General features: G+C 41.1%; 1 protein-coding gene across 3 annotated transcripts; it reads right to left on the bottom strand.

Annotated features, from left to right (window-relative positions):
- Positions 1 to 2,047: 2,047 nt before the first annotated feature.
- On the bottom strand, positions 2,048 to 69,624 carry Gls (glutaminase). Of its 3 annotated transcripts, XM_059278621.1 has the most exons (18): positions 69,194 to 69,624; positions 58,670 to 58,766; positions 58,210 to 58,331; positions 53,904 to 54,033; positions 52,986 to 53,065; positions 50,840 to 51,003; positions 43,911 to 43,969; positions 35,806 to 35,838; positions 35,662 to 35,720; positions 33,455 to 33,521; positions 32,879 to 32,929; positions 30,421 to 30,597; positions 28,407 to 28,538; positions 27,259 to 27,351; positions 6,048 to 6,109; positions 4,864 to 4,940; positions 4,713 to 4,776; positions 2,048 to 2,415 (listed from the first exon to the last, which is right to left on the bottom strand). In XM_059278621.1, the coding sequence occupies exons 1-18, from the start codon at positions 69,622 to 69,624 to the stop codon at positions 2,259 to 2,261; spliced, it is 2,055 nt and encodes a 684-aa protein (XP_059134604.1). In that variant the 3' UTR covers positions 2,048 to 2,258. The 3 variants fall into 3 exon arrangements, with proteins under 3 accessions (XP_059134604.1, XP_059134605.1, XP_059134606.1); XM_059278622.1 differs by lacking the exons at positions 2,048 to 2,415; positions 4,713 to 4,776; positions 4,864 to 4,940; positions 6,048 to 6,109 and adding an exon at positions 23,799 to 26,281; XM_059278623.1 differs by lacking the exons at positions 2,048 to 2,415; positions 4,713 to 4,776; positions 4,864 to 4,940; positions 6,048 to 6,109 and adding an exon at positions 26,227 to 26,340.
- Between the last annotated feature and the right edge of the window lie 58,049 nt (positions 69,625 to 127,673).

Below are 127,673 nucleotides of genomic sequence, written 5' to 3' on the forward strand. Positions count from 1 at the left end.
ATTTTGGGAAATGTTGGAAGTAAATACATTCATAGCTTTGGACTCCCCAGGAGGGACCTAAATTCATCTAGTCCCTGACAGACAGCAGGATCGACAGGTAATCCAGCTGTGCAGCTAAAGCGCAGTGTGGGCAGCGGTGGGGTGTAGTGTCTCAGCAGACATGGGTGCTACAACAGAGGGCAGAAACAGTGTAAACAGAGCTTCAAACCAGCATGACCATGTCATGTTTCCATGGTACCGAAAAATTACACAAGACTGTAAAGCAAAAACAAAAGAGATCTTTGGAGTTTACTGATGGTAGCAGTAACAGCCCATTCAAGCATTGAAACAAAAGTGTTCTCATTATCATCAGCCAATAGCAAACAGCCAGAGCGAGACCTGGCATACAGTCATAACAGCATGGGGGAAAAGAGCGTAAGGAACCAAGCCACAAAGACTTTACAAAACAGCACTGATCTTAGAGACGGTGACAGCTTTTGTCTTCAAACAATATACAGAATAGTATTCAGAGAAGCCTCGAAGTCACTGGCAATATTTAAGTCACGCGTTGAGCCACACAATGCCAGCTGCTTTTGGAACAGTGTTATCTCAGTTGATTCCAATTAAAACATGTTCACTCCTTAACTCTGGAGTTGATGCCCCTATGTGGAATGTTCCAGGTACCACCTGTCTTGAGGCCTGTGGAAGCAGGAACACAGTGGCAGGGCTGGATGCCTACCCACCATCCTCCCCGAGTCTCTGAACTTAGAAACATGGTGGTGGGGCCTGGCTCAGTGGACGGACACTAGCCACAGTCTCATCAAGGGAGGTGCTTGCCAGAGAGCGGGAGGGGAGGGCTGAAAACAGGATTGAAGCAGCCGAAGGCTACTGGAGTGAATAATGTGCCGTCAGGAGGCATAAAACTCGGATGTAACCTGTGTCGACAGTGAGAGTCAGAGGAGAGACCGTAGTAATGTGGTAGCCACTGGTGTTTGTGCAGCTGAGAAGTTTGCTTATTCCACAAGCAGTTTCCAAGAAGTGCATTTGTGTGTGTACGTGTGTGCACACATGTGCTTATTATCAGAAGTCCTCACTAACATACCCCTCATCTCTTGGAGGTACAATTCCTAGAAAATTGTGTTCTTTTCTCAGGTCCCTTTTACCTGTTTCCTAAGTTAATCATAAATTACTTTTCCAGAACAAAGAAAACTTACAATGAAGTGATCTGTTCTTACTGAATGATCCAGTCCACGGACAGTTAGGAACAGAGGAAGCCCGGGGCCCTCCAGAAAAGAGTGCTAGCTAACGCAGACTTTTGACGGGGGTTAAAAGTAAATGTTGTCGGTAGCTGTTCCTAAATGTATCGTTGTAACTTTGGTAACTGAAAGCATCTCTGAACTTTTCTTTATTGTAGAAGCTGAAAAAGAACTTAGGAATCTGCAGTAGCTCTGTCTTCATTCTTGAGACTGACAGCTAATTTAGACATCTTAATTTTGGTTCATCTTCTATAAATGGCCAAGCTCTTCTCTGATGCTGGAATGTGAGGCATGATGACTGGCTGAGGAGCCGTGAAAACCGCAGAGCCTGCCAGCACTCACTTCCCAGCTAAGGAAACATCACAGAGAGGCTGGCCTGAGGGCACAGAGAGAGGAAAGGTTTTAAAGTACTAGAACTATATTCACACATAGGTTTTTGGTCACCAAACATATCTTAACAGATTCCCTGATAAAAATCTAATCGGAATTGGCAAGTCCTATGAACAGTTAGTAACTATTTCAATATTTAAGGAGCCACACTGTGAAGTGAGGAGACATTTTAAACACTCAACCATGGAAGTGCATACAGTTGCTCAAACACTCGAACTAAACCTATATTGGAAGTCTTGAAAATCACACTGTTTTTGTCTAATGACAGCATCGACCTCCTGTGGACAGACTCATAGATGCATATGAGCATATCACCACCCAGGACTGAAAATTTACAAAGCACACAAATCATGAAGAGCACACAGGTCAGCTAGCATTGGTAACTATTCTTTTACATCAAATTGTACAACGCACGAGGTAACTAGTGCTCACATTATGAAGGGAGGTTGTTTTATTTCTATTTTTTCCCCAAAGAAATCAGATTTGTCCTGTGCGCACAATGAAGAAAACTCCAGTAACACTGAAATGACAATGTAAAATACACATCACTACCAGATAGAAATATACATGTTCTTCATAATCATGTTCCACAATTAAATAGGTAAGTAGTTGAAGTCTTGGGGTTTCAGACCATTATAACAACCCATCAAGGTTCTTGTGGACAGTTTGATTCTCCTTTCCATTGTCAGAATCCCCTTGAGGTGTATACTGGACTTGGTATTCCTGGAGGATTTTAAAAACATCATGGTGTCCAAAGTGCAGCGCTTCATCCATGGGAGTGTTATTCCACCTGCAGCACAGCACAGACAGCGTCATTACCCGTAACTACTGAACGAAGATGGTCGCCCAGCATCCCCAGGCTCTAGGTCCAGGGTCCATGGCTATTCAAGGTCAGCTACATTAGAAGTATTACAAGTGAGAGCAGCAGAAACACACAAAAGGACTTAAGAGTTCAGAAATGGGTCTGAGGAGCATCTGATAATGAGGACAACAGGATGAGTTCTATGAAAAGATCCTGTCCCCACAGCCAAGTGCTAAACGAGGGCCTTTGGGAGCCAAGTCTAGTGTCGCAGATATTTAAAAATCAGGTAGTAATAGGCATCATCCTAACCTTTCACAGAAAATTTATGTTCCTGTGAATTCAAGTCTCACTAAACTCTACAAGTCTTCCAGGTTTCTAATAACCTCATGACATTAAATACATGTTAGATAAGCAACGTCTGCCCAGAGGAAGTGACCCTTTTATCGTACCCAGCAAGGGTAAGAAGACTCCATGGCCCACTGCCTGACCAGAACTGTGAGGGGGAGATGGGAGGTTCAAGGACAAGCAAAGAGTTGCCACAGCAATGAGTCATCTGAGCGGTCTGCAAAAGTCCACGGCCCAGCAAACACCAGGCATGTTCCTTGGCTCCTGGCTCCTTTACAACCCACGAGCTCCGTCTGCTGGCTCCAGTTCCTTTCCTATCTCCCTGCTTTTGCTTCTTTCCATCATTCTGTTATCTATCCTGAACCTTTCACCTTCTTAACAGGTCACAACATAAAACAACAACAAAAAGTGCTTAATTCAGCATTTTAAATGTTCCTAGTGGCCTGTTCTTAATATTTAAAAGCAGGTAAGTAACATTTTACATGTCTCTTATGTTTCTCAAAATACAGCTGAACCCTTCTGTATGGCTTTCATTAGGTCATTGGCTCTAATGTGACCACATATTTGTGTTAATTTTGGGGGGAGAGCTGCCAAGTCATCTTCACATCTTTCATTTCATAATGAAAAGTCCCTTAGTAACAAATACACTGTTTCACTCTTGCTACTTTACAACTTAGGTGATACGGACTATCTGATGGGGGAAAATACTCCTGGGTCTAGGCTTCATTTCTGGATACACAGTTACCAAGTTATTTAGCTACCTTTGCCTATAAGATGGACAGCTGTATTTCCACATTCTTAGAGGCAAATTTGGAGTGGAAGAATTCACACAGTAAATATTTCCAACATGTACTAAGTAGTGTTTGAGTTGAGTTATAAACACGGGGCGACACTTTTCAGTCTCTTACTCTGGAGAGAACTATGTCGAGCACTACACTGGGAAGATAGGAGGACTGTCAACATAACCATTGGGATGGAGAGACAGCCAACATACTACCACCTCACAAAACTGCTAGCAAAGTTCAGATACTGACGCTGTGACTTCTCACTTTTTGTAAGTTGAACCAAGAAGATTTAGTCCCCTACAACAGAGGCTTAGCAATCTGACCGGCCCCCTGGGAGGTAGTCAACCTGCTCCAGACTTCGTGCCACTCTCAGGCTTCACTCCGAGCTTTACTCATCAAACAGCACCAAGTGTGGTCCTCTTGCATTCTAAGCCCGACGGCTCACCCGTTCCACTCGGAGGGGACGCCCAGGGAGTGGGCGCAGTGGTGCCCAACGGCTCACCCGTTCCACTCGGAGGGGACGCCCAGGGAGTGGGCACAGTGGTGCCCGACGGCTCACCCGTTCCACTCGGAGGGGACGCCCAGGGAGTGGGCGCAGTGGTGCATGCTCAGCACTGCCTTCGGCCCCAGGCTGGGAAGTGGCCGTGTAGGCCAGGAGGAGCTCAGAGGAGCGGAGGGTTGGAGGTAGTCCTTTCCACTGCAGGCAGAATGCCCTCCTCGTCCAGTGCCTTCAAATGTCCTTTCCTCCAATGGACCACTGAAAACTCAGCTTCCACAAAGCCTACTAAAACTAACCACCAACTCCAGGAGCACCAATCAATCCCAACACACTCAAGACGAACTGTTTTTACACACTTTCCCACGCTCCTGGGTTGTCTACCCTGTGTAGTCAGTCTTGGGAGAACAGAATTCCCATTTTATCTTTTCAAATACAAAGAAGTGTCTTCTTCATTTGGGCTTATAGTCCAACCTGAAATTTCCGAATAAGATACTACTCTTAGATACAGAGCTTGAGGTCACACAGAAATCAAGGTTTTGTGTCACCACAAATGTAAAAGCCCCTTGGTGGATTCACATGTAACCATCGCTCAATACCATAATTCTGGGTATTCAAATTGTGTTATCAATTATGTTGGAAGGTAATGTAATACTCACCTGTCCTTGGGGAAAGGGTTTACTTTGCAGGCTTCCAGCAAAAACTTAACAACTTCAACATGACCTATATTCCCCAATACACAAAAGAAGATTTTAGTCTTGAGTAGACTCTAAATCTGTAAAAACTGTAAATAAGTGGTTCATGTATTACCCTCTGCAGCAGCTACATGGAGTGCTGTTCTGGAGTCATAGTCCCTCTGTTCCATGTCCATGGCTGACAAAGCAAATCTGAAAATCCATAAACAGCTATTCACTATAAGATCAATTTAATCCAGTGGTAACATTTACTTCATCAGCTCAGTCTAGGCCTCTCGTTGGGGTTTCATGCCCTACCAGCTTCATGAATGGAACCAGTTCACCCTGCACAAAGTTGGGTAAATTCCATGTGATCTCTCCTCCTTGGCTTTGCTGCCTTGAAGGTAAACCTTAGCCGTCTCCCCCAGAACTAATCTTCATTACGTTATTATTTGAACTCAAGAATAGTATTAAAGAGGCAAAAATGCAGGCTGGAGAGATGGGTCAGAGGTTAAAAGCACTGGCTGCTCTTCCAGAGGTCCTGAGTTCAATTTCCAGCACCCACATGGTGGCTCACAACCATCTATAATTCAATCTGGCGCCCTCTGCATACATAATAAATTTTTTTAAAAAGAGGCAAAAATGCCTATAGTAAGGCTACATGTTTTCAGTAGGACTCCCATTCTTTAACCTACAATGGCTGGAGTTACGTGTACTAATAAAACTTTAAAACAGCATGGAAATCAACGTAGCCATGTCCATTTTAGAGGCCAGTTGCAACCCTGAAAGGGAACTCACTCGGTACTCAGCGGTTCATGGCTTTTCTCATCCTGGTAACATGCACAACACCAAACACCCTGCCTCCTACCTCACCAGAGACCCGTTACAGTGAACCACTAGTCAGTTAGTGGACTAGTTACCACAGAGATCTGGGCTTTTTTTTTTTTTTTTGTTTTGGTTTTTTGAGACAGGGTTTCTCTGTGTAGCTTTGCACCTTTCCTGGAACTCACTTGGTAGCTCAGGCTGGCCTCGAACTCACAGAGATCCGCCTGGCTCTGCCTCCCGAGTGCTGGGATTAAAGGCGTGCGCCACCACCGCCCAGCTGAGATCTGGGCTTTTATGGAAAGATGAGAAGCAGGTCCAGGACACTGGGGGTGGGGGGGGGTGGGGGGGCAGTCTAAGCAGAAGTGGGGTAGTTTATAACTTGTTTGGTGACTTTTATTAAAAGTGAGTGGGACCTCAATCTTAAGACTGGTGCTTGAGCAGAGAGATGCACCTTCAAACACCCAAAGCCATAGCACATCCACCCAGGCAGCATACCTCCGGAGGGCAGACACATCTCCAGTATATGCCGCAAACAGAAGGTTTATTACCGACTTCACCTGTGAACAAAGAAAAGACAGACATTTGCAGGAGGAGGCAAACACTGCCGCTGCTACGTAGTTCCACGTGCTTTGAACTTCAGCTGTATTGATCAAACCTTATCTTGGGTACACATCTAAAGAACACACGCGGACTTTTCTTTCACCAGGACTGGTAGAAAACTAAGTAATAAGATGCGTGTGGAGAAGACTAGAATACTGACAAGACTGGAAGGTCATAACACTGACATCTACAGTTAGAATGACTGAGAATTCTTTAAAAGCCTCATCTGGCATGTCTCACTACTGTGAATTAGTCTGTAGATAGGTAAAAGGCGTATCACATACCACAAGCAGCTCAGGCTACGTAACTGTCTCATCCCTGGCGGCATTACTGTCCCCACTAGTTACCGACTTCTTTGCAAATCTGAGACAGAAGTTAGTGTGTGTCACTGTAAACCTAAGAACAATGCTAGTCTTCACTGGAGAGTCACGGTTATTGCCCAGATGACTGATGTAAACCAGGGCATGCTCAGAACATAAGACACTGCCTAAAGGTTAAGTCCCTGCGAAGAGTGCTCCAAGGCAAGGTGCATCTACTTTTGACAGCTTCTGCTGGGTTTTACAGTTCAACGGAGGCGGCTAGTAACTCTATGACCTGCAGTTTTGCCCTGCTTTCATCCAGACTATCTATCCCTGTTTATTAAGAACCAGACACTACTAATCATACACTGCCACATTTATACCCTGTAGCATCAGCATTCATCCTGATGACTTCACTGAATGGGACTTGGTGGTAGACACAGTAGACTAACTGAGACACAATGTAGCCCAGCTCTCCAGGAACAAAGTCACAACCCTGGAACTGCTTCCCTCCGGATATGAAGCCTGACATTGCCTTCACTCGATGCTCCCTTTCCACAGCCTGTGAACTTTAAAGCTGACTGCTGAACATTGCTAAGCTTCTCTGACTTGCATTTAAAGCGTATCCTAGAACCTAACCCCAAAAAAATTCTCCATGAAAATAAAGGCCCTATGGTTGGCTATGTTCTTACAATATTAAGTTCCCTTGTTGGAGACTCGTGGGCACACGGGACTCTGTGGAGTGCTGAAGCGTGGAGCCTGTCTAGCTACCAGTGACACATCCCTAAGACTGCTGCTTACTTCTATCACCTCAGAAGTCCTCCATGCCTATTCCTTCAGCCCACAAGCTCCCATCTGCCACCAGTCACTGTTCCCGCCAGTCTCCAATGTCACTACTGCTCCAGAGCCAGTGGGGGAAGGGACTCCGCCATGAAGATTCTGAAAGCCTACGTAAACACCACTCCTCCTGGTGCAGTTGTTTGATTTCTGAAAACAGGTCCCATTAGTCTCTTGGTAACTTCGATGGCTCTGCTGAGTTAGGTAGGCATCACCCCTCATAAATGCAGTGCCTGACATGTCCAGAAGAGGGCATGAGACTCACTGGACCCAGTTCGAGACGGTGTTGAGTCACCCACAGGTGCTGTGAATCGCGGGTCCTCGGCAGGGCCAAGCAGTGCTCTTCACGAAGAACCATCACTCCAGCCCAGGACCAGTTTCAACCCCCAGTCCCCTGTGCTGTCGGGCCACAGGAGGCTGATCCCCACGTCCGCCTCTGCTCAGTTTCTTTTTCCTCATTAGTTTCTTTTATACCGTCTGCAGGCAAAGCCCAGGGAAGAACCCCACTGATGACCCTAGAATAGCTGATGCCGATTACAGCTTCACCGACCACACAAAGCTCATGCTCACGACAACCCTCACTCTTCTTCACAACACCAGCTTCTCTTCCCTCAGTCCCCACCTCACACGGCAGTGCTGTTACTCATGGGCTATTTCTTCACCTGTTTGTGCAGGCACAGTCTTCCACCCTGCTGCCAGGGCCTTTGCTTCTAGCATCTCATTTCCTTCCTTCACTGGTTCCCTTGTCTGCCATAACACACACAAAAATCCCTTCATTCAATCTGACCCTCTAGTTTTCCCCTTTTAGGAAGTATTTTCTGAATACATGTTTTCACTTCCCTGAGAACTACCTCCATATTCTGTTACCAGTACTCTCCAAGCTCCCCTGCTTTCCCGAGCCAAACCCAAGACACTGCAGCACCCTGAACACCTTCCTCTTGATTGCTGTGCCCACTCTCCACGGCTCGGCGTACTCCAAAGGCCGTCACCACCCTTGTTTTTAGCACAGCGTCCCTCATGTGGGTTCACATTCTTCTAGTCAGAATGACTTCCCAATCTAGACCTTTAAGATCAAAGGTCCCAAGTCGACTACTTATTTATTATAGATTATTCCTAATTTCTAACTCTGTTGACTCCACCTGACTACCCAGCTGACATTTCACGTTCAAAACTGGAGACAGGCCCGAGTCCTCTGTCCACCCACTGACGGGCCAGTGCCTCCAGGGTAGTCAACAGACACCTCATCCTCGTGTCCAAAGTGGAGCTTGGCTTGTGCTGCCTTCCCCTCCTCCAGGCTCTCCCAGTCTGTGATGACACAATTCAGTACTTGTTCATTCTAAACCCCAGAAGTCACCAAGAGCTGATGCATTTGCTTGCTGGGTCCTCCACAGGGATGGTTGGCTGAAGCCACTAGGGTACCCAGCACCAGCACCAAAGTGTCCTACGCACAGTGCACCTGCTGAAAGGGAGGGGGCACTGCGAGCCGAAGTACTGATTCAGAAAAGCCTATCACACAATCCTCACTTCTGTGCTTACAGCCCCCACCTAGCTTATCCAACAAATCCTCCAAAACATTCATAAACCCACCACTCCTCATCACCCATCACTGCTGCTCTAGGCCTGCCTAGGCCACAGCCTTACCTCATGTGGAGGACTGAAACAGACTACCTATTCCTGCCCAACTGCTGCCGCAGGAATCTAAAACGGCAGGACATTCCCGTTACCTCCATCCTACCTACAGAACTCCCTCTACCATGACACACAGAACTCACATGCTCTATTCCTTGGCTGGTGCACTGAAGGCCATTCCCTACCAACGCCTACCTGACAGCTTTATCCCACCAGGAAGTGCTTGCTCATTTTGCACTCAAAGCCTCCACCTCTCCCAGGAACACTTCCCCACAGTGAGGAGACCCTCCATTTTACCCAGGTCAACTACTGCAGACTTACCCTACCTTTTCTTTACTCCTTACCCTTAACTTTGATTTTTCCAGACAAGGGAACTATTATTATCTGCCCTCATCTTTGTCCCATTGAATATAAGCTCCATGTGAGCAGAAATCTCGTTTTCTTTCCTGCGACCCGAGTTCATCCTGTATCCTAAGTGGCCATTAATACCGATTGAATGAATATTCTCCCAAAGCATCTAACACCCAGTGTGACCACTGCCTGGAGCTGGGAAGCTTTAGCCCAGGATTCAAGGTTCTCCAGTCTTGCTAATCTGCTTTTCCCTCTCAATTTTGAAGAGAGCTGTCTCTCACTCAGCCTTTGTTTCTGCACCTGCTTGTCTTGGGTTTCTCTGTTCTCCGTATCGAAGCCATTCAGCCTCCTACCTGCCTGCCGCAGCATGTACCAGGACCCATCAGTAGGTGCATCTCTTCACAACCCAAATACAAAGTCTGCTCCTCAGCCACAGTGCACGGTCCGTCAAAGTATCGTCCCTCTACTCATTTCTCAATGAGATGTCATTGGTGTCCCTCTGTAAACACTATCCAGTGTGTGACTGGAAGTTATCTCCTACATTTGCCTCCTTATAGCCCCATCACATGACCTTATGGTATATTTACGTTGTCTCTTACCTCCCCCATTACAGAAGAAACCACCAGATTCTGGTGTACACATCAATATTATATTACCCACAGTCCTAAACTGTTACCTTTTCCTAAGCAGTAAAAATCCTCATGTGTTTTAGTTACTGTACACACAACGACATGTCTTTGTTCTGGGTTGGGCTTGCTTGAGTGCTGGGGCCTTTGCGCACTTGAGGAAGGTGTTTTGCCAGTTCTTGCTTTTTAAAACCCCGAATTTAGACCAAAGCATCTTTGAAGGTAGTTCTCCTTATCTTACAATATAATTAGTCTATTTAAGGTTTATTAACACTTAATCCTCAAGCATGCTTCAGTTTAGAGATAAACACAAATTGAAATTAAGTAAGAAAGCAGTGAGTACACACAGTGACTTTGTGATAAACAGGAGCTTGCCTTAACAAAACTAATGGGTAACTAACCATGCAAGTTTATTATTCTCATTAAACAAAGGCCTGAATTTGGTCCAAATCAGTAGAAAAAGCTTGATCACAAAGTCTCTCTCTCCAAGACAGAAGGCACTAGAAGGTATCACATGCCTGGGTACCACTTAACAATATCACAAATGCCTCTTCATTTCAGACACATTTCCTGTTTTAGAGTCCCTATTTGAAGCCCTGGCTGGCTTTGAACTCCTGTGGGCTCCTGGGATTACAGAGATGTGCCATCTATATCCTATACCACCTAAATTCAGTTTATATATAAATCATATGAGCTCTGGGTAGAGCATCAAGAAAGAAAATGAAGAACAGCTTCGAGACAAGAGGAGTCTCACATTTTCTCAGGGGTAGTCTTTCCCTGCTCTGGTCAGTTAAACTGCAAGTCCTGCTGAAGGGGCACTGCACTGCTCGAATCCACGGCCAGGCCAAGCCTGAGGGCACGGGCATGCTCAGGGTTACAGAGGCTCTCCCCTACCCTTCCTCTGACACTAGAGGTCCAGAAAACAGCAGGTTAACAAGACTGATTCCTCAGTAACATCGATCACAGACCAAACCCAGCAGGGACAGGAGCCTCTGTGAATGGAGAGCTCTAACCTTTAGTGTATACCTCCCCACGGTGCAAATCTCCTTTGGGGCATGCAGTCAAAAAGCTCACGAATTAAGTGCTAAGTGCCCTTGTCTCACACGTTTCCCAGTACTATTTTCCTTATCAAATCTTTGTCAGAACTTGCCAGAACCAGACATGGTTATCTTGGTTTATTTGTACAAAGTCACAGCAACAGTGGAGCAAAAATGTTACAGGTCACTCGAGTTCACCCACTCTGCATACCTGGCGTGCCCACTCCTCACCTTTTCTGCAACAGCTGTGTGTGTGTTCACTTGAGTTCACCGACTCTGCATACTTGGCGTGCCCACACCTCACCTTTTCTGCAGCAGCTGTGTGTGTGTGTGTGTGTGTGTGTGTGTGTGTGTGTGTGTGTGTGTATTAAGCTTACTATTCTAAAATATGACAGAAACCCTAACATCCCAACATCTTCAACTTCTTTTGAATTTTAGAAGTTCAATTGTGTTGTCTGTTTCTCAAATACCCTGCTACCTGCACCTGTAAGTAGCAATTATTAGAATTATGTATATGTTGAGTTTATGTAGTGGGTAAATTAAGAGAAATTCAACATTTACCGTTATTTTGAAACCCTGTCAGGCCTGACATTAAAATATGCAGGTGGCTATGTTTTATCTATTAAATGCTACTGAGACTAAGAGCCTTGGCTTGGGGTGACATGACGCAATCAGGGCTCAGGTCCGGAACTCAGGCATCTGCATTCTCAATTCTGCACTTGACCAAGACACAAGTCCTTGAGAGACCTTATATTCTTGGCCAAAGATGAGAAGGGAACTGAACAACTTAGTTCTAATTCCTGAAGGACCTTTGCTAAACACGGGAAGGGAGGAAGCTGAGAGAGTTGGGGAAGACTGGGCCCTGGTTTTACTCTTACCCCAGCTGCAGTTTCCAGCTGGAAACTGCAGTTCCTTGATTTTCCGTCCTTGGTTTGTCTCCACATAAGTCTTACCCAGCTCTGTTAGAATGTTCTAATGAAAAGCTTAAGTAGGTGACTGAAAGGCTGTCCTGTCTGACCAACATGCTCTCCATTTCTGCTCCCTGCAGTATCGGTTGCATGGAATGGATACTTCACCTGTTAAATAAACCACGACTGCAGATCCTATTTTGTTTTAAAAGTCTCACTCAGAACTTTCTCAGTAACATGTAATCAAGAAGTCTTCCTTAAAAATGGCTACCAGATAAAACGAATCAACAAAAAGTTGAGATTATGTCATTATAAAAATAAATCACAAAGCACCTCCTCTCCTTGGCTGAGTCAAAGGCTCAGAGCATTAAATAAAAGTAAGTTTCTGGGCTACTGTCATCCAAACCTTTCTTCCATTCAGATGAAAACACACATCTGTTACAGTGCCAACCAGCGTGGAAATCAACCATGCAGTGTTCATGAACCGACACAGCTACTACTCCTGAACCCCCTGACTATCAGCAAGGACGCAGAGAACAGCTTTACAGCGCTGGGACGTTAGGTGTGCTGAGCGGGAGGCTACCTGCTCCTAAGCTGTCCCGTGACTGACTGGGACAAAGCTGTTCATGTGCTATATATAGACAGAGCTAATGCAGACTGACCTGCTCGGTCAGATCAGGGGATTAGACACAATCCTTTAGAGGATGTGATGCAGCCATTTCATGGTCATAGTTCCGTTTTCCCTGCCACAAACACAGGAAGTTCTCCTATGGTAACTTCAATGGAGAAGTCAAATAGTCAACTTTACGCTAAAAGACGGAATTCCCACTCTATAGAAACTTCGCTTCTAAAATACAGGGCTAAAAATGGCAGCTCCAAACTGCTTTCTACTCTTCATTTAACTCAGAAACAAACTATTAAGCAAACCAGTTAAAATTTCTCAATAATGTGTAATCTAAGAAGTCTTGCTAAAAAAATGACTTCCCATTAAACAAACAAACAAAATTAAGATTATGTCATTTAAAAAAAAAAAGTACTTCCTCTCCTTGGCTGAATCAAAGGCTTTAAGTATTGCAACTGGCAGGTAGGCGTAGGTGACAGGCTGGGCTGGGTATCAGAGGCACGTGGCCCAGGAGTCTGCCTGACGCCAGGGACCTCTATCAGGCCAAGAGATCTCCAAGCAAAAACTGCAATGCCAAGATGAAAACATGCTGTGATAGGAAGTCAGAGATCCTAATATTTATTACAGTGTCAATCAAAATTTTTTCAATGATGTGAAAACAAGGGAAGAATTCAGTTTGATAGCAAATGCAAAGATGTAAGTGTATCTTTATTCTCCATATTTAATTCTCTAAAAAGTGAAATCTGAGTTTTGGGTTAATGAGAGTAAGAAACACTGGCAACAAACAGCTTCTTATCTTGGTGGATCATATGACCCTGCTAATGCCAATGACTGGCCTGGAGATGCAGTGCACTCAGAAGCATTCTCCTTATGCTGGGTTATGTAAGCAGCCAGCAGCATAACTGTGTGCTTTGGGGTATCACACTTTTAGCAAAGGGGCAGCAAAACAGAAAAGCAGACATTATTAAGAGCAAAGGCAGCCTACTCCTCCGAACAGTAAAATTGCACTTTCCATGTGGACCAAAGAGAACCTGCACTGCTCTGACAAGTTTCCACTCACTCTCTGGGACTTCTCCACATAAGACTGTAAGGCTTCATCAAGATGGGCAATACAGGTGTTACAGAGGACAAGGTACCACACGCGTGGGACGGCAAAAGTGCTACATCTGCTTACACTTTGTATTGTAACCAGAAAAAACGAGCCTATCAAACCTCTGGAGAGACAAAAAACAAACAAACAAACAAACAAACAAACAAAAAACCCAAGAGCCAAGGTAAAAATAGAGAATCGGTTACCAAATACTTACATGTTACCTCAGGAAAAAACAAAACCAAACCATCAGGGCCCTTGAAACCCAAGGACGGCTACAAAGACTTGGGTAAACTATGAAAATAAACACAAACAAGGTCCTGAAAAGGGGGCGGGGCCCTTTCTCTTCTGAGAAACAGTCATGGCAATGCTACGGGCAGTTGTGGCTTTAATTCAGCACTGCATGGCCACCCCTTTTAGAATGCCACGACACTGACAAGTGGTCATGCGTCTTCCAGATACTGTCATCCCAACACACCAACTGCCGTGACATTAGGGGAAATCCTAGTTCTCACTCGTCTGTAGTGAACCATACCATTTCACAATTCTGGGAAAAAAGGCCAATGTGTACTTTATCTCATATACACAGAGATGTGACAGTGTGTTTCCGTAGTGTTTTTGCAGGGCATTTTCATAGCTACTCTAATCTGACCATTATTCACATTACAAGTACTTCTAATATATATAGAAAGCTCCTGCATAAAGGATTTTTACTATCTTCAAAAATAAAGTTTGAAGTCTGATTATGTGTGCATACACATTTTCTAACATCTTTCATAAGACTTTATCATTGCTTAGCAACTATTCTTATTTTAGCATTTACAATGTTTTTTTCCTTCTGAGTACTGTGATTATGTAACTGCCCCACGTTTGGCTTAGCATCTGTATTCTTCTAAGAATATTTTTACTCTGAAAGTAAGGAGGTCGTGCACGGCACAGGACTTACTTTACAAGTAGTCCACTTCTGAGTATGTAATGCATCAGCACAACGTCATTAAGTAGAACCCCACTCTAGAAGGGGGCGGGATGACAATCTAAAGCATGTCAAGCATGTCTTCTGTGTGGAATCTGAAGTGCTTCTGAAGCTTGCTAAAAACCACTGTAAAGCCCTTTGTTTGCCAATCTTTTGTGGTTGCTATCTGCTTAAATCCAAATTCAAGGTCCACTCCCAAGATAGTAAACATGGCAGACTGCCATGGCTACCACCCCAGCAGTATTTGAAGGACATTGCCAAGTCTCCTGGTTCTTCCTCCTCTACACCTGAAACCTTGCAGTTTACTTCTAAGCTCATGATTTATTTTCAACAGAAAGCACCCTCCCCAGGCTCTCCAGGAAGAGAGCTAACAGAGCTTCCAAACCCAACCATGTCTACAAATCTGCCTCTGCCTTTCCCTGTCTGGTTTTGACGGAGTTGCTTTCCCTCATCCGGACCTCTCTAGGGTCTACTTCAACCTCTAATTCTTGCCAGGGTCAACTTTTACCAGCAGTGAAGAGTTTTAGGACCTTTACATTTCAAACGTAAAGTCACAGTTCTTTGAAAGCAAGAGGCAGAGCTAGGTTACTCAGCAACAATAAAGAATGTCCACAGCATCTACTCCATCACTTTTTAAGTGAAATGACATCTTAACACCATGAGGGGGTGGGGGAAGACACACAAGTACAAAGCCTTCATCTTAACTCTCTATTATAGAGTTCAATATTCCCAACTGCCAGACGTAACTTTTCTAGACTCCCGACAGCCCTTGTGTTTCTCTACTGGTTACTTTTCCCTAGTGAGGGTCCCTTCTGCCCATCCTACTTAGGAGTTTCTTAGAGCTCCACCTGAGGTCTGCTTTGCTTCTCACTTGTCATTGTCTCCTTAAGCAGCAACATTAGACCTCTCCTACTGCCCTGTCCTAAATGTTCTAATGGTCACAGCTGCACCTTCGGAGTATACACCCCACAGCTCAAACACTGCTGACTGTCAGGTCAGTATCCATATGCACCAGCTGCAGTAACATCATCTGTTAGGGTAGCAATGTGCTCAAACACAATTACTTCCTTAGATCCAGTCCCACCACTGGAGTGAAGAGCACCAGGTGGGTTTCTGAGAAAGCTTTCCTGATTGAGGTGCCTCTTTTCTCTCCCCACTTTGCCAATGCGGCTCAGGCAGAGCAGCCAGCTTGTAAGTATAAGGTGACAGGCACACGAGCTGAGATTGCTCAGAGTGCTAGTCCTAGAATGGCTTTTACACTTATGATTTTAGAAAACCCCGGCCACTTTCAGTCCGACTTAACTCCTTAAGAGTACGAGTTGAGCTTACTTCTTCCCCTCTCCCAAGATGTGCTTCTGTGGTGTTCTTAGGAAGGGCATCAGCCCTATTCCCATTGCTCATCCTAGACATGGAAATGACCTTGAAGTCACTCTTCTCACTCACTGGATGCTAAGCTTATTCTCACACGTATCTCAAGTACACTATCCTTAGGTCCTTAAGGTGGCCTGTAAGACCCTGCATAAATGTTTCCCAAACTATCCTGAGAAGTATCTGTGGTAGATCTGGAGTGCACAGTAAAATTTTACATTCTTTACTGCAGCACTGTTTACAAGAGGAAAAATAGGAAACCTACCTAGGTTCCTACTGATAAACTGACAAGGAAAATGTGGAATATACAGAGTATTTATGCAGTCATAAATCACACCATTTGTGGAAAAATGGATGGAACTGTACATCATGTTATGTAAAATAAACCAGACACATAAAGACATGTTTTTGTTTTCCATGCTCAATCAACCATATATAAGACAGGTGAGAAAATAAATCCTGGGGACTGGAGAGCTGGCTCAGAGCACTTCTTGTTCTTGCAGAGGACACAGTGGCTCACAACTGTCCATATTACAATTTGAGGAGATCCAATGCCTTCTTCTGACCTCTGCTAACAACAGGGCACACATGTGGTGCAGACAGAGATGCAACAAAATATTCATACACATAAAAAACTAAATGTTTTTTAAAATAAAAAAAATATACTGGCTGAATGAAGTCAGCAAATGGGTAGGTAATACACAATAATGCCAAGGTTAATTTATACAGACTGAAACTATTCTATCAAATTCAAATAGTCAAAAAGATTTAACTAAACATGTGCTATAAAAAAGTGAAAATTAAAAAAAAATAGTAAAATGCTGAGTGATAATAACCTTTTCCCTTTAGTTCTTGATAGAAAAGCTTTAAAAGGCTATGTATGTTCATTATTTATAGGGGACATAATTTTGGACATCAGCAGGGGAAAATACATATAGATTATGTATATGTATTATATGTATGTATATTATATGTATATATGTATACATGTATTTGCACTACCAGAAGTGAAGAGGAGGAAACACAAAACAAATAAGATTCCTGTTACTGAGCAAGGACTAAACCCTTTTGGAAGCTATGTAAAATACAGACTGAGAACCCTGAAATGGAGACCCAGAAAACCACATTTCTTATAATCACACAAGCAGGAAAGAAATTCCTAAGAGGACCTAACTACTTAACCACTCTGGAACTACATTTATCCACCACAAAGGCAGCACCAGAAACAGAGCAAGTTATAGCGGGCACATTGACAGGAACTTGACAAACGGCAACCAGGGCCAGCTCTCCCAGGATATCCCCTAAATGTAGTACTCCATCAGACTCCAGGACAGTGCATTCCGGTGTGATCTTGCTCCTAACCACCCACCCCACCCTGTACAGTCAAACCAAGCAATTGCACAAGGACAACTAGAATGGATGTTGGTGAAGAAGGAAATTTCATCTTTCAATGATTCATCATAGTTTTGATTCAGTGCAGAAGCTAAGCTTACTCTCGGAATCATATCCAGAACAGACGTGAATTCTACTTTGAGCCCTAAGAGATCAGAGTTGGTGAAAATTTTAAATAAATTACATTAGACTGAGAAGACAGTTCAGAGGCAGATGAATTTTAAAAACTTTCTAAAATACTTTGTTCAGAATTAAACAACTTTTAGTGTTAACATTTGCTGTAGTGAACACAAACACGTATCCAAGCAATGGGAAACATGCACATCTACAGCCTAAAGAATGATTTAAGTAGTAGCCTGGGGCTTCATCATCCATTTTGAATAGGAGTGTTCTGCTTTGGAACAGACACCTGATCATTCCAGGTCATGTCTCATCATGTCGAAAACTTTCCAAAGCTTCCCATCATACTTAGGTAAGAGGATCTTTGGAGTTTTTTTTTTTTTTTTTTGAGTGAATGCATAATACATATATAAGAAAATCACAGAATCCTGGAAACATGGCTTGTAAGCGCCTCTTTCATGATTAAGCTGTAGTAAAATTAACTTACAGAAAACCATAAAGTTTCTTTAAATTCTTGGTCTACAAAGGCATTCTGAAAGTATCAGCCCTTTGATTCTCAGGGAGTATTCTCATGTTCATGTTGATTTATGAACCACAACAGGACAAAGCATGGCCAATGGTCAAGAATGAGCTGCTTTCCTGATGCTACACTCCTAGAGCTGTGTGAACCTAGGCAGACAATAAAATACCTCATGTTATGTACCTGCCTCAAGGTTTCCATGAGGGTAAGAATAATTCTTAGAACATGCTATTCAGTGGTGGGTGACCCCACAGTAAGCACAATATATGTTAGCTATTACAATGACCCTAGAAGTGAATGTAAACACTGCCTCTGCTAGTGTTTCACATATGCCTTAATGCTAGAGTTGATTTAATTGTCAACATAAAAACAAAACCAAAGACACAATGTACAGAAAACGTGATCATTTAAGCTAGCAAGATACTGCCTGAACAAACCTGGGCTACACGTGTTCAGGCCCAAACCTTTCGAGGACTAATTCCAGGAAAATTAGCTCCTATCTGTACAACTACGGCTCTTGTGATGGAAGTCTTGAGCACAGCACACGGGCATGGATAAGGCATTTCTCCCCATCTTAAATTGTACCAATTTTAGGTACACGTGGTCATTTCAAACTTGCAATTAGACTACACCCGAGGCTGGAGTGAGCTCAGAGGTTAAGGGAGCAGTTCGCAGCACCTACATCAGATGGCTCACAACTGCCTGTGACTCTAGCTCCAGGGGAAATCTGGAAACGTCAGGCTCCTGCATTCATGTGTATGTGTGTGTGTGTGTATATATATATATATATATATATATATATATATATATATATATCCAGCCCCTATTATTATTAAAAGTAAAAATGAAAAAATTTTAAAAATGAGAAATAAAATACGGTATCTCTTCATGAAGCCAGCCTTACTCAGACTGGGATAAGAAAACTTCAGTCACAGAACTAGTAAACACGTTTCAAAAAAAATATTAAAATAGTGGTTGTGGAGCAGAATGAAATATTAAGGTATTTTTAAAGAAAACAAAACATGCCTGTGGTGGATCATCCTGGACAGCCCACGCAAACACTAAAACTACCTAGCACTTGCAAGCATTCTGGAGAAGATCCAAATGCTTAGCCCATCTGTAACAGTGGTGGCTGGCAAAACTTTGCAAAGCAAATATTACAGAAAAACAATCCTCTACTCTGGGCCCCCAAACACACCAGGTGACCTCAGTTCCAACAGTCATCTCAAACAATTTAATACATTTTTACTTAAACTGTAATTTATGTGCACAGACATGAACCCAAGATGCATATACTGAATATGTAAAATAATAAAGACTAAATTATACTATGCTGAATAAAAGAAGTTTGGGCTCTATATTTCATGTATGTTTTCTTAAAAGATTAAAAAGAAAATGGAGAGAAGTAGAAAGAAAGCATATGAGCAACATGGTAATTTAACAATGAAAATCCCTTCAGGGATAACCATGATAAAATTTAAGAAACATCTCATATTCTGCCAGAAGCAAAGTATGATATGAAAAGACTAAAAATAAACAGGAATACTTAGAAGTAATCCATGTTGGACTTTTCAGTCAGTATTTTTAATTTGAGTAATAAGGAGAAAGAACAGCAGGCTGGCCATAGAATTCAATTAACTAACGTATGCCATGGTTTTTTACATATTACTAATCTCACTTAAGAAAGAAAGCTTAAGACTTAGATTGTATGCTGTCCCATACACACCGCACAGTAATCATCTGTGAACAGGCACATACAGAACACTGAAGACGTAACTGCAAACTACAGATTGAGATTTTAATTTCACAATGGAATAGTTCCATCACGATTATTTATACATGCATATTGATATTAATATTCCAGCTTCCTAATTTTGGTATGTAGGCAAGCAGGATTTAGGAGTAAAGCTAGAATCTTCAAAGCTGAGGTTCGTGTATCTGTACATTTGTAGGGAGAAGAGTGAACTAGGCAAGTTTCAGTTAAGACTTAGAAACAAAACCAGTATCCCCGCCCCCCACAAACTGCTTGGTGCTAGAACTAAACCTAGGATGAGCACACACTTGACCCCGGGCTATACATCCACCAGAACAACACTTTTTGGATGGTAACTAAGTCTCACATTTTACAAGTCAATAAAATCTTTAGAAAACAAATGCATTTCAAGTGCCCACCGTGTATAACATTTTTCCTCGATAAAAAAGTTAAAATTCCTGAAACCACAAAGTGAAGAACTGTTTATCAGATAATATGCACTAGAGACAAACACATGAGGAATTTTGTTGCAGCCATTCACAGACGCAAATAAAATGAGCAGTGGCTTGTTATTTTCAATGTTCCCGGGGAATGCCAAAACCCAAAGAAACACAACTGTTTGCTTCAGCCAACACTACACTGAATTTCAATAATTTTTTGTGCATTTTACAATCTTCTTATTTATACTTAACTCCAAAGAAATTTATTTCTAAACCAGTGGTACATTTATTTTTAGAGTCACATTTCTGTTACACTTACTTTTTTTTTAAGGTTTCAGGGTAATATTTTTATTTTTAGAACTAGGGTATAATTATAACATTCATTCCTAACCTGACTGGTTTTTATTAACTGCACTATTACTCAACAAAGAATACAATTAAGCAGTTTTATTTTTATTTATTTATTTTGGGTTTTTGATACAGGGTTTCGCTGTGTAACAGCCCTAGTTCTCCTGGAACTTGCTAGCTCTGTAGACCAGGCTGGCCTTGAACTCAGAGATCCACCTCCCTCTGCCTCCCAAGTGCTGGGATTAAAGGTGTGCTCCATCAGCACCCTGCAATTAAGCAGTTTTTTTTTTTTTTTTTTTTTTTTTTTTTTTGGTTTTTCGAGACAGGGTTTCTCTGTGTAGCTTTGCGCCTTTCCTGGGACTCACTTGGTAGTCCAGGCTGGCCTCGAACTCACAGAGATCCGCCTGGCTCTGCCTCCCGAGTGCTGGGATTAAAGGCGTGCGCCACCACCGCCCGGCCAATTAAGCAGTTTTAATAAATGTTGATGGTACAATCAACCTGCCTAGTAACATGCAGTCGAATCATTGCTAATTATGCTCCTCCTTAATAAGTCTGTGCAAACAAAATATGCCACTATCCAACAGACCGCCACCACAAACAACTGTAAACAGGGCAAGCAGGGAGAACAGCTGGGTGGGAGCCTTCACGATTACATTCAAGATCATCTAGTGATTCTAAACAGGTCAAACAGCACACAAGATCGGAGTAAGTCATAGGATGTCAAAGACTCAGACTCAACTGATTTTTTTTTTTAACACAAAGAAAGAAAACCCATTAGCTGTTTATAGAATACAAATACAATTATTATATAACTCCAGAGTATGAAGTATTATTGCAGGGCAGAGAAGTTTCATTATAGAAACAAAAATCACCAGAAATGTGATATAAAAGCTAAGATTTCAGGTAAAAATTTTTCCTTTCAAAGGCTAAGTCTTTCAAAATATGTAACTTTAATCATCTGTGGTATTGGAATTGAAAGCATCTCAGAAAAGTAAGATCAATACTTAAAATGCAGCAATACAACTACTTCAAATATCTACCATCAGTCATTTTTTGTTTTAAAAGCATTTTCCTATTAAGAAATCTAAGAAACATCAAATTTTGTCAGCTCTATTTTACATTCGATAGTAGTTTCTGAAATTTCTTCAAGTGTGACATTTTACAGTATTCACAGTAGTAAGCTATTTAATCTGGAGAGAAAAGAACCTTCCATAATACATTTAAATTTCTTCCATTTCTAAGAAATATAAAAAATAATCTTTGAAACTGTACTGCCATTTTAAATGAAACATGAATATATTTAAATATATGTTCATACATAATTGCACTTATGTGGTGATATTGTGTTCCCCAAAATATTGTGTACCCTAATAAACTTATCTGGGGTCAGAGAACAAAACAGCCACTAGATATAGAGGCCAGAAAATGGTGGCACACACGTCTTTAATCCTAGCATTCCAGAGGCAGAGATCTGCCTGGATCTCTGTGAGTTCAAGGCCACGCTGGAAACAGCCAGGCATGGTAACTAGAGCCTTTAATCCCAGGAAGTAATGGCAGAAAGCAGAAAGGTATACAAGGCGTAAAAACCAGGAACTAGGTTGGTTAAGCTCTTAGGCTTTTAACAGCAGTTCAGCTGAGATCCATTTGGATAAAGACACAGAGGCTTCCAGTCTGAGGAAACAGGATCAGCTGAGGAATTGGCAAGGTGAGGAAGCTGTGGCTTGTTCTGCTTCTCAATGTTCCAGCATTCATCCTAATACCTGGCCCTTGGTTTAATTTTATTAATAAGACCTTCTAAGATTCGTGCCACACCCTTATCAGAGACCTGCCACGTCAGAGAATGGACTAACTGAAGTCCATCTGTTCTGAGTAAACCTAAACTAAACTCTACACTTCATGAGGCGTCATAATCAGCTTTTACACGTGTTTTCAGGGGGCTTTGGCCTCATTACACAATGCACATGTAAGATTAACAGAAAGTGGGGGAGAACTGAAAGGGGGGGGGAGTTACATGTAAGTAAACTAATCAAAAGATTTATTATTATTTAATATTCATAAAGCAAATGCTCCTAATATTTACAGTGAACTAAATAAAACCAATCTATAAAGTGAACTGTTCAAGCTGGTAGTAGCGTTGTTTACTTTAAACTGAATAATCCTTCTTTATAATAAATGCTGGAAAGTGTGTCAAGTCAACGAACCCACAGGCACTCAGATATCCCTGCTTTCCTGGCCCTGGACTTCCCCAACACGGCTACTTACTCCCTTGGCTGACAGCACTGGGAAAGACTAGGAATAGGAACAAGACAAACCACAAATCTTTAAAGTCAGTATGAACAGTAACAGATTTTGTTAATTTGAGTAGGAATACAGTGATTCAATAATTCATATCTAAAAGACTACAGAAAGAACAGCTGGTCATTTTCAGAATTGGTCATTTAAATAGGTGAACCTAGGAGATGCACACACTCAGTCTATGTCAGCAGTTCTTTCTACTCATGCATGTGCTCCTACAAACTACTACACTGTCCAAACAGATTCTCCTTCCACCTTGCTTTCAATGGGTTAAAAAAATGTATCTTCAGCTTAAATAAACATAAACTATTATTCATATCACATGTACCATACCGAAAGTTGTTAGCTAGTACTGAAAGTTAATTTAAAACACCACATATTAATGCTAGTTAATACAAACAAGAGTACTTTCCTTTTCAAAAATTTTAAAATATTTTCAGGGAATCTTTCTAAAATGTGAACAGCAGATCTAGCCAAATAGAAAAATGTACCAACAATGAATGCACACAGTATATGTGATTTGGATGATACTTTGAAGCAAATTGTGAATAGAAACAAAAGCTCCTAAAGGCAGACTTCTGTATCACAGTTAGCCCACTCTACAAATTCTATTCTACTGAGGATGACAACTTTATTCTAAGCAGACACTATGATACACTTTATTGGTTTGGCAATGGTTTCCCCCCTATTATTTAAATAACAAATTAAATTAGTTGCATTCTTCATCAGAAGCAGAAGCAGCCTGCAAATAGAATAAAGTGTTTCTGTCTTTTTAAAAGTGAGTGTGTGTGTGTATGTGAAGTCTTTATTTAAATAATTCAAGTACAACCAATGGGAAAATTCCTCCCTACTCTACCTCATTAGAAATAAAGACACAAATGACTTTCTGGTATTTTCAGTTTCCTTTCTAGGCAATCTTCAGAACAGTCAATATCTTCACAAAAGACAATTTTTTCTAAGTTAAAACCCCAAATGTTTTTTGTTATTTTAAATGTCATGGGTGTTTATATATATATATATTAAAAAAAAACAATAAAATCAGCTTAAAATAAATTTATTGTACAATACAAAAAGTAGGCATACTGGAAAATAAAGGTACATTAAATATACAAAGCAAATGAAGAAAGCTCAACAACACAAATGTTTTCATCCAAACACTAAGATAAAATGCACAACATTTATGCTAAAAACAAAATATTTTAGGAAGAATATGCATTTCAAATGAAATGTTAATGATGGCAAAAAAAAAAAACCAGGAAAAAGAAAAGAAAAAATACGCTATCATGTAAATGCTTGAATATCAAGAATCAATAATGGCTGGAAAAATTAAACCCAACAACATTGGGTACTTCTCAAAGAACTTCATTTGAAAAGAGATTGAGAATACTGAGGGCTGAGCTACACTGCAAACTGGCAAAGCGTTCCTCTCCTTCTCCGTCCAAGTCTGCACTCATACTCACAATACCTTACCTCTTCTTACACTAACATCTTCCTACAGACACTTCCGATTGCTTGTCCCACTTTGTATTTAAGTGTGCATTCGAGCATTACCAGAATTATATACAGGAAAAGCCACAAACTAATTTTGCAATTTACACAAATATGCACACCATATGAAAATTTTATCAAGTAGTTATTTTATAAAGTAGAGCCAACTTTGACTGAAACAGCAAATTTTAAGTATAAAGAACGGAGGAAAAAAACTAAAATCTTTTCTTCCAATTAAGGCGTTCAATGACCTGAATCACAAGTGGCCCTGGGTATAACTAAAAGAAATGCTCAATGTCCATAGGAGGAGCAGTGGCCAAGACTTATGAAGCATCCAGTTAGGAAATGCATCTGAACACTGGAGCAACAGAAAAGCCTTTTCTAAAACTCACCATGTAATTATTTAAATACAAAATTTAATACTTAAATTAGTCCAAGGTTTTTAGGTAGCACTTCTGGGAAGAAACTTCTTTTCTTAATATCATAGCTTCCAAGCTCAAAACTGAGCATCAGGATTTTTCTATACCTTCTTACTGTCAGTGAAGTATTTTTTCCAGCACTGTATTTACTTTGACAGAGTCTACCCCACTGTACACACGCCATAATTCTAAAAAGCTGTAAGGCTTTTATTCTCAACCACTTGCCTAAAATTTGCAAGTTTAAAAATGAGTTTGAAAAAATAAACTTGAAATTGTGAGAAAAACAAGATACATGGATGAAGGAAGAAATGTAAAAAATCCTACAGAACTTTAGCATCACTTTGCCAAGATTTTAAAAATAATATGTATAATTGCTCTCAATCGGATTAAATGGAACCTATGGTTCTCTTGAAAACAAGTTTTGATTCTCAATATTGCATTTTTAAAACACACAGAAGCATTCAATTTAACAAATATTTTAGTTGCATACTTAATACCTTCAGACTAAATTCATTTCATAAGTATTCTAATGAAAGTTCAAAAAGAACAAAATTTATGAGATGTCATAATTTATCACAAAATTTATCATTAGCACTTATGAAACATAGTATTACTGAAAGCTAAAAAAACCCCAAAATTTACCATTCATACTTAAATACAACAAAAAATTACATGAATAATATGAAAATACAATCCATTTTGAAGATATTCACTGTCTTTTTTCTGAGCAACTAACCATTATAGCTTTTGAACAAGAGAACACGTCATTCTCACACATCTGCAATTCTTTGGCTGCACTGGTTCAGTGAGTGTGAAACACTCTGAATACATCGTGATTCTGACAGAACAGAGGAGTTGCAAAACAAAACAAAAACTCAGATATATTTTAAAGTATCTTACAAATTTTAACTGAATTTAAGTATTTAGAGCCAATCTACCACTCTAACTGGCATATGTGTAAACCAAAGCTAATTTCATAATCTACGGCTCTTTTAAATGAAATCATTTGGATTACTCTGCCTTATTAGTTTTTTACTTAGCATGGAAGTGCTCTTTATTGTCACTGCCAATATCCTATCAGGCATAGGACAGGACATAGAACTGGAAAAGAAAAACAAATCCAATAATACTTTCAATTTAATATGTAGGTTATAGAACTAAGGACAATGCGGTTATCTGACTATATAGTTAAAATTTTAATGTAATTAAAGAAATTGCATTTTTGTAGTTCTAAAAAATAAAGCAAAATTGCTTTATTTGTAAATGCTCTTCTAAAAATTAACAAATCTTTTTATTTCTTTATACAAAGATTACAAGCAAAAAAAAATTTTTTTAAGTTTTTATGGCTCCAGTACCCAAGGTTGATAGCAATGAAAAACTTGAATAAATACTTAGTTTGGAGGGGAAAAAAGGCCTAGAGCTGTTTCCAAGGTTAAAAGAAGAAACATTTGCAGCCAGAGCCCGTCTCTAGCTCCTCTCCCCCAGACTCTCCATTCTATACACTACAGTTGTAGAGGTGTCCTCACTCGACTCTGGTGACACTTTTTTCCACACTGTGTCTTTTAAAGCAAGTTCTTGCTGGAGACTCTCATAGTCCAATGGTCCAAAGGAATGCTAGTTGTTCAAGCAACATACACAATTTATTAGTGCACTTGAGTGATGAAAGGTCCAAGCTATAAAATGGTATTTTTCAATGAAAGTTATTAAGAGCCATCAATATATTCACCCACCACCATCTGACATCTTGTTACATGTTACTCATGTTGACTGGTAGGAAAGTACTACACGGTCAGCTTTCCAAAGTTCTCAGGTATTAATCAAAGGTTACTCTGACCGGAACTAACACATTTAAGCTGGCACTTACAAAAATGCACGTATTAAAATTACTACTTTTAAGCACTTTTCTAATGTACTAGGTAATTTTATTCTTCATGTGGAATACAAAGGAATGTTATTAAAATTCAACACCAAGTCCTTTGGTCCAATGAAAAAGAAAATTCAGTCCTGATCTTAGCTCTAAAAAAGAAATGCTTATGCATGCGGCCACAAACTGTAACAAACAAGACCTTCAGCGTGCTCAGCAGGGGGTACTAGTCCTCTCCCACTGCTTCTACCAACACTGTGTCAGGAAATGTGTTCTGGAAAAAGTGTTTTGTCTTCCGTGGCCTTTTTCTTAGGAAGTTTAAATGTACCTTTCCATTTACCTATCCATTCACAAAGTAGACAGTGAGCAATACTTAATTCCAAACAATAACTGACAAATATTAAGAGTAAAAACAAGGCTTTAAAAATTAGGGTTATAGAACATAAAACCTTCCACTATCTTATTTTAATGTAATCAATTATAAAACAATTACATAAAGCAGCAGAAACCGGCACTGCTGCTAGGTTAACCATTTCCAGTTTAAATATCAAAAATGATTTTAATATACCTATGTACTAGTGCCTGAAAATAAAAATGTCAACATCTTATTTATTTGAAATTGGCAGCCATGAGACTGCTAACAAACTGAAGTTTGATCTAGGCAGGCGAGGCTACTTCCCCGTCTTAGAGAAAACCATGGAGAAGAATCTAGAAAGGACTGGCTTACCCTCTGATCACCACCTTCTCTCCGAGGATCAAGCTTTTTTGCAAAGTGTCTCAGATTATCATAGTTATGGAAGTTGCACAGAGAAACGAGATCCTGTAAAGAGTGACACAGAGTCCACTTAAGAAATCAGCTTTTCGCTGGTTGTGTTCATTCATATAAACATTACTATGCAGCCTCACTAGTGTCTCCTAGCAACCACACCGCCAGCTAATCAAACAGCCCAACAGTCAGGAAGAGGAAGGACCCCAGGGTAAGAACTCAACAGTAAGGCTCAGTCACTCAAACTGCCATTTTTAATAGGTCACATGAAGGGCAACTTACGTAAAATACCATAAACTATAAAAATACTATAAAATTTATCTCTTAAAAATCACTTATCCAAAATACAATACCATTCTCTAGATTTATAAAATATTTAAGTCTGAACAGTAATCTGAATTTTAATTGGGAAGCCCACAAATGTGCAGCACTCAACAGGGGCTCTGGGAAGTAATAAATGAAAATAAACACAAAGCTGAAACATTAGCAAGAATTAGTTGGTAACAAACTACTAAACTAAAAACAAAAAGCACATAATTTTTAAAACTTGTCTTTGTTTTTATTTGCAGTATAAGTTGCTTTGATAACTCAATTATTAAAAGAGATTTGAATTTTAATTCTCTATTGCTGAGCTCTTAAAAACTGAAAGTAAATTATAATCGGGGAAATTAAAACACTCAGCAGTTAAGAGCACTGGCTGCTCTTCCAGAGAACCCAGGTTTGATTCCCAGCACCCACATGGCAGCTTACAACTGTCTGTAACTTCAGTTGCAGGGATACGACACCTTCTTCTAGCCTCCAAGGACACCAATTACAGAACATATACATGTAGGCAAAACACCTATACACATACAATTTTTAATAAAGTAAACATAAAATAAAGAGAATTTTTCTGAAAGAAAATTAAATGGGACCTGTTTTTAGAGGCAATTTGAAGCTTCTGTTCAACCATCTCCAACATAACCTAGTGAACTAGTTCACAGATACGAAAAGTACCAAGGGGATAAAAACCCTATACAAAATAGGTGAAAAGAGGAAATTCCTGGACACTGGACAGCAGCTTGTATCCCCTCCCCCCCAACCCTTTTTAACTAAGAAAATTTGCTTACGTGACAGAAGTGAATTCCCTTAACACTGTTGCCCATCTTGTCAAGAGGAGGAGACCAGCACATCATGCCCATGACGTTGGGGACAACTAAAAGAATACCCCCAGCAACTCCAGATTTGGCAGGTAGACCAACCTGAAAATAATTTAATAAAAGGGGCATTCATATAACTATTTTAATAAATAAAAGCATTACGTTTGAGAACAGTTTCACAATTAGGGCACATGTAAGGCCAACCTTGACAACCTGAGTTCAATCCCTGAGGTCTACGTGGAAGGAGAAAAGGACTGACCCCCCAGGTTTTCCTCAGACCTCCACAGGGTAGGTAAGTTCTCCATTAAAACTGCTGTATAGATACGTATCAATATATTCATAATACAGAAAATGAGGTTCAAAAGTGATTGGAATACAGTAGATAGAACACAGGAAAAAAATTCAAAGACATTTTGTAACTTAATGCACTTGAATATGAACTCTGGAGCTATGAATGTTATTTTACAGAGCTGTAATCCTAAAAACACATACTGATTCTAAACATAATAGTCTTTTCTAAAAAATATTTCGTAAATAAAAACTGAGGAATTACATCTTAAGATTTTCTGAAGTATAGTCAGAGAAATAAGCAAGGAATAGAGAAATGTTAATACAAATTAATCTCCTTCAAAAAGCATGCAAGATAGTTATCACTGTATAATGGTGGAATAATTATAATTAAAATTAGCATTGCCAGAGAAACAGGCCTTACTAGATCACTAAGATTCAGATATCAAGTGCTTGACAGAAATGTACGACTGAAGCAATCTTGCAGAAACTAAACAAAACAAGCAAACGAAACCATCAGATCAGACCTGGGGATTTATAAGAAATACAAGGGAATATGGAACAAGTACAGAGTTCTGAGAAAATATACACAAATAAATGACTCAATGTTTTCAGGTAAAAACAACAAGTTAGAAAGAGATCGTGAAAAGAAAAAAAGAAAAAAAAAAAAACTATTATGAGCCTTATTTACTTTCCAAGTCAAACAAAATGTAGAACTACATAACCACAATTTATAGTACTATACAAGTAATTTCAAAGATTAAGTATTTTTCTATTAAATTTAGTGGTAATGTTAAATGATAACATTAACAGTTTTATATGCAAGAGTTAAGTTTTTGTGGTACTACAATGCTGTGTTATGTATTTACAATTACATACTGGAGTATAACAAGATTAAAAAAAGCAAGTATGGGGGGAGAGTAAAAAAAAAAAAAGGAAGTATGCACACAGATGAAACAAGATTGGTCATGTATTCATAATTAACAAAGGTGAATGATGAATATGAAATCCATTTCTCTATTGTACTACACATGAAAACTGCAGGGTCTGCAGAATGGCTCAGTATGGTAAAGGAGCTAGACACTATGTATGATGGCCTGAGTTCAATCCTTGGAACCACAACACACACACAAATACATGAAAAAGACAAATTTCTTTAAATAAATAAAGTTACAAAAACAATTTTTGGAAGGGCATTATGATGTATCAACATAATAAGATCAAATACCTCCATATTTCACAAGTGCCAAATACACAAAGCTTAAAGAACATTTTTAAACACAGAGAAACTGGTCTTGGAAAAAAAAATTTTTTTTCAAGTTTTATTAGAATATACTTTACTTTTAATCAAAGACTCAGGCCTTGTGTGTGCATTTTCTGAGTTTAAGGACTTCTTGAGGAACTATCTACCATAATGCCAAGCATCAGCAATGAAAATCACAGTGACTAACCTTGTATCATGAAATGCCTTCAGAACAAGAGTGGTTACCTTTTATACATGAAGAGTGACTGAATTCTTAAAGGACATCTCACATACTATGTAACTGTACTCCTTACTCATTTGTAACCAATTAACCTTGAAAACAAGTGTCTCTCCAAAAATAAAACAGCTTTAGAAGCAAAGTTCAAACTGCATATTTAAAAGTACCAGTCTAGACTAGTTCCTTGCAAGAGAGAATTAATCAGCATTACTTACATGGAACGCAAACTGCCCTGAGAAGTCATACATGCCACAGGAATGCATCAAACTCAGTGTATTCCGAACTGCCTCAGGACTGAGGACCCTCTCGCCCGTGATTGGGCAGAAGCCACCGTTAGCCAGTGTTGCAGCCATCACACTGGCGGACTCGCACGTCACTTCAATGGAGCACAGCTGGAACGAAGAACAAAACTGAATTATGAAAATCTAGGCTCGTGGTGTTTTGTCTCACCTGCCTTCTATCACAACCTATTCTATCTGATATCACCTACACATCTGAAATATGGCTTCGAAAGGGAGGATTTTACTCTGAACTTGATGACATTTCTAAGATTTCAACTGACCAAGTTCTAGTCATTTTAAGATTTATTCACAGCTGTCCAAATTTATAATCTTTTGGTGACTGAATTAGGTGAAAAAGAGCCAAACACCCTAAACACTAAGTTTTTTACTGCTCTATACAGTATTCAAATTTGTTTAAATATTAATGTTTTCTATCCATCATACATTATTGTAATAGTGAGAAATAAGCCATAATATCTTTTAAGATAAAGCAACCCTCATCAGCATGAAAAATGATCACTAAATGCATGCCTGGGGGGGGGGTTGATGATAAAACACTTAACATTTCACCTATAACAGAGCTTAGCATTCCAATTTACAGAGCAAGAAACCAAGGACAAACAGAAAAATATTTAAGACAGCCTGAGTGCTCCATGAACCTATACAATGCTACAGTTTAAAGCCTCTATCAGCTGTCATTTGCTGTTTACTGTGGACACTAGATATACCACAACAAACAAAAAGACAGAGCCTAGGTAAAATGAAATTTTTGAATGTAAATGCCATCAAAATAACAGAAATGAAAGCCAAGGGTGTACTCAGCAGCAGAACACTCGCCTTCCATATTAAAAAAGCCCTGAGTTTGATTCCAGCACTGAAACATAACATCAACAGCATTAACACTTTATCTCACAAACCCAAATTTATCCATAAACCTAAAGTAATATTCCTCTACATTTTATTTTATTACCAGCAACCAAAACAGGAGGAAAGGGGAGAAGACTGGCTTCCCTAATTACATCAGTTGCTACACTGGCCCACAGAGCAGAGTAGGAAAATGCTTTCTAAAAGAAGACTTAGCCAGGTATGTTTGTAGACACCTTTAATCCCAGCACTGAGCTGTTAGTTGGAGGCTAGCCTTGTCTACACTGTGAGTTCCAGGCTAGCCAGACCCCATCTCAAAACAGAGAGGAAGGAGATTCCCATTATCATTGCCTAAGTAGGGAAATGCTTAGAAAAACAAAATTTAAATTCCTTTAATCATTTCCTAGTTCATACTTACAATTAATCAAATTTTGCCTGTCATAAAGTAATCATCTCCTAACTGGACAAATACCAATTTAAGAACCATTTCCTGATAGCTTGATGCTCACTTAAATTCACTTCTCCATAGAGAGAGCACCTCTATGGCTGTCTTGATTCCTGTACTAAAGAATCGAAATTTCACCATGTATTTAAGTAGTGTGATTTAAACTATAATAGCCAAAACTAAGTAAGTGTTTTATTGGCTAGAGTAAAACTGATACTGATTTCCAGAGACAGTTCCAAGGAGTTCTACACATTTTGTGCTGTTCAGTGCTGTACTTGCTGGGGAACGAAACAGGGCTCAGAACCTAAACAGGTCATTATTGAATTGAATTTTATATGGATAGACTGGATTCCCAATACAGCTTTCACACTGAGTAAATGGCATCTAGGACCTGTACTTCCATCAAATTTCATTACCAACCTCCCATAATCACCTTGTAAGGATACTAGAAGGTTAAAATCAAAGCGCCTTCATAAGTCAAGGCAATCACAAAGTAAACCAGAAATTTAGAAATAATGTGGTCTACGCATACTCCTATTACAACTTGATTAGGTAAAATACACGAGGAAGGGACGGGTTTCAAAGAAAGCTGTACTAAACTGGTATCTGTACCACAGGAAATGATGTGTGTGGGATGCTCCTCAACATAACACAAATATGAAGATCTCTTAGCTTAGAGGAACACACATACTATGTAACACTGAAGGCATGTGCTGAACTATTCTCAGCACCAATTAAATCAGGATCAAAAAGACACAGTGAGAGAAGATAGCCAGAGAGTACAAAAGAGTGATAGAAGCTCTCTGAAAACCAAAGTTATTTGTAAGCAAAATAAAAAAACTAAGAAAACAGAGTAGGAAAAACCAGTTTCTAGAACTGCCATTTTTATCTAAATGTATTTTTACATTGTTTTCCTTGTTCCATTCTGATGTGTGGATTTTTAGGAGCCTTTCATGACATCTTTTCAAAGCCAATGGAAATTTATTTTCTCATGGCCTAGAGTGTATCCAAGACATAAGAATTTTGTAAAATGTGATACATCTATTTATGAAGATACATTATACAATCATGAGCAAAAATTACCTGGAAATAAAAATCTAGTATCCCAACCATGTCTGTGCCTTCTGGAAAACACTGAAAAAAAGCAAAATCCAAATTCAAAAAAAAAAAGCAATGAAAACTCAGGAAAACAACAACAAAGCACATAAAAATACGTCAGTGTTAAGATGTGTAAAATGTTTCACTGCATAACAAAACAGTGTGCAGTCCATAAACACTGAAAATGTAAAATAAAGACAAATTATATCATAAATTCCTAAATTCTATTTTAAGAGACAAAGATTAAGTAATCTGTAATTTATCATCATATTGAACCAGTCGCTTAAAGTTCTTCAAAGGAAAAAAAAAGTTTATCAACACTAGTCAGACACTGAACTTCAAAAAAAATGCAACAAGCTTCAACCAGAATTTACACTAACATCGTCAAACATTCTAATACTACCAGACACAAAAAATTAATTTATTAACATTAGTAATTTGTTAACACTTGAGTGCTTTGTAAACACTTTTCACTTTAAATAATTAAAGGCTATTGTTGAGTTCTCAGATGTCACTTCAGTAAACAAAAATAACTTTGAATAGAAACAAAAATTTAAAAACCTTCTTTTCTTTTAAGTAATATCCTATTGCAAAATTTCGGTCTCCACTTTCTCGTTCAGACTGAAACCTGAAAGAAAAAAATTACTTAACTTTATGATTGTTCTTGAATGGTATAGCAAAGCACAGCATGAAGAGGGGGACCTGACACTTGGTCAGGACTGCGGATTTTGTCTCTTTATCTCAACAGAACAGGGAGTAAGTCCTTACTGTTTGAAAGGACATGCACTCAGACCCTTTCTAAACTCCACTTACTCTGAACAAAGGAACTAAAACGGAAACAAGGGAAAGCTTGTCAAACCGATGGGACGTGTGGGGCAGTGACACATCAGATCAACAGTGGCCACCCCACGGGGCAGAACAACTACAGAAGCGGGAAAAATGACTGACACCTGATGCATCTGGGAAATGGTCCATGGAGAAGAATGGAGGACCATCCAACTACGAGAACCCAGGACAGCTGTGTGTGTGATTGGAGTTAAGGTTTCTCTGCGTAGCCCTGGCAGTTCTGGACCTTGCTTTGTAGACCAGGCTGCTCTTGAACTCAAGAGATCGCCTGCCTCTGCCTCCCAAGAGCTGGGATTAAAGGCGCAGAGCACCACAGCCTGGCTGTCAGATATTCCACAATGGTGTGTGTCTGCCTGCATATGTGTGTGCACCGCTGTGTGCTTGGTCTCCATGGAGGTCAGAGTCATCAGGTCCTCTGGAACTAGAGTTGCAGATGGTTGTCAGCCGCCATGTGGGTGTTGGGAATTGAACCCAGGTCCCCTGGAAGAGTAGCCATAGATCTTACCCATGAACCATCTCATCTCTCCAACCCCAAGGACCACGTTTTTAGGGGTATTAAACATCAAAAACGTACATAAAACACAAGCTGGAAGGCTTTTAACCAAGATTCCTTGTCAGATCGTATTTTGAAAGTATAACTGATACCAGTTGGGGAAAGGGAAAGAAAAAGGGTTGAGATACAGTAGACTACTGGAATGAGAGCTGAAGATAATCACGCATGTTCTGCTCTTGAATTTATTAATAGTAATGTGATTACGTAGGTAACAGGGGGCTGGAGAGACAGCACAGTGATTAAGAACATTTGCTACTCTTACAGGGACCAGAGCTTGGCTTCCTTAGGGCCTTATCTCCAGTTCTAGGGGATCTTCTGGCTACCATAGGCACATTAACACAGGCAGACATACACATCTTTAAAAGTGTACACACACACACACACACACACACACACACACACACACACACACACTTCTATGTATCTATCTATATATCTATGAATTTATCTATCTAAAGAAGAACAGACTATCTACCTACCTACCTACCTATCTATCTATCTGCCTGCCTGCCTGCCTGCATATCATCTATCTATCTAAAGAAGAACAGGCTAGGGAGATGGCTCATTTGGTAAAGTGCTGCCATCTAAGCACAGAGATTGGAGATCAGATTTCCAGAACCAACTGAAAACCCAGGTATGGCGGTGCATGCTGCCTGGAACCCCAGTCCCTTCCCTAAGGACCCCCACCACCACCACCACACATACACTTTTCCTCCTTTCTCTTCACAAAAGGATCAGCCAGCCATGGTATATCAAGTTGCAGTAAGACTAGGCACCTCCTCTCCTATTGAGTCTGGAAGAGGCAACTCAGTAGGAAGGAAGGGTCTCAAGAGCAGGTAACAGAGTCAGAGACAGCTCCTGCTCCCACTGTTAGAAGTCCCACAAGAAGACCAAGATACACAACTGTAACATGTGTGACCTAGGTCAGTTCCATGCAAGCTCTCTTGGTTGGCGGTTCAGTCTCTGTAAGACCCTAGGAGCCCAGGTTAGTTGATTCTATGGTTTTCTTATGGTACCCTTAACCCCATCCATCTCCCATAATCCTGCCCTCTTTCACAGGGTTCTCCAGGGTCTGCCTAAGTTGTGGCTGTGGGTTTCTGCTTCTTTTAAATGTTTCTTTCAGGTAATTCAGACCCGACTAATTTCCCTTTGATGACCAAATTCTAAGTAATGCACTATTCACTGAAGTAAATTCTAGGGTCCTAAAGAGACTGTGTGCACATACCTATGTACATGCATGTGTGTGCTTGAATATGTTTATATGTAAGAAGTAAAACAGTATTGAAAACAAAATTCTATAGTCTGATTACCAGGTGAATTAAAAAAAGTTTGACCAACCAGAAAAGCCCAAGTAACAAATTAGACTCACGTTGCATTACTGAATCCAACATATTCATTACCAGCCATCTTATTCAAAAATTGCATCACCTACAAACCAAATTAAGAGTATCAGTAAACAAAATTAAATGCTTAAGGAATGTAGTATGAAAGCATGATTCTGTGTTGTACTTACATAGTCAAACTTCTCAGCATTATTTACTCCTTGCTGTAAAGAAATGAAAGGTAAATATGTTAATACAGACAGGGCTGAGGTTAAGTACAAAGCTAATACAATACAAACTTCAAATTGCTACCACTGTATTCAATGCACTGCATAGTACTTTTACATCTAGGAAATCCTTCTAAAGTAACTTAATATTTAAACTTTTGTACATGTCAACATCCATATGTTGAAAAAAATAAAGAATTACAAAGGAAATATATATTTAAGAATGTATTTACTAATCTCAGAGTTATAGAATACAAATTACCCCAGAGCCCCTTATCTTTCCTAACAGCACATGGTTTGCTAAAATGTTAATTCCACAGTTTCAAAACTTTTAAAAGTTTGCCCTTAAAACATAATTAATAATATATAAAGAATGATTTTCAATTAAGAACAATGTATTTTTAAAAAGCAAAGTCTTTAAACCCGTATTGAGTTAGAAAACTGAGTTGTTGCAAACTGACTGATCTTTTCTAATCCTAATTCTAACATATGCAAGTGCTGGCTACATTATACTATCATGGATAGAGCTCTACCCTCTCTCAGTAACTCTCACTTGTAACACTATTTGAGCTAAAAAATTTTTACTTCATAGTTCTAAAAAATTAACTTCAATTATAGTTAACATTATGCCAATTCAGAGTGTGGAAGATGTATTGTTTCATTACTTCCAGTTATGACATGTTATCTACCACAAATGTTATTAGGAAAACGCCTGTGTAATGTAGATCAGTTCAAGTAGCCAAATGGTTTCATTTTACCTCGACGAAGTTTACAAAGCAGTAAGCTGTAGATCTGAAATCAAACGTATTAATTGGTGATATGCACCCAATAGAAACAATACATCTCTAATTTCTAAAACAGGATTCAAATAAAATAATTTGACAACCATTTTAAAAAGCAATTTGTTAAGAATCTACCCTCAAAGTTCCAAAGCATTATAATTTGGAATGTTGTTACAGGGAGATTGTTCCAGAGTGTCATCTACTGAATAAAAGCAGGTCCATTCTCCCTATGCGAACTCAAGTTATGACTGATAAATATATGAAACCCAACAAATCAAACTATTTATAAACTAAAACCACACACACACAATCAGCAGCGGGAAGAAACACCAGAGTATGTCATCAAAATTAGACATTAACAAAACTTAAATAATGTAAAAACAACTTAATGACAGCTAGATTGTAACCCCTATGTTACAAAAGGGGTTATATATTTTCTCTAAAGCATCCTGACATTTTTAAAGCTTTCTTATAATATACCAGAATTAAAAATGTAGACATGTAACTCCAAAGCTGTTCAATGAAAAATAATTAAAAGAAGAAATTACCAACTTCATTGAACTGTTGCAGTTGTCAAAATATTCCATAGATCCTAATGCTGTAAAATATGTAACAACATTTAAGCCACGAAAACCTTTTAACCTTAGAAAAAGCACAAAAAAAAAAAAGCACAACTGTGTTGTCACATGGATAATCACTGGTTACACAACTAATCAGTATAAAATAAACAAGTTACATGAACTTTCATTCTCTGACCTAAGCTGTTCCCTGTGAAATTAATACAAGTTTTTTTCATTGAATTATAAAGTTTAATATAAAAAAATTTCTGCTCTATGTGACATGATCACATACGTGGCCTATTTTATGGCTTACAAAAATTCAATTTTGCTTTTAAAAAGAAACAACCTAGCATGCCTTTAATTCTAACACTTAGGAGGCAGAGGCAGGTAGATCTCTGTGAGTTCAAGGCCAGTCTGGCCTACAGAGGGAGTTCCAGGACAGTCAGAAATATACACAGAGAAACTCTATCTTGAAAATCCAAAAAAAAAAAAAAAAGAAGAAGAAAAAAAACCCTGTCTTTATTGTATTATTTATTGCATTCAGAATCTATTATTAAACAATGTTTTAATAGGCATCTGAAATGCCCTACGTAGATTTATGTAAGTAGAGAAAAATAAAATACTGAATAATCACATGGACTAAAGAGTATCACTTTCCCCTTTAAATGTAAAGGCATTTGATTAATGTTTGTTCTTATATCTACCCTGGAAATGGTGTTTAATTTAAATCTTTAGTTGCCCCCATATCTCTTGGAAATGTAACAGAAAGATTTTTCTTTCATGTAACAGATGAAAAGATCAGATAGATGGGACCTAATTGTAATATTAAAATGTTGAGTAAAAAGCTTTTGTGCAAAACTCTTAGGAGAAAAACATATTTACACATACAAAACAGAGTCAATGTGCTCTGCCAGAAAAAGAAAAACTGAAAAAAGAAAAAAAGAAATCAATTTGCTATGGCATAGTAAGTTAAGATGGGTGAAGGAACAGACATCGTAATAAAGAAGCAGGGAATGGGTAAATGGGGCTGGTCATTCTATTCTGTCTGTTCACGACTGAATCTTTCACAGTAAAATGTTTGAAAGAAGATGTCGATTTGCTAATCATCTTGCACATCACCTTGTATTATTTTCTTTTAGAGCATTTTCTTTGGTCTTCAAAATCATAACTGATTTTTAGTTCATATGAGAATTGATAGTTTCTACTGACAGAACATGGTAAGAATTCTCACATGACAGTTTATACAGACATTAAGAAATCTTTCTCATAATCAATGAGCAGACTGACATGGAACAAGGTTTTGTTACAATAATATTATTTAGTCCTTTCATACCTGGACCTTATCACTTGTAATCAATATTGTACTTAAGCTCAACCCGCTTAAGCCTCATTTCAATTTTGTTAAACTAAACAAAGGGAAACACCCTAGGGTACTGTTATTGGTAGCAACAATTCTTATAAGGCTTTACTTTAATTTACAGGCTCAATACCACCAGCTTCAGGACTTTAAAGTGTTGTCTCATCAGCAACCAAGACTTTTACCACAGAGCAGTGAACTCTAATAAAATTTGGACCACATGAGATGGCCTTTCTTCTGGAAAATGGGAACTTCCTAAACCAAAATCAAACTATTTTCGGAAGGGCACATCGGAAGCACACATGGAAAGTAACGTTCTTAAACTACCAATGCTCCTTGTCCTTAACCCTTCATGTACCAGGGATCCAAGTGTTCCAGAATGAAGAGCTCACAGTACAAGCACTGTAACACACTGTGTTGTTTTCATCCCGGACACGTTCACAGAGATTTGTAGTAAGTATAACTGGAAGGATTTCTAAGAAATTAAAACTGGGAAAAATATATTTTAAAATTCTAATCTATTCACTAAATGACTTTTTTTTTTTTTTTTTTTTTTTTTTTTTTGGTTTTTCGAGACAGGGTTTCTCTGTGTAGCTTTGCGCCTTTCCTGGAACTCACTTGGTAGCCCAGGCTGGCCTCGAACTCACAGAGATCTGCCTGGCTCTGCCTCCCGAGTGCTGGGATTAAAGGCGTGCGCCACCACCACCCGGCTATTCACTAACTGACTTTTTAAAAGCAAACCATGTGGTCTGTTTGAGAAGAGTAAAAAGATTACCGCTAGAAAATTATAAAAATATATCTTGTATAAAAGTGTCTATTAAACTATAGAATTTGTATCTCTTTAAGGAAAGTGTAGGTGAGAATTTAACAAAGGTGATGGAGCTTTACCTTGGTCTATTTTTTTTTTTTAATATTTATTTATTTATTATGTAGACAGTGTTCTGCCTGCATGTATTCCTGCAGGCCAGATGAGGGCATCAGATCCCATTACAGATGGTTGTGAGCCATCATGTGGTTGCTGGGAACTGAACTCAGGTCCTCTGGAAGAGCAGTCAGTGCTTTTAACCGCTGAGCCATCTCTCCAGCCCTACCTCTGTCTATTAAAACCATCAATGTAAGTGCTCGGGAGGCAGCTTGGGGTACAAAGCTCACCTAGACCCACACCCAATTTTTGATACCCAGCATCACAAAAACTAAATTCAAAGAATTAATGTAACTATGTTGGGAGTATTTTTTTATCTGATTTTACAACATATTTGTGAATGAATTCATATAACTCTGCAACAACAAACATACTTGGCAACACTAAAAAATGTTTCATTAAACAGCCAATAGCTAATCAATTATTATGAAACATAGTCATAAAGAGCGGACATGCAAGCCAATTAAATATTAGAGACCACAGAAGAAAGAGGCAAAGAGAGGAGATGGAAATGTTTTTATAAAAGTCTTGGTTTCACCTTGCCACAGAAGAATCTTCTGAAACTAAACATTACTAAACTACCAATTAGTATTAAAAATGAAAAACTGACATTCTTCTAGGGCTTTTTGGAGACAGGGCCCTACTATTACCTCTGGCTGGTCTAGAACTTATGATATACACACAACTGACATCAAACTTACAGAGATCCACCTGCCTCTGCTTCAGAGCACTGGGATAAAGACATGTGCCACTGTGCCCTGCTGATCTAGTATTTTTACAGATTATCTCTAAAAATAAAGGAACAGAACAATTAACTCAGTTAGAAAAAAATCTGCCTTTCACTAAAAAAAAAAAAAAAAGAAAGAAAGAAACTTCTCAAACGTGTCTACTAATGTAAACTCAAGTAAATAAACCACTAAACTCATGTGTTCCAAAGGTACCAAGCCCAGGGCAGCGTGCACTACTACTAAAAGTGACATACCATCTGAGATGTGGGCTGTACTAAGAAATCTGCCAGATTATGGCTAATGTGAAAAATGGAAAATACCATATAGATGAATTAAACTAGTCTTGAGTTTTTACAGAGAAACACTTTAAAATCTTCAATGTTTTAATTAAAAAAATATGACTGCTTCCTAAAATGGGGGGGGACCCCACACAAGCAAACTTTTTCAAGTAATAAAACTTAGAAATGATCACTAGAATAGACAAAAATACAGAAAATCACATAGCTTATCATATTTCTAAAATGAAAATGCAATAGTGACAATCATTTTGTAATTTGTTGTCCTCAGTTTCTACCCCAATACTCAAGGCATCAGACTTTAACTTTTAAGATAAAACTAGGTTGTTTTTATAACTGAAAAATAAAAACATGTGAAATATTGTCTTTTCATCTAAACATAACTATCCCTCATATTCTTTCCTTTCAACCACACAATCACACATTATCATCATGAGATTAAAACAGACTGTAACCAAGTATTCCCTTAAAGTTAGTAGCTACTAGAGGAGAAAAGTGAGTAAGAGTAACCCTTATGTCTTTTTAATTATGTGCATTTTAAGTGTAAAATTACATTTGTTTTTAAAAAGGTATTTACCTATATAGCTTTGTTTAAAATTTTAAATATTGGAGTTTTCCTATAAGCTTAGTGGTTAAGAATTAATGCAACAGGTTCCTTCTGTCCAAATCCTCCTTTTTCCACAATCTGCTAATCCTTTTGAACATTTGCTCTGCCTCTTCCCCCATTTCCTGAGGATCACCACCAATCCTACAAGGAAAAAATATCAATACTACAAAATTATGAAATAAAGAGTCTTACTAAAGACTCTACTTTTTTTTTGGAGGGGTCTAACATGAGATTTGTTGCAATGGCACCATAACAAAGCCTGAACTTTGAATGGAAAAACAAAACAGTCCTAAGGTCAAGTAAAGAGCTAAAAGCATGGTTGCATCTGGCAGCCATGGGATGAGACCTGCTTCAGACACTTGAGTTCAAGCTCCTGGGAAGGAGCCTGTTTGCATTCAGAGAGCAGGCACCAACTAGTGTCTAAATGATGACTCCTATACCCATTTAAACACTAGATGCAGTTTTTGTACAAGTTAAAATAACACAGTATTTCTGCTTTCTATGTCTAAGATGTCATTAAATGAAACGGCAATGCCCACATTAGATATGGCATAGTAAATTCTAACAAACAATGAATACCAGACTCTACTGATGATACAACCCATCCAGCGTCCATTTCCTATAAATAAAACGACTGGGCTGTTTGGCTAGGTTTTATTAACTCAACTTCAAACCATTACCAATTTATAAATACATAACCATATAGAGACTGCATACCGATACCTAACAAATGTAAATTCTTTCTTTAACCTAAGGAATGTCTTCTTTTTCAGGGCAGTTTTACAGCTGTATCAAGCTGTAAGATTTACATTATGATCAGTTAAAAAAAAACTTGTGAAACATAGTCTGAAAACAAACACTCTAAGATAATGAGTTTAAATATGAACTGCCAACTTTGCTGGTAAATTTAAATTTTACAAATTTAAAGCTGATCAAATTCATAAATACAAGATGACTTTTCTTTACTATTGGACCCTGAACTGCATTTATGTTGTCTGTGTGTTTCTCTACTGTTCCTAACTGCTCACACTCATGTGGATCAATGTGGATTATGACATATGACTCACCATGGTAAGTGAAACTAGTGAAATGATGGCGTGGTGTGACCAGACATGCAATCCCACATGCAGCATGTCAGTGTACTTGACTGAGCTCATAATCATCACACGGAAGGATTTTTAACTGCATGCAGTTAAGGAGGCGTTTTGTAAATCAGTTACATATGCCCTCTAAAGAGAAGCCTATTGGTGTGCCATGTTAATTTTCTCCAATATGAGCACCCCCACTTTGTGATAGGGTCTTACTTCCTATAGCAAGGTCTCATCTCAATCCCCCCAGTCTACCTCTAAGTCACTATGTAAAACTGAGGAACCTTGAACTCCAACAGCCCCTCCACTGCAGAAGTTTTTAAGACTGAATCCATGAACCATCTTCAAGAAGGTCAGTGAACCCACTAAAATATATGTAAAGTCATGGAATCTGGACAAAAATGGTTTAGAGCTACCCTAGTGTTTTAAAAGCTTAAGTATTAACAGAGATTGTAGATTAACTTTCCTTAGTTCTAATTCGTTGCTTGTGCAACTCTGAATCGTTAATGAGTGATTTGGTGATAAAGGCCCCTTTATCTATGTATATTTCATACTTACGGATACCTAAACACAAAGCTGTGCTTGTATATAGCTGCATTGCTCCTTTCTACAATAATTTTTCACCTTGGGATAACTAGATAGCATAAACTTACTAAAAGTAGCTACATTAAAAGATATTTAGCTATAAAATCTAGTGGGTCAATGTTTATAAATCACTGCCCTAAAATAAGCATGTATTTTTAAGATAGCAGTTTTCTGCTTTAAAACTCATTGACAGTTAATGTAGGACTTCTACCATAGCATTAGGTGAGTTTTGTGAACTGGGCTAAGCCTGTAATTTACCCTGCAGCATTCTGTTTGTATCCAGAGTACCCATCTATAGTAATCCATGTACAAGTCCATGAGTTATGTTTTATTCTAACTTGAAATAGACAGGCACAAATTTACTGAGGAACATATATGTGTCCCAAGCACAAAATTCATTTTAATAATTAACACAAGTAGAAATTTAAAATGAAAAGGGGGGGATCTGAAATTGCGTGATATAAAAGTCTATCACACAACAGAACCATTTTGAAATACTTATTTCAAAACATCAGCTTCCAATTATTAAGGCAATACAAACACTAACATAAATTAGTCAACATACAATGCCAACACAGAAATGTAAGTAATGTAATAATTGGAAGAAGCCTTACTTTTTTTACTTATGACATGATATAAGTAAAACAAATGAAACAAATTTAAATGAGAATTGTGGTAGCAGCTTATGAGGATAAAAGCAATTTACTGTTTTTAATATATTTTGTCTTAAACGCAAATTAGAACATTTGTTCCTATATTTACTAATAAAAATATTACATAAAAAATTCTTCTTTCTAGAAAAAAGCTTGTTCTTTCTAGAAGCAAAGAAAAAAATATTAAAAACCTTAAAAACACCTCAACTCCTACTGATCTGCAAAGTTCTTAAGTTTGTGCCAAAGCTCTACATCCAGAAGTTAACTAATGGTTGGGATTTATGGTGAGTCATATATTTTTCATTTTGTCCTTGAAATGACATCATTGGGAGGGGAATAAATAAAAATCCTAACCCAATATAACAAGACTATTTTTTTAATTCCAAGAGAAAATGAATGTATTGTAGTCCTACATAAATAATCCAAAAAAACAGATTTATCCTTAGCTATTAAAAAATTTACTAGATTAAAAGGAAATGTCAACATTTTACCTTTATTAGTGAAGTCACAACAATTGCTCCAGCATTTACCATAGGATTATGTGGTTTATCTGAAAAACATAAAAGCAAGAGCATTGTTCCAGATACTTGGTACCACTTCTCTGGATGCATATGTACTTTTCTGCAGGGAGAATTGTTTGGAGTAAGGTATGTATCTATTCACACCGAGGACTGTGATAATCATACAGTTAAAAAAAGAATTCACCCAAGTCTGTAAGAAGCGATGTTAAAAGCACATCTAAAGGTTGTAATCCTGCCATCTCACTCTCAATCTTCCTCCATTCAGAGTCATGGTTGAATATATCTCAGTTACTATGATTAAAGCTCACAAAATGTATACATGTAGCTAACATCTACTAAGTACTTGAATGATATTATAGTAAAAATAATCTTGAAAAGGCCCATCTGATGTGATCCCAATTTTACTTTTTAAAAAAGTTCTTGTACTTATGCAAATATATGTATATGTATGTGTGTGTGTATCTACTGAAGAACACAATACAAACACTAGTGATATTCCTAAGTAAGATTACACTCGGTTTACATATATTCTCTGTACCTTCAACACTTCCTGGCAGTAAAGGATACATTTCCTATACAGTTTTTTTGGTTTTGTTTTGTTTTGTTTTTCGAGACAGGGTTTCTCTGTGTAGCTTTGCGCCTTTCCTGGAACTCGCTTTGTAGACCAGGCTGGCCTCGAACTCACAGAGATCCGCCTGCCTCTGCCTCCCGAGTGCTGGGATTAAAGGCGTGCGCCGCCACCGCCCGGCCCTATATAGTTTTTGAAATATTTTTATTTTGTGTGTATATGTGCACCCCACGTATGCTTGGTGACTGAAGAGGCCAGAAGAGCCTATCAGGTACCCTGGAACAAGAGTTTCAGACTGTTAAGAGCTGCTATGTGGGTGCTGGAAACTGAACCTGGGTCCTCTGTAAGAGCCAGAATGTGCTCTTAATCACTAGCTCATCTTTTCAGCCTCTTTTTTAAAATAAAGTTTAACTTTTAAGTTAACCCATAATCCTACCTTTTTCTAATTCTTAAATCAATTTTTAAAAGCTTAACTTATTACATTAGCATTCACTGCACAGCAAATTATGAACATGAAACTCTTGAGTGCATTAAAAATATCCACTTGAAAACATATTTCTAGCAAGGCATGGCAGTGCATTTTCCGATTCCCAGCAGTCCGAAGCAGGAGTTCAAGGTTAGTCTGGGTTACATGAGCTCCTGCCTCAAACTACCAAAACAAATTTCTACTTCTGTGGTAATGACTTATTTCCTCAAAAATAAGCTTATCAAGCCTGACAATCCCAGCACACACATTACACTGTACTACACTAATGGTTTCCTTGAATTTAGCAAGTTACCTTCCATAAGACAAGCCTCTAGCTACATCTGTGAGCACAGAAAAAGCAGTTAAGCGGTTCCTCAAAATAGAGTCCCCAAGGGACCCAGCCCTTCCGCTTAGCTATATATCCAAGAGAACGAAGTCCCATCAGCGGAAAGGTAAACAAACGCCATTATTCACGATGAAGTATTATAGAAAGGGACAAAACTATATGAACCTTAAACATAGTAAGCTAAGAAAAACTAGTCATTAGGGAACAAATATTAAGTGACTCCATATAGACAGAAGCAGACTACTAGCCCCAGAGCTAAAAAGAAACAGGGAATAGCTAGGGAATATGGCATTTGTTTCGGAGGCGGTCAAAGGGTTCCAATTTGACTGTGCGATGATTTCAAAACCCTACAAATATAGTAAAAGCTACTGAATTGTACACTTTTGTTCCTGTTTTTATTTTGAAACAATGTTAAGTAACCCAGACTGTCCTCAAACTCTTGACTCTCTCATGTACAGAGAGATGCACATCCCTAAGCCCAGCTTCAAACCTGTACACTTTCAATGAATAAACTGTGCAATTTATGATTTGTATCATTAAAGATAAAAATTTCCAGCTTTTTTCTATCATCTGAAAAAATTTAAATCAGCAAAGTGATAGATTTCATTTCGGTGTCTTCACACACACATGTACTTGTACCCTGTTCACATGCATCCTCCTCTCCTGTTCTTTCCTTTCCCTTTCCCTTCTACTGACGTCTCATACATATTCTGAAACTAGATTCTGCATAAAAAGAGAGCACATGGCTTTAGATATTTTTCATTTAAAAAAGATCAAGAGAGGATAAGCCATTGTGTACAATGGAGGTCTATTTCCTTCAATGGAGTCAATAATTCAGAAATAATCCTTTAAAATTGGACATTTTGGATCCAGCAATCCATTCCGAGCACATTTATGCAAAGGAAATTATAACTTTATACTGGAGATATAATTCTTCTGAGTTCATTGTAACATTTATTCACCAGAGTCTGGATACGAGATTGACAATGTAGATGAATGAATAAAGAAAATATAGTATATATAATAAAGGACTATTACTTGGACTTAAAAAATTAAGAAAATATTTACAGTAACACAGATAAACCCAGAGGATATTACAAATAGTAAAACCAGGTACAGAAAAACAAATGCTACATGACCTTCTTTAATGTAGATCTAAAAATGTGAACTCATAGAAACAGAAAATAACCGTTTTCTACCAGGGCTGTGGGTATTAAGAAAAAAAATTGTAACTAGGTGAGAGCAAAATTATCTACTAGATAAATAATATGACAACAGTTAATAATAATGTATTATACACTTCAAAATTGCTAAAGAAACAATTTTGAGTTCACACTACAAATAAAGTCTGTGAGGCAATTTCATGGCAGTTTAATTCATCTTTTGATGATGCAAAGTACATGTTGTACCCCGTCAATGCTTATTATTAAAAATAAAAAAAATTACATCCTAAGTTACTTATAAAGACTAGTTCTAAAGCTAAAAGCCTGTTGTTAAAATCTGAACACTGCAATGCCATTAAGGTTTTACCTTCTCCAAATAATTCTGACCAAGAGAAATATGCTTTCCCCAAACATATATAAAATGATATCACTTGCTTTTTCAGAAGACTATACTGTGTGTGTGTATGTATGTCCAGAGGGAACCAAGAATGCAAAATATTTACAAATATTATAGACCTGAAAGAAAAATCTCAAGCAAAGAGAAAGCAGAATACAGAAGAATTTGTTAGATTATGGTATATATGTACTTCAAAGTTTGTAATCTGTCACTTCAGGTTTCTTGTTTTACAGTATCAGGTTTAAATCTCAGGACTAGAAGGCATCCAATGTGTGTCTATCCATATATACGCAAAGTGTTTGATAAAAATATCTGGGCATGATAAATATTGAGCAAATGCTACATAAATTGCATTCAAGACTTTTTCAAAGAACAATAAGCTATTTCCTGGCATTTAATCTACTGCATACTCTTATGCCTTTGGTTCAAAGCCAAGCACCTAAACCAGAAACAGGTGGAGAACACCAGTATCACTGCAATGTAACATCAGCCTAAGTGAGACTCAGGAGCAGGAAACCTGCTTGTTTCCTGCTAGGAGGTGAGTAAGGCAGAAGTGAAAGGACCAATCTAAAATTCCTCAACGTTCATTGGCAATAAAATATCAACTATGCTACCATTTAAGTACTTTAACAACAGAGCTTGGCACACCAAAAAAATGGACATGTGAAACATTTGCAATTTATAGACATATTTCCCATTTTAACAAATATCTATTTGCACTTGGCAATAAACTATGCATGGAATTCTTTCATACCTTTTTACTTTTCAAACTGCTCTGAATAAGAACTTCATGAAGATCTGGTTCATAACTGAGTGCATATTAAAGTTTGTTAATACATATTTTAAAGAACCAAAAAGCATTTTTGAAAGGTACCTGGTTTAATCTGGATCTTTATATTTTAGGTATTATACTAAAATTTATAGTACTGTATAAAAATTAAAGTAACCTGATTATCCCATAAGGACATGTTTTCAATACATTCTACACACAGCTCAATTTCCCAGTGCTCACCTGTGTTTTCCCCAGTCATCCAAGCTCCATTTTTTCTCAGTGGTTCAGCTCTGTTACCTTACGTAAACCAACTCAACTCTTCTTTCCCAAATCCGGTATACATAACATATTTTGGCTTTGTTTATCTAAGATCATTAACAATATGTAAAACCTAAATTTGTCTCCTAAAACTTTCCATCAGAGGTAATGATTATGAAAAGCTTAACTCTGTCTTCTATGACCATGTATCAGATGCATTATTTTCTACATCTTTCAGGATTAGCTAAATACGTCACTCCAAGAACCAAATCCTTTGCAGCCTCTTGAGCTGATTACTCAACAAGAAGGCTATATGAATACTAGTTGGTCAAGCTAATCACTAGAGGGTAAATAAGGATGGGGCAGCAGGATGGCTTGGCGCGTGGAATGGCTGCAGGGCAAGCCTGAGGCCCTGAGTCAATCACTGGAGCCAATGTAAACGTAGGAGACTCGACTCCACAAAGCTGTCCACTGTGCTATGCACATACCTTCTCACCCCACAACACACACCACACGTTTACACACCATAATAATAAATCAAATTATTTTTAAAAAGAAACCTTTTCTAAAGGTATTTTCCAAAATTGCCATCTCCATAAACGTGTTTCCTCACTTATGATGGTAGAAAGTATCAGCCAACTCCATCTCAGAACAAAAACTATTTATACTTCACTTTAAATTACTACATATGCTGGTAGAGTAACCACCACTGTTGCTTATGAGTCATCATATTTACATTAGTCTTTGTTATCATCATCTTGCAGAGCAAGAGTGATATTTAGAACCATGCTGAAATGAAGAGAGGCACAAACACATCTGTCTGCAAAGCTTCACTACAATCTACTAGTGATTTTAAATGAGAAAAAGATCTTCAAACTGTTGTGTTAGGACTGGTATAAACCATGACTCAGTCACACAGCACCCCTTAAGAACTAAGAACAAGTGGGGAACTGAAGCCTTCCTACCATTCCTTTCAAGATTGCTGGTAGACAAGACCTTTTATTAAGTTTTATATTTCAGTTCTTATGAAAAGTAGTACTAAAATCTTAACCTCTCATCACAATTGTTTTTATAGACCATACCACCAATAAAATCATTTTAAAACCATTCATGAACATGCCAAAAATTTTATTAATAATGTTAAATTCATTTACCCCAATCCTTTTACTCCCCAAGAAGATTTTTCAAATTTTCCTAAGATATTTTATTTTACATGTATGGGTGTATTCCCTGGATGCATGTATGTCTCTGCACAATGTGTGTGCCTGGTGGTGGAGGCGGCCAGAGGAGGCCATCAGATCCCCTGGAACGAAGCTGCATAGTTAGTTGTTAATCTACCGTGTGGTGCTAGAAACAAACCTTGTTCTCTCAAAGAAAAGCCAGAGCTCTTAATCCCTCAGCCTCTCAAAAAGATTTCTAACATTCAAATTCCTACATCTGCTTTTAGATCTTTAAATACCTTCCTCCAAATCAGTGTATCTGCCAGAATGACCCTTGCCTTCCAAAGGAAAATACTGAGTATATTATAAAATGTCTAATCTTCCACAAGTAACAGAATGAATTCTTTCATTAAAAATGGATGTCAATAGGCCTAATAAATATTTCAGAATGATATCCTCAATGAAGCTGCCAATATATGCTAATGTACATTAGCATAAAATTATGGTAAAAAACCCAGCACAAAGATTATGGTAAAATACAGAAAAAAATGTAGCTGCTCTAAAAAACATAGAAAGAAAAACATAGACGATAGCAGTTATGACTCTATTTGAAAAACTAATAAAATACTAATGAGTGAGACATTTCATTGTTTTTTAATTTGGCAGAAAGAAAACACTGAAGTTCACCTTTTACAATTTTTCCCAACTTCACTTGCTTCCTTGAATTCTATACCTTATATCATCCAGTAATTAGTAACCTTCACATACCTGCAGGATCAACACAGACGGCAACCTACAGGAACGAAGTCCAACTACATGCGGCTCAGATCTAAACCTGAGTCTGAAGTACTGTCTACTTTGTCTTCCTTCCTCTCTGAAGGCTGGGACTCCAGGAAAGACTTGTTAAGCAACCCAATTATCTGATGTATTTCTTCCAAACAGCAAATGTTATGAAGTAGAAAGACCAAAGTCACACAGAAACAAATCTAACTATCTGCCGCTAAAACCACAGTATAGGAACACAATATGCCCTCAAATTTTTAGCCCAGTCTAGAGCTTTCCTCAAGCATGAAAGTAATATATGAACACACATACATCATGTGACTATGGAAAGAGAAACACTACTCTCTACTGGAACTTGCTCCAGGAGAGAAAGCCTGCTATTTCATTTCTGCTTGTCCTTTTACAGTACAGGACATTTATTTAACCGAGTGGTTCACACATTTTATGGACAGATGAGGCCAGAGCTCTAGTAAGGACACTGGTGAGGAAACTGGACCTAGCTGCCTCACCTTTGCAAACAGGCTCTTTTAACTGAAATAATTAGCAACACACTGATAATAATTATGATTACCCCAGAGCTAAGAGCAGCTCCCACTGAACTGTTCTGAAGTAAATTCTAGGTATTTTCAAATGTTAGCAGAATCCCTGATAAGTGACCATAATGTAACTTATTTATTAACGGACAGGGTCTCACTTAGCCAAGATTGCCCTCAAATCCGTTATGCAGCTGAGAATGTCCTTAAGGTCCTGGTCCACCTCATCCCATCTCCTATTTGCCCAGTCATGGAATGTATTCCTTGCCTTTATCTCTCTACTTTTCTTGCTAATGGTGCAAGATAACCTAAAATAACCATTTTGAAAAGTACGTGAAACTCTATGGCAAACTTAAAAATAGGAAAAGGTTTCTTCAAAAGCAGAATTCAAATTACTGAGATTTAAACAGAAAAATGAACTATTTCTCCAACCAACTTGTAGGTACTTCTTACCATCTTCATTCAAAAACAGTTTGTTGAACCTCAATCCACTTGGCTCTTTCCCAACATAGCGATGCACATACTCAGTTCCCAAATCATTCACAGCAATGGCATATTTCAGGGGTTTTACACAGGACTGAAGACAAAAGGGAACTTTGGTATCTCCAATAGAATGCCTATTAAAGTAGATTAAAAAAAATTAGCATCAACTAGAAAGTTGCATGACTGGACTTGCTTTTTACATTACAAATTCTAATTCATAATTACTTTTAATTCAACAATGAATGTTGACTTCAACATTAAAGATGTTTAAGAGTCGGCTGGATGACGTTGTATTAAAGGTGCTCACCACCAGGCCCGACACCAGAGTTTAATCGCTGGAACCCACACGATAGAGAACAGACTCCTGCAGCTTACCCTGTGACCTCCACAAGGATGTGTGCATGTGCGAGTGCGTGAATATGAACATTAAAAAGAGTACGTCTAAGAGGAGTACTGCAAAGTAAACAGCAAAAGCCTAAAGCAGTCAACAAAGTAAGTTTGTTTTTTGGGTTTTTTTTTTTTTTAAATCTAAGCAGATTTTATTTACGTATTATGTAAAAATAGGCAACATCACCAATTTAGGAAGAAGATGCTAGAACTTTGAGAGGGAACAATGGGAGGTTTGAGACAGGGTTTCTCTGTGTAGTTTTGGTGCCTGTCCTGGATCTCACGCTGTAGACCAGGCTTGAACTCACAGAGAGAACAAAGTAAGTTTTATCAGATGTTAATCAGTAATGTTTTTCTTACTACTACCTGTATTCAGAGTAAACTAGGCCTTTAAAAATTATGCCTTAGAAAAATTAACATGTAAAATTATAACAAAAAACTTCTGCTTTTTATAACTTAAGGATATTTCAGATTAGATAACTAAGATCACAAACAGATGAAGAAATTTTCAACTTTACCTTAAAAAGAAAAACCTAAATATTCTACGTTTACCTGACTTGTAGCCTTAAACTTTAGGGCACTGCCAAGCATGGTGGCACATGCCTATCATCAAATCAGAAGCAGAGGCATGAAGATTCAAAGCCTGAGGATAGCCTAGGATACAGAGTAGGTTCTAGGCCAGCCCAGCTACAATAAAGAAACTGTCACTCAAAATTGAAAACAAAAAATAAAAACAAACAAACAAAAAGAGTAAAATTTTATCACTCATATAAAAAAGCTGTATGAACAATACTTACAAGTTGTACACATTTTTTTTTTGTTTTTTTGTTTTTTTGTTTTTCGAGACAAGGTTTCTCTGTGTAGCTTTGCGCCTTTCCTGAGACTCACTTGGTAGCCCAGGCTGGCCTCAAACTCACAGAGATCCGCCTGCCTCTGCCTCCCGAGTGCTGGGATTAAAGGCGTGCGCCACCACCGCCTGGCAAGTTGTACACATTTTTATGTTAAGTTGTATTTTCATTTTAAAAAGTAATTTTAAGGAAGGATTATATTTCTAAGCTAAGTTTTTTAGTGGGAAAAACACCGAGATGTATGCCATAATTGTTCTGACATCCAAATTAGAACTTGACAATGACCCTTAATGTCTGACTTCTAGCAAAGTGAAGTATTTTGCCTTGAGTTGTGTGTGCATTTGCACTGAGTAGGTGGACATGTGTGCACATGTGAGGCAGTCCACCACCAAGCCCTGCACCCTCTCTGTGTTTCCAAAGCAGTCTCCCCTGGACACGGAGCCTGCCTATTCCCTGGTTTTGTTAGCCCGTTTGCATCCAGGATCTCTCTGCCTCCCTTCCAACGGCTGGGATTACAAGAAGCCACTACATTTGCCCAAGATTTTGTGCCTGAGACCAACTCTGGCCTTCCCACTGGCATCCAAATACTTTATCCACCATGCCATCATCTCTCAAGCCCCTTCCCTGCCAAAAACAGTTCTTGAAAAAACATTCCCACAGGTTAGCACTTTTCCAAAGGTCTCTCTTAATCTAGATGTTTAAAATCAAATCACTCTTTATCGTTCTCCCCAACGTAACACTTTCCGATAATTCTCCAAGGACCCTCATTTGTCAGCAGCTTGCTTAAAGGACAAGCACTTCTCAAATCTGGTTTTTATGTATTTCTGGAAGACTGATTTAAGGGTTAAAGTTGTTCTCCATAGATTCTTAAATAAACTTACCTTTGTCCATCTACTGTACAGACAGATACACCCCACAAATCAGGACTGAATTTGGCCAGCTGAGGAATATAATCAGCAACCTATCCAAAATAGTGGAAAGACATTAAGAGACACAAGATAGGCAGTGTGTTTTCTCGAACTGATGACTAGTTGTTTACAGTACTCAGGAGCATCAGTCTGTCTTTTAATGATACTTGTAAAAACTAAGAACACAAATACATAAACCTGAGTACCAGCATGGCATTAGGTGATTTTTCTACCACTCTCTAATTTCCAATGCAATCTTTCTTTCTAAAAATGCAGAGACTTTAAAACAAGAACTTAAAGACTTTTTTTAAAGGAAAAAAAATAAATAAAAAGCTTACAACCTTATACCACTGAGATTATGTAAAGTAGTCTCAGCTACTACTCTGGGTACTTGGTTGGGAGGACTAATAGGTGCCCTATCTGTTGGGGTGAAGGTGTTACACGTTCTTCTGCAGCACAGGCTGATAGACTGGGCTCAAACCTGCTTAGACAGAAGAGGCTTCCTCTGAATTCCTGATCCTCCTTTCTCTACCTCCTACATGCTGGGAATACAGGTAGGGACCACCATGCTTGAATGTACCTGGATAATTTTTAAAAACTAGAAATATTTTACTTTATATTAATGGATATCAGATCTGCAGAAATGTCAAAAGTAACTTTTATTAATTAAAAAATGTAAAGCCACTTCAGTTAATTTCCAAATTAATTTTTTAAAACTCGGTTTGAGTCTAGGAAGAATAACAAAAAGAGTTAAGTACTTAAAATAGTTTAAAAAGCACCAAATCTAATGGCATGACCCACGGAGTCGCTTTATTTGTAAACAAAGCACCCAGGTTTATTCTCTTTATATTAAATGTTTATATTAGGAAAATACGTGTATCCAAACCTTACCTTTCCTCCAGACTGCTTTTTAGCACTTTCATATAACTCATCAATGTGTGAGGTAAAAGACATAAAGTCAGGAATGACAAACTTTCTTCTAAAGGCTTGTGTTAACAAGACAATGTTGCTTTGGACACACCTGTGAAATGCGACAGGAAAACACAGTGAGCATCTTTCCACTGTCAGCACCTGCTAGCAGCACTAACGGGAATAGTAACACTACTGTAGAGGAGGTGAGTTATACAGTCCACTTTAACACCTACTCTCCCCGGGTTACTTTCTTTCCATCCAGCTTATCCTGAACAGATAGACATAAATTAGATGTGTCCAGAACTGTGTCAGATACTAAAACAGCAGTGCACTCTTTGAGGTTTAAGACTAGAACAAGTTTTGTACCCTACTAGAATTGATAAATACTCAACATGAGATCTGGTTAACAAAAATCAGTCTTTAAAACACTGCAAATGAGTGGCTACAGAGATGGCTCAGGGTTAAGAGCATTGGCTGTTCTTCCAAAGGACCTGAGTTCAATTCCCAGCAACCACATGTTCACTCACAACCATCTGTAATGAGATCTGGCACCCTCTTCTGGCATAAAGGTGTATGTGCAGAAAGAGCACTCGTACATAAAACAAATAAATACATCTTTGCCGAGCAGAGGTGGTGCACACCTTTAACCCCAGCACTCGGGAGGCAGAGCCAGGTGGATCTTTGTGAGTTCGAGGCCAGCCTGGGCTACAGAGTGAGTTCCAGGACAGGCTCCAAAGCTACACAGAAAAACCCTGTCTCAAAAAACCAAAAAACCAAAAAAAAAAAAAAAAAAAAAAACACCTCAAATGAGATTATGAATATTTTTCAATTTTAAGTAATCAAGATATCTTTCTTAGCTCCTGTATAACTACTGGGTAGTATTTCACAAAAAGTTAAAATAATTGCATATATTTTCCATGAATAACACTTTGAAAGCTTTGTTAAAATAAAACCAATTTGGTTTGGTCAAACTCAATTTTTGTAAGTGAAAAACATGTTAAGATGTTTATAAAAGTAATGCATCCTTTATAGTTAATTTCTTATGAAGTACCACCATAAATTTTATATTACCAAAACCAAAAGCAAGCTACATGTAAATGTAACACATTACAGAATAAAAAAATGTTTCACTGTTAAAAACCATTTCAAAGACACAATAAACGCTCTGATGATTTAAGCAATACTCTGCTTTCTTCTGAAAAGGATTAAGCCAAAAACATGTTAGTGTAACCTTGAAGAACTCTGAGTGTTGTAGTACTTTTTAAACTCTGAGCTGAAGATAGTCTTAAGATTTCTCAGTATCAGTAACTCAGTCACAGAGTATTTAACTGACAAAGACAACTTGCTATACACATGAACATCAAGATACAACACAAACTATAATAAATACTTTAAGGCAAGGCCCATAATGATTTAAAAAAAATTACTGGGTGGTGATGGAGTATGCTTTTAATCCTAGCGCTTGGGAGGGAGAGGCAGGTGGATGTCTTGTTTGAGGCCAGCCTGGACTACAGAGTGAGTTCCACGACAGCCAGGGCTACATAGAGAAATCCTGTCTCAAAAACACCAAAAACAAGGAACAAAGAAAGAAAGGAAGGAGGGAAGGAGAAAAGGTAGGAAGGGAAAAGAAGGAAAGATAGAAAGACAGAGAGACAGACAGATAGATAGACAGGCAGGCAGACAGAAAATAATGAAGTCAGACTATTATTTTGAGACAGTATTTCTGTAACTGGATTCCTCACAGACAAATGTTATAATACTAAATTAGCATGCTTTGAGGAAAGAGAAAAACAATGGGCATTACTGATTGTGTTTAACCTTAAAAATATCAATACTTTCGTAAGAGTTCCCCCCTTCATCACAGGTAAGCAAATGAAATTAAGAGGTTGAGTAATACACCAATAAATATTATCATTGATTAAATATTTAATTTTTAAACATCTCAAATAGCTTCTAAAATTCAACTTCCAAAAATAATCAAAGTTGCAAGGGAAATATAACAAGCATACCTTTCTCAAATGAAAAAGCTTAAGGTAATTCCTAAAATTAAATTACTACTTATTTTTAAATCAAATATATGAGCTGGAGAGATGGCTCAGAGGTTAAGAGCACTGATTGCTCTTCAAGAGGTCCTGAGTTCAATTCCCAGCAACCACATGGTGGCTCACAACCATCTGTAATAAGATCTAGAAAAACAAAACAACAAAAAACAAACAAAAAAAACCCTAGAAAATTGAAAAAAAAAACAAAAAACAAAAATACTTCATTTTTAAGAGATTACAAATAAAACATGGAAATAACAAGCAAATTCAAATTATCAACCCACTATTTCTCCACACTGTCATTTTAAGTGTTTAAAACTAATCAGAAGGCTGGAGAGATGGCTCAGTTATTAAGAGCACTGATTACTTTTCAGAGGACTCTGGTTCGATTCCCAGCACCCACAAAATGGCTTATAGCCACCATATTCTATTACACCAATTTCAAGAGATACAACGCCCTCTTCTGGCCTCTGCCAGATATATTTTAGGTTAAATATCAACACTTTCACTCAAACCTGAATTATCTACCTTTATAACTACTTCTCTCAGAAGAAAGGAATTCCATGTTTTAACAATTCCTTTCCAGCAGCATGGAGATGGGATGGTTTATTTTTGACAACCTCAAGTAGGTAACTTCATATACTTGAGATCATAGAAGGAACGTCTCTGGAGTAATCACCTTTCTAAGTGACCCAAAAATGTTCATAGTCAGGTTTTGAGTTACTCATTCTAGAAACAAAACAAAAAATCTTTTGACAATGACTCACTACAGACCACTGTGTTTTCATGTCAGGTTGGGTATTGCCTATAGTACAATCATAGATTTTTTTAAAAAAACTTGAGTTTGTGTTTAAAGTTGTGGTAATCATTATGTATTAATTCAATTACAAACAGAATTTTATGATTGTGGGTCTTCGGGTTCATAACTGAGAGAATATTTAAATTGTTTTTAATTTCATAATGAAACAATGTTCATAAAGCACATTTTAAAGGTGGTTTAAATGTGCAATTTAGTGTTTTCCCTTAAAAATTCCAAAGCCAGTTCCCCATACCAATTATTCACAATCCAACCTACCATCAATTAACTATACTCACAGATAAACTAAAGTAACCTTCCAGAAGGCACCATAATCAAGAAAGGGTACTTTGCACAAGTAGTTCCTAAGACAAATCCTACCCCAAAGGCTCAAATCAATCTAGAAGTGAATTCATGCCTTTCACAAAATGAACAGGTCAACCGATTCAACTTCCTAATACCAACTGCAAAGTAAGCTTACCAGCTACACATTAAAGTTGGTTGCATTAAGAGAACCAAGAGCCTTCTGGTGAGAATTCAGAATTGGCATAAGTGTCACAAGCATGCCAGAAACTTCAGAGAACCTTACTTAAAAACTTATCCCTCCCAGGGACTCTGGGATACCAGGAGAGATTTACAAAAAATCATTCAATCCACCAACGAAAAGAAAGGTAATTAAACACACACACACAAAAAAAATAAACTTTAAATTAAATGTAGAAATTACTTGGATCCATCTCAACTTAAGTCTGTAGCTTAGAAAAAAACAAAAACAAACTGTCTTACAGTTGTTTATAATTTTATGCTGCTTTCCATTAACTATTAATAAATTAAAATATTATTCGACTCTTTAGGATCAATTATAAACATGTTCTCTATTAAAGCTAATACAAATACAGTAAAGAAGATTAAGAAACAGATATGCAAATTCAGCAATGTTAAAGTGTTCTCATTCAATCAAACCAAGGTTTTAATCTTCAAAGTTGTCTTAAGTTCTCAACTGTTTTGCAAAAAAAAGACAACAATCCAAAACCCAGTCATTAATACATTTGAAAAAGAGAATGAGGTCATGCAACTACATAAATATAAGGACTACAGAGCTGTCTGAAGTCCTCTTATGTTCATCATCTACATTACCACATAGAAATAAACTTACAGACTAAACTGAAAAAGTCAGCAATAATGCAGACAGTGGAACACCCAGACAGAATACAATCCCTGGGCACAAACAACATTGATAGCAAACTTTCATTACAACCGATTTAAACCCAGTATATAACAGAACTTTAATATATGCCATAACGGTTTTTCAAAGATATAATATTTACAGATCCCTTTTCTCAGTCACACTACAGCACTGGTCTTTAAAATATAAAATCGTGTTTTAAAAGCAAAATCAGTACACAGCACAGCAAGTCACCATTAAAGGTTTGGCAGAAATGTTTACTTTTTAAAAAGATCTTTGTCTAGCATGACACCATCTGACGTTGTCTGAAGAGTTAATCTTAACATATCCATACACTCTTTCAACCTGGGATCAGACGTTCGCAATCCTGTAGATTTGAGTGCCTGTTTTTAAAAAAATAAGAGTTTGTAAATATACAGCGTAGATAATGTATATGCTTATTCCAACTATAAGTTTCATTCTTGTATAATAAAGTTTCTACGCAAGGCTTATCACATATGTGGTATTTATATCACTATTACCCACTTTCTGGACAAGTTTCTCATTGTTTCTTTTTCTTTCATTGATTACCTTGAAGTGAACATGGTAAAAATTTGAAAACAAGAGAAACACTGTCAGAACCTACAGGTCAGATAAACTTTAAGACTACATTTCAGCAATAGTGTGTAACTGACTTAGTATTACTTCTTTGAACATTGAGAGAAAAATATTAAAAACTTACTGTAATAAACTTGTGAACAGGTATCTTTTCTTGTCCTTCTGCAATGGTATAGAACAGCAAATCTTCCAAGCTAGGTAACAGACCCTGTTTTACTTTACTAGGGAGAAAGAAAATAATACAAAATTAATCCTTGTGTGTATAGTCCAATGGATGAAAATCAAGTCCATTATTAAATAACCATGTACCAAACTATAGTTGAGATGATACATTCATAAATACTATAGCTATAATAAACACTGATTCACCAGAATCAAGTCAGTACCATTAGAAATCACACTGGAAAAAAAAGTCAAAAAAAAAATTTAATAGTTTTCAATACCAGGTCATTTTTATTATATACATATATAATTTTAAATCTAGGTTCTGTTTATGAAAGAAGACAAGCAGTATGTCTCCTTCCAAAGTCTGGGTTATTTCACTTACTATGATGATTTCCAGTGACATGCACTTCCCTGTAAATATGACTTCACTGTATTTTACAGTTCAATAAAATGCCACATATATACACGGGACATTTGCTTTATCCACCCGGTGGGTATCAACACAGTTACACTTCCTGGATAAAAGCCATGGTTGTGCTGATTCTGAATGACTGTAAGCATGAACTCCTGACAGAATGATAGAACTGTAGTGCTTTTTCTTTTCTCCATGTGCATGTATGTGTGCAAGTGCCTGCAGAGGCCAGAAGAGGGCAGCAGATATCATGGACCTGGAGTTAGATCAATTGTGAGCTTCCTGACTTGCATACTGGGAACCCAACTTGGGTCCTCTGGAATAACACCAAGTGCTTTTAACCACTGGGTCATCTCTCCATCTCTTGTAGTTATTTCTAAAGCAGTGTACACTTACATTAATAACAAACAAAAAACCAACAACAACGAAACTTCACATATCATAGAGTATTAGAAGAAAATGTTACCAGCAATAGTAAAACTTAATAACTAATTTAACAAAACTATGTTAAGAGTAACCAAACTTCTAAACAGGAAAGCAATCTTTCCTATCTACTGAACAGCCTTTAAGTAAACAAACTGTCACACACTAATTTAATGTATTCTGGGTGGAAAGGTTTCAGAACTCAAAATATACTCCATTATTCCAATTATTAATCACTGTCATAAGTATTATAATGGTGACAACTGCAGGTCTCAACAAGGCATAACTAACACCTGCAAGCCCAGCACTGGGAGGCTCAGATAGGAAGATCTGAGTTCAAAGCCAGCCTGATTTCAGAGGGAACTCTAGGTCAGTATGTGCTTTAGTTGAGACCGTCTCTGAACAGCAAAGAATGGCAGCTCTAAGGCAGACCAATCCACCGCCTACCTACCATGATTCATACACACACGTGTGGAAGAAATATATATAACTCTACTTCAGAAAGCAAAAAGAAAGAAAGAAAAGAAAAGAAATAGAATACTAATTCTTAAATGTCATCAGTTCCAGACTAGTTATAAGTATAACAGCAACTTTCATGGGTAAATTATGTACATTGCTCATTTAAAAAAACTAACAGATCATGTCTGTCTATAACTGTTTCTGTGTTGTTGAAAAGACCTTTTCTACATGTCTAAATGATTCCTGGATTTAAAGATTATATAACAGTTCTGAACTTTAACAGGTCTACTAGTATTTCATTATTTCCTAATGAAATTACTTCTCATCTCCTAGTATGATATATATAGAGTGATACACACACAAACACCCCCTTTGAAAAGATAATAGCTAAAAGAAACATCAATATTGGCATCAATATCATTTATATTTATTTTCAAAACACTGTTGTATCAAACTTAAAGGCTTTTAAATTTTTGTATTAATATGTGTGAGTGCAAGTAGGCATGTCATGAAGGAAGTCTGAAAACAAATTTGCATAGTCAGTTCTCTCTCCTTTATGGGGTTTCCAATGATCCTACTCAGGTTTCTCAGCTTGGGTGGCAATGCTTTTATTAGCTGGGCTATCATCTCTAAAAGTATATCAATTTATCAATACTAGCATGTTTTAAAAGTTAACCTTTATAAAGTGCTAATGACATATCCTCTCATAATTTTGACCTTACACAACTTTTTTAAAAAAGCACGTACAATATTTTAATAATAACAGAAAATCACTTACATACTGTGCTGTTTTATGAACACTCTTATTTAATCTATCCTAATTAATGATCTAGTGACAGAAATATGTCTTACGAAACTATTGCATAATTTCTGGTACTAAACAAATTTACTTGCTGACAAAAATGAATAACACTATCTTTATCCACAGAGGGAGAAAGATACTAACTCAGACAGGGTAAGAACCTTCCCAAGGTTGCACAACAGCAGAAATGAATTTTGAATGTGTGTTTCTCTGAATGTGGGATTCAAATTTACTACTGCACTACTCTGACATAGTTGCTACTTTTCCGAGGCACAAGCATGTTTTCTAGGTTTTATCCTGATCTAATAGCTTTAAACAAGAGTTCAATAATACTGATGACCCAATATTTAAATAAAAATTAAACCAGCTGTCAAAATCAGTGAATAATAACATACCAATTATTTACAGAAAATGGTTTCTCAGATAAAACTTTAGATAATGGCAGTTTATTACTTTAAAAACTGCAGAATAAGCTTTCTACATATTTATCACACCAGTAAATGGTATTTACTTTGCCTAAAAGCTATGTAAATAACACTAAATATACACTTCTTTCACTTATGGTACATAGTGAAAAAAAATTAAAATGGTTCTTTATTACCATAGCTAGCAAACTGAGTAAATATTTACTTGCTTAAAAGAGAAGAAACTAATTTGTATCCATAGAAAAAAATGTAAACCATGCCTACAATACATGATCACAAAACTGTACAGACTGAAATGGCAGCTCGTACCTGTAATCCCTGACTCAGGAGGCCAGAGACACCAGGATTCAAAATTCAAGGCCAGCCAGGGCTACAGAGCAACTAAGTCTCTGTCCCCTGCCCCCACAAAGAAACCCCACAGAAATTACTATAGCTTGCACCAAACACACACCAAAAAGCGTTCTTGCCTTATACTTATTTCTCTTTTCTAAATTATTACCTTTATGGTATCATAACCATGTGTTTTACTAAAAATTGAAAAGCTAAACACTATTATATGCTAGATGGCTGTTTTTTCCTGCCTTATCATAGCTTCAGCTGTCAACTTGACACAAATCTAGTCACCTGGGAAGAGGGATCCTCAACTAAAGAGCAGATCAGATTGGTCATGTCTATGAGACATTTTCTTAATTGCTAGTTGAAGTAGAAGGTTCCAATCTATCCATCCCTGGGCAAGTGGACCTGTACCTTCTCAAAAAGGCACCCGAGCAAGACAGTAGTCTTCCTTCCTCTGTGGTTTCTGCTCTAAGCTCTGGCCTTACATCTGTAAGATGAAATAAATCCTTTATATTTCCTGCCCAATTTACTTTTGGTTATGGTGCTATGCTGGCTAGTTACGTGCCAACTTGACACAAGCTGGAGTCACTGGGAGTCAGAGACCTCAACTGAGAAAATGCCCCATCAGATTGGCTGGGAGGGCCTAGACCACCAGAGGTGGTGATATCCACTTAGGCAGGTGGTCTTGGATGATGTAAGGAAGCAGTCCGAGTACACCATGAGGAGCAATCCATAGCAGTCCTCCTCCAGGGCCTCTGATCAGTTCCTGCCCTGACGTCCCTTGATGATGAAGTACCAAAATAAATCCTGTCCTCCCAAGTAGCTTTTGGTCATGGTGTTTTATCACATTAGAAACCTGAACTAAGAAATGTGTACTTCACAGCAACAGAAACCAAACTAAGAATTGTTAAAACAGTCTTTTACAAAGCAAGGAGATTATTTTAAACAAATAGTACTTTGGTACCATTATAGTTGACTTATTCAGAACTACATTATAGGGAGACGTTAATAAAAAACAGACTCCCGTTATAAGTATGGGAAAATGAAATAGCTCTGAAAATATAATGAGTGGCCCTTTTCAGGCGTGAACTCTTGTTGTCAGAGTATTTAAATAGAAGGAACAAACAACCTTTACAGAACATAACAGAAGGAGGGGGCAGCAGATGGAGAGATGAATTTTTAAGGTCTCTCTCAAACCTAAACCTAAAAAAGACCACTTAATTCAATGAAGTGTTTCACAGAACTGTCAACAGCAGTTGGGGGGAGTACTATGAACTTGGTTAGGTAATATACTCTTCTGGGGTATTTTGTGAAATACACAAAATGAGGTAGAATTAAATGATCTTCGAAGTCATTTTCCAATTCCAATTGTTAATGAATTGCTTAAAATAATGTCACAAACTAATACAATCATAATTTTACTCAGTATTTTCATATCCTTATTTTACAAGCACATTCTTAACATTAAAAACTATGGGTGGTACTTAATGTCGCAATTTTCTTGGTGCAATACCTACTTATTATTCTTATACAACCAGAAATGAGGTATCAGGATAGCAGTAGCAACAGGTTATCAAAATTTAACTGAAAGGGGTCTTCCATTTTTTAAGGTGTTTACACTCACAAGGGAAATCCTGCTTAGAAGCAACTGTTGAGAGGTAGAAAACCATGCCCATACGGACAGCTAATACTGCCATTTTTGTTCTGTCCATCTATTACTCTTCCTAAGCTTTCTTTAAAACTTAAGATCATATAGTTCACAGAAAATTTTGTATTCTAACAACCTTAGCACTCCATTTCCTTACAACTTTAAGAAATGGTTAATTTACTTAACTACCCCATTGATGCTGAGTATGGGAACCCATTACAGCTAACTGCATTTTAGCACAGGAATAAACAAACTACAGAAGAGGTCATCCCTTTCTATAAATAAAGCATCTTGCTCCAATATGTAAGATACTGTACTAAAAATATTGGGGATAAATTTTTCTTTTATTTCAGTTTATTTTGTTAGCCTAGATTACTAAAACAATAATTTGAGTTCCTAAGTTAAAAAAATTCTCCAAAAAGTCTGTACTGCTTTAATAACTCCTATCCAAAAAAAAAAAAATCTAGTTTGTCAAACTATCAAGAGAAGTTTAACATCTTTAAAACTGTACCAGAAATGAGTAGATGAAAATACATTCCCAAATCCTGACATTATCAAATTGGTATTCATTATACCAAAACAACAAGCTCTATGCTTTCAAAGTAATACTTTCACGTAAACTTTTCTTTAGAAATCAGTAAAGAATACTGAATGCCACATACCAGAGAATGGGCACCTCCCAAAGGAGACCGTTTCACTCCAACTTTGTCGTTAGAAAACGTCGAGTTCAGACATTATTCCTATGCACTATTTCATAACCCAATCAATTTTACAATGGAATAGTCTGGGGTAAAATTGGGAGTAAATGTCTCTATGTGCAACCGTGCACAACACTGACAGGCACCGATAATCACAAATTTTAAAAATGTGTTTGTTCTCTCAGCTTTAAGCGTTTCTCTTACAGTAGGTGACTTAGGTGAAAATGTCCACATAACTATAAAATATGCCCTTGATTTATAAGGGATTTGATATTTAAAGAATGTTTTTTCATCTCAAATATTACAAGAATATAGTTTTTTATTATTGATTTCAAATGTCTTAAAAACTGAAGAAACCCAAGTATCTTCACAAACTTGCTCTTGAAGGTAACATTTACTTCTCAGAGGAAAACAATAACCTTCCCCCTTTTGGGCTAGGTATCATTGCCTCATTTAAAAAAAAAAAAAGATAAAATTGAGAAATTGAGGCTGGAGAGACGATAGCTCAGTGGTAAAGAGCACTTGTTGCTCTTGCAGAGGACACGGGTTCAATTCCCAGCATCCACAGGGTGGCTTAGAGCAATCCATAACCCCAGTTCCAAGGGATCCAAAGCCCTCTTCTCACTTATGAGAGCAACTAGGCATGCATATGGTGTACATACATGCATGCAGGCAAAATGCGTTAAAAAAATAATAATTTTTTTAAAAAGGTGAAATTCTATCTGGTAGCTCCCCAAATTCTGTGGGCGGCAGACTTCTCAACACAACAAAGCTGCAAGCAAGAAGCTAAAATTTCAGGACTCAAATTTCTGTGTTCCATGAATTATGTAAATTTGTTTAGACTTATATTATGCAGTTACTTGCAGATCATATACAGGTTTATCAATGACTACTAGATGCATGGTTTAATGTAAATGTTAGGCTTCAAAAGTATGACAGAGTTACTGGCACTTTCTTCTCTTCCCATTAAAACTACAGGGTTGAAAGGTAGTTTAGTAGCATAACGTGCAAGTATGTGCAACATCTAGGCTTAATCCTCTGCGGTGCAACAGACAGGAGAAAGTGTTGACTTAGTTTACTCCTAGGGAAATCACAAACGAGAGAGAACTAAGAAGCACAAAAGAAAAAATTAGATACTCTTTCGACCTTAACTCTAAGAGAATGGTAAATATTTTCAAAAGACTATTATTTTAAGTTGAGTTTGTCTATCTGAGTGTATGTGCTCACGCACGTGCAGGTGCCTGCAGCGGCCAGGAGTGGGTGTTGGGTCTCCTGGAGTTACAGGGCTGGACATGATGATGCTGGGCTCTGAACTCTGATCCTCTGGAAGAGCAGTAAGCACTCTTGACCACTGAGTCACCTCTCCAGCCCTGAATCGTAAAAGTCAACCTTTAGAAATTCAAAGTAGATGAAATTGAGGAGGATCATGAAAGTATCTGCCACCTATTTCTGTTTTTATTATCCAATACCAAAATACATTATCTACATCTGCCAATTACTAAATTTCATTTTCAGCACTGTTTGAGGGACATATTATTAAATCTTACTTTGAAATTCAATTTCCACAAAAGACAATAATTTTTGTGCTCCTCACATTCTATTTACTAAAAGTAGGAACTATGAAAATATGCCATACCATACCTTTTGAAGCTAGGTGAAATCACTTTTGTGTGCACTTTATTTTTAAATTTAAATATTCTTGTGTAATTAAAAGCATATTTTTTAAATTCCAGACTTCCTGGAGACATGCAGACATATTTATTGCATAAGGGGCATATGGGTTTTTAGCAACTACTAAACTGCTCTCCAAAATAGTGAACAAATTTATACTTTCACACCAGCACTGCAAGAGATTCTCCTTCCTACCACTTTGGGATCATCATACTTAACACCTGCCAAAATGATGGAAAATGGTCTCATGCCTATTTTAACAGAATGTTTTCAATAATGCACCCTATAAAAATCAGGTTTTGTGAAAAGTACATACTAGTATTTCATCTACCTAATCCCTTTTCCTAGCAAAATGTCCAAACCAAAGGTAATTTAATATAACCAAAGCTCTTAATGCCACAACACATTTGTAACTGATAATGTTCATTCTAGTCCATGTTGTTTTCTGAAAGTGATACCCTACATTAAGATATTAAATTCAATTTCAGTGTGCAAAACAGACAATTAGGGGAAATGATGAATTTGGCAATACAAATTTTAAATTTCAAGTCATGTCAAATATAAACGGAAAGGCAGAGCCTGGCTTAAGAACTAAGGTATTATCTATACAAAGATCAATATCAAAGCTAAAGCAATGGAAGTCCTGTGGAGAAGGGAGAGAGAAAAGGAATGAAGATCTCAGTGAGGAAGGAAGTGGCCAGGAAAGCAGACCTAACAACTCTTTTAAAATGAAAAGAAGCAAGCCCAGCTGTCTGGTTTCTAATGATGGATGGGGAGAACAAAATTCAGACCACTACAGAGACGGCTTGAGCAAAGATCATTATGCTTATCTATAAGCTATTAAAACGAACAATGTCATGTAACAACCTCAGACTGAAGGTCTGTGGACAAACTTCGCCTACAGGTGATATGGTTCAAAGAGTTTTACTAGCTTTTGGGGAAAAAAGTAAGTAGACAACTTGGTTATATTCCAACACCTACAATTTAAGATAAGGTTAATAAAACATAAGGTCTGAACCAAGGAAAGACAAGCAACATGAACTAATGGGAGTGTCGTGGTTAAGCATTAAGTTTGCTCTGACCTTATTTCCCAACAAAGTTTAAAAATGTAAACTGCACATCGTCTCATGTAAGACACGTTTCTGTCAAGACAAACTTTCTCTGGGAACTAAAAATAAAAACTGTCACGAGTCTGAAATTCTATCAACATCTACAACAGGTTTTTAAAGAAAAAGAAGAAATGCTTATTTAGTGAATAAAGCTGTGTCATTTAACACATGTCCAACATTGTTCTAAGCCTTGTATAAAACATCAACTCTTAATTTCCACATGGCTATTTCTTAGTAACACTATAAAACCTGGCAGACCTAAGAGTGCTGGCAGCAGACCTACGGCTGACGGGGAAGGCCTGTGCTCCGCAGCCTGAGCACTTAGAAGGGACAAAAGGCACCTAGAAAGGTCAAATGGGAGCTGACCCCCTAGAGTGAGAGAAATGCTTCTCACATGGAAAATGAAGTGTTCAAGAGAGGACAACTTTACTTTTGGAAAACAGATCAAATAGAAACGTCAACCAATTTATAATACAGTCTATCTTCCCTTTACATAAATTCATGACAGGGTGGTTTGAACCTTGATAAAAGGTTCTCTCAGGACTATCATCATCCTTTTTGAATTGGTTCTGAACCTGTTTAGTTACCTAAATTTTGGTGCAAACACACACACACACCACTAGTCTAGTCCCTTCACTAAAGTCAACAAGGTTATCTTATTGGCACTTAACACTCTCCAGGAATCTGAGCAAACCTTGGGGAATTCCCTCCCTAAACTGGCTGCTTCTGCTGGGCAAGATGAGGGGGGACAGAATGGAACATAAGCCAAAATAGCATTCCTAAGTTACAGCTTTGAGATGATTTATTAATATTATTAATAGGGCAGTGAAACCAGAAACTTTTGGGGAAACCAAACACGAAAGTTCATTTTCCTATCTGACTTTTGAAAAAGGGCACTGGAGCCATCATGGGGGGTGGGGGTGGGGTGTCACAGAACCAGACATACTTTTAACAGAAAGCATCTCCTATTCTGCAACCTGTGAATATTAACTATTAAACGGTAGTAAATGCACTTTGCAATTCTGTTAAATGTGAACACGTGTTTTGTGCCACAAGCCTGGTAAGCCAGACGGTAAGGTGAGCCCTGTATGTGATTAAACATGCATAATACACATTCTACTTTCTAAAACATTAGAGGTGTAATTTAACCAAGGTCTAGGTTTAAAAAACAAAACACTAAAAGGGATTGGAGTTATCTAATCCAACACATTTCAATAATGGTCATCAAGCTAGTTTGTGGCACGAAACCATTATCACTGAATATCACAAATTTTGTTCATCATTAAGTGCTTTTTTTGTTTGTTTGTTTTGGTTTGAAATAACACTTTTCACTCTGGGAAAATAACCAGGAATGTTTTAGGAAGGTCCCCACATGAATTACAGGAAACATGAAACAGGCCTGAGCTTGAGGTTATAAAATTCGCACTTTCAGTTTGACTTAAGCCACTGTGCAGAGCTGGAAAGAGGATAAAATGCAACAACAAGGCACACCAGGTCACTATAAAGTCAGAAAAATAGGATACAGGAAAAGCCTGAGTCAACGTTTTACCTAGTGGGGAAAACTAAACCTATTTATAGTATAGAAAAGCATTCAGGACGGTGTCATATTTAAGAAAACTCAATTTTGTTCAGGCTAAATTCCCACACTATATACACAATGAGTCAACATCCGATCACAATTAAGTCCCCCGAACTACTTAGATTTTTGCATGCTTATGTCACACTTCATTTTTGCTCTTTTTTTTTTGTTGTTTTGTTTTGTTTTGTTTTTAAAAAAAAAAAGGCCGTCAACCTCACAGAGGACATCCGACTAGCTACTGCTGGTCCCCGTAGGAACAGGTGGTCCGTGCTGCGTGCCTCATCCTCTAGGCCACATGTCCCTATTCCGCCTAATCTCATTTCTGAAGCATTATTTCCGGTGGCCCAGATGGCTCTACGCACGCCAAAACGATCCACCTCAGTAGGATTAAGAGCCCTCGGCCACATCTGGCATCCAGTGGGATGGTGTGGCAGAGGCTTAGAGAGGAGGCAGGCCGGGGAGGGGGGGGAAGGCGGCCTGGAAAAAGAGGTGAGTCGGGAGGGTAGAGGCTCCCCTCCTCTACGCCCGATCCTCAATGTCACTGGCTGGAGATGGGATGCTCGCGCGGCATCCCCCTCGCGGAGCCCGGGAGGCGGGTCGGGGTTGCGGCCGCCAGCCGGGGGTGGGCAGGCCGGGGCTGCTGCAAACAGGCCAGCCCCGCTGGGCGCTCGCCGGTCGTCCCGGGGCGACCCGCGCGGGAGGGCGTGCGGGCGGGCGGGCGCCGAAGGGGAAGTGGGAGCAGGCGGAGGGGCGCGGGCGGGGCCGGGCGGGCGGGCCTGATCACATGGCGCAGCCGTCGCAGGCCGCCTGGCATCGTTTTCTTTCTCTTCCGCGAACCCGGGGCTGCCGTACCAGCCCCGCCGCCGCCCCCCGCCCCGGGCCGGGCCCCCGTCCCTCGGCTCACCCACGCCAGCCACTCACTTGTCGCCCGCGGCCACCATCTCCTTGCCCTCACTGTTGCCGAACGCGTCCGTCTCCCCCGGGCTGTCCTTGGGGCCCGGGGCTGGCGAGGCTGCGGGCGGCGACGCCCCGGGCTGCTGCTGCTGCTGCTGCTGCTGCTGCTGCTGCTGGGGCGACGGCGCGCCTCCCTTGCCCAGCTCCTGCAGGATCTCCGAGGGCGAGCTGGACAGGCCGCCGGCGCCGGGGCCCTTGGCGCGGCCGCCCCCGCCCCACCACGGGTGGAGTCGCGCGGCGGCCACCAGGCCCGGGGCCGGCCGGCTCCCGCCCCGGGGCCGCCGGCACAGCGTGCCGAGGGGCTGCGCGCGCCGCAGGGCGGCTCCGACGGCGAGGGCGGCGGCGGGCGGCCGCAGGAGCAGCTCGCGCAGCATCGCCGAGCCTCGCAGCCGCATCATGCCGCCGGCGCCCGCTCGTCAGTAGAGGATGCTCCGGGCGTGGGCGGCCGCGGCACGGGCTCGGAGGGAGGGCGGAGAAGAGAAAGGGTCCGCGGCGGGGTGTGGCCCCGCGCCGCCGCCGCCGCCGCCGCCGCTATCACCGCCGCCGAGCCTGCCGGTCGCCGCCGCTGCCGCCGCCGCCGCCGATGCTACTCCGGCCGCCGCGAGCTCCGCACTGAGACGGACGCGCAGGGGAGGGCTGGAGACATTCCGCGCTCACCAGCCCGGGGGGGGCGGGACGACGCCTGCGCCCCGCCCCCTGCTCGCCCTGCCATTGGCTCAGCCTGCCGACCTCGCTCCGGATTGGCGAGGGCACCTGTCAAGTTCGCCTCGGCGCCCGTGCGCAGTCCCGCAAGGGGTCCGGGAGGGCGGGGAGAAGGGCTCCTGACGTGTGTGGCCGCCGCCGCCGCCGCCGGCGAGGCTCCCCTCCCCTCGGGCCGCCGGAGGCCACGCGGGGCGAGCACCGCCGTTCCGGAGTCTGGCCATTCACCAGGCAGGTGCGCTCCCGGCGGGGGCGGGATGCGCGTCCCCGAGCTCCCGAGGACGCCGGAGCGCTCGAGTGCGAGCCGCCCTGGGCTGGAGCGAGGCCGGGCGGCGGCGGGTCCCCGGGTCCACGCCTCCGGCTCGCCCCCCAGCCAGGCATGGGGCGGGGGATGTGTCCGCCCTTCTGAGGGCATCGGTCCTGCCCAGGCAGCCCCGACCAGCCCCATCCCTCTCACAAACGTGCTTAAAACTTTCCATGGTTGGCTACTGCCCAGAAGTGAAATGTTTTGGAAAAAATGAGCAAAATCCTTTCGGCTAATGCAACTTAAGACATTTTAGGACGTTGGCGAGTGGGGACCATGAAAAGAGAGAAAGCCAGGGTAGGGTGGCTCGCCTCTCCCAAAATCGTTTTTTTTTTTTTTCATGCACACCAGTTTTCCAAATTTTTTGAACGGCGACAATTTCATTGGTGCTAGTTGGCTTGAAAGCAAAATTGCAGATACTGTTTTTCTATTTTAAAAGCTGTTTCATTGGTTTAAAATAGAAGCATCCGAGTACCGTTTCTCAAAACCGGCTCAGCTCAGCATCACTTTGTCTCTTTACCCTTTTAGATGTGTGGGTCATGCAATATTCCTTGGGCCTGCCGCACACGTTTCTCTCCAGAATAAAAAAAATGTTTTTTAAAACTGTTTCCTAAAACAAATATGAGACAAGAAGGGTGTAAGATGCATCATTAATTCACAGATTTAGTAATCCGATGACTCTTCTAAATGTTGAACTAGATTAGTAACCAAAGAATCTGACTTACAGGTTTGCCATGTTTAAGTTGGGTTTTGTTTTTATTTTCTCTTTTTTCAATCTGCTCTTTAAATGGAAAAACAATGTGAGGAAAGTGACTTGTAGAAAAAAAACAGAATTGCAAATTATTTGGGTGGCTTTAATTATTGCTTAATGTGAATGGGGTGGTTTGAAAGAAAATGGCCCCCAAAGGTGTGTAGGAGGTGTGGCCTTGTTGGAGGAAGTACGTCACTGTGGGGGCGGGCTTTGAGGTCTCTTTTGCTCAAGCTTCCCTCAGTGTGACAGTGAGTTGACTTCCTCTTGCCTCTGAGCCAGGATGTAGCACTCTCACCTCCAGCATATCTGTCTGCATGCTGCCATGCTCCCTGTTACGATAATAATGGACTGAAACTCTGAAACTGTAAGCAAGCCACCCCAATTAAATGTTTTCTTTATAAGAGTTGCTGTGGGTATGTCTCTTCACAAGAATTAAAAACCCAAACTAAGACAGTGAACTTGTCAAAAATATTATTAGTGAATCCAAATTATGATGTATTTAGGAGAAAACATCACATTTTTGTGGAAAGATAGGAAAGATTACCCCTAATAACACCTAACTTTTTTCCCCACTGATTTATGGATGGCTTGCAAACAGTGTTGTTCAGTTCCTTAGAAACAGCTAAGTTATCAGTTTTTACTGCCTCCTTTTCCTCAACTCATCCAGACTACTCACCAATCCAGTCAGTGTTTCCATAGGAGGTTTTTCTGGTTTCTCCCATTTCTCAATGAAATGACTTCTGATGGTTAAAGGTTTAAACACTTTCTAATATATTTAACTACTAGGTGCTGGGGACCTGACTAAGTAAGTGGGTAGAGAGGCTAGCCACTCAATTGTGAGGACCTGAGGGTCAGATCCCAGGCACTTACCTTAAACCTGGGCCTGGAAGTGTGTGTGTCTATAACCCAAGCCCTGGGGCTGGGGTGGGGGTGGATCCCTAGGACTCTGTGCTTGCCACTCCTGCTGAATTGGTGAGTTCCAGAACCTCAGACCTCCACACAGAGGCAAGCACACTGCACACATGTGCACACATGCAACATACAACATAGGACAGGGGAAAAAAAGTAAAGAAAAAGCACCTATTGGTAGATTATTTTCTGGAGTTTCTTCTTTCTGAAGGATCTAATGGGAAAGAGCGAATGTTACTTCTCACACTTAGAAGACCTGAGCCCTCTACAGTCATAATAAAACAACTAGCGAAAAAGCTGCATCAGATCAGAACTATTACAAATAGACTAAAAATATGACAGAGTACTTAGATTCTTTTCATTTTACATATGTTTATCTTCAATGGTATTTTAACTACACAACTTTGGAATCAGTGTTTCTGCTATGTTACGGTTAACCATATCACCTTCAACCCGAGCTATCCCTATCAAAACACTTTATATGCATGTAATAATCTGAGGAAATACCTGCAAGGAGAAACATTCCCCAGGTTAGTGTGTGGTTAGGCTGTCAGTGACACCCTTGGACCTCCGCTCTGCCATGTGGGATGCAGCCCCACAGCCCTGGTAAGGTAATCAGCCATCGAGGGAGAAACTGGAACATGTGGCCTTTGCTTCTGCTCTAACCTGAAGAATGTTGCTATGCTCGCCCCTGAGGGTCTGTGTCCTTCAAGGTCAGGAAAGGCTAATGCCTCAAGGTGGTAACATAACTTCTCTATAGATTTCCCATCTTCATCTCACAAACAGCGAGCTTACTGTTTGTTGTCCAAGATGAGAACAGAAAGTAATTCTCCGTAGACCGGCACGTCTCAACCTGTGGCTCACAACCCCTGTGGTGGGGGTCTGATGACCCTTTCACAAGGGTTACGTAAGACCATTGGAAAACGCAGATATTCACATTACTATTCATAACAGTACCAAATTACAGTTATCAAGTAGCAGCCACCATCATTTTATGGTTGGAGTCACCACAACGTGAGGAACCCTTAGGCATTAGGAAGGTTGAGAACCGTTGCCTGAGAGGAAAGATGAAAAGACCTGCCTAACATTATTCCTATTGGTCTGTTTGAAATTCTAGTTGAAATGTAGAAGGCTCAGAGCCTTTAAACAGCCTTCCGCTGCCACTTCCCCTGCTCGTACAGGCCTAGTGTGGCCTTGCTGGAAAACCCTGCTGAACATGCCTGCTTTTTCCAGTGCTGAAGTTAGATCTCTCGTTTATAAAACGAGGGTAACAGTAGCATTTATAGGACTGTTGCAGGATTAACTGAGCAACAAATGCAAGCACTTAGAAAAACACCAGTAATACTCTATAGGTGTTATTGTCCTCTGGTAGTAAACTATTGTGTCAAGTGATCAGTTCTTAGGTCCATTATTGAAAAGCAAAAAAAAGGAAATTATTTTAAGCCATCTTGGAAAATACTATTTAAAGAATTAAAGCTAGCACCCCTGAGTGAGATCATTTATTACTTTTTAGAAAATAGATTTCAAAGTATCTTAAAATTGTAAGGGAATGCTGCGAATATTGATTTTTTTTTTTAAAGCTGGGCTTGGTTCCCGAAGTATCAGCTACTTAACAAATAACCTAAAAAAATTAAGAAAAAAAAAAAAAAACCACTATGGAGGGAGAGAGTGAATCTACATGTTATGTACAAATATCCTAGCATATAGCAATTACATTTTAAAATTTGCCATTTTAAGCCTTTTCATTAGCCTCTTCAAATATATCTTCCATATAAATGAAATTACACCTTTCTTAATTGTAATAGCACACAAAAATAATGGAATTTCATTAAATACGAGCAGCACATTAGAAAAGTCTAGCTGGAAACACCCTTTTTTTGAGGACCCCCTGCTGGCTAGAAAGGGAGTTGAGGGGAGAACAGACGATGTCCTTCAGAGTGACATGGTGAAGGTTTCAGTTAGCTGAGTTTGTAAGTTGGTATTGTTTGTGCTCGGGCCACACTGGGAACCATGGGAGCTCCAATTGGACGTTAAGTTTCAAAGTGATTTTTCTTATTTTTTTTCTGTGGTTGCATAGAAAATTTAAATCAAACACCCTCACTCAGAGATAAGACAATATCATTACTTGTGCATTAGCATCTGCCCGTGGCTTTTGTAAACAGTCCAAAAGTTAGTCAAGTGATTCCTGCTCAAGAAGAAAGTGTCCTCTGTGATAGACTGTAGTATTGTCCCCAAATATTTGTGTCTCTCCCAAAGAGACACTTTATTACTTCTCTATTTTGGATTTCAGACTTGGCCTTAATGAAACATGCAAGGACACGATATAACATGCCACCACTGTGCATTATTTGGTTCTGCCATCTCTCTCCTCTTTTCAAGACTGATTGGCATGTCCAAAGGAAGGATTTCTTCTTTATGTGGCCATCCCAAGCAGAGCCAATGCTTATGACTGACAAATACCACGAAGAGAAAGAAACCTTTTGTAACTGAGCTCTTAAAATAGCAATTTGAATTTGAAAAAATCTGAGGCAAATATGGGGTGTTACGCTCACTTTTAGTCCATTTGAAATAGTGCAACAAGAGAATTTTTGTGTCAGTGCTGAAAGCTGTCACAGTTTCTTAACAATTATTATAAATGGTACGTTATTAAAGGAACTCTTGAGTTTAATTTTGCAATCAGTGCTGGGTAATACAGCTAGTAAGCAAGGGCACCACACTGTAAATATTTTTCAAGATGAAACTATGTTTCAAATGCAGATAGTATAAAAGATACAACAATGGCCTGTATTTAACTGAAAACTTTGTAGAGAAAACTATTAATGGCTAGCTCAAACATAAAAAAAACAATTCTTTCATCAATAAAACATGAATTTAAAACCCTTTCTTTAAAGGTTGAAGCTGTAATTCGTCTTTGTAATATTCCGGTAGCACATGTCAATTGCTTAGTTTTATGGCTAGAAAAATTGTAAGTTAATAAGGGCCCATGGCTAATTAATTAATAGAGTTGGTGAAGACATACCCTCCAGCTAGATCTGGCCCTTGACCTCATTTCTTTTAAACCATCAAAGAAATGCCTACGCAAATTATGTCTGCAGACACAGAAATGCCCAAGGGCTCAAAATGGCTTCTTTGCTCGTAATTTCCTCAGGTGTGGGACCAGGTAGATAATCCGAGCAAAGCAGACCAGGGGTAGCACATTAAGAAGTGGGGACATTGCAGCAAGTGGGACTTGGAATTCACCTTTGAACGAGCAACAGCTTATCTATCCAGCAAAATTTAGCTAGCATGGGCACAGTTAGCCATTTGGGTTTTCCAAATGAGGCAGATAAGCCAATTTTAAAACTAAGCTACATTCTATGGCTTTTAGTTGCAAGAGTTCACTCATTTTAGAGTTGAGTAAGACAGCAGTTGAAACATTTGTAATAATAATTTGGCTCACGGGGACATGTTCTACCATGAATAGCCCACATGGTAATAGCAATGTAACTTTGATATCTTTTTCCCAGAGCTGATTTTGCTTCCCATCATTGGTCTTGACCAGACTTGAACATTGAATTCCTTTACAGGTGCCATCCTGCTACCAAGAAAAGATCCTGCCTCATTGCAAAGCCAGTTAGAGGGAGAGATAGGAAAAGAACTTGGAAGCTCCATGGCATTCTGGGGCTACTGACTCAACTCCGTGACTTCTTGTTACACATGAAACATCATCTTCTTATTTGGATGAATTTGATCAAGCATGGGCTCCCATTAGGATATCCTACTGATTCAAAGCCACATCATAGCAGTTCCTGTGTCTACTTCAATCCTGGTTTCCTTTGGGCCCTCCTCCATCAGTTAGCAATGAAAATGCCTCACGGTCATGTCCTCAGGTCCATCTGATGGAGGCAAGGAGACATCAATTCTTCAATTGAGGTTCCCTCGACCCAGGTGTGTCTAATCGGCAGAGAAGATTGGTCATCATGGTATCTTTCTGCAGCTTACATAGAATATATTGTAGCTTCCCACTTGCTCAGATTTTTAAAAAGACTGATTTTAATTTTATGTGCATGGGTGTTTTGCCTACATGTATACATGTGCACCACGTGTGTGCTGGTGCCTACAGAAGTCAGAAGAGGGTGTTGAACCCCCTGGAACTGGAGTTATGCACAGTTGTAAGCCACCATGTGGGTGCTGAGAACTGAACCCCAGTTCTCTGTAAAAAGCAGTTAGTGTTCCTAACTGCTAAGCGATTGCTCCAGCCCCTCATACTTTTTTTTTAAAACTACAGTAAATTATGTATCTGTGTTTCAACCAACATATACTTGATGACTCTTCACTTGTTTAGGGGCTACATATGATACTTTAGATCATTTAAAAACAGGGATGTAATAGGAAATACAGTAAACAAACATTCTAAAACTTACTTAAGCTCAGGTTTGAACACGGAGGGACTCCTGTAACTTCACATACGCTTTCTTTCTCTCCTCATCCCCCACCAAAACGTTGAGCTACACTGAGGCAATTAACTCTACCTTCCTGCTATCTAAGTTTGCTTTCTAATGTTCTGATAAAACACTCTGTCGAGAAGCACCTTGGGGAGGAAAGGGTTTATTCGACTTATACTTCCACATCACAGTCTGCCATCAAAGGAAGGCCGGGCAAGAACTCAAAGCAGGAATGTGGAGACCGGAACTGATGCCGAGGCTGTGGACTACTGTTGCTCATTGCCTGCCTTCTCCTGGCTTACTCAGCCTGCTTTCTTATACAGCCCAGGACCACCTGCTCAGGAGTAGCACTGCCCACAATGAGCTGTGCTCGCCCACAGACAATGCCCCCCTCTGCCCTACAGACCTGCCCATGGGCGATTTGATGGGAGCATTTTCTCAACTGAGATTCCTCTTCCCTAATAACTAGTTTTTGTCAAGTTGATGGGGAAAAAAAAGACACTGACCTCCCATAGTTGTGCCAAATTTGTTAATGCTTCAGTGTTAACCTTTCTGTCCTTCATTCTTACAAGAATAATAAGTTTTTCTCCACCTTACTTTTTCATTCATTCGTGAGTCCTAAGCTCTGTGTGCAAGGTAACGTTATGGATTCAATGCTGTTTCTTCGTGGTATTCTCCAATTGCAAATCAACCTCAAAACAGTCATTTAAAATGTGATCTCAGTTTGTGTGTGAGAAAATTGACAAAGAAGTGTTGAATCCACTCAGCACTTCTGTGGTTTGCTGTAAAAGCACCATGTCTTTCTTGGCCCTGTGGATTTTGCACCAGCAATTCTCCTTCACCAGCATACCCACCTGAGTATACCTCTGTACCCTAGGACTCTGCTCAGGTGCCTCCTTAGAGCGGCCATTCCTGACCTTTCTAGGCACAGTCAAGGGGTTCATCTTCTTCACACCATGATTTACTTGGAAATATACTCATTTATCTCATTGAACTAATGGCTAATGTGTGTCTCTCTTCTAACTAGACGGGATTTATACTTTTTTTTACATAATTTTTTATTGATCATTTGGGAATTTCACATCATGCACTCCAATCCCACTCATTTCCCAATTCCTCCATATCTGCCCCTCACCCCTGTAGCATCCCCCAAAAGAAAATTTAAAAAATATCAATTAAAAACAAAACAAACAACAAAAAAAACCCACTTTAGTCCTCCATCTTTCCTGCCTCTCCCAACACTTCTTCATTCCTCTTAGTGGCTTTGGGAGCTGTGGTATGACATGCAGAGTACCCTTTTGTCCACTCGGCTTTACTTGCAAATGTGAGTTGTTGGTTTGGTCCAGGGCCTCTGGCTTTTGGTATCCCATCATCACTGGACCCTTGCTGAAATTCACCATGAATATCTTGCAGTTGCCCTGAGTCATGGAGATACTGTGGCTATGGCTCAGCAGACCAGTCCCTTCACACACTCCAGCAGGTTATAGATAGGGTAGATGTTGGGGTGGACCAACTCAAAGCCCTGGATGTGATGCTGGGTGGTAGCTGATTTGATCAATCCAGGCCACTGGGACCACTCCCTTTAGATGAGGTGTGGAGCTAGCTCTTCTACCCATACTATTAGGGCCAGTTCTCCCACACCTATTGTGAGAGGTGGGGCCATCTCTCCCAAATAGGGGGCCAGCTTTCCCATGAGGGGCAGAGCCAGCTCTTCTGCTTCAATAGCCAGGAAGGGGCAGGGTCAGCTCTCCCAGGGCCAGCAAAGAGCGGTGCCAGTTTAGCATGGCCCTCGGATTTCAATATGCATGGTTCCTATGACCTTCTGTGGTAACATGAGCCACAGAGGTCAACACAGACTCCAGCTGCAACAAGACCATGGACCCAGATATGGCCCTCAGCAACAGCCTAGGTGCTGTGGGATGTCCTGTATGTTGTGAATATATGTTGCTATGATTGATTGATAAATAAAGCACTGATTGGCCAGTAGCCAGGCAGGAAGTATAGGATAGGCGGGACAAACAGAGAAGAGAGGCTGGGAGGTGGATATCTGGAGGAGACGCCAGCCTGCCGTCCAGGGAGCAGCATGTAAAGGCAGCAGGTAAAGCTACGGAACACATGGCAACATATAGATTAACAGAAATGGGTTAATTTAAGATATAAGAACTAGATAACAAGATGCCTGCCACAGCCATACAGTTTGTAAACAATATAAGTCTCTGTGTGTTTACTCAGTTGGATCTGAGCGGCTGTAGGACTGGTGGGTGAGAGAGATTTGTCTTGACTGTGGGCCAGGCAGGACTGGAGAAAACTTCAGCTACACCCGGGCCTGGACATCACCATGGCCCTTGGTAGTAGCACAGGCCACCCAAATTAGTATGGCCTCTTGACACCAACATGGTCTCAGGTGGCTGACCAGACCCTGGGTGTCTGTATGGCCCTAGGTGGTAACAGGAGCCATGGACATAAACTCAGTTTTTTAGACCAGAGATCAACTCACGTAATTTATAGCTAAAATATTCATTTCCAGTTGTACAGAGACCCTCAAAGGGGCTTGGAGTAAAAAAAGAAAAGATTGTTTTTCAGAGTGAACAAGGGGGATTGTGTGGCAGGAATGAAGTTGGAGAGGTAGGCAAAGCATGCTTTATGTAAGGCCTTGTAGCTCATGGTAAGGCATTTGAATTCCATTTTAGGCACCATGAGAAACCATTGATGATTCAATCTGTATCTTAACCATGTAGTAGATGGGCAATGCAAACACAGGGTGTCTGTGAAATGTAAACATTTTAAAATGTTTCCAATTTTAAGCCATTTATTTCTAGTTTATATTAGCTTTCAAAATATCTAAGAGCATTTGAAACACATAAAATAACCTAACCGAGGCCCTGAATGGCAACCTAGGATTTACTAACTAGAAATTAGAAATGTATTAGAACAAATAAGCTTTCATAATTACTATAATTTTACACTATAAAAGACTTTATGGGCACTTGTTTATGTACTTGTATCCACCACCATGGGTGGGTCTAAAGTCACACAAATAAATGACAGTGTGTAGAATTAAGGAGTACATAAGATACGGATATATCAACAAAATTAAAATACATCTTGTAGAGGATATAAACATTGTATATCACACATATTCAATAGATGAAATGATGTAGATATACGCTGAAAGACGCTAGGTCTCCAGCAGTGGCGAGGGCACGGTTTCAAGAGCAAAAAGAACCGAACTGAACAGGCTCAGCGAATGCTGCATAACCTGGTATATTACTCATGAGCAGTTCCTGTCTCCTTGGGAGAACCTCAAGTCTCCTCTAACTGAAGTTGGATGCACCCATGCCACTTGACCTGGCCAGGGAAGTGTCATCATAATAAACACTAAAAGCAAATGCGCAGGCTGGGCGTGGCCGCACATTCCCATAATCCTACCCTGTAGGAAGCTGAGGCAGGAGGTTCAGGCTAGCCGAAGCTCTATACTGAAAATATGTCATAAATGGAAATTTTTCTTCAACAATTAAAAAAAAAACCCACAAAGTTATATAATTGGCAGGAAACGTATACTGCTGGCAATAATCGCATTAAATGACTTCCCCGTCTCTGAAAAACAAATGCTGCATGTTTTCTCTCATTTGTGAGCCCTGACTTTTATATGGATACAATGATATATGTATAGATGTCATAAAAATAGAAGCAGACTCTCTAGGGGAACAAAGGGCTGGTGGGAGGAAGACAGACAGAAAGGGGAGGAGCAGGACAGAGGGGATGATGCTCAAAGCACGTTACAGACTTGCATAGAATGGCCTTGCATGATTCTGTAGAAGAAAATAAAACAACAATAAGCAAACAAAAAGCCCATCGTGCAGTTTTCTACCCTCTCTTAGTCCCTGTTACCATTACTGCCAGTGCCTGAAACTAATGGCTGCTCCCTCTGCCTTGGTACTTTGGGAAGTAAGTTTGTCATTTCTTAAGTATCTGTAATTTTGAGGTTGTTACCACAGCAACATGTATTCTGCTCTAACTGAACCATCCACTATGAGAGAAACGTAGGGGAAAGCACTTCAGATCAGAGAAGCTATTCTTCTGGCAACACGTTGAAAGGTCAACCCATAAATGGCCATTTAAAAAGCATGTGCCCAAAATATTCAAATCCATGAATTCAAGTAAGCACATTTTATGCTTTTAATACTGAATTTCTTTTTTGGTTAGCTGTTATTTCCATGACTTATTCCAAAGTTGGCAAGTGTAATAAAGTCAATAAAAAGATGCCTTCACAATCCATCCTCTTGTGTATTCTGACAGAGGCCACCTCACTGTGTGCTGTGTTCTGGAGGGATGGAAACAGTATCCAGAGGCATCTGAACTGTCAGAAGGTATTGGCCAAACCTCTTGCTGAGACTGGATGACACATTCCACTGCAAGAGACGTGATACTAAGGCAAATGCTTACACTTTGGAGTTAGACAGGCTTCAACTTGAATTCCAGCACACAGTTTGGCTTCCCAAAGAACTGACTTCATGGTTACACCTTCCAGCTAACACTGATTGCTTTTTAACAGGGGTTTCTAGAAATAGTGTCTTAATCCAAGACAGTGGTTGAAATATAGGTAGAAGACGTGTGTGGATGAATACACAAGGCTTTGCTAGTATCCTCGGAGAAGAGGCGTTAGTTTATACAGGCGAGGAGGGAATGAGGAATGGAAAGGTCTAGACAGGATGGGCAGGGGGCCAAGGGCTTGTGAATGGGTTGCTTAACCTAAGACACCACAAACAGGAAAAGAAGAAGAGAACATGGGCATGAGGATGAAGATTCTAGAAATACAGCGTCTCCTGATAATTGTAGTTTTTCCTCTGTGTAAAGTGGGCCATGGACATGCCTTCATTGAATGTATTTGCTAGGATCTGACCGCATGTCAAGAAGAAAATCAAGTCTTTGTTACAGTGAGAAAGTCTATAAATAATGTTAATTTCAAGTCTAAATAACAAACTTTTATTAGCCAAATGGTGGTGCACTTGGGAGGCAGAGGCAGGCAGATTTCTGTGAGTTTGAGACCACCCTGGTCTACAGAGCGAGTTCCAGGACAGCCAGGTGTAGCATGAATCTTAAAGAGTCTTATTAATAAAATCAAACCTGAAGCCAGTTATTGGGGTGAATGCTGGAAGATCAGAGAAGCAGAACAAGCCACAGCTAACCTCGCCTCATCAGTTCCTCAGCTGATCTTGTTTCCTCAGACTGGAAGCTTCTGTATCCTCATCCCAATGACTCTCAGCTGAACTGCTGCTCAAAAGCCTGAAGCTTAACCAGCCAAAAGCTTCTAGTTTCTGGTCTTCATGCCTTATATATCTTTCTGTTTTTGCCATCACTCCCTGGGATTAAAGGCTCACTTCTTGGGATTAAAGGCGTGAGTCACCATGCCTGGATGTTTCCAATGTGGCCTTAAACTTACAGAGATCCAAAGGGATTTCTACCTCTGGAATGCTAGGATTAAAGGTGTGAGTGCCACCATTTTCTAGCCTTTGTATCTAGTGGCTGTAATGTCTCTGACCCCATATAAGTTTATTAGGGTGCACAATATTTTGGGGAATACAATACCACCACAGCCAGGGCTTTATGCATAGAAATACTGTTTCAAAAAACAAACAAATAAATAAATAAACTTTTATTTATTTATTTAAACCTTTAACAGTATGTCTTTTGATTAGGGTCTTTCTGACCAGGGACTAAGGAGACTACTAACCCTTATCTAACTGGCTGACCTGGGCAAATGTCCTGACCTGCCTCTGCTCCCACATCTGTAAAGTATTAGCTTGCCAATGTGACCTCCAGGTGCCTCTTGGGTCCCAACTCTTGACTCAGAGCACTGGTTACATGGATTTGTGGGTTTCATCTGGAGAGAAGTAGACACATACTAATGAATTCTCATGCCTATTGCCCCCCCCCCAGATATCATGGAAATTGCAGGTGTAACACATTCAGAATACCAAATATGGTTAAAGAATGTTTAAATGGAGCGACTAGACAAAAGCTATAAACAGCTTAGCATATGGCCATTTTGCAAGAGCCATAAAGGCTGCATACTGTTAAGTTAGTAATCAAGGAAATGTTAGGGCACAGTCTGAGAAAGGGCAATGGCATACATAGCCAGAGGGCCCCAAGCTATCATGAACCTCAGGAATGGGGGGGGTCACTCGTCAGAATATGGAACAGTAGGTCCTTAGCTGGTAAGATGTTGGCCATGGTTGTTTTCCTCCCAGTGGTGAATGTTTCTAGAATATAAAGGCAACGATACCTGACCGTAATTCATGCACCGTGCAGTGGGCTGGCACTCACACTAAGGGCAGGGGACTGAAGCCGTTGGAGGTGCAAGTGCATACTGTTCGTAGCAACAGCCGATGGCTCTGAAGAGCCCTGCTGGTCAGACTCCTCCAGCAGTCTCCAGGACAACGCTATGGTAACCCCCTTACCATGTACTTCCAAAGAGTCATTAGAGAAAGAGATAACCTCAGGTAAACAGAAAGCAGGTGGACTGCCACCAGTACTGTCACAAATAGTTTCAAGTCAATTATTATGTGCTTCTACTTGTGTGTGCGTGTGTGTGTGAGTGTGTGTGTGTGAGTGTGTGTGTGTGTGAGTGTGTGTGTGTGTGTGTGTGTGCGTGTGTGTGTGTGCATGCCTTTGTAAGGTTATCTATGCTCACCTTCTCTCTAAATAATATAATTATTTTACCCCTAGCAACCACTTCCTGGAAAACAATCTGCCCAAGTGATGAAAATAGGTCTTTTGCACATTTGACATTGATTTTTAAAATATTTTTAAAGGTTTCGAGAGCAGAATCCTAGAATAGTTTTAATCATACAAGGCTATATCCAGTATCTGTCATGTGAAGAGCCAGGATCATAGACATGCTTGCTGTGAAAACCCGCATTAATTCTTCCTGGCCCACTGTTGTCTGATACGGCAACCCTTACCTGCAGAAATACAGAACCATCCAGGAAGCTCTCATGAAGGGTATGCTGCATCCTGTGGCTTCAATGCACAATAGAAGGAAGGATATACATTTCCTGGTATCTTTTTGAGCTCAAGGAAAATTTATACTATGTGGTGATGTATTGTGTCCCCCAATAAAATTTGCCTGGAGGTCAGAGGAAAAAGCCAGCCACTATATAGAAGTCAGGCAAGGGTAGCATGTGCTTTTAATCCTTTCACTTGGCAGGCAGGGATCTGTCTGGATCTCTGAGAGTTCAAGGCCACACTAGGAACAGAGCCAGGCGTGGTGGCACATGCCTTAAATTCCAACACTAGTTAACTATGGAGGTCTGGAGGTCTGTACAGACAGACAGGAAGTGACAGAGCTGGACAGGAAGAGGAAGTGATGTAGCTCGACAGAGAGAGCAAATCAGATGTCAGAACAGCAAGGCATATAGGCATGGGTAAACAGGAAGTAGCTCACTTTTGGAAGCTGCGGAGTTGGTGAGTTGAGGTTAGCTATGGCTTTGCCTATTTCCCGAATCTCTCAGGTTTTCACCCCTATATCTGGCTCTGTGTTTTTTAATTAATAAGACAGTTTAGAAATTCGTCTACAATACCATCTCAAAAGACCTCAGTCTTCTTGTTTGTAAGTGAAGGGCATAGTAGACACTTCTCACAGCTACTGTGAGAAATAAGTAGGGCACACACAGAAACTCAACAGATGTTAGCTTCTGGTCCATTGCAATTCATGTCCTTCCTAAGAGGAGCCAAAATGATCCTTCTCAAATATAACTAGGGTCCTGTTATTCTCCATCTAAAATCCCTCAATGGCTTGCCATCCACTTGGGGTAGAATAAAAAATTCATAATGTTGACTTCGAGGGCTTTCTGATTCTGAATTTTAGCCACAGCTTCAGCTGGTATTCCACTGAAATTCTGTGTTTCAGCTGTGGCTGCCTTCTTTCAGATCTTCCAACTATGCCAGACTCAGCTCATGGCTCCCTCAGAGCCCCAACACAACGGGAGATCTGCAGGGTTTATTTCCTGTAACATGCATGAAGTCTAGCCTGTCTCTGATGTGAGCAATTTAGTATTTTATAAATCCTATATAAAATGCTATATACAAACAGCTCCTAAGCCACCATTCAGTCAATTACTGCCTTGGGGTCTTTCTAACTGGTCACTGGGAGCTGTCAGGGTCTGGATATGTACCATTTGTTCTGTTCTGCTGGAAACTCTCATCTTTCCTTTTGGCTTCTGGCAAAACCTTAATCACTCTTCAGTTTAAATTTCAACTCCCCTTGTTGCACCCTGTTCATTCCTCTCAAGAAAATGACTAATCTTGTGTGGCTATTCCTCCCTGCTAGGCATTACGGGTTTTAAGTAGCTGAGCTTCTCAGAGCTTTGGTCTGGGTTCGAGAAGGCATCGGGAAGTGTTTGTTACTGGAACTCATGAGTTAATGGCCATGCCTGGCATAGGGGCTCATGCCTGCAATTCCAGTACTCCAGAGGCTGGAACAGGAGGACTGCCATGAGTGCGAGGCCAGCCTAGGCTACAGCATGTGATTCTGCCTCAAAAAGCAAAACACAAAACAGAATAAAGTGCACTGACCAATAGTTCTACCCTACAGGAGAACACTGCCCCTGCCAATCTGATGGCAAATCTTGAGTGTCTTTCTTTTGTTGTTGTTGTTGTTTCAAGACAGGGTTTCTCAGTGTAGTTTTGGTGCCTGTCCTGGATCTCACTCTGTAGACCAGGCTGGCCTCGAACTCACAGAGATCCTCTGTCTCCTGAGTGCTGGGATTAAAGGGGTGTGCCACCACCGCCCAGCTTGAGTGTCTTTCTTACGCCAATAAATATCCAGAAGCAAAACAGAAAGGGACTGCTTCTATCAAAGGTCAGGCCTTGGTATCCTGAGCCTTTTCTATGCTCTGTGACCCACTTCCTCTTTTCATCCCATCTATTTCATTTTAGTGTTCACAGATGGTTCTGGAGCAAAACGACACTTTACTCAGGAGAAATTTGAAGCTAGGGATGTATGTGGTAGCCCAGTTGATAAGCTAAATATCACATAAGCCAGAGGGTAGCATACACCTCCAATTTCAGCACTGGGAAAGTAGAAGCAGGAGGATCAGAAGTTCAGCGTCATCCTCAATGACATCGTGAGTGACATGAGGCCCGGGGGGGGGGGGGGGGTGAGATTTGAGAGAAGGGGTGGAGGATGAAGGCGCATGCTAGGAACAGAAGAGAGAGCATACGAGCACGTGAACACAGCCTGGAGGAACGCTGCTGCAGGTACATGTGCTCACTTCCCACGGGGCTGGTTTCCTGTCCGTAACTGTCCCCTGCATCGGTGTCTGGGAGGAATAGAACATCTGTTTCTGTTTGGAGTCCAGGGTTGGTCTTCATTAGTCACCACTGCTCACTCTGCAGTCCGTGTCCTGCAGTGTTCTTCCTGCATTCAGTGACCTCTGAATCCACTGTCTTCGTCTAAGTTCAGAGTTTCTCTTTGAATTTTCTTGGCCACCTTGAGTCTCCCTTGCTGTACGGTCTTTTTTTTTTTCTTAAAGTTTCCTTCCTTTGGCCAGTGTCTACTTTTCCCTTGGAGTGTCTTTGTCTGGCTATCTATCACTTCTATTTGCATATGAGAGGTCATTCAAGGAGTTCTGGCCGAGAGTGTCCTACGTGTTCAAAGAAGAGAAGGATGGCAGTGTAACTTGGTGGGAGAGCTCTTGCCTAGCATGTGCAAGGCCCTGTGTTTTATCCCCAGAACAAGAACTATATTGCATCTGCTTTCTGTTACGGTAACATGATACCTGAGATGAAAATAACTAACTAACTAACTAAATAAATAAATAAATAAATAAAAAGAGGCTGAGTTTCCTTTGGCTCATGGGTTCAGGAGTTCCAGTCTGTGCTGACAGGCCTGCTTTTAGGTCTATGATAGGATAGAACATCAGAGCTGAGGAAACACGCAGCTCATGGGCACCAGAAGCAAAGGAGGAGAGGAGAATGAGCAGAAGACAAGGTGTATCCTTCAAGGGCACACCCCCAGTGATCTACTTCTCCAATAACACCATCAGCCACCAAGCTTTTAGCACTTGACCTGCCTGACATTTCTGGTACAAACCATACTACATATAGTTTCGATGGAATAGCCAGACTTGAAGCGGCTTCTGGGCTCACAGGGGCTCCTCTCTGCAGTATGAACAAGCATCTGCTGCTTTGTTAGGCTGTAACTGAAGCTTTCCTGTGTCCCGCCTGCCCCCCCCCCCCAGTCCAGACAAATCTCTCTCACCCACAGGTCTGGCAGCCGCTCAGACCCAAGTAAGCACACAGAAGCTTATATTAATTTTATTTTATTTTATTTTATTTTATTTTATTTATTTATTTATTTATTTTTCGAGACAGGGTTTCTCTGTGTAGCTTTGCGCCTTTCCTGGATCTCGCTCTGTAGACCAGGCTGGCCTCGAACTCACAGAGATCCGCCTGCCTCTGCCTCCCGAGTGCTGGGATTAAAGGCGTGCGCCACCACCGCCTGGCGCTTATATTAATTTTAATTGCTTGGCCATTAGCTCAAGCTTATTACTGACTAGCTCTTACACTTAAATTAACCCATAATTCTTATCTATGTTTAGCCATATGGCTTGGTACCTTTCTCAGTTCTGCCTTGACATCTTGCTTCCTCTGTGTCTGGCTGGTGACTCCTGACTCAGACTTCCTCTTCCCAGAATTCTCCAACTGCTTATCCCACCTATACTTCCTGCCTGGCTACTGGCCAATCAGCATTTTATTTATCAACCAATCAGAGCAACACACTCACAGCATACAGATCGACATCACCCATCATTAGGCTTTGTGCTAATTTTTACTTAAAAGTTCTATGCACCTACTGGGAGGTATCCCCGTAGTCAGGTCTTTTTCTCCAGCATTTGTTATGTTTAGCAAATAAGATAAACCTAAGAACATTCATAGTGCCAGATACCTTTGCTGTACTCCATGGTTCATCTGCATTTTCCCACTGCTCCCCTTGACCCCAACTTGTTGTTTGTTTGTTTGTTTGTTTGTTTGTTTTTGAGACAGGGTCTTTCTGTGTAACGTCCCTGGCTGTCCTGGAACTCACTTTGTAAACCAGGCTGGCCTCAGACTCACAGAGATCCTCCTGCCTCTGCCTCCCAAGTGCTGGGATTACAAGTGTTCGCCACCATTCCCGGCTGACCTCAACTTGCAAGGGCCGCTTTTCCCCTCTATGTTTCTGTGGTATACATTGGTGTGCATGCATAATCCCAGGACTCAGGAGGACTATGAGACCAGCCTGCTCCATTTAACAGGATTTTCTCAAATCAATAATAACTGCTTGCTGGAAAGTTCTACGAGAATCTTATATATGATCCCGTGGGTTCAAGAAACCGTCCCTGACTATCTTCAGTTCTGTCGTTAGAAGGTTTGGGATTCTGTCGCTTCTCATCCGAACCTTTACCTCCTCGGTGGGACTTCACACAGAGGTGCCCTTGTCTCCTGCACAAGGACAGCACACAAGCTCTGCCAGCTACACAGGTAAGCGAGCCCTGCCCTGCCCTGCCCTGCCTTGCCCTGCCCTGCCCTGCCCTGCCCTGCCCTGCCCGAGAGACCAAATCCTGCCTCAGTCTCCGAGGCTCACCTTGCTTCTCTGGGCACATTCTTCCTGTCTCCCATTTATAGAAACTGCTCATTTCCATCCTAATCTTTTTTGAAACCAAGCAAAGTCTACTCAGAAGGTGACAAGGAAGGGCACTAGAGTTTCCCTTGGTTAGGAGCTCATACCTCCGAAAGACACTGAAGATTCTGGGTTCACGTCTTCTGTATTTGAACACGATGCTTCATCTTGTAGGGTTTTCTGAATCCCATGAACCTGTATCTTCTACATGGAAGTTAAACAGGTACAGAGTTATAAAACAGTAATGTGGGAAGGACAGGACATGACAGACCTGGCCCTCTTCCCATCTGTTTGTCAAACTCCTCGATGATATTCTTAACTAGAGTATCTAGCCACAGCTTTTATGTGTGTGCGTGCGTGCGTGCGTGCGTGCGTGTGTGTGTGTGTGTATTCTTTTTAGAGTGCTTGTGTGGACACACGTGTGTGGAGGCCAGAGGTGTTAACATCAGCTGTCTTCCTCTATTGCTTTCCACCTTAATTTTGAGACAGTTGCTCTCTGAACCAGGAGCTCACTGATTGGCTAGGCTGGATGGCCAATAAACCCCAGGGATTCTCCTTTCTCCTCCTAGTGCTGGGGTTATAAGCACATGCTACCATGCACACACACACACACACACACACACACACACACACACACACACCCTTTTCACATGAGTGCTGGAGGATTGAACTCAGCTCCTCACCACCACCCCCATTGTTTTAAAGGACAATAAATAATTTAACATCTCAATCCATATTTCTCAAAAGCACATGCCTCTACCTATGAAGCTGCTGAGCAGGCCTTAGGCTTTGCCCTAAGTGGAGAATCCACTTAGTGCCCTTGGTGGAGAATCCTAAGGTCCTGGAAGTGAGGGGAGTTCAGGACTCCCATTCTCAGGTGTATTCATTTAGATAGTCTCATGTATTCCAGTCTCGACTCCAACTTGATACATAGCGGAGGATGATCTTGACCTTCCGATCCTCCTGTCTCTTCCTCCCCAGTGCTGAGATTACAGGATGCACTACTGTGCTCAGTTTCCACAGCGCTAGGGATGAAACCAAGTACTCCTTTTGTGCTAGGTAAGTACTCTGCCAAAGGAGCTACATCCACTGCCCCTTAGCTGGTTCTCATTCATATTGAAGTCTGTGACTCTTCTTTGCTTTTTAATTTAGACCTCATGAAATATCAGTGCTATATAAATAGTTACTATACTCTATTGTTTAGGAGCTAATAATAAGGGGATATGTATGAAGAGGATGAGTACCCATGCAAATTCTCTGTTTTGCATAGTTTTGGTTCTCAGTTGTTTGAATCTACAGTTGTGAAATCCAATGAATATGGAAGGTTAACATGATGTTAACCTCCGTGTGGGTGAGGTTCTGCATCCTAACAGCCATCAGGCAGCGGAGGTAGATGGTCTTCCTCCTGTCTCTACCAGGGAAGGAGGAGCGCTTTTCCGTGCCTCGGGAGGAGCAGTTTGTGCTTGCTGGCATTGACAGGAATGAGGTAAGACAGCCACTACAAACTTACCCATTATTTTTCTCACATCACACCCTTAGCATCCTAAACCATTCCTGGAGCTGACAGAGGTGTAGGTAGGTTTCTACTTCCTGATGAGAACAAGGAGAGGAGCCCTTCCCTGGACGAGGGAGAGGAAGATGAGCAGAATAGCCCAGGCCCTTCAGCACTGTTTCTAGGCAGCCACAGCAGGGAAAAAGGCTTGAACATTCATGAAAATATGCAGAAACCGCTTATTAGGAAGCATGTGTAAATAATTCTAGGTTATAAGGGACATATAATAGCTTATTCAATGATAGAAACACGGAGGTAGAAAAATTACTTAGAGCGTAGGAATTTAGGAAGGAAAAGATGAAAGGAATTCAGGTGTAATCTAAGCTGTAATAAAGTAAGTCTTGGTAGTGATTTGACCATTTCAAGCAAAGCAAATGGACAGCTTTTAGAAGGAGGGCTGTGCAATGTTTAGGTAGCCTGTGCAGCTCCCCTTTGAAAGAGGCTCTTGGTGAGCATTCCAGAAAACCACGGAGACACTGAGCTCAGCGAACAAGAGTAGACTGTATTGAAAATGCAGGAGCCAGAAATGACACATACCTAGAAAATGACCAAGAGCTAAGCAGGGCAGCACAGAGAGGCCATTCTTCATTCTCTCCCAGGGTAGGGGTGACTACACCTCTCTCACCCTCCTCTTCCCTTCTTTCCTGGAGAAAGGGCTGGGGAATCAGAAAACCCAGATTCCAGCTCTGTCTCCGCTACAACCGATTTCAGTCACCAAACTTAAAACACCAATTCTGGATTTTTTTTTTTTAAAATCTATATATTAAAAACTGCCTCTGCCAAGGTTGAACTTAACACTTGTTCATTGTTTTTCTATTTTAGATTGCTTCAAGAAAGGATTCATTTATCTTTAACGTCACTATTTCATTGCCTTTGTCGGCGGGGGGGATCCACTAAAATGATTCATTTTAATTATGTATAAACAAGCATGAAACTGTACCTTTAACCAAAACAAGACACTATTCTGTTCGGATGATGGGAGTTGTTGATTATGTAATTTGGGGCCAGACTTCTGTCAACAAGCCTAAGTGTGCTTACTTATCCTCAAACGGGAGAGAAAGGGCGTCTTTCTCCTTGGATGTGTACAAAGAGGGGACAGAAAACAGAGAGACCTGACGCTTCTTACTTTTGGACAAATTTTTGAGCCAAGATGATGAAGAAGAGAGAAAACTCTTGAAACTGAGTGGGAGTGGCAAGGTCTCAGAGTCAAGCTAGAAGCTCTGCTGTGGGATGGCAGCTGGGGTGAATAGGGAGTAAGCCCCTTGACGTGGGCACTGGACAGTTAACAGGCCCACCTTCATGGGGGTGGCGGTGGAGTCTTCAGGGAAGCTGTAGCGAGGTGGGTCTTTGGCAAGAGGGACTCTAACAAAATGGAGAAAATCTGTTTCTCCATGTGAGGCACTCCTCTGTGGCTCTCAGGAGTAAGACGGAGACATTTTCTAAGTTACTGGGAGTTGTGTGTGGTGTACGTCTATTCCACGAGACTTGCATTGGGGCATTCAAGAAAAGTAGTCTTGCTGCCCCCATCCCCAAAGCTGAGCACTTCTGAACAGTGGAAAGTAGCCTGATGAGATGTAGACCTGGGGACACAACTGTTTGACACCCAGTTGGGTGGTGTTTTGTTTTGTTTTGTTTTCAGACAGGGTTTCACTGTGTAGCCCTGGCTGTTTTGGAACTGGCCTCAGACTCACAGAGAGCTGCCTAACTCTGCTTCCTGAGTGCTAGGATTAAAGGCATGTGCCACCACCACCTGGCACATTGGGTGGTTTTATTGTTCTTGTGTGATTTGCCTGCCTTGGGAATCCAGAGCAACCTCACTGTATAAACTCCGTCTGTCATCCTCCTGTATCCGAGCACAACAGCCTCACTGTATAAACCCTGTCATCCTCCTGTATCCGAGCTCAGCACCCTCTAAACTCAGGTCACTGCTCTTGCCTGCTCTTGTCCTTTGACTTGTTGCCTTGTTACTGCTTCTATTATTGTGCACTTAAAGACAAATGGAGCCAGGTGTGGAGCCCACCCCTGCAATATGAGCTCTTGGGAAGTGTGGGCATGAGGATCAGGAGTGCAAGGCTAACCTGGGCTGTATGAGACCCCGTCTCCTTCTATGGAGACCAGAGGGCTCATCTTCTGGAAGTATCTCACCCTACCTCTTAGAACAATGCTTCACTCAAATAGGCTCTCAGTACACAGGTTCATGTCTCAGCTACCCAGTTTCTATTTTGGTTCCATGTTGTCTTGAACAAACTAGAACTCTTAAGACTCAGTTCCTTCATTTAAAATGTTGATAATGGTGCTTAGGCCATGAGGTTGATCTTAATAATTACATGACACAATGGCCTTCACCTGTGAATGATGCGTATGTAAATGAATGTTGGTGATTATTATTGCTGGTAATCAGCGTTTATTAGGGTAAGCATGGTTCAGAGGGACAGTGACTAATGCTTGTAGCTGTGGCACTAAAAAGGAGTAGATTCCTTTCCCTTTATCTGTATTTCAAGAGCCTTTTGACGTGATAGACACCAACCGTAGAAATATGGCATAGAAACTGCAGGAAACACCTAGCCTGTGTACCCAGGAACTCATGGTGTGGTGGATTTCATTCACCACATTGGCTGCTGGCCAACCCATGGATCCCAAGGGAAGAAACAGAATTGACTTTCTTTTCAATATAACTAGCAATTTAGCCACCTCTGGGGAACTGATCTGCAACATTATATACCAAATAATCTGTATTCAAAGTGCAAGTCAATATTATTAAAATATATTGATACTCTCAAACCTACGTCTCTCTATCTTACATTCCCTCCCATGTACCACCACGCCTGGGTTATGTGGTGATGAGGGCTGAACCCAGGGTTTCTTGCATGCTAGGCAAGTACCCTACAATTAGCTACATACTCAGCTCCTGTGCTTTACTTCTGTAAGTTAATTTTTTAAGAAATTCTTCTCTGTGTAATTTTCTTGTAAATCATGCTCTTTGAACATTACTTAATAAAATGGCACAGTGAGTGTTCATAAGCCTCCTACACATGTATCTTATCTCAGAGAAAACAAAAGGACTTTACTCCCCCAATGAAACTTTTTATGGCCCCTGAAACTGTGATTTAGCTACCATACGCTCACCATGTGTTTTGTTAATGACACTACGCTGCAGTTCTTATTCTTATAAATATCTTTAAAATATTTAATCCCAAGATCATGAAAAATTAATAGAAATGGATTCACCAAAAATCGTGTCCCGTAATAATTTTTTTGAATTCTCTTGTTAGTGAAATTTTTAGGTTAACATGATTTCTTTGGATTTTCCATTTCGTTTTTCTTTTAATATTTTGTAGGTTAGCACACAAAGTAATGGCTTTCATCAAAGAGGCTGCATACTTACGTGTCCTCAGACTTTGTTCTCGCTTACCCCTTTCCCGGGTGGCCTTCCCTAGCTGGCCTCCTTTCTTCCTGAAGTTACTCCCGCATTCTGCTTTCTTATCACACGCATTCCAAATCTTTTAGTGGGTTTTTCAAAAGCAGGATTTGTTGCTGCTCTTGCTGTTGCTGTTGAGCCGGGGTCTGAAATGGAAATAATCTGACTGCTTCATTTTTGAGACAGAGTCTCATGTGCCCCAGGTTGGCCTCTCGCTGGCAATGACATTGAGCTTCTGCCCCTCTTGTCTCTGCCTGTTAAGTGCTTGCTCACAGACGTGCGCCACCATGCTGGGTCGATGCGGGGCTGGCGGTCCGGTCTCACGCTTTGGGCGTGCTAGGCGAGCCTTCTTCCAGCTGAGCTATGTCTCCAGGCCCTGCTTTAACGTTTTATTAAGCCATGGGAAGCATAGCACTCCCATGCGAATTTTCCCGTATGATTGTTAGAAAATGATCACAAGACAGATGGCAACTCCAACTTCAATGTGATGAAAGTCTGAAGTTGTCTCCAAGGGCCGCGGGCTGTCCCGATATTAGAAGGGCCGGCGTTAAACTGCCAAACACTTCTCAGTAAGGTCCGCTCTCCACCCAGTAAAGCTCTCAGAGAAGTCTCCCATGGCTGTGGTCTGGATTCCTGCCTGGTGGGGAGTTTGTGGGCTGGAATTAGGTTGAGAATCTTGAGGGAGAGGACTCCTCTCTGCCTCTCCCACACATAGAGGATACTCTGGAACCAAGATATGATCAGTGGAGGCCCAAGGTCACTTAGCTTAGATGTGCTTTCTGTAGAGAAGTTTCCAATGCCCTAAAAAAGTCATCTAGGGGTTAGAGAGATGGGTCTGTAGTTAAGAGCTCTTTGTGCTCTTACACAAACCTGGATTTGGTTCCCAGCACCCATACGGTGGCTCACAACCATCCATAATTCCAGTCTTACATAAAATAAAATAATATTTAAAAAAGACTTTCAAAAATCTCATCTACTAGTTAGGGATGTGGCATCTGCCTAGTATGTGCAAGGTCCTGGGTTCAATCCCTAAGTAAACAGTCAGCTAATAGCTCTTACCAAGGTTGGTAGGGACACATTTGGAAACGTGTGGGAAGCATGTTGGTTGCCACAGCAACTGGCAGGCAGCAGTGGGGGAGGGAAGATGCACTTAGAATTCCATGGGAAAAAACAAGGGATGCTGAAATTTTCTACCACGTATGATACCATTCTAAACAACAAAGAACTGTCCAGACCTAACATCAGTCACATCTCCCAGCAGCCGCTGTGGGAACCGGGCAGGGCTGCTTACAGCAACCCTACCTTCTGCGGAGTCACAAGCACATCTCAGGAACTCCTCTAGGCTGTGCAAAAGCTTAGCCCATTTCTCCTCTTCCCAGCCCTCAAGAAAGGGAGGCAATGCTGGCTGCCCTTCAAATGATGTATTTGAAGGGCACCAAAGTTCCAGGGTGTGTGTGGAAACCCCCACTATTAAATTAATTAGCTTGTGAAACAGTCTGCACAGGGAGGTCAAAGAAGGGCTGGGAGGAGGAAGAGGTTCAGAGAGAGCCCAAAAAATAAACTTAAAAATTAAATATTGTCTCTAAAAGGACATTTTAAAATATAACGTGTTATATTTAATGGGTAAAAACAATACAAACCATAGCATGAGTTAATTTATCAAATTACCTGGTCTCAAAGAAAATAGACGATAAGCAATTAGTTGTGATCTGAGCATAGGAAAAGAAGAAACTGGAATATGGACCAAAATAGGAAAGTAGGAGAAAGGAGATACCCAATTTTGACCACATTACTGCACCGTTACTACCATAAGCTTTCTAAAAAGACATGTCAAAATAACCTGCCTCTTTCGAGGGTGGCGCTGCCATTTCTACCTGTGTGTCTCCATGATTCTTTGTGCAGTGAGCACTCACGAAGTTCTGACAGCTCCTACAAGCTCAGGTTGGTTTTCCAAAAGCTCTCAGGTTCCGGGTCCCGTGTTAGCCATGCCCACACAATGGCTTGTTTGTGTTTTGGGTTCACAGTACAATTTTATGAACATGAGCACACAAGTTGCTTTCTTTCCTCAGGAGGAATGCTTCCAGGTGTTTCAGAGGAAACTGGACCTGGGTAAAGCTAAAGTGGACTTTAAACTCCCTCGGCACAGTATTTGAAGAGATTAGGTCATGGGCTCTCGTTTTATGACGAGCCATACTTTTTAAGACTGGAAAGAAAGTAAATGAGCTTGTCCAAGTAGTAAGTGACTGTGGATCACGCCGAAGCTCGGTGCTTTTCCTCATCTAACGTGGTGTGTGTGTATGTGTTTGTGTGTGTGTGCTACTGAGGACTGAATGCAGGATTGTGCAGATGCTACCACAGTCCCTGGGTTTTTAAAACAAGGTTTTACTAGTCTAGTCTGGCTTTGAACTCACAGTCCTGTTTTCAGCCCCAAGGACTGTGGTTTGACAGGCACGTGCCACCATATGCCAATAATTCCTTACTTGTTTGTTTGATTTTTGAGACAGGGTCTCCTACTATGAAACTTTAGCTGGCCTGGAGCTCACTGCACAGACCCCTCTGGCCTGGAGCTTGTGGTGACCCCCTGGCTCTCCCCAGAGTTCAGGAAAATAAACTCATGTCACTGTTCCAGGCAAGATGATCTTTTCTTTCTCTTTTTCTTTTTTTTCCAGCCAATTTCTTAAAACTTTACTGATATCCAGTAATATGCTCATAAATCTTACTTATTCATTTATTTTACATTCCAAATGTAGCTTGCCCTCCTTCTTCTCCTCCCAGTCCCCCACCCCCTTCCACTCCTCTGTTTCTCTTCAGAAAAGGGCAGGCCTCCCATGGATCAGCCAGCCATGGCATATCAAGTTGCAGTGAGACTAGGCACCTCCTCTCTTATTAAGTCTGGATGAGGCAACCAAGTAGGAGGGAAGGGTCTCAAGAGCAGGCAACAGAGTCAAAGGCAGCCTCTGCTCCCACTGCTAGGATTCCCACAAGAGGACCAAGCCACACAAATGTAACATATATGCAGAAGGTCCAGTCAGTCCCATGCATGCTCCCTAGTTGTCAGTTCAGTCTCTATGAACCCCTAAGAGCCCAGATTAGTTGATTCTATGGGTTTTCTTGTGATGTCCTTGACCTCTTTGGATCCTACTACCCTTTCTCCCTCTCTTCTGCAGGATTCTCCAAGCTCTGCCTAATGTTTGGCTGGGGGCCTCTGCATCTGTTCCCGGCAGTTGCTGGATGAAGCCTCTCTGATGACAATTGGGCTGAGCACCAACCTATGAGTACAGCAGAATATCATTAGGAATCATTTCATTGAGTTTTAAAAAAAAAAAAATTTCCCAGCCATGTTTGGTTCTGGCCTGGGTCTCTGGGTTGTCCAGCCTGGCAGTGTCAGGGGTGAGCTCCCTCTCATGGCATGGGTCTCAAGCTGGACCGGTCATTGGCTGGCCATTCCCACAAGTTCTGCCTCCTTTACCCCAGTACATCTTCTAGGCAGGACAAATTGTAGGTGGAGGGTTTTGTGGCTGGGTTGGTGTCCCAAACCCTCCCCTGGAAGGGCAAGACAATTCTTAAACACAATGTAAGGGTGACCAAGACTGAGTATTTAGTTTACTTGACATGTTAAAGTAGATGAAGCTCCATGTTAAAACCTGTTGCTTATATCTTATTTTCAACCACAGCAGATGCACCTGAAGTCCTGAAAAATGCACTCTCTGTAAATGATTGGTATTACATGTACTTATTTGTGTTGAGGCTGGGCTGGGTGTGTGTGTGTGTGTGTGCCTCATGTGCTATGGTGTGCGTGTGTGTGCCTCATGTGCTATGGTGTGTGTGTGTGTGGTGTGTGTGTGTGTGTGTGTGTGTGTGTGTGTGTGGTGTGTAAGTCAGAGTACAACTTGCAGGACTCAGTTCTCTCCGGCCATGTGGGTACCAGGGATCAAACTCAGATCCACTATGCTGTATGCTTCTGCAAACTGGTAAAGGAAGCCTGATTGTAAGGCTAGACAAAGCCTCTCCTCCAGGGCATGAGGAAGACAAGAAAGGGATCTGGTGTTTGCGTTCCCGGTTGCTCATCGGGTGCCTGTTTGCCTGTACAGTGCTCTAAATAACTGGCCAGGCAGCCCTACCCTACTCCTGGGCTGTCTTCTCATTCCAGGTCCAATGGCATGTTTGCTAATCATTGTGTTTTCGGGGACTCTTTATGCTCTCTGAGCTAGCTTCCCTTTTCAGCTCACCCCTCCCCCATCTTTTTTTTTTTTTTTAAATCACTTCCTACATTCTCACCCTCGCCCCATCTGCTCATTTAGGGAGGGACCCGAATTTGAGGAAAGCAGTGGAAGCTGGATGGTGGGAAGGATGGTATTCCATGCCAGTGTTCCTAGCTCCCGGTCACTATCCGCCTTGAATGTCACTTGAGTTGGATGGATGAATAAAAAACATTTTGAAAGTAGGTGTTGCTATCACTGTTAAGCAGTCCGAGTTTGTAGAGTCTGATCAGTGGCCACCCCAGTGCTGAAATCTCAAGAAGGGTCACCCTGCTGGCACAGCAAGCTGTGAGTCAGTATCGTAAGCTGAAACTGTAAGAAAAAAAAATCCTTTCTGTCCTGTTCGCTTATTGATCATCGTGGAGAATTTCAAACGCAAGGTTAGCTCATGGAGACTCCTTTGATGAACAGCTTCCTCAGGAAATTAGTTCAAGTCCTAACCTGTGCAAAACCCACACAGTTGAAGCCCTCGGAGGGAACATTCTACCTAAACTTTGTAACTAATGAAACCTCACATGGACTCTTGGAAACACTGGGCCTGCGTCAGTGTCCAGAGAGCATGAATGCCTCACTTGAAGGCTGATTCTGAGTCTCCTTCCTGGGGGCATTTGAAAGTGTGTGTAAATTTGAAATAAACTTTTTGAAATTTTGAAATACTTCTCCTTTCTCAAACATGCATCTTGGATTTCTTGCATTTGGTATTTGTATCACTAACAGCAATGTAGCTTAACACATCTATGGACTGGATAGAATTATGGTAATAACAATAGCCACTATACAGGGACACTTTCATACTGACAGGAGGAGACAATATCTCAGGATTTACTTTTTATGAAGGTAAACCCCACAATTCAGTGCTGGGCTCTGCATGCTTCTTCTAATTGGGCACTGTGGACTTACGGGGTTAATTCAAATGTTCATCATGGTGACTAAAAGTCATGGCTGTGAATCAAGCCAGTTGATGAGCAGGGAAGAAATGATAGAGACAGAAATAACTATTATAAAGTCATCACTATAATAACTTGTCTGTGTGGTGTGTGTTAGTATAAAGACAGTAAGAGGAGGAAAACAGAAAATGTGGCAAAATGTTGGTAATTGTAGAGTCTCAGTGGAGCACCTGAGTGCCCCCTATAGTGTTGAGTCTCAGTGGAGCACCTGAGTGCTCCTTATAGTGTTGAGTCTCAGTGGAACACCTGAGTGCTCCCTATAGTGTTGAGTCTCAGTGGAACACCTGAGTGCTCCCTATAGTGTTGAGTCTCAGTGGAGCACCTGAGTGCTCCCTATAGTGTTGAGTCTCAGTGGAGCACCTGAGCGCTCCCTATAGTGTTGTTTCAATTCTTTCAGAGACTCAAAAATAATAAATTATGAGAAAATGGTTGACTAGAAATTTTCAATATGGAGCCCGAGTCTGTAAAGTAGGGCTCAATAAACCAGATCCAAAAATGTCCCTCTTCCTAACCTTTGGACAGTTGACAAGGTGACCATCACAATCGCCATGCCCTTCAGGGTGGGTCACGATCAACACACCCTCAGTTGTGGCTACACTGGAGAAGAGAGGCAAACTTAGTTTCCATTCATTCCCTGACTCATTGATTTTCCAACCCCTGCTGGGTGCCAGCGTATTGCAGGTGCTGTAGAAACAGCTGTGAGCAAGACAAAGCGAGCCTTTTCACTCAGAGCTTGAAACACAGGGAGGCAGGAGCCGTGATGAGCACCCAGACAAAGCAAGGAATCTCGGGAAGAAAGCGAAGCGTGCGTGAGTGATGACCTGAGTCAAAAGGGAGCTTCTTTGGCCTGAACAGTAAGAGGCTCCGAGTGAGCAGCACACAAAGTGAGCCTAGGGTGACAAGAAGGGCCGCGCACCACACAAGGAGTACTCCGGAAGGGAGACAGCAGTGAGGGAAAGCCCCTCCGGCTGCTGTACTTCAAAGGCAGACGTGATGTAACTGCCAGCAGAGAGGAGCAGTGGTGAGCAGGGGAGTCACACGCTGATGGTCCTACCAGAAGGAGGAAGTGAAGGCGGGAACAGGCTATGGCTGAAGCCCCAAGTGAGAAGTGTTGGTGGGATGCACTGGAGTGTCAGGGGTAAAATAGGAGGAAGGTGGGTACACTTAGACACATTTTACACGTGGAAAAAAGATTCACTGATGGGATGGCTCTGGGCGTAAGGGAGAAGTTGGAGAGGTGTGCTCATGCGTGACTATAATCCTGCACCAGCAACATTGAGTCAGGAGGGTTATCATAACAAAACCATGTTTCAGAGAGAGAGAGAGACAGAGAGAGGGAGGGGGAGGGAGAAAGAGAAAGAGAGAGAGAAGAGAAAAAGAAGAAAGCCTCCAACATGAATTAAAAGGCCAGTATCAAGACTCAATCAGCCAGCGGTCCAGCATCAATTTTAGTTCTACCAGGAAAATGAGTAAGATATAAAATGCCCGGAGTGGAGTTTCTGTTTTGTTTTTTTGTTTTTTGTTTTCATTTCTCACTCTGGGAGGGATCTGTTGGGAAGTAGTCCTAAGTGGGACAGGCTTCCCCAAGGCACGCTAATTGGATTCTCCACAAGGTAGGCTTCCCCATCCTTGGTTAGGCCAAGGAGGAGAAAGAGGAGCCTGAGAGAAGCAGCCAGACCCTGCATCCGTTTGGTTCCTCTGCCTTGTTTTCCTCTTCCCTGACTCCATCCTCCAGCACGGGGCTCTCTTTACAGGCCGGGGTGGCCTGGAGCCTCAGATCCTTCCGCCACTGCACTCAGCACCTTATTTTGATAGCTTTCTGATATAATAGGTTTTTTTTAATTGTGTATTTTGAAGTTCCAAAGTGATTTGAGTTCCAAGGACTGAAATTTTCTCCATTTAAATTTGTTCACATTCCAGAAGCTGGCAGGATTCCTGGATTCTGAAAAATCAAGATAAAATACCTTACCAAAAACATTTGGATAGCAGCTTTTGCCAACAGGACGTGTTTATGACACACCATCATATTTTACCCTGTTATGAAATGGCATGCTTCGAGCTCCTTCTGGGTTTAAAATGAGGAGAAGGGATAATTGATCCTTCCCAGCAACTCAATAAAATGTACTTTATATGGCTTTATTTTGAAATCCTTAAATATATGATTGCAAAGTAAATGTGAAGCAAGGGTAATCGTATTTTTTTGGTGTGTGTTTTAACTGAAAAACAACAGTGAGTCTGAAAGCCTTACTATCCTACTTTTATAACATGGAAACATCCCCTCATTTCCTGACACCATAGTTCTAATGTGGCTATGGTAGAGCTAGTAGGAAGATTTTTGTTTCCATTGGTTTTGGAGCGAGATGCTCACACACTAGACCGGGATAGTCTGAGACTCACTGTGTAGCCCAGCCTGGCTTACAATTCGAGGCAATCTCCTGCCTCCATCTCTGAGGTATCAGGATTAGTCGTATGAGCCACCAGGTTTCAATACTGGGGAGACGCATGAGCGTGAGGACCCGAGTTCAAATCCCTAGCACCCATTTAACAATGGAAAGTTGGCATGGCTGCTCACATGACTGAAACCCCAGCTCTGTGGAAGGCAGGGACACCAGATTGCTAGGGCTTACCAGTTGCCAGCCCAGCTCCAGGTTTAATGGCAGACCTTGTATTGAGGGAATAAGGTAGAGGGTGATAAAGCAGGGCGTCCAGTGTCATCATCCCCCACTCCACAGAGCCTATGGCTTTGGGGTGTGTGTGTGTGTGTGTGTATGTGTGTGTGTGTGTGTGTGTGCAGGTGCACATGCATGCATGTGTGTGTATTTGCAGGTGCACATGCATGTGTGTGTGTGTGCAGGTGCACGTGTGTGTGTGTGTGTGTGTGTGTGTGTGTGTGTGTGTGCAGGTGCACATGCACGTGTGCTTGTATGCACATGGATGCCAGAGTTTGAACTTGTGCACCTTTCTCTATCACTTGCCGTCTTATTTTCCAAGATGGGGTCTGTTGTTGAACCAAGAACTCACCAATTCAGCTGGACGAGCTGGCCAGTGAGAGCTTCCTGTCTGCTTCTCCAGCACTGGGGTTTCAGGTGTACAATGCCACGCCTGGCTTTTTACGTGGGGGCTGGGGATCTCTGCTTCTCACACTTTCTCGGCAAGCGTTTTGCTGGCTGAGCAATCTCTGTAGCCCCTAAAGAGCTGTACAGAGCCATGTCCAAGGTTCAGTTTGCCTATTCAGCTGCTGATTGGTGGAAGGGCCCATATGACAAGGGATTCTACAGTATAGCGTGTTTCAGTCCATGCCCTTTATGAAATTAAAAGCAGAATTCCAACAACGGACCAACTTTGCCCTAAAATTCTTTCACTGCGAGGATGAGATTGAGGAACACATTCACATGCATCTGAATTCCTATAACCCCGAGAGCAGAGGAGTGACCATCTCAGGTCAGTTTGCCTCTGAGGCGTTTTCCAGACCATTCTACACTCAGTGTTGTTTTATGTGCAGTAATACAATTATTTGCAGGAAAGCAGCAAGGGTAAAAGAATTATCCTCCATTTAGAATTCAGGAAACAGATTCTCAGCATGCATTAGCAAGTCATTCGGTAACAAACAGAATAATAACTCAAAACAAGCTTTGCTGGCCCCAAGCTGGAGCCGCCTTCCACCCTAAACCAGCTCTACAGAGCAACAGTGACTGCTCTATGGAGTCAGAAGCGCGTCTGACCCTGAGTAGTGAGGACAGTCTGGGAGTCTGGCAAGAGGCAGAGTCCCACTGCCAAGGCCTGGAGAGCGATGTTGGCTCTGCTTCATTTGGATGGATTCTAAGTAAATTCACAGAAGAGTGAGTAGCAGATACGTGAGACTGGGCCCTCTTATCCCTCCAAAAGAGAAGGGAGCAGCTGAGCTGGGAAACGACATCTAAGTAAGCTCCGAGAGCTGTATAATTCTCGCTTTTACCGTCAGCCGTGGCTGGATGCCAAACTGGTGTGAGGCAACAAAATACATAGGATAGAGGAACGGAAGTGTCCAGATGCCTCGAAAAGTAGATTCAAGCTGAATATGAGAATTTCTGTTTCAGCAGGAAAACAAGACATAGTTAGAATAGGTTAATTCAGAGTAGTTCAGCATTAGTGAAAACATAATCAATCTAAAAATAGTTTGATCTGTGTGTTAATGTCTAAAATTATTGCATTCTTTGATGGTAAAATGATACTTTTAAACAAGAACTTAACATTTTTTTTTATTTGAAAATGTCTACAGGTTCAATATATATAAAACCTTCCTTGTAATTATATTTCACGTCATAGCCTTGTTTACACAAGGAATTCGTAAACGGGAATCCCACAGGGGTCAGGCAGGTAATCTGCAGGAGGAAGGGCATAAAGATGTGAGCGTCCATTATACAAAGGGTGGGGTACCAAAGAGTTCCTGGCCAGTCAAACTAGGCTGAGAACTGTCCCGCACTGCACCCGTTGTTATGGAGAAACGCAGAGCCAGTAACTGCTACATCTTCTGATTTTTCAGGTTAGTTCAAATTTAAAACCAACAGGCCACCAGACGTGGTGGCACAGGCCTTTGATCCCAGCACTTGGGATGCCAAGGCAAGTGGATCTCCATGAGTTCAAGACCAGCCTCGTCTCTATTTAGAGTTCCAGGACCACCAGGGTTATGTAGAGAGACCTTGTCCCCAAAAAGAAAAAAAAAATCAACAAGCCAAAAATGTTTATAATCAAAACATGGCTGCTTGCTATCAATTTATTACTTTTTCTGATCATGTGATACATTGCCCCCTGGTGGAGATTTCCTCCATTCTGGCTTTAGTTCTAAGGGACGAGGTGACAGCAAATTTCTCTGTGGTGATTTCGTGTCAGGAAGACTGTCCTGCTGGGTGGGAGAATTGCCCACTTCCAATATCCGTGCCAATGGTGTCTTGGTTTGGCAGCAAAGACAGAAGTGAAATTCAACACCAACATGAAAAGAGAGTATTCAAACGCAGGAAAGAAATATTCAATACATAAATATTTTCATGCTAATCGGAACAATGCAGAATTATTGTGAAGTATAAATTATCAAATAATCAGGGTGTATGTTGGGCACAGTTAAAGCAAAGAGTTCCAGAAACACTGGGTAATTGTCTTGGACCGTTGTGGCTGCAGGACTGAGCATCTGGACCATGACTCACTCAGGCGGCTGTCCAATTTCCTAACTGGTGCTAAAAAAGACCTCAAATCCATTTTCTCATCTGTAAAAATATGGAGATAATAATACTACCTGTCTTTCGGGGCTACAAGGGCACATTGTCTTCCGTATCTCTCAGGGTTGGGGTTTCTTGTTTTGGTTTTTGGTTTTTTGAGACAAGGTTTCTCTGTGTAGCCCTGGCCATCCTGGAACTCACTTTGTAGGTCATGCTGGCCTTTAACTCAGAGGTCTGCCTTCCTCTTCCTCGGGAGTGCTAAAGGCGCATGCATGCCACCATCACCCAGTGGGGTTCCTTACCTGTGGGTTCAGTGGGCACATCAGGACAGGCAGGTGGGACTGACTTATCTTCAGTGCGCACCCTTGGCCCAGACTGGGTGCGGTTCCTCTGTGACTTCCTCATTCCCTCTTTCAGGGTTGATTTCTTTTTAACTCTACCTTCCCGTGTCTGGAGCCAAACTCATGAGAGTACAAGGCTTTTGGGCCTGGTTTACCCACATTAAGAGCACATGAGAGGTGTGTCTGCTTTTTTAAGCTTGGATACTAATTGGTGGTGGAACGTTGCAGGAGCCCATCCGAAAGAGCTGCTGTCAAAGCAAACCTTTGCAGAGGGTGGACTGCTGTTTGTTTTTAAGTTCTTCTCTCAGATATTGCATCCAACTGCAGTCCCTGTCCTTCCTCACCTCCCAGTCTCTCTCCTTACACCTCCCCCCCCCAGGTCACTCCTGATGGAAAATGTCTTAACAGGCTCGTGTTGTCTTTTGCTTTTTAATTTGGAAACTGAAGTAGCAGAAGTTTCCAGAGTTCCAAACAGAATTTAAACACTAATTAGAGAATTATTGGGCCTATGAGTACACACACACACACACACACACACACACACACACACACACACACGTCATCATGTCATCTAATTAAAGATATCAGTGAGGGGCTGGAGAGATGGCTCAGTGGTTAAGAGCACTGACTGCTCTTTGAGAGGACCTAGGTTCAATTCCCAGCACCCACGTGGCAGCTCACATGTTCTGTAACTCCAGTTCCAGGTGATCTGGCACCGTCACACAGACATACATGCAGGCACAACACCAATGCACATACAATAAATAAATAAATTATAAAAAAATATCATAAAAATTCTACTTTCATGTCTTCCATATTTAGATATGAGACTGTAATAAAGAAAAATGAGGCATTGCTAAAGTTAAGAGCTATTCATTAAATCTGAGAGAGAAGCAGCATTTTGTTTCAAAGAGAAGACGCAGTGTTGCATGTTAGTAACAGATATGAAGGGAGATGGTAAGTAGTACAAATACCCTGCGAATGAATATAACAGGGCTTATATCTTCAAATCACTCAGCGGAAAGGCCTGTGGAGTTGTTCCAATGCTACTGACGTTGGTCAAAAGTTAATGAATCCTTTTTCCCGAACCGTCTTCAAGTCCTATTCACTTTGAAAATTGCTCATACTGGCTTTTTTGTTTGTTTGCTTGCTTTTTGTTTTTGTTTTTGAGGCAGAGTCTCATGTATCCCAGACTAGCTTAGAACTGCTATGTGGCTGAGGATGACCTTGAACTCCTGATCCTCCTGCCTCTACCTCTATTGTCTAGAGTGCTAGGGTTAAAGACATGTACCCTGTTTATGTGGTGCTAGAGATGGAACCTGGAGCTTGGCACAGGCTAGCCAGGCATTCTGTTAGTTGAGCGGCACCGTCAGCCCTTCATATCAGTTCATAGTTAGGCTTCATGGGGCATGGTTAGGCTACACACAGCATCTCCAGGGGGCAGCGTTAAGTAGAGGCAACACGGAGAGTGAGGGATGCTTGTCAAGGAGGTAGAGAAGTTAGATGGAGCCTGAGAGCTTCTATATGGTCGATCGACCATGACATTTAAATAGACATGTCAATATTTATAGCCATAGAGATGTCATGAAATCTTTGTAACAAAACATTCCCTCTACTCAAAAACAGTACTGTAAGCAACACAGCAAGGCACGCACATAAATATGCTATTTTAATAAAATGGGGAAATGAGAAAAATATGTGATCTTACACAGAAACTCCAAAGTTCTGGCTAATATGTATGGTCCAAAGTAAATGAACTACACCATTGTCAAGAACAGAGAGGTTTAGTCTAGTCACAAGCAGACTCTTCAACATCTTCCTGGAGATTTTTCAAACCATTCATCCTCATCTTTTTTTGAAGGAAGAAATGTTTATGAAATGAGTCTGTGCAAGGCTGGCTGCGGTTCAGCTCCTGCAGAAGCAGGCTGCTTACCTAGCTTGTGCCTGAAGGGCATTTCTGCCTGTTAGAGGAATGTGTACCAGCCATCCATCCAAACCCACTAATCTCTCCTTCTCAATGGGAAAACAAGAGGAGATCCTCTACTGAGTTTTAACTGTATCTCAAACGATGGAATATTTGCATTGTCAGTGGTATGTACATGTGCATGGGAGAGAGAAATACATAGGGAATGATATATACACGCTTTTATAGAACAAAAAGAAAATATTAGTACACTCACAAGGCTTTCTAAGTAGTTCTATGTGGAGAATATATATATCTTAATATCTTAAAACCTTAACTCAATCGCAAATACTCATGGAAACATTGACTGCAGGTAAATTGCTGCTCTGAAATGCAAACCTGATGATGGGTTTCAAAATCCTTCACTAAGGAAGAATGACTCGATGGAGATACAGTACCTTCGCTCAAGTACTAAGGTACAGTATCCAATCACACAGAACTATAAAGAGCCTTTTTTCCTGTGCAGGCATGGACCTTCCAAAGCCCTTCTGAGGCCGGCTCCCTGACTTGGGATTGTTTGTCCTAAGAGCATCTGCTGTCTTGTCCTTGAACATTCATCTGCCGCTGCTCTGCCCACTCACCCAGCTGGTGCCGTCCTCCTGAAGTCAATCCTTTTGACTTGGCATTTTACTAACTGGGATGTTTCGTGTGTCCCCGCCACTTTGGAGAGTTCAGGCATCTGCTCTGAATCATTTACCAAAAGTGTTTCATAAGAATGCTTTCCAGCCAATCCTGGGGTACCCTGCTGGGTAAGTCTCTTCATCCACTCACAGTGGAATGTTACAGTCAATGTTTTGGCTGAAAGCCCGGTGTGGAAAGGTTTCAGCTACCTGAAAAGACTGAATTTGTAAACTTCTGAGGCAATACAACCAAATATTAGAATACTCTTAGTGCCTTTACCAACATCAAGGACATAAAAGAGCAGGTGTGCATTTATTATATGATTTTAAAAAAGTCATTAAATATCTCCTCCCCTTTTAAGTCAAGAGAGACCCTTAAAGTGAACTTTTATTATGAAGAGTAAAAAGAAAACTCAGGTCTCCACAGAAAAGCAAAGGAAGGATCAGATGCATCCAACGTTTTTAAATTGGCAATGTAAGAGAAAAATAGGTTGTTTTTCTGATTCCATCCCACGTGTTGGTTCTTGTTCAAAGCATTCGTAACACACACAAGTGCCCATTTATTTTTGTTTCTGGTGTTTTTATAGCAGTTCTTTATCATTGAATATATTCTATGGTGAGTTTTGTTTTACCCTTTAAAAAGTGTTTCTAATATAGGCTGGAGAGATGGCTCAGCAATTAAGAGCATTTGCTGCTCTTGCAGAGGACCTGGGTTACATTCCCAGCACCAACATGACTGCTCACTCACCTCTAACTCCAGCCCTAGGGGACACCCTCTTCTGGCCTGCACACATGGGGTACTCCTACACACATGCAAACAAAATATTCACACACATAAAATAAAAATAAAAGAATCTTTCCCCCAAAATATTGTGTTACAATTTCATTAGAATATCATTTTTTGCTTAATGAAATAAGATTTCTGCCAATACGTTAGCTATCGATGCTTTCTGCTATTCTCTACAGACACATAATGCAAATGGTCTTTATGTAGTCCCAGTTCAATTAAAAATTTAAACTGGCTATGGAGTTGGCGTGTGGCTCTCTCCTTCTCTAAACCCAAGCATGCTTGTTAAAGGAAAAGGCAAAATCTCTGTGTCATGTCGGAGGAGCCACCTGATATGGAACAGAAGGAAAATAAAAATTAAGGGACTATTCTATTGCTACTAATCTCATGATCCTTTGGTTTTATTTTGACTCTTTGAAACTTTTCTTAAGGTATGAATTTTAAATAAAAATGTGTAAGATTAATATATATATATATATTAAACTTTTGTCATATTAATGGCTGTATAGAGTACTAATTAATTCTAGGAAAAAGACTTCATCTAGCTTCCTGTACATGATTTCGGGTTTAAATCTCTATCAGTTTTCTGCAGTGAACCATGACCATGCCTAACAGTGACCTTTGAAGTTTCCAAAAGGATGATGGGGCCCCACAACGATGATTCCACGTGGACTATGATAACTCCACTAAGCTGACAAACACCACCCAAAGATCATCTTGGACTACAAATTGCTCAGGACAGTTTCCAGATGGCTAACTGAGATGATCCTGTCTCACAGACTACTCTAGCCAGGACTTGAGACAAGCCCTGCACTTTCCCATTATGCAGAGACTGGACATCAAATGATACAGCTACATCTCCCAGGACTTGACAATTAATCCAAAATTTTCTCTTCAGGATTCCTTAAAGATGCCTTCACTGACAGCTGGAAGTAAACTTAAGAACGTGACTCCTGCATTCCCCAAAGTGTGTAATGGATATTTGTCATTGTTTAGGATGGTTGGTTACAAAATTGTATTGGTAATGGTTAAAAAAAAAAAAGAAAAAGAAAAGCTGAACAAAGGAGATCAGATTCAGGGATCGTGTTTTGAAAAGAAGAAAGGGGGATACAGCTATGATAGGACAAAAGGGTAGATTATTGAGTCTACTTTAAAAAGCAACTGCCAGGCAGTGGTGGTGCACACCTTTAATCCCAGCACTCAGGAGGCAGAGGCAGGCGGATCTTTGTGAGTTCAAGGCCAGCCTGGTCTACAGAGTGAGATCTGGGAAAGGCGCAAAGCTACACAGAGAAACCCTGTCTCGAAAACAAAACAAAACAAAACAAAACAAAACAAAAAGCAACTACTGGTTTTAAATATTTTATATTGATATGGATCTTCGTATATTGATACAAAGTTGACATTATTTTTGTTGGAGCATTATGTACATACATTCCTAATCTTGTTTAAGGTATTTAACATGTACCTATATAGCTCATTTAACAATGTAATGTAAATTGCTAGTCCTTGAACAAACTTAAAGTTATTATTATAAACTATTTAGGATAATAAAGAAATGCAGGTTAGTAGTTAGTCACCTATTACCATCAAACTTGTAGTCAGGCTAGGTATGTTTTCAAGGTCAAACAGGTATATTTTAGATAGACAGGTCATCTTCAAACACTTCAGAGATCTACAGGATATGACATTTAAGATGTTTTATTAACATAGGTTCTTTACGTCAATATCAATGAGACATGTCTGCTCCTGGCAGCACCAATCTACTTCAGAGAAGATGATGAGCATTGAAGAAACTCCTTATGGAGTTTACTTTCTTTGTGGTGGAAGTTAGCTACTGGGCAAGAAGTTGCCCTTGCCTCAACTGCTGACAGTATGCTGTCCAAACGGGACAAGCAGGACACAAAATAAAGGACTACTGAGCTTTGCCAAGATAAGATAGGAAGGCCCATCAGAAAATCCTGCTTCACAAATAAGTCTGTCAGATATGCTAGGCCTGCAGGCTGAAGACGGATGCCCCAACATTGCAGAGGACTCTTGGCTGACTTTCCAGACAGCCAGCTGTTTCTGTCATTTCTCACAATTTTTGGAAGTCGCTTGTTTATACTTCCTGTTTACTCAGTTAATATTATTTCCTCCTTGGGTCTCTGAGGGAGTTATAAACGCAACTATCTAGTCACAGTTTCCCTTATATTGCTCACAGTTATTGTACTTATTGCATATAGTTTTTCTTGTATTAGTTATAACCTTTTATTATTTTAGACAAAAAAGGGGAAATGTGGTGATATTTTGAACAAATAAAATATGCCTGAAGATCAGAGGACAGAACAAGCCACTAGATTAAACATAGAGGCCAGACAGTGGTGTCACACACCTTTAATCCTAGTAGTGGGGAAGCAGAGATCTGTCTGGGTTTCTGTGAGTGCAAGGCCACACTGGGATACATGAAATTAATCCAGTCTAAAAGAGAGACAGACCCAGGCAGTGGTGGCACACACCTTAAATTCCAGAACCAGGAAGGTTGAGACAGGAAGTGATATGGCTGGGCAGAGAAGGAATATAAGGCAGGAGGAGACAGGAGCTCAGTCTCTTTCAGGATGAGGAGTTGGCGAGGTAAGAGGTGGTGGCTGTGGCTTGCTCTGCTTCTCTGACCTTTCAGGTTTCACCCCGATCTCTGGCTCTGGGTTTTTATTATAAGACCATTTAGGATTCATGCAACATCATCCCTCTTCTGGCCTGCACACATAGGGTGCTCTTATACACATGTAGACGAAATATTCATGCACATAAAATAAAAATAAATAAATCTTTCCCCAAAACATTATGTGTAACAATTTCATTAGAATACCATTCTTCTTTAATGAAATGAGATTTCTGCCAATATGTTAGCTAGCAATGTTTTCTACCAATATGTTGAGTGTGCACATGATTTCAATAGTTTAGACCCCACCACTAAAGCTTAGAAGTGAGTCTATGCTGCCTGCTTCCTCCTCTTTTTAAAAACAAAAACAAATAAGAACTGGGACAAGAAACTCAGAAAGAGAAGCGGGAGAGGCAGACATCTCTGAGAAGCCCATGGAGAGGAAAGTTCAAAGAAAGATGATTGAGTCAGAGTTACAAGGGCAGCAACAGGAAGGCCACAATGACCTTGATGAACACCTTTGAATGGGATAGTCATAAGAGGCACAGCTGTGCAGAGGCCAGGGTGCTGGGGACGGAAGCAGAAACAAAGGCACACAGGATTTTTTTTTTAGGAAGCTCGGCTTTAGGCTCTAAAGTTTAGAGCATAGATTGAATCATTTGTTTCTTAATCAAGGCAACTTGAATCTACTTGGAAGCCAAGGAATAAAGGTGCAGGCACACATAGCTGGACCCCGAAGAATATGAAGGAGAAGAGGAGGGATCAGAAGAATGGTACAAGTGTGGAAAGAATATGTCTTAGACAGGGAACATGCATAGAAGAAGAAATAGAAGTCAATCTGAGGCAGAAAATGTAGGAGTTGGCGTTCACAGCTCTTGCCCTCTGTTTTTGAGATCACAGGCAAGGGGATTGGCTGAATGGTTTTGGGGTTCATGGAGACTGGAAGATGACATTCCCAAGAGGAAACCTTTCTCAAATTCTTGCAGAGACACCTAGAGACTAGCTACAGCCTCTGGTAAGACCTTTAAATGTGATAATATGTGGGTGAAATACTTCTAAGGCCTTATTTCATAAAGTGTTGGCTAATTAATTTTAGAAGATCTGAGTATTATAACTATTTTATCTAATGATTTTAATGTGTAAGCTGATGATAAACAAGGAATGTAGCTCAACACAAAGTCATAAAAGAGTTAGGAATTTGTTTTCTGCAATTGGGTTCTATAACTTGATTCATGTCACCCTTGAGTGTCAACTTTAGATGGTAACATCATCTGCCTATGTCAAAAGGTTGGACAAGCCTGAAAGTGAGAAGCAGTTACAGATGTGCTTCTCATGTTTTAACTGGAATGTAATATATGTTACATATAACATGTATAGATTAACATAAATAAATTAAAAAATATATTCTACATAGGGTCTTCTACCAGGATGGCCTTACCCCTGCATCTGCCTGCCCCGGTCTCCTGAGTGTTGACCTTACGTATTCATTACCATACCTGGCCCTGATGATGCTTGAGCATCCCTTTTGAGTGCTTGTTGCTGTGTGAATTTCAGCTGGCTCCCCCATCTTATACCATTCTGTTGTGTTCCCTGTAGGCCATTCTTTTTATTTTTTGACTTAATTTTTTTCTTGTACTAAAGCTTTTCTTAGTGGCCTACTGTTTTAATTTTTTAACCTTTTAATAAGTAATACTTACACTTGATGTGTAGTGGGTAGCCATTCCAGCTTTGATATGAAGTTCCAACCCCCACTGAGACTTCGGCAACTGTCACGCCTACAAGGCGGGGCCAAGGGAGGCGCCTGGAGACCCGAGATCTGGATGGGCTAGTACTCTCTCTCTGTTCCGGGACCCTGGATGGTGGAGGTGGACCAAGCAGAGCTCCAGAGAACACCACTGGACTGTGATACACCTTCCCCAGACCCTGTGACCTACCTATCCCTTAATTTGTAAGTTACGTCATTAAATAAATCTCCTTTTAACTACGTGGAGTGGCCTTAATAGTTTCACCAATAAAGTAATACTTACACTTGATGTTATTTTTTTTTTTCTGGAAGTGAGAAGCCTTCATAAGGAAAATTTGTTGATTTTATTGTCCTATCAGAATGCTGAATTGTTCAGGATTTGTCTAATAACAGGAGACAGCCAGCAGAGGAGTCATAAGACTGGAGTCTTTCCTGTGGGATTCCCTCAGATTCCCTACCACCTCCCACAGGTGTGACCGACTCGTCCCAGGAAATAAGGAGAGAACAGGATCCAGGTGCTTTATTAGGAACTCAGTCTTGCTCTCTACCACTGAAAGGCTAGGTATTTAGAAACAGTGGTTGTTATCAGCAGCCTCAACACATGGCAGTCCCTGTTGCTGGGCCTGCGTATCACCTCTCGGTCAGCCACCGTTGCTTCTTCATTAATATAATCCATTGTGACAGTTCTCAAGTGACTGACATCAACCAGCTGAGGTGGCTACTGATGATTAATATCAGCTAGCCGAGTCATTTTGCCTCCTTGGCTGCTAAGCACCTATTCATGGTAGATGCTATTTGCTGGGCATTAAGCTATAAAAAATATTTTCAGACTTTGCGCCACTTACTATACATCTGTACTCCACTGTTTTTCTTTCCAGACACTCAGTGAGAGGGCCAGGCTCCTGGCTACTACCTAGGAGTTTGAATATACCCTCATCTTGGGCCACTTGGTACACTCAGTGTAGATACCAAGTACACTGTTTTTAGCTCTGCCCTGGGTACACTGTCTTTCAGGACTTCCCAAAAGTGGCTGAAAGGAGGTCCATCTCCTTTCAGCATGATCTGGTATATTAAGCCAAGTCATGCTTAACCAAGCCTGACTAGTTCCTTCCTTTCAGCTCTTTCAAAATGCCCTGTTCCTGGGAAAGGGGCACACATTGCTCCCGAGGTAGGTGTCACAGGGTATTTTCATAGCTTTGGTTCTGCATTACGGGATTCCACATTGTGATTCTCCCACTGGGGCTTGTCATTGATATTATCTTGTGTTTTTTTCCACCACTGTCACCTCCAACGTTGCAAGATCAAATGGTGCAAGCAACATGGTTTGGCTTGAATCAGTTTTTTTTTTTTTTTTGCTCTGAACCTCCCCACCCAACCCCCAGAAGCTGAAACCTTTCATGGGACAAAATCAATATTCCTAGGTGTTAAATAAGTAGCCTCCAGGACAAAACAAGATCTATAAAAAGCCTTGCATCTCTCTTAGTAGCTGAGTGTGCAAGGCTTAGGGACCTGCCTTTTAAATATCCCAATACCTTCCTTAAAACACTTCCAGAAATGAGAGGTTCTACCCTTGGAGTGTGTATATGTGACTTGCATCCAAGATACTCTCCACCTCTTCCTGTCTTGTCCAGTCATTGTGACGTCATCGATGTGATGAGCCAGTGTGGCTTTCTGAGGGATGAGCAGGTGATTCGGATTCTGTAAGAATATAATGATGGGATATCAAAGCGATGCCTCAGCATTGGCACAAAACCAAAAGTCAGTATTATTGTCTATCTCACGTGAAAACAAATATGTAGTCAGAATAGAAGAAGGTACATTGTCCAAGTCAGTGACTGCATACCTTGTAGCAGAAGCACCTTTGTGCTTAGCACAATGTCACATCTGGTATATCTATGAGTATTACATATACTACTTGATCAAGTCCAAGACTGCCCACAGCTCTCCTCCAGGGTCCATCTGCTCTCTGCAGCATCCACACTGGGAGTTTAGGAAATGTGATCACACTTTTGAATCAGTTAGGTCTTTAATGGTAACAGAAATTTTCAACATGCTCCTGGGATAGGATACTGTTTTGATTTGTTATCTTGTTGGGCATCTGAAGACTGTCTCAGAGGTGTGTACTTACTCTGTCTTACTCTGTAGGCTTCCCACCAGAGCCTGGGGATCCTCTATGGGATTAGCCCAAGTATTACCCCCAGTAACACTCCCAGGATCTGGAGAAGGATCATGGACTATGTCCCTGAATCCAGCAGGCCAACTATGAGCCAAAGGCTGGCTGATTCATTTTCTTCCTGGCCCTGTAGGCTCCTATCTTAGCCACTTTTCCTGTTGCTGTGATAAAATACCCTGAAGAAAAAGCAACTTAAAGGGGAAAGGCTTATTCTGGCTTCTGGTTCAAGGGTAAAGACCATGATGGAGGTGAAGTCAAGGCAGCGGGAGCTTGAGGCAATGTGATGTTGCACCCACAACTGGGGGCTCGGCTTCCAGTCTGCGTTTAATGTAGTCCAGTGTTCTCACAGGGAATGGTCCCACCACTCTTTTTTTTACTCCCTTTTATTTATTCTTTGTGTCTTTCACATCATGCATCTCCATTCCATTCATTTCCCCATCCCTTTGTATCCACCCTCTGCCCTTGCAACCTCCCCTCAAAATAAAATAAAATTTAAGAGAAAAAAGAAAAAAAAAGAGAAGGAAAAAAAACCATCTTGTCACGGAAGCTGTAGTGTGACACAGTGAGTCACGCAGTGAACCTTTTATCCACATATCTTTACTTGCAAGTGTTCATTGCAAAGAGTCATCGGTCCGGTTTGAGGCCTCTGGCTTCTGCTACACTATCTATGCTGGGCCCTCACTGGGACTTTCCTCTTGGTCATCCTGCTGGTGCCCTGTGTTGTGGAGATCCTGAAGCTTTGGGTCTGCAGGACTGGTCCCTTCATGTACTCCAGCAGGTCACAGATGGGGTGGATTTTGGGTTCCACTATTGTTAAGAAGAGTTTTTTCTCAATCAATCTGGTTAAGACAATCTCTCACAGACATCCCAGAGGCCCATCTCTGAGATAATTTTAAATCCTATCATGCTGTCGATAAACGCTAATTATCACCACCTCCAGACTAATGGGGAGCAAGATGGTATCTGGATATCCATGTTAATTCTGCTTTTTTTTTCTGTTTTCTTAAATATGTTTATTTGCAGACACTATCTACTCCCACATGTCTCAAATACCTGCCTCAAGTCACCATGTTTCCACAGCATTTATCTTACTAAGATATTTCCCTACGTCACAATGAGGGAAGTTGTTGGAGATTGAGTGTCTTCTACCTTGTACCAGACAGACACTGTTCATGTTTATACCAGATGAAGCCTTATCTGCCAGATGGGTGTATGAGCCAATCCCAAACTTAGGTCTTATCACCTTTTTCCTCAGTCTGTTCTCAGTATCACTGGTGGTAACTTGGTTTCCCTGAGATTTGGGCTTTGTCCTGGCCAGCGGGAGAGAAACAAGAGACTTATTAAGGCAATCCTTGTTAGGACAGGAGAGTGAAACCATGGTAGCAGACAGAGACAGGGGCTGGAGAGATGGTTCAGTGGTGGAGAGGGCTTGTTGTCATTCACAGGATCAGAGTTTCGAGTCCAGTGTCCACGTCAAGTGGCTCAAACCGCTTTGTAACTGCAGCTCAGGGGATCTGATGCCCTTTTTCTGCCCCTGTGGGTAACCACAAATGTGCACATACCCACACACTGACAGACACACTGACACACTCACACACACACACACACACACACACACACACACACACACATAAAGAAAAAAATCTTAAAAACTTAAAGATTCTAGAGGCCAAGGGTGTGATCCAACTGTAAACTCAGGTCAGACCACCTGCTTTGTTTAACAGTTTTCTCTGGAACTGAAGTGATTGAAATGGCGAAGCTCCTCAACAACTCAAAATAGCTTCAGGAAATCCCCAAAACTGACCAGATTCACTAGGCCGCTCCCTGGCAGAGTAAGTAATACAACCTGAGGGTCCCTCTCTGGAGTGAGTCTTCTCTATCCCACCAGCCAGCTCCCAAATAATGACACAGAGACTAATTAATTATGAAAGAGTGGCCTTTAGCTTAGGCTTGTTTTCAACTCTTATAACTTAAATAACTCATATTTTTATTAATCTACGTTCTTTCACGTGGCTTTTACCTCTGTCCCATTCTGTGTGTCTGACTCATTCCATGTTTCTCTTGTGTCTAGATTCATCTCCCACCCCCTCTCTCTCTGCCGGGAAGTCCCACCTGTACCTCTGGCCTAGCTATTGGTTGTTCAGTTTTTTTTTTTTATTAAACCTGTCACATCATTATGTCTTCACACCGTGCACAAATGTCCCACAACACCTCTCACACAATCGAAGTTGAAAAGAAGACCCTGGGACCAGACCAGCTGCCTGCAAAAAGCAGAAACCAGCTGATCTGCCTGGAAGAGGGTTAGGCCAACTGAGGCACCTGGAAGGGACTCTCTCCAACCTGTTGAGCTGCCTGCAGGCTGTGTGGTGAGTCCCAGATTTCCAGGTTTGTGAGCTGTCACTCATGCTGGGGTGGGCCCTGATGATGCAGCTGCCCTTCAAATCATTTCTGCTCCTGTACATAACCTCTCACCCATATTCCTGTAAGTAACCCCAGTAAAGCTCGTTGGTTCACCAAGTTGGACTTTGGTGGTGTCTGTACTTAGGTCTGTTGTGGGATCCCTATCTGGGGTGAGGAGACGTGTGTGCATTGTTTCCCCAGGGTAAGTTTTGTCACAACACTGGGCGAGGAAGAGGCAAACAGGGAAGGCTAGTGTTTTAGTGTTGTTTCTGTTGCTGGGATAAAAGCGTCTTGACCGAAGGCAGCACAGGAGAGGAAAGCCTTGATCTGGCTTATAATTCTGAGTAAAGTAGTGAAGAAGAATAACGTAGAAAAGACCAATTATTAGACATTGATTTATCGATTGATTTAGTGATTTGCTTAAAGCACCACTTGTGCGGCCTGTTTGCCAGGCATGACTTCATCTGAAACGGAATGACCTGGAGAAACAGCAGATACAACGGGTCATTGCCCTTAACAACCTACTGACTGACATGAAGGCGTCTGTGAAATCTTGTTCGCTCGCCCACCCGGCCTGGGAGCAGGGCCCTTCAGGAGCTGTCCTTGCTTTGGTCCTCTAGCGACTACCTCTCCTCTCTCCTGCTCTCATGAATGTCAGAGTGCTTCCTACGGAACGATTCCCACAACCGCTCCAGTGTGTCATGGAGAGGAGTCAAGGCAGGAACCTGAAGGCAGGCCCACTTGCCATTTTACACAGTATAGTCTCTACCCGAGAACTCACTTCACACCCAAAGAAGCACAGTAGGAACCATGGAGGATGGTGCTTGATGGGCGGCAGGCTCATGCTCACCTAGCTCCTTTGCACAGTTCGGGATCACCCGCATAGGAAATGGTACCACCCACGGTGGGGTGAAACCTCTTACAGCAGTTAAAAATCCAGACAATCCCCCCGTAGACATCCCCACAGGTCAGTGTGACATAGGAACTTTCAGGTTGTGTCAAGTTAGAGCTAACCAGGACAGTTGGTGAGCAGCTAGGTTTTGGTTAGTCCTGCGAGAGTTTATCAGAGTCCTCAAGTCCAAGTTCCCTTTCACAGGAGTCCCATGCTTTTCAGAGCAACTGCCTTAACGTAGCTTCACTGCTCAGGAGATGTCTAGAAGCAGCTCAAAGACAGCGTGTGTTTGGATCAAATGAGCTGATAGACTTCACGGAGGTGCCCAGAGATCTGAGAGGTGCACAGAGAACAGTTGGGGATAGGGAGGAAGAAGGGTAATTGCCTGTGAAGGAAAAGGAATCAGATGTTATACATGGGAGGAAAGGCAACGACCTTTAGTGAAACAAATTGCACCCTCGTTACCTTTGACTGACCCGGCCGCAGTTCACAGACAGGGCAAGGCTGGTTGAAAGCTGGTAAAACAGCAAGGGTCTATCACATGACCTGGACATCCACAAAGCCGCATATGTGGCAAAGTCCCTGAGTGACAAGAGGGAGAACATCTCTGCTGAGTCAGATCAGAGAGGATTTTCCACACACCGAGGTCTGGTTTATCTTCTAGTGTCCCAGAGTCCATGCTTGCTGGCGTCGGCTGCCATGGTCTTTCTGGACACATTTGATGCCTGTGAAGGAGGAAACTGCCCGTCTGAAGTGAGAAGACTGCTTCTATATATCCAAACATAGAGTTTATGGTTTGTTTTGGAGGAAGTCACACCTGTTTTGAGAAATCATCACCCCATTATTATTTTATGGAAAACTAACCTAAGCCCAATTTGGAATTATGGTTTTGAGGATGAATTACGAAACAGTGAAGATCTGCTTTCATTTCTATAGATTATCTCTTCCGGGAGGATGGTTCTTCTCCAAACATGGAGTTAAATTTCAGTCTGTCTGGAAATTATTATTGCATGGTGATTTGGTGTCAGCTTATGCGAGCACTCATAAAGCAGCAGTTGGGAAGGCAGCAACTTTTGTGGAAGAGATTTGGAGGGAGGAGAGACTATAAAACAGTGGTTCTCAACTGCGACCCTCTCAGAAAACCTGTATCTCAAAAAAATTTACATTACAACTCATAACAGCAGCAAAATTACAGTTATGAAGTAGCAACAGAATAATTTTATGGTTGGCGGTCACCACAACATGAAGAGCTGTATTAAGGATCGCAGCGTTAGGAAGGTTGAGAACCACGGCTCCGAAGCATAGTAGACTGGCTTTTTCTTGGACTAGATATTTCTGCTATTATTCTAAAATAAATAATTGCACTCTGGAAATATAATATTTATCAAGCCTCAGCTGATGTGTGTGTTGGTCTATCTGCCTGTCATCTGTCTGTCTGTGTGCTCACCCATACATGAATGTGTGTGAAAACCAGAGGTTGAGCTTGGGTATATTCCTCCATTTCTCTGCCTTAATTCTTGAGATGGATCTCTCAAGGGACCCTGAACACTGATTTGGGCTACAATGGCTAGCCACGGATCTGCCTGTCTCCCTAACCCTCCATGCCGGGGGTTATAGACCCGACCTCCATGATCAGCTTTTATGTGAGTGTCAATTATCCAAACTCAAGTCCTGCAAGTAAATGTAAATGTCCAGCAAGCATCTTACTAACTGGGCCATCTCCCCAGCCATTGGGTTATTATTATTACTATTATTAATTATTATTATTTTAAAGAACAAACCATTTCATTCAATGCCTCAGTAGTTATCAAAGTCCTACAGTGCCAAGCATGTTTCCTTGATTCAGAATGTGTTAGTGAAAACAGAAAGTCCCTTCTCTTCTGAGCTTACGTTTTATCCCAGGATGTCATAGTACTGAAAAAGTTCATCCTTGGGTGGGAAATAGGACCAGAAGAGAGTTTCTTCTATTTTGACTACAATATGGCCTCAACCCTGAGAAAGGACAATGTGTCTGAGAGAACTCTCCGTGGGGACATGAAGCAACCTGTACCGTGTTAGCAGGTTGGAGGCCAAAGTGAGAGCCGTCTCCCGAGGACTCCTATGGAAGGCTTTGGGGGTGTGAACTCTCAGAACTACCAAATCTGGTGTAAGTTCATGAAATATCAGACCAGATCCCTGTGTTACTTGCTAAACAACCAGAGATGCCCTGTTAAAGACTGGATGGAGCATGGTCTCAGGAGCCAGGGTCGGAATCTGATGAGGGGTTTGGGACCTCCGTAATGGTGAAGTGTTACATGACCAAGTTTTAGTGGCTGACAGGGGTGAAATCCTACCCAAACAAGTGCATAGCAGCCCTCAGTGGTGCAGTCATCGTGAGGGGGAGGGGTCAGGCAGAGATGCATCTGTGGAATGACGGAGTCCTATCTGGGAATTCTCAAGGATTCTTAGGAAACAGCTCAGTAAAAGCCAGGCTTACTGCAGTGGGCAGAAGAGAGGCTTGGGAGGACAACGGCAAAGCAAAAAGGATAAGAATGAGTTCTAGGCTGGAAAAGGTTGGGGCTTCTGGGTTATTCCACCTCTGAGGGCTTCAAAGAGCACCACAGATAATGTTTGTGTGTCAGTTCTAAGGAAGGGCAGGCGTGACTCATAACACAAAGTTTCCAGCATGGCCTCCCACGCAAGATCTCTGTGTTGGGGCAGTACATAAAGAGTTTGCTGAACAAGCTGAGGATCTGCCTTTGATCTCCGGTAGTGGTGGGGAAAAGAGCAGCGGCATGCACCTGTCCTTCAAGCCCTTGGGAGGCAGAGGCAAGGGGCTTATCTGCTAACGGAGCTGAACACTGGTGAATGCCAAGTTCAACGAGAACCCAGGCTCAAACAATCAAGGTAGAAAAGAGATTGAGAAAGACACTAGTGCTGAACTCTGGCCTCTATATGAACACACACACACACACACACACACACACACACACACACGGACACACACACAGAGTGTGTGTTCTGTGTCTAGGCTAGGGATGGAGCTCAGTGGTACAAGGGTTTGCTTAAAATGCATAAATTCCTGGGTTCTGTCTCCAGAATCACACACACACACACACACACACTTCTGTGTCTAATTGCACCTATACATTCTTATTAATAATAGACATGCATTAACTACTGTTTCTACTAATTATCTCTATTTTGAAATGTTATAGCGAAACTTCTCAACGTCTCAGATCACTTCCATTGTAAGATGGGGACAGAATCTATCTCACAGAAAATAGTTTGTGAACTCAATTTCCCTGAGCAAATGCACTGAGCTTAAAATAAATTTCCAGGTATGACAAAGTGAGTTACACAATCTCCACCCCTCATCTGTTACCCCTCATCTGTTCCTTCCTCCTTCACAAATAAAGATAAAAAAACAACAACAACACTAGTGTGTTCTTTCATAAACAAATACTAAACACAGAATTACAGGTAGTGGGAGAGGACAAGGCCAGGATCGTAGAGTGTTATTTATTATCAAGAATCTTCTGTTTATCTCTTTGAAAGTTGTTGTTCCCTCCCTGTGCAGAGAATGTGCTGTGTGGATCAGTAAGCCTTGTCAATCTGCGCTTGGGCATGCAACTACAGACATGCTTAGCACATGATCTGTAATGCAGTAGTTTCACGGACAGTGGAGACCAGATCCTGTGGCAGGAGAACTGGACCTCTGTCTGCACCGATGTTGCTCTAAGCTAAATGCTTGGTTCTTGAGGTCAGTCTCTCGCCAAGCTCACATGCAACTCCAAAATTAGATCAACTGAGCAGTATCACAGTGCACACTAGAACGCACAGGGAAACCCGACCAAAGTCTGTAAACAAAGCTCTACATCTCAAGCTAATCCCCCACTGTTGGCCAAAGTTTGAAAAGAAGGAAGGGATGATGAGGGGCAATAATCCTCCTTCCCTCCCTGTGGTTGATTGCATGGAGTGGAGGCTCTTCCCACCCCAGAGATAAGTGGGCTGCGTCTGTAATTTGTTTGGTCTGAGAATGTGAAGGAGCTGACAGTGTGTGAGTTTTGAAGGCAGCCCCGTGGGGACCAAGCAGATGCTTCTCCTCGAGGCCCCTGCCCCACATGGCCTGATCACCGAGAGAGACCACACGGAGCAGAAAGCTATACTAGTTAAGCCGTCCTACCCTACCAGCTCCAGCTGGTCTGCCAGCTGACCGCAGATTCATGAATAAGCCCAACTGCCAAGCCATGGAGCCCAGTCATGGCCGGAACCACCAAGCTGAGCCCAGGCTGAATCGCTGAACTGTAGTTGTTTTAGGTCACAAAGTTTTGGAGTAGTTTATTAAACAGCAGAAGCTAAGTCATAGTTCCACGCTTCTCTGTGAGTCACACAGCCCAAAAATGTCATAAAGAAAGTGCTTTCCTCAAAGAAAGTTAAAGTTTTATAGATTCACTGAACTCAGTGCTACGAAAAGCACTGATCCACAGAGGCCAAGGGCTCCCACCAGAGCCCAATCCTGCACATCACTCCTTCCTCAGAAGGGTCTTCCTGCAGAAAAGAGCATTGGCTAGAGAGACAGAGCACCCAGTGACGTGCTTGGCTCATATTCTGGTGCAGGGTCCTAATGGTTGATGCTAGTAGGCAGGAAGTAGTTCATAGGCCAGCAGCAATTTATGGATAATGACCCAAGATCCAGGAGCAGAAAATGTATTTTCTGTAAAGGGCCCAATGGCAAAACTTTTAGATCTTGAGGGCCGTATAGACTATGTTAATTTTGTTATGTATGGAAGTACTCATATCCTAGACAACGTACAGAGAACAAGCACGGCTGTGTTCCAATAAAACGGTAGTGAAGACAATAAAACTATTTTAAATACAAGCTGTATTCAGAGTGTGGGCTCTTCTGGGCTGACTTCTTCCTCATCAGAAATCTCTCTCTCTCTGTCTCTCTTTGTCTCTGTCTTTGTCTCTGTCTCTCTCTGTCTCTCTCTGTCTCTGTCTCTCTCTATCTGTCTATCTCTCTGTCTCTCTCTCTCTGTGGTTACAATGTCACGAGAATGGGCAAAAACAAAGAACTAAAGGCAGCCTTTCTTACAGAGAGAAAACACAAATGCTTAAAATTTAGGACTTCTGACACGTAGCCAGAAGGATCAGACGAGACTGTGTGGACGGTTACTTTTAAATAACGGAAAAATAGAGAGCAAGCACTACCGATCCAAACCCTTGGCCGAAACTGATCAGCTGGAGCTCAAGTGACTGCGGTCAGGATGGAGAAACTCCGAAGTTGTGGGAGTCTGGGCCCTCAGAAGGAGCCGGCGGGGTCCACACTGGGCTCACCTGGGAGCCGCATCGAGCGCTAAAAAGACACTTCTGGGTGGAGCCGCCTTTCAGGGAGGACTCACAGTCCAAGGTGGAGCCGCCTTTCAGGGAGGACTCACACTCCAAGGTGGAGCCGCCTTTCAGGGAGGACTCACAGTCCAAGGTGGAGCCAGACCAAACATGGAGATGTGCCCAGCCCCTGGCTGTCAAGCTCAAACCAGACGGAGACACCAAGAGAGAACCCGCGGTGAAGGACCCCAAGAGAGGAAAGAACAAGACGAAGCTCAAGCAGGTGCCCAAGAAACACAGGAAGAAGCCGAGGCACAGTGTGTGCAAGTCACGTGACAGTGCGCTAGCTCCGGAGAGCCCTGGGTGCGAGCGGAGCCTTTACTGCGGGTGGGGAACAGGCTCACCAGCTCGCATCGGCCTCACCTTCCACCAGCACAAACATCTGCAGGAGGGCCAGCACGGGCAGAACCCCGAGGAGTCCTCCCTAAAGGCCAACCCGGGCTCCCTGGAACTTGGAAAGCCGTGGAGCGGCTCACGCTCTCCTGGGTACCAAAGCACAGGAAGCAGGTCACCGGATTTCTGAGAGCGTGTCATGGTTTGGCTGGGGATGACAACCTCGTTAATCCCTCTGCCTCTACCGCAGCCGCTGTTTTGGGGTTCTTACTTTATTTTGTGGATGTTTTGTCTCTGGCCTGGGACTTGTAGCTTTTACCTCCCAGTTGCCAGGCTTTGACGTTAAGTGTAGTGATTTGGTGGTTTTGGATTTTTTTTCCCCCGTGGGATTTTTTTTCCCATTTAACATTCATTTTTCTCTTCTTCTGTTTTTGCCCCTTCGAAGCAGTTTCACGCACCACCTCGTCCTACCAGTGGCTCTTTTTGTTAAATGTTATTCAGCTTGCTTGTTGGGGCAGGGGCTGTTGGGCTTTGTCTCTGTACGATAGACTGATAATAAAACTTCAAAGAAATTAAAAAAAAAAAAAAACAACCCTTGGCCAAATCTTGGGAAAAGATATCAAAGAAGTTTTTATCGCCAGTGTTGACATTCCACGGACACAGACCTCTCGGCGGTGAGGAGCCTGAGGCAGCTCTGTCCTCCGCTTTTCCTCCCGTCCCTCTTTCCTCTCTTTCAGTCCCCCGTCCTTTCTTTCCTCTCTTTCAGTCTCCCCCCACTACCCTCCCATCCTATCCTGTCCTGTCTTTCCCTTCTCTTATCACAGAGGAAAGAGGTTCCGGGGACCATGGGAAGCGGCCAGCATCGCACTGCCGAACAGGTTCAGGAGAGCAGCAGTGGTTAATAACTCCTGACAGCCTCCCGCCTTCCTGCTCCACGTACTGTGAACACAATGGGTGACTGTCATCGGAGCAGGAAACAATGATCTGTCTTATGCTCACCCTGGGTTGGGCAGGGTGTGTCAAGAAAGGGCACAGAAAAGATACCAGCCACCATCCCATCACTCAGCTCTCCAAAAGCTTACTGGGCAGACTTCCAAATTCTCATTATTATTTTTTTTTTCAGGTTTTAAAAAATGAAGATGATTAGCTTCTTTGACAAACGCACTCCTCCTCAGATTGCAAATGCTGGTATTAAAATCATTAAAGTAAAAGCAAAATCTCAAGTGCTGTGTGCTCTGCTGATTCCACTGAAATATATACATATACATATATATATATATTATACATGTAATATGTATACTGTGAAATCTGTTAAGGATCTCAATCTTTTTAAAGATGAAACCTCCATTTTAAATGGAAATCTTAGCAGGAATGAGCTTTTCAAGTGGTTTCATCTACTTAATATTTAATATTTACTCCACCTTTTGATTAAACCATTGAAAATCTCTGGCAGAATTCCCGTGTGGGAAGAATAACACACTAGGAATCAACACTATCGTCAGCCACTAACAATTTAGCTCAAACTGGTCAAACGAATTTTCTAGAGAGGAAACATGGTGCCCTGGTCACCGGGGGAGGACTGGGAGGAAGTCCGGGGAATGGCATGTCAGGGTGCCCTGTTGGGGAGCCGTAGATAGAAGTGAGAGCCGGGTAAACACATACAGATTGGTGTCTGGACCTGTGAGAGAAGCGAGGCTATAAAAGAGCTGGTGGTAAATTCCATCTGCTTTTCAAGTTTTCCTGGGGATGATCTCAGCTAAGAGAGCTAAGCATCGTCTCTGCTGGCGCAGGGGCAGCAGCATTCTGCTTATGCCGGGAGGCGGAGGAGGTATCACACCGGCTGTCTGTCGAATACCCCTTAGAGCAAATCTCTAGGCTACTCTTTGTCTGCCTGCTTTTCACAAAGCTCCTGGGAGCAGCACCACACCCTTGTCTCTTCTTCCTGCCCACGGACCGAGAACTTTCAGCATCCTGTGAGAGTGACTCCAGTTCCTCTCTTAAAATGGCACTGGTAGACACAAGAAGTCCAAAGTTATGGCTAACCATGTTTTTCATTGCCTCTCTGTTCTGCTCAAAGGAGGTCCTTCGTACCTCCTGATGTTTCTCCTTCCTCATTAATATCAAATCCTCAGTTTAGCTCAGAGCCCAGAACTCATTGCAATAACGTCCGCTTTACTGTTAGTAAACGTTTCCTTTTAATCACTCAGATGAAATTCATTCCCTTGGGCAGAAAGATGGGGATCTAAAGCTTAGGCATATTCATGAAATAGAATGTTTCATATACAGAAGTATGGGTTTTAATCACTGTGCCATTCTTATCCTTGATCCTATAAGTACTCAATAGAAATGTGTAGTCCCAGTAATTCGTTCATTAATTCACTCACTCAAAAAATATCTGTTAAACAACTGTGGGAGGGGGAGGTAATCATCCAGTTTCTGGTAGTACAAAGGTGTGGTACCATCCTTGCCCTGGAGGATGTGCTACCATTCACATCTGGAACGTCTCTTAAAGGTCCATGTGAGAAAGGCTTGGTCCACAGCCTGTGTGTGGACAAAGTGGACCTATAAGAGGCAGGACATACTGGGACAAAGTCGGGTCATTTGAAGGGTGCCCTTGGAGGGAATATTGAGACCAGATCCTATCCCGTCTTTCCCTTTGCTTCCCAGTTGTCATGAAGTAAATAGGCCCTTTCTGCCACAAGCTGCCACCATGGTGTACAGTGCTACCTCCAGCCCAAAGTAACAGGGCCTTGTAACCACGAACCTCTGAAATGGCAACCCTAAAGAAACATTTTCTGGTTTAAAGTAGATTATCCTGGGCATTTTGTCACAGTAACAGAGAGCTGACCAACACAGGTGGTCAACCTCAGTAGAAGAGCCAGATAGATAAATGTAAGTTGCAATGTAGACCCATAGTGGAAAGAGTCAAAGATTTCTGATGTTCATACACACGCAGGCGCACACACACACATACACACACACACATACACACACACACACACACACACACACACACACACACACACACTGCTTCCCATAGGAAGAGATTTTGTATCAGGTGTTAACCAATAGCAGTACTCGAAATGAGAAGGAGACCATAATGAAATTTACCTTGACTGTGAGGCTCATGTAGAGAATTTGTAGATTTTAGTGCAGGAAAGCTAAAAACTGGAAGGGCTAAGTATGAGAGATGCTGTGGGAGAGTGAAAGGCAGAGCCCAATACTATAGAAGAAGGTGAAGGGGATGTTAGATGGCATGTCTAGGTAGGAAGCAGCCTTAGGTGCTATTTCGTTCTTCTGCTTCAAAGCAAGTGTTGCATCCCTAAAGGTGGCCCACCAGCCTCTGTCGGAATCTTCTAGAAGTAGGCATTCTCTGCCGAATGGAGCGGCAGCTTCTTCTGGTCTGGACTACTCAGATTTTTAGAAAGAACTGTTTTTCTTGACCTGGAACTTGCCTAACATTCTACCCATTAAGCTTTTGTTTTCCAGTCAGACATTAACAGTTCTTTACTCTATTCATAACCACCTCTCAATAAGCTATCCCGCTTTTAACTAACAGCAGGCCCTACCCATTAATCTTAATTCCCTTATTAAAAATAAAAAGAGGTCTGTTTTCTTACATCTAGGACTAAGTCATCTAGACTTTCAGAAGCAGCTTATTTTGTCTCTCTTCCTCCCTTAAAACATTCCCAAGGCTTTAGGAAAATTATACCAAGAGTTCCAGCCGTCACATTTCCTCATCTCCAGAGACAGGCTTTGTTATGCGTTTGGTGCCATGACCTTGATACTCTGTGGCTACGGCTGTTATCACCTCAGCGTCTTAGGAAGCCACAACAGAATAACAGAAAGACAACACACATGCAGGACAAAGACCAGTGACTCCCCTGAAACACTCTTCACCAAGGCATGGCTGCCCTCTTTCTGGGGTTGCACAGCTGTTCACTTAGTCTTGTCTCCGTACTGCAGAGGAAACCAAGATGACCTGGTACAAATAAGGTCATCATTTAGACTAAAAGATGGAAGGATGGTGGAGCAGAAAGTGGAGTTGAGAGACTGTTGTCTAAGCCCTTCTTTTCTAGAGCAGGCAACACATGACACTTAATGATACTTTTAAAAATGAGAGGGGGAGTAGCAGATGGCCAACCAGACATGCCCATATGCCAGATCAACAGCACAGGTCACTCTCGGGCTCCAAAGGAAAATATACAGTATACTGAGGGAAGCCAGTGGCCATGACACAAAAGGAAAGGTTTAATATCTTTAATGGTGGTTCAAGAGGACAGTGTCTTCTAATAGGATCCAAGATGAATCCTATCAGAATCTGGGCAAAAATGTCCAATTACAGCACAACGTTCAACAAATGGTGCTGGGACAACTGGATACCCATGTGCAAAGGAGTGAACATGTACCCCTCCTCACACTGTTTATTCCTTTAAAAAGAAAAAAACGACCCAAAGTAAATCCTAAGCCCTTAAACTCTCAAAAGAAGGCACAGGTATAACTCTTTATGACTTTGGTTTAGGCAATGGCTTCTTAATTATCACACCCAAGACGTGAATAACAAAGATAAATTAGAGGTCATCAAAATTAAAACATTTTTAAAATGAAAGGTCATTATAAAGAGAGTAAAACAAGCCAATTTAAAGTAGACAGAGGACTCTGAATAGATACCTCTCCAATGGAGAAATGGCCAATAGGAACACAAAAAGAGGCTCACATTCATTAATTATTAGGGAAATGTGAATCAGAATCCCAAAGAGATGCTGTTTTATATTTCCTGCTATGAATTTATTTTTTTAATAAAAAATCAGTTATGATGAGGATGCAGAAAACTGGAACACTACATATTGCTGTTGGGAATGTAATGTAGTGAAAGATAGTTCAGCATTTTCCCCCAAAGTGGGATGCCGTCTCTTTTGTTTTATTCTTTCCCATCCTTCACTACCACCCATCCCCCACTTGCTATCTTAATCTGCTCATCCATATTTTAGTCTGTCAGGTGTTTTTGTTTGGTTTCTTGGGGTCTTAGTCAGTGTACTATTACTGTGATGAGGCACCATAATCATGAC

The sequence above is a fragment of the Peromyscus eremicus genome, chromosome 13 (assembly GCF_949786415.1).
Source record: "Peromyscus eremicus chromosome 13, PerEre_H2_v1, whole genome shotgun sequence".
Taxonomy (NCBI): Eukaryota; Metazoa; Chordata; class Mammalia; order Rodentia; family Cricetidae; genus Peromyscus; species Peromyscus eremicus.

What these genes read in the sequence shown, in the direction of transcription:
- Gls (XM_059278621.1), bottom strand. Translation starts at nt 69,624, where the DNA reads ATGATGCGGCTGCGAGGCTCGGCGATGCTGCGCGAGCTGCTCCTGCGG. An exon ending in TGTACAGTAGATGGACAAAG is followed by an intron (nt 51,004 to 52,985) that starts GTAAGTTTATTT and finishes CTACTTTAATAG; the next exon opens with GCATTCTATTGGAGATACCA. An exon ending in ATTACTTAAAAGAAAAGAAG is followed by an intron (nt 32,930 to 33,454) that starts GTTTTTAAATTT and finishes GCTTTTTTTCAG; the next exon opens with TGTTTTCCAGAAGGCACAGA.